Source organism: Polypterus senegalus, chromosome 6 (assembly GCF_016835505.1).
Source record: "Polypterus senegalus isolate Bchr_013 chromosome 6, ASM1683550v1, whole genome shotgun sequence".
NCBI lineage: Eukaryota > Metazoa > Chordata > Cladistia > Polypteriformes > Polypteridae > Polypterus > Polypterus senegalus.
In genome coordinates this window covers 78,447,891-78,592,069 of record NC_053159.1, presented here as the reverse complement: position 1 = coordinate 78,592,069, position 144,179 = coordinate 78,447,891, and the positions used below count along the sequence as shown (strand labels likewise).

General features: G+C 38.6%; 1 protein-coding gene across 2 annotated transcripts; it reads right to left on the bottom strand.

Moving 5' to 3' along the window:
- Positions 1-41,178: 41,178 nt before the first annotated feature.
- On the bottom strand, positions 41,179-133,421 carry igfbp2a (insulin-like growth factor binding protein 2a). Of its 2 annotated transcripts, none has more exons than XM_039756400.1 (4): positions 132,969-133,421; positions 60,314-60,498; positions 49,433-49,573; positions 41,179-42,469 (listed from the first exon to the last, which is right to left on the bottom strand). In XM_039756400.1, the coding sequence occupies exons 1-4, from the start codon at positions 133,330-133,332 to the stop codon at positions 42,311-42,313; spliced, it is 849 nt and encodes a 282-aa protein (XP_039612334.1). In that variant the 5' UTR covers positions 133,333-133,421; the 3' UTR covers positions 41,179-42,310. The 2 variants fall into 2 exon arrangements, with proteins under 2 accessions (XP_039612334.1, XP_039612333.1); XM_039756399.1 differs by having other exon boundaries at positions 132,963-133,420.
- Between the last annotated feature and the right edge of the window lie 10,758 nt (positions 133,422-144,179).

Here is a 144,179-nt window from a genome sequence, read left to right as displayed (position 1 = left end):
GTTATTACTGACCCTCATTCCTCACCTCTCTAGAGTATACCTCCAACTCTCCAGGGTCTCCTCAACTTGCTCCCTACTCTCGCTACAGATCAAAATGTCATCAGCTAACATCATAGTGCACAGTGACTCCTGTCTAATCTCATCTGTCAACCTGTCCATCACCATTAAAAATAAGAAAAGGCTCAGAGACGATCCCTGATGTCATCCTACCTCAACATTGACTGCATCAGTCACTCCTACTGCAGTTCTCATCACTGTCACACTTCCTTCATGCATATTCTGTACAACTCTTACATACTTCTCTTCCACTCCCGACTTCCTCATACAATACCACAACTCCTCTCAAGGCACCCTGTCATATGCTTTCTCCAGGACCACAAAGACACAATGCAACTCCTTCTGGGCTTCTCTATACTTCCCCATCAACACCCTCAGAGCAAACATTGCATCTGTGGTGCTCTTTCCTGGCATGAAATCATACTGCTGCTCACTAATCATCACCTCCTTTCTTAACCATGCTTCCACTACTCTTTCTGAAAAGTCATGCTGTGGCTCATCAATTTTATCCTCCGTAGTTACTACAGCTCTGCACATCCCCCGTATTCTTAAAAATCAGTACCAGTACACTTCTTCTCTACTCCTTAGGCATCCTCTCACTTTCCAAGATTCCATTAAACAATCTTGTTAAAAACTTCACTGCCATTTCTCCTAAACACCTCCATGCTTCCACAGGGATATCATCTGGACCAACAGCTTTTCCATTCTTCGTCCTTTTCATAGCTGTCCTTACTTCCTCCTTGCTAATCCGTTGCACTTCCTGACTTACTATCTCCATATCATCCAACCTTCTCTCTCTCTCATTCTCTTCATTCATCAGTCTCTCAAAGTACTCTTTACATCTGCTCAACACACCCTCCTCACTTGTGAGTATGTTTCCATCTGTATCATTTATCACCCTAACCTTTTGAACATCTTTTCCAGCTTGGTCCCTCTGTCTAGGTAATAGGTATTTTTCCTTTTCTCCTTCCTTAGTGTCCAGCCTCTCAAACAACTCATATACTTTTTCTTTAACCTTCACCACCTCTCTTCACTTTGCGCCTTATCTCCTTGTACTCTTGTCTACTTTCTGCATCTCTCTGACTATCCCATTTCTCCTAGCCATCCTCTTCCTCTGTATACTCTCCTGTAATTCCCCATTACACCACCAGGTTTTCTTTTCCTGCTTCCTCTGTTCAGATGTCGTGCCAAGCACCCTTCTTGCTGTCACTCTTACTACTTCTGCTGCAGTTGCCCAGCTGTATGTCAACTGTTCACTGCCACCCAGTGCCTGTCTTACCTCCTCTCTAAACTCAACCTTGCAGTCTTCCCTTTTCAACTTCCACCATTTGATTCTTTGCTCTGCTGTCCCTCTCCTCCTCTTCTTCTTGATCTAAGCAGTGTCCTACAGACCACCATCCTATGCTGCCTAAATACACTTTCCCCTGCCACCACTTTGTAGTCTTCAATCTCCTTCAGATTGACTCTTCTGCATAGGATATAATCTACCTGTGTGCATCTCTTGTACATCACCCTATGTTCCTCCCTCTTCTTAAAATTCACCACAGCCATGCCCATCCTTTTTGCAAAATCCACAGTCTTCTGACCTTCTTCATTCCTCTTACTGACACTATACCTACCCATCACCTTCTCATCTTCTCTGTCCCCTTCACCAACATGTCCATTGAAATATGCTCCAATCACCACTTACTGTCCCTTAGGTACACTGTCCATCACCTCATCCAACTGACTCCAGAAATCTTCTTTCTTATCCATCGAACACCCAACTTGCCGAGAATATGCACTAACAACATTCATCATCACACCTTCAGTTTCCATCTTCATAATCAACACTCTGTCTGACGCTCTTTAACCTCCAAAAGACTCTTATAATCTTATAATAACTATGGTCCCCAATTTCCAAAATTAGTCACTTTGGAGCTCATTAACTATTCCAATGCTTCGGACATTCACAGTCTTTAGTGAGACCTGCTGGTATAACTTGGAAAACAGGGGTCTAAAAAGCACTCTCAATCTGCTAACATGCTTAGTCATTGATACATTTGATTTAAAGCATTTATCTCTTTTCATGCACCACCAAGTAAAATGAGTACATTAAACTTACAATATTAGAGCGCTGATTACACTTTCTACTTATACTAATTAACAAAATAACCAGGGGCCTCATGCATAACACCGTGCGTAGAATTCATACTATAACATGACTTTAATCTTTAATCACGTAGTTTATTTTGTCATTAAAGTAGAACATCATAAACTTCATCTTAAAATCGATTAATTTACTTGTTTCTCAAGTCCCATCGTAACTAAAGTAACACGTTAAATGCTTTGTTTTGTATTTGAACTTCTTTGTGCTCTGTGTGTGAATCACTACGTGGTTCTTAAACCGGCTTTCTCTTCCTCCGACAGGACACGGAATCCATTACATTCGTGATATTACAGCTGTCTGAATAATTAAAATACTGAGATGTACTGTATATGTGATATCATTTTCATGATGATAGGAATGAAAGCATGTTATTAAACATGGGAACACGGTGGTGGTACTGTCTCTTTCAAACGTGCTAACCTCCAATTCCTGTCCTTCCTTTTCTTTCTCCAAATACCCAATCGCCACACAATCACCTCTGTAATAGACGTTAAGCCATCTGTAAGCTTACAATGACGATTCTTCAAAACATTTAAGGAACTTTGAAATATCTTCGTAGTACATGTTTAATTATTCTATCAATCTATCCTTCCAGCATACAGCAATCAATCAGGATCAATCTGTGAACTCGCTAGCGCTGTGGCACTGTACCTTACATGTTTAATTATTAACAATACAGATTATTTAAATTAAGTTTGTTTTATCTGTATAATATAATCAACATATTTTGCTGCATTTCATCTTAAAAATGATATTGTCATCATATGTAAATACGCGCTTTATAAAGTGGCGCAGGTTGTGCAATATTATAACTGAAGTGCAAGTTTACAGTGGGGTAATTGTATTTATAAGTACAAACAGTTCTACAAGGAGCACCTGATGGACTGGTTGACTGTGTTTAAAGTTCTTGGGAAGAAACTGTTTCTGAACCGTGAGGTCCGTACATGAAAGACTCTGAAGCGTTTTACTGTGGCGGAGGCAGCATGTGCTTGATGCTGTATACCGATTATTCTCTTTACGATCAGCTGCTGCTGTGATTCACCCCTCAGATACAGTGATATAAATACTCCGAGTGCTGCAGTGAGAGTAATATGGAAAAAGATGATCAGCTGTGGCAACCCCTAACGGGAGCAGCTGAAAGCAGAAAAAGAAAGTTCAGTGAGAGTAACAACGCTAAAGTAGTTATGGTATTTGGAATACTATGGCTATTCCCTGGACCATTATATTGTTACAGGTTAATTACAATCAGATGCATTACACTAATAAACAATATCCGCTTAATTTCAGTGTATTTATAAAGCCGTGTCAGGGATGTTGATCTAAAAAAGAAACATAAATCACACAGGAACAGTAGCTTTGACGCTGGGTGCCGCCAGTCTGCAAAACCGAGCGGAGAACTTGCGTATGACAGGGTATGAGGTACCGTAGAAATGTGCATGGCTTTACGCCAAGTTTAGGTTTTATGCATCGCGATCTGAATGTGGAAACGTTCTTACGCAACATTTCTGTGCGTACGCACCGTTTATATATGCGGCCTCAGGTGATTTTTATGTAGACACAAAATCACTAAGAGACAAGGTACATTGTTCTGAAGTCAAGTAGCAGAATAAGCTGTTTTAGCACAGAAAAGTATTCAAGTGACTTTGAAAAAGTACACTTTTTAAATATTAGCAAGAAACATGCTGCTCTTTCCAGAAAGTTTCTGCTCAATACAGAAACGTTCTGCTCTTTTATCTGAATGTAGATCAGAAATATCTTCCTGGAAACAATATTTTAGTAAGTTTGTAGAAGACCACAAGCATCCACATCACTAACTGACACACCTACTCAGTGGCTACTCTATTAATTACTGCACATGGGGCCTTCTCAGGATTTAGACACTCTTGCAGGGTCAGGTGTGATTCTCAAATGAGAATACACATCTAGGGACAAAAAAAAAAGTGTGCAGTGAATAGCAGCATAATCCTGCACTACAAAGGCTTTGCCCACAAGTCTTCTTCTTAAAACACCTGCTCCCAGTTTATACAGTCTGCGTGTTTTAATCTTGCTGCTGGGGTTTCAGGGAGAGAGCAAAAGAAAGTGAACAAAAGACCTAACACTGTGAAAGAGAGAGAAGGGCTAGGAGCCTGCACTGAAACAGTGCATTGCCACACCCACCACATAACAAACCAACTCAGGATCCCAGTTTAGGACCCGAGTTCAGCCATGCAATGGGTGACACCTCCACATCACACTAGTTCAGATGAAATGTAGCAGTGCAAGGTTTTTTTATGGTGGCTGGAGTGCCAATCTGCCACCAACCCCCAGGTTTTTCCCAGTAAGTTGGAGGGCCTACATGCAGGGCTTGATGCAGATTAACGTCATACCCAAGATGGAGCAATTGCAGGTTAAGGGTCTTAATCAAAGGCCCAACGGAGTACAGTCACTTTTGGCGTTTTATGGGATTCGCACTGGCAACCTTCTGATTGCCAGTGCAGATCCCTAGCCTCAGAGCCACCACTCCAACCTAAACTAAAATTACTGTTATCTATTCAGAATCTCAGTAGCACAAGGTAACTGAAACTTATAATACTTAATGTTGTAATGAGCAATGCGATAGTGGATATAGACAGACACACACATGCACATAGAGCACTGCAGCAACTGGGCTCCACACGCTTGAGAAGAGTCTCTGTTTTTTATGACATCTTTCTGTCATTTTAACTATTGCGTCACTATATGACATAACATCAAACAGAGTTCAGATAATCATTGTGGTCTATGGATACACTTGTTAAAACACTGTGACTATTTTGTCATGGTATGTTTGCCTTTCCAGTGATACGGTAATGTTAAATTTCTTTAATTATTCATTTGAACATGCAGTCAGAAGTCTGATGTTGTGTATCTAGGTGTTATTAGGTAGATTGGTTGATTCAGGGGTTTTGAGTACTAAATCTGCATCTCCTGTGACTCTTCGTTATCAGCTCTGTTAACGGCAGTCCTTTTGAAGGAGTGTGACACACTGTTTACTTCAAATGCATATTTTGCACTTCATATTATCATGAATATAGCTGACAATTCTTTTACATTTAGCGTTGTGACGCTGAACAACACAGAGCGCACACAGCACCTGTGACGACATATTGTTCACGTTTACCATTCATCTATTCATGTCAGCGAATTCCGAAGTATAATCTGATGCTATAGAAAGGTTTTTCCCCTGCATCGGGTTATGTTTATTTTTAAAAGGTGCAACATGCAATGTACTCTCTGCATATGCGGCACACATTTATATGTCTAGGGTTTTCAAATGTAGATAGTTCATCATAAGAAGAAGCTTGCTGTTTGTTGGACCAGGTTAACAAGAGCATCTCTGATCTCTGCAGTTCAAAATCTCCGAGCACTATCTTCATGAAGCATTGGATTGCTTTAGAAATGTCACACTTGGTGAGCTGCCTAATTGTTCTCACCCAGCTTTAATCAAAATTCCTTTGTGGTTGACTCCAGATGCATATATTATACATCTGCCTTCAGCAAGACTAGGATTTAGATGAGTAGCCGAACAATATGGGAGAACTATAAGTTGAAATGCTGCTCCTCCAATTGAATAGGAGGCAGTTGAGCTGGTTTGGTCATTTGGGGATAATGCCCCCTGGTTACCTGCAACAGGTAGTGTAGCTGTTCACCCTTCTTGAGAAACGATGTAAGGAATCAGATTTAGATGCCAGTGGATGAACAAAAAATGTTTGTCCTTAAACTTGTAAAAAAAAAAAATAATAATAAAACACACATTGTTTTAATGCAAAGAAGTCGTCAACTTCTGGGACTCAGCTTTGGCTTCAGTAAGAGCTAAATTTCCCCTTGGGATAAATAAAGTTCTATCCCTCTTTCTATCTAGTTTTACTGATTCACAACTTATGTGCAGTATTATCTTATTCCCTGAACTTTCCATTAATACTGTACATTGTTACACTACACTGACTCCTTTTCATGTAAGAAAGGGAAACCAGTTAAGGTTGTGTCTCACTAACTAAAGAACAGATAATTTAGTTTTAGAATTGATCACTGCAAAGGTTTTTATGATTTCAAGTTATAATTATCCTAATAAAATAGCCTAGAATAGAATTCTCCTGTTAATAGCCTGCAGTAAATTGAAAATCCTGGAATAAGAATTATTACTAGAAATGGCATCTATATCATTTCTGTACTTAGGTTTCCACAGAATCACTGGGCTGATTTAAAAATTTAAACCTAAAAACCTATCAAAAGCTTTGGCCACCTTTACTTAACCACATTTATTAATGTCCACACATGCCAAATTGCACCCTGCAGTTTGAAGACACATGCCTTCTTTGAATTCAGCCATAAATACAAGCACTGTAGGAGGTAGAGCTTTTCTCTGTATGCCCTACAGACCTTTAAATGATCTGTCTTGCTACAGAATTTAAGCAGAGCAAAAATCTCTGTTTATTTTTTCCATTTGGCCTTGGAAATCTTCACAGTTCATTATTCAGTTTAGGTGGATGAGAAAAATCAATAAATAGCAGTGCTGTGTACACTTTCCATGTATTGGACTCATGCTGCAACATATTAAAAATCCACAAATAAAAGATTTGTGTTTCATTGGGTGTTAAGAAATGTATACTGTGTACCTAAGCACTATGTATATAAAGTAAAAAAGCAGGTGTCTGAAGCGGGATCAGATACTTTGGGACTGAAGAAAAAAGTTCCACTGCTTTGAATTTTGTATTTATATTTAATGATTAGGCCATTTTGACTCTTTAAGTCTTGATTGATTGAGACTTATCTGAAAGCTTTGCAATGCCAAAATATAATTCACTGCTCTTTAACAGATTTTGTAATGACTGACAAAATAAAAATGGTCTTTCATGCTAAAACAGTCAAATATTTTCTTCATTATACTCAAGAACTGATTCAAAGACCTAGTGATATTTTCTTTGGCTTCTCACTTTCACTTGTCAAGTTTTAGGTGACATTCTTTACCAAAGCCTGGCAAAGAGACAAACGAGAGGTTCTCTGTATTAAGCCAGCAGTTCTGTTTGAAGTGAAATATGTGGATAGAATTCAAAAACCAAGGTTGCAGCAGACGGTTTACTTTATGTTCCTTTTTTTATGAATGCACGCAAGACTATGTGCCCAGCTAAATGTTATAACTTTGCACGTTGGATCAACATCATAAAGACACTTCCTCTAGCCAGGTACTGCATTTCTTTCTGGCTTGGTAAAAGTTACTTAATTTTTTTTCTTTTAATTTGCTGTCCCGCAGATTGTCTCCAGTGATTTTGGGGCAGTATTTAAAAAGATGTTTAATTCCAATAATACGTTTTTGATTTACTCAGTGCTTAGTTTCCTGGAAGGTTTGTATAATTTAAAAATAAATCAATTACAATAAATAAATGGATAAGAAATCCAGACATGAAGGAATATGTTCCAGCAAACTGAAAACAAAACTGTTTTATTTCATTTATCCTCATATGTTGAGTCATAGTTTTAACTTATAAACAGAAATTGTGAGAGCTCAAGGAGTAATCGCTGTTCATTTCCCAAGAGCTATAAACACACTCAGTCCATTAAGTGCTCCTAGTAGATCACTTTGCACTATAGCCTACATATATGTACATTGTACTTATGTTTTCATATTGTATATTTTATTATTTTATTGTGCTATCATTGTCATTTTATGAGAAGATTATTGTTTTGTGGAAGAGTCGCACATTGAATCTGATCAATTCAGTTGAACAGCCACACATTAACTTACATAGATAGATAGATACTTTATTAATTCCAAGGGGAAATTTGCATACTCCAGCAGCAGCATACTGATAAAAACATTAAATTAAAGAGTGATAAAAATACAGGTATAACAGACAATAACTTTGTATAATGTTAACATTTACCCTCCCGGGTGGAATTGAAGAGTCGCATAGTTTGGGGGAGGAACGATCTCCTCAGTCTGTCAGTGGAGCAGGACAGTGACGGCAGTCTGTCGCTGAAGCTTCTTTTCTGTCTGGAGATGATCCTGTTCAGTGGAGGCAGTGGATTCTGCATGATTGACAGGAGCCTGCTCAGCGCCCGTCGCTCTGTCACAGATGTCAAACTGTCCAGCTCCGTGCCTACAATAGAGCCTGCCTTCCTTACCAGTTTGTCCAGGCATGAGGCGTCCCTCTTGTTTATGCTGCCTCCCCAGCACACCACTGCGTAGAAGAGGTCTTTATTATTATGATTTATTAATATTCTTTCCAAACATTTCTACACTATCACTTATTATATCTGACTGTTGCTTATTTAATGTAAAACAAGTATGATTGTAGATAGGTAGAGACTTAATGTATTTGAAAATAAATGTAAGTTTTGTGTACATTGATCCAATTGATATAGCAGTTAAGAGATAATGAACTTTACAGAATTGAGCGATAAACCTGTGTTTTTCATCAGTCATTCACATACATTACAAAGTGAGCAGGATTTTTGCAATTATTTACATTTGAACTGTGAACAAAATATTAAAATGTCTTAATTTGATAAATTTCTCTCTTCATTAAGTATGTCCTTCAGCTGATAGTGGGGTAAGTGAAACTCACCAAGTTTGTTTTTAAATTGGTCTACTTTTAAACACACACACACAGAACCTAGCCATGTAAACACTGATTATATGTGATGCCTGCAAAGCTTATCACTCCTCAGTATTCCACATAGGACTCAATATATTCAGTGTGAACATTACATAGTTGTCCCCAGATATAACCTACACCTAAAAGCTAATATGTCTTAGCCCTAGAGAATAACCTTTGCACATGGATGCTAATACACTTTGGTTAATGCTACTTACCCGATAAAGATGTGTTCCTCTCACCATGCTGCCCTCTTTTGGGACATTTACATTTACCTGCTAACCCTGTGGGAAAGAAAGTGTCAGTCTCCTAACACCAGGCACCCTATATCTCCTTTATTACTTTGGTCACTCAAGATATGCAAAGTAGTATTTATTAAGAATTGACTAATAGCAGCAGAGGAAAATATAATAGGCGATAAATACAACTTGATAGTACAGTGTGAATATATAGTCTGTGGAGGGCAAAGCAGAGAAACAAAAAAAAGTAGGGGAGCCAACCTGATCACCCCATTTACTACTAGAGTCCAGAATGCAGAACAAAAATGAGTACATACTGGCACAACAGACAATAAACGTAAAACCAGTCTTTTAAGCCTCAGTGGCTTCTTTACATACTCAACACTATTGAGCAGGTCTGGGTCTGGGAGCTCACTCATGCAGGAAGCATTTCCTGCGACTGAGACACCATCTTCTGGGAGCACCCAAATTTATATTGTTACGACTAAACGAGGTGTGACTTAGATGAGTGGGGGTATGGCTGGCATGCCTTCCTTGAGCTGCTTCTCAAAATTATAAAGGAAAAAGAGATGGTATCATTAGCGTTGGAGCTCTCTCAGATTATTGCATAACTTATCTGAGCATGGAAAGTGATCCTCAGGTGCCCATGTGTGACAAGCACTATATAAAAATGCCCTCTTGCGTTAAAGTCAGAAAACCTACTGAAGATTAGCAGTAAATAAAACATCAGTGTCAAAAGAAGGTGAGGGGGGGAACTTTTCAAGATGGGTGGTGACCATGGTGGTCATTTTGAAGTCGGCCATTTTGGATCCAGCTTTTGTTTTTTCAATAGGAAGAGGGTCATTTGACACATCAAACTTATTGGGAATTTCACCAGAAAAACAATGGTGTGCTTGGTTTTAACGTAGCTTTATTCTTTCATGAGTTATTTACAAGTTTCTGACCACTTATAAAATGTGTTCAATGTGCTGCCCATTGTGTTGGATTGTCAATGCAACCCTCTTCTCTCACTCTTCACACACTGATAGCAACACCGCAGGAGAAATGCTAGCACAGGCTTCCAGTATCCGTAGTTTCAGGTGCTGCACATCTTGTATCTTCACATCATAGACAATTGCCTTCAGATGACCCCAAAGATACAAGTCTAAGGGGGTCAGATCGGGAGACCTTGGGGGCCATTCAACTGGCCCACGACGACCAATCCACTTTCCAGGAAACTGTTCATCTAGGAATGCTCGGACCTGACACCCATAATGTGGTGGTGCACCATCTTGCTGGAAAAACTCAGGGAACGTGCCAGCTTCAGTGCATAAAGAGGGAAACATATTGTCATGTAGCAATTTCGCATATCCAGTGGCCTTGAGGTTTCCATTGATGAAGAATGGCCCCACTATCTTTGTACCCCATATACCACACCATACCATCAATTTTTTTGTTCCAACAGTCTTGGAGGGATCTATCCAATGTGGGTTAGTGTCAGACCAATAGCGGTGGTTTTGTTTGTTAACTTCACCATTCACATAAAAGTTTGCCTCATCACTGAACAAAATCTTCTGCGTAAACTGAGGGTCCTGTTCCAATTTTTGTTTTGCCCATTCTGCAAATTCAGTGCGCCGATCTGGGTCATCCTTGTTGAGATGCTGCAGTAGCTGGAGTTTGTAAAGGTGCCATTTGTGAGTAGCTAATATCCGCCGAAGGGATGTTCGACTAATGCCACTCTCCAGTGACATGCGGCGAGTGCTACGCTGTGGGCTCTTGCTGAATGAAGCTAGGACAGCCACTGATGTTTCTTCATTAGTGACAGTTTTCATGCGTCCACATTTTGGCAAATCCAACACTGAACCAGTTTCATGAAACTTAGCAAGCAGTTTGCTAACTGTAGCATGGGAGATGGATGGTCTCGTAGGGTGTCTTGCATTGAAATCTGCTGCAATTACCCGGTTACTGCGTTCACCAGACATCAACACAATTTCTATCCGCTCCTCACAAGTTAATCTCTGCGACATGTCAATCGCTGTACACAAAGAGAAACTTGTAAATAACTCATGAAAGAAGTTACGTTAAAACCAAGCACACCATTGTTTTTCTTGTGAAATTCCCAATAAGTTTGATGTGTCAAATGACCCTCTTCCTATTGAAAAAACAAAAGTTGGATCCAAAATGGCCGACTTCAAAATGGCCACCATGGTCACCACCCATCTTGAAAAGTTTCCCCCCTCACATATACTAATGTGCCACAAACAGGAAGTTAATATCACCAACCATTCCCATTTTATTAAGGTGCTTCCATATAAATGGCCCACCCTGTACATTTAGGTAACAATTAAAGAAAGAATGCATAGACTTTAAACAGTATAGCTCAGTGTAAAACCGTCCAAACCATTTCATTTATAGGTCAATGGAGTATGTCTTAGCAAAAATTTGCAAAAAAGCATTAGAACAATCTAGACGAGAACAGGTCATTCACCCCGTTAAAGCTCACCAGTCCTATGCACTTAATTCTTCTAAAAAAACATCAAGTCTAGTTTTAAAAGTCCCTAAAGTTCTACTGTTTAATGACTTCTCAACACTGTCTGGATGTTCATAGTGTACAGTCCACTAAGACTCCTAAATTCTTCACATAAGGTGTACTCTCGATTTTCAGACCTCCCATTATGTATTCAAACTTAACATTTTTACTTCCTACATGTAATACTTTACATCTACTTACATTACATTTCATCTACTACAAATCTGCCCAGCCTGTATGCTGTGAAGTCCCCCATAATGATTCAATGAATTCTACAGTAGATTATCTACCAATTCACCTTAGCTTGACAAATGTGTCCCTGTGCAATTAATGAACTCATTTTAAAATAACAGTCTCGATCCACTGCACTAATTCCTTTTATAATTGTAAAACACTTCAATCATGTATCCTCTTATTCTTCTTTTTCCTTAAACCGAAATGGCTCAGCTCTTTTAATCTTTCTTCATTATTAACCTCCTGCAGCCCTGAAATCAGCATAGTCGCTCTTCTCTGGACTTTTTGCTGCTTTTTGTAACCTGAAGACCAAAATCGTACACAGTACTCCAGATGAGGCCTCGCCAGTGAGTTATAAAGCCTGAGTATAACATGAGTACTTGTACTCTACACATCATATAACATTCTGTTAGCCTTCTTAATGGCTTCTTAACAATGTGTGGCAGTTGATAGTGTTGAGACCACTATGACTCCTAAATCCTTCTCATAAGGCGTACATTCGATTTTCAGACCTCCCATTGTGTTCAGACCTAACATTTTTACTTTCTATGTGTAATACTTTATACTTACTGACATTACATTTCAACTGCCACAAATCTGCGCAAGCCTGCATGCCGTCCAAGTCCCTCATGCTTTTAATATAGTGCCTGCAATTCTAAAACCATTATTTTTTCCCTCCAGGACAGCTGATGATGATGATGATGTTGGGGGGAAACTGTCTTTTACATGACCTTTAGATGAGATTTGTGAATGCACGTTACTGTATTTGTTTCCAATGTGGGCAATGTTTGGGAGTAATGTCACTTTTGATGTTGTCAAAAAAGTAGGGAGTGGTGAAAAGAATGTAATAATAATTCTGCGGAGTTGAAGATTCCTCGAAGCACAGTGCTATTAGTAAATGGAAGCAATCTTGAACTCAAACATAAACATTTCCTTAATTTTGTAAACCATTAAAGCCTGAAAATGCAAAAAGGACGCCTGCATATATCACACAGCCACTCACACTGCACCCTGAAAAGCCTAAGTGGGAATAATTGATTCTTGTGTGCATTCTGTTTAGTAGGAGAAGTGAAATGAACCACTGTTTATGAAGCAACATCCGGTGTTGCAGAGAAATTTTTTGACTCCTACCCAACAGTGTATAACTCATCCACACACCCTTCAGAAATTTCAAAACATCTCATGAAAAAGTTTTTCTTGCAGGAAAAAATATGACTAAACTTTAACCTATATATTAGCATATCCAAATACACATTTACCCGAAATGTCCACTCATAGCAGGCACCCTGGACTTTGTGTTGCAACTCCACATTGCTCTTTTATGGTAATATTCACCATTATCTTCCTTATATTATACCGTTGTCCAGAATTAAACCAAACTTTGGTGATTTTTACTTATGTATCATGAAGCTAGTTTTGAACTATGTACAGTAGTTCTTCTAGAAGTCATTTAGGAGAAAATAGCTAAAAGTTGGGCTTGTGTTTTTTGAAGCTGCTTTTTCCATTCTAGTTTGATGAGATTTGGCAGCCTATTCCAGCAGCACAGTGTGCAAGGCATGAATCGGCCTCAGAAGAGATGCTACTGTAGTTTACTACAAGGCATGCGCATACTCACTCCTAAGGGACAAGTGAAAAATCACTGTGCAACTAAAAATGCACAACTTTGAGATTAGATCAGATAAACTTTCTTTTTTTTCTTTTAATTTTATTGAATTTTTAATTTTTTAAATTCAAATAACACTCCATACACATAACTTGAGTTTTACAAAAAGAAAAAAAAAAAGAAAAATGTTCGAAACAAATCAACCCCCACTCCTGAGAAAGAGTGCTAGGCCAGCAGTGTGAAACTTTATGCTATTAAAGACAAATAAATAGATAGAATAATAAATGACAAAAGATAAATGGGGTAAAAGAGGGGAGAGAACCTGCTTCCTCAATTTAAATGCTTATTCTAAAATGTGATTGATTAGATCCTGCCAGGTTTTGAAAAAGTTTTGTACAGATCCTCTAAGTGCAAATTTGATTTTTTCCAGTTTCAAACAGTATATAACATCAGTTACCCACTGACTTAAAAGAAGTGAGTTAGGATTCTTCCAATTGAGCAAGATAAGTCTATGTGCTAATAGTGTAGTAAAGGCCATTACAGTTTGTTTGTCATTCTTCACTTTAAGCCCATCTGGGAGTACACCAAACACAGCTGTTCGTGGGTTAGGAGGGATTGTGACACCAAGGCTGTCTGAAAGGCATTTAAAGATTTTGGTCCAAAATGATTTTATTTGGGTGCAAGCCCAAAAAAAGGCCCAGTCAGGCTGCAGCTTGATTGCAGCATTTGCAGGTTGGATCTTACCCTGGAAACGTTTTGAACAATGTGTTGCTGGTAAGTTAAATTTGGAGTGTAATTGTTCGTAGGATGCAAAGGCATTGTCTATGTACAGATGTCTAAGAGATTTAATCCCGGATGTTTTCCAGGTATTAAAAACTGCATACAGTGCATCCGGAAAGTATTCACAGCGCATCACTTTTTCCACATTTTGTTATGTTACAGCCTTATCCCAAAATGGATTAAATTCATTTTTTTCCTCAACCACCCATAATGACAACATGAAAAAAGTTTACTTGAGGATTTTGCAAATTTATTAAAAATAAAAAAACTGAGAAAAGTATTCACAGCCTTTGCTCAATACTTTGTCGATGCACCTTTGACAGCAATTACAGCCTCAAGTCTTTTTGAATATGATGCCACAAGCTTGGCACACCTATCCTTGGCCAATTTCACCCATTCCTGTTTGCAGCACCTCTCAAGCTCCATCAGGTTGGATGGGAAGCGTCGGTGCACAGCCATTTTAAGATCTCTCCAGAGATGTTCAATCAGATTCAAGTCTGGGCTCTGGCTGGGCCACTCAAGGGCATTCACAGAGTTGTCCTGAAGCCACTCCTTTGATATCTTGGCTGTGTGCTTAGGGTCGTTGTCCTGCTGAAAGATGAACCAGTCTGAGGTCAAGAGCGCTCTGGAGCAGGTTTTCATCCAGGATGTCTCTGTACATTGCTGCAGTCATCTTTCCCTTTATCCTGACTAGTCTCCCAGTTCCTGCCGCTGAAAAAAATCCCCACACCATGATGCTGCCACCACCATGCTTCACTGTAGGGATGGTATTGGCCTGGTGATGAGCAGTGCCTGGTTTCCTCCAAACTTGACGCCTGGCATTCACACCAAAGAGTTCAATTTTTTGTTTCTCATGGTCTGAGAGTCCTTCAGGTGCCTTTTAGCAAACTCCAGGTGGGCTGCCATGTGCCTTTTACTAAGAAGTGGCTTCCGTCTGGCCACTCTACCATACAGGCCTGATTGGTGGATTGCTGCAGAGATGGTTGTCCTTCTGGAAGGTTTTCCTCTCTCCACAGAGGACCTCTGGAGCTCTGACAGAGTGACAATCGGGTTCTTGGTCACCTCCCTGACTAAGGCCCTTCTCCCCCGATCACTCAGTTTAGATGGCCGCCCAGCTCTAGGAAGAGTCCTGGTGGTTTCAAACTTCTTCTACTTACGGATGATGGAGGCCACTGTGCTCATTGGGACCTTCAAAGCAGAAGAAATTTTTCTGTAACCTTCCCCAGATTTGTGCATTGAGACAATCCTGTCTCGGAGGTCTACAGACAATTCCTTTGACTTCATGCTTGGTTTGTGCTCTGACATGAACTGTCAACTGTGGGACCTTATATAGACAGGTGTGTACCTTTCCAAATCATGTCCAATCAACTGAGTTTACCACAGGTGGACTCCAATTAAGCTGCAGAAACATCTCAAGGATGATCAGGGGAAACAGGATGCACCTGAGCTCAGTGTTACTGAGGCTGTGAATACTTACTGGATGTACATGTGCTTTCTCAATTTTTTTATTTTTAATAAATTTGCAAAAACCTCAAGTAAACTTTTTTCATGTTGCCATTATGGGGTGTTGTGTGTAGAATTCTGAGGAAAACAATGAATTTAATCTATTTTGGAATAAGGCTGTAACATAACAAAATGTGGAAAAAGTGATGCGCTGTGAATACTTTACAGATGCACTGTATGTTTGAGAGGGTGGGAAAAGATGGTCCTTCTGGTTGCTTCACTGTCTTAAATACTTCCTCCATTGGTTCCATATTCTGAGTGAGTGAAGCACAATTGGGTTGTTAGTATATTGGCGATAACTTGCATTTATTGGGGTACAAAGCAAGCATAATAAGGAGGTACTGCAGGATTTTATTTCTATTGTGGACAAAGCCTGTGTATGTTCGTCTATTTCTGTCCATGTCCAGGTTTTTATAGTTTGTATGTTTGCTACCCAGTAATAAAATTGAAAGTTAGGTGGAGCCATGCCGCCTTCCCCCTTAGGTCTTTGTAGGGTCGCCCTTTGGATCCGTGGATGTTTTGAATTCCAAATAAATGAGGTTATGGTGTAGTCTCTTAAAAAATGATCTATTGATGTATATTGGAATGTTTTGAAATAAAAAGAGAAGCTTAGGAAAGATATTCATCTTAACAATTGTGAGATATGGCCGGTCATTCATCCCGGCCAATACCCCCAGGTCACTAGATGGAGCCCTCTTTGTAGCATGGAGGTGCCCCGAATGCCAGCAGGGAATTATGGACAACGAAGTTTTTATGCACAGCCCTGCTGGCTACCATGGAGACAACCAGGAGTCGCTGCAGGGAGGCACAAGGACATCTATTTTCCCTACACCCCGGCAGTACGTCCCAGTCACATGGACAGAAGGAATGATGTGCTTCCGGGATGAAAAAGAAGAGTTTCTGATCTGACCCGGAGGTGCTAAGAAGTCACATGGACTTAGGGTTCAGAAGCACTTCTGGGTCACGGACTATAAAGGACTCTGGGAAATCCCAGACAAACGAGCTGAGCTGGGTGGAAGGGTGGCAACGCATCTGGGAGTGTGGAGGTTTTTTTTATTGATTAAGAATTGTATTGTTTATGAGTATTGTGGAGAGGAGGGTGCTTTGTGCACATTATTACTATAATAAATTCATAATTTGGACTTTTATCTGTTGTCTGACATATAGTCTGAGGGTTCAAGGGGACGACAAAGTCCTAATCTGTCATACAATGTTAATTCTTCCAGCTAAAGTGAGATGAAGGGTTGACCATTTATACAAGTCTTGCTTAATTCTTTCCATACAGACAGCAACATTTTGTTCATAAAGAGCTTTATATTTACTTGTGATGTTTACCCCTAGGTACTTAAACTGATCTGAGATGATAAAAGGTAGGGTATCTAATCTAATATTATATGCTTGAGAATGCACTGGAAAGAGCACACTTTTAGTCAAAATAATTCTGAGACCAGAAATCTTTTGAAATTCTGTTAGTGCTTTTAGGACTGCAGGCACAGTATTTTGTGGATCTGATATATACAGAGTACCATATCATCTGCATATAGAGAAACTTTCTGTTCCAGTCCTTCTCTGATAATCCCCTTTATCTCAATAGCATTTCGACAGTGAATTGAGAGTAGCTCAATGGCGATTGCATAAAGCAGTGGTGACAAAGGGCATCCTTGTCTGGTACCACATTCTAGTTTAAAGTAGTCTGAATTGATGTTGTTAATACAAACTGAAGCTTCTGGATTGGTATATATTCATTTAGTCCATGCACAAATGTTTGGGCCAAATCCTAATTTCTCCAATGTAGTGAAAAGGTAGTTCCATTCAACCATGTCAAATGCTTTTTCTGCATCCAATGATAATAATATCTCCGGGGTGTTTGACTTTGTTGGTGAATATATTACATTAAACAGGCATCAAAGATTGGAAGCTAAATGTCTGCCTTTAATAAATCCAGTTTAGTCTTGTGATATTACCGTAGGCAACACTTTCTCCATCCTTCTAGCTAGGACTTTGGAGAGTATCTTAACATCACTATTCAGAAGTGAGATTAGTCTATATGATGCACATTTTAATAAGTCCTTATTTTGTTTAGGAAAGACAGTAATTAATGCTTGGTGAAAAGTTTGAGGTAGAATTTTATTTTCTCTAGCTTCTGTGAATGTTGCTAATAGAAGGGGAGCTAGTTCAGTTGAGAATTTCTCATAAAATTCAGCAGCGTAGCCATCAGGGCTTGCTGCTTTCCCACTCTGCAGTGAGTTTATAGCATTTAGTAATTCTGATAGTGCCAGAGGTTTATCAAATTCCTCTACCCTAAGAGTGCCTATTTGTGGTATCTGTAATGCATCCAGAAATGCCTTAGATTGTGTCTTGCCTTCTTTAATCTCAGCAGAGTATAAGGATTTATAGCAGTCTCTAAATGTATGCATTATATTTTTATGGTCAACAATTTTGTCTCCGTTTGTGCTGGTGATTGCTGGGATTGCATTGCATACTGCTTGCTTGTGGATTTGTTGAGCTAAGATCTTATTAGCTTTCTCTCCATGTTCATAATAATGATGTCTTGATTTAAGTATGACTTGTTAAGAGGTTGAGCTCTGAATGCAGAGCCTACCTTTTCCTATCAAGCGTCTCACTTGGACACCTGGCATGTTCTTGATCTATTCTAGTAATTTTGTTCATTAGCTCTGAAACCTTCTTGGATTCCAATTTATTTTTGTGGGAAAGATATGACATAATCTTCCCTAATAAGAAGGCCTTCAGGGTTTCCCAGAGTGTTCCTGCAGAAACCTCTGAGGGTGTATTTGTCTCAAAAAAATTGATTTGCTTGGATATAAATTCTGTACAGTTCTCATCTGCTAATAAAACTGGATTAAGACACCATCTGTGAAATGACTATGTGGGACAAAAATCAAAATCAAGGGGGCATGGTCAGAAATAACAATAGCGTTGTACTTACAAGATTTAATTGAAGGCAAGAAGTTGTTATCTACAAAGAAATGATTCTTGAGTAGCAATGATGCACTGATGAGTAGAAGGAATATGCTCTTGAGTTTGGGTTTAGAAATCTCCAGGAGTCTGATAAGTTGTGGTCAGTTGCAAACTGTGTAATTGTCTTTGCAGTGTTAGATGTCATCGCCCCTGTGGCAGGAGACCTATCTAGATCTGGATTTAAAACACAATTAAAGTCCCCAGCCATTATACTTTTATGAGTGTTTACATTGGGGATGGATACAAATACATTTTGCATGAATTCCCTATCATCAACATTGGGTGCATAAGTGTTTATTAAAGTCACTTTACAGTTAAATAAATTACCTATGACAATCACATATCTTCCCTCAGGATCAGATATTACATTATACTACAAATGAGACTGTTCTCTGTAAGAATTCACACACCTCTAGTTTTCTTTGTAAAGCTGGAATGGAATATTTGGCCAGCCCAGTCTTTGTGCAGCTGAAACTGTTCTTGCTTAATAGGTGGGTCTCCTGTAAAAATACTAATTTAGCGTTTAGACCTGTTAGGCGAGAGAATACTTTCCTTCTCTTTAATTCATGATTCAAGCCTTTAACATTCCAGCTCACAAAGTTAACTGTCAGGTCTTTGAGAAATTGCTTCTTAGCTTTTATTGTTGTTTTTAAGTCTAAACTGAAAATTAAAAAGTGTTGACCTTAATTTCCAATTTTCCCAGGAGTTATTGCCCTAAGGGCTATTGCTACGTTGGCATTTATAATTACAAGGATTAAAAAAATAGATGCTCTCTTTCTCTCTCCCCTAGCCCCGAACCCCCAATCCCCCCTTTTTGCCTCCTCACGTGAGGCTGGATCCCACTTCCCAAAGTCCCAGTCCTCTGACATACCTAGAGACAGAGCACGTCCAAAACAGAACAAGCCCCCCAGCAACAGCATATGAGAAATAAAATTGAGATATCTATTGCCAATACAGTCCACTTACTATAAGCATAAAATCTAGTCTTCAGCAATCTTGAGATAGTAAAATAGTAAGCCCAGGGAATGGTGTTAAAAAGTGGCCCTGGATAAGCATAGTAAACCCTAATATCATAATAACAATAAACCAAGGGTATGATGTTAAACAGTCTCCTTTAGAAGAATAAAAAAAAAAATTAAGAATTTCTTTGATATATACATTTATATATTTCCTCTTGGCATTATAAAGTATCTATCTATTGTGCGCCATTGTGGAAATCGTACCCCCAGACACAGACAGACGGACACCAGGATGTATAAAACACACTCCTTTATTTTCCTTTGCACCACAATGCCCTCTCCAGTGTGGCGGAAGTGCTGCCATCCAGGATTCCCTTACTGTCGGGTGCCCCCTGGCGGTGGCCACGTCCTCTCAGGAACGTCCCAGGTCCCTCCTTGTGGCCCCCAGATAGGACCGGGCAGCTGCCCTCTCGTGGCCGAGGAGTAATACTGTCCATGTCAGGAACTATCCAGGCGTCCCGGCCGGGCAGTGTCCCCAGACATCCTTGACACTGCCCCCTCACCAGCTGATGCCCATCCGGCAAAGCGGCCCGTCCCGCGAGGGGTATAAGATTCCCAAGGCGGGGCCCCGGCATACCATCTGCCACGGTCTGGAGCTGAAAAACAAGACACAAGTGCGGAGACGTCGTCCCGATGCCGCCCAATGGCATCATTGCTCAGGGCATATGGACAACGTCTCCACAACGTCTCCACAAATGCTAAAATCCCTGACAGTTGTAACACCGGCGCACCCCTTGACTTTCTGGTGTTCTCCGGGCTTGAAAACAGGACGGGAACGCCCGTGCCTGTATCGGTTCAGCGTGACGATGGACCGCTCCCCATGGCCTCGGAGAGAGCTTTCTCACCGCACACAAGCTCTCTTTCGCTCTTTCCGCCCTGTCGGGAGACCTCTCCGTTTTCCTCCGGGTCCTCCCATTACTCTGCAGTGCTGCAACAGCTTGGATCCCCTTATGAATTAAACGGGACCCCGTGCTGTTTGCACCCCTCTCAATCGGATTCCAATTCCAAATTGTGTTCGGTGCCGGCGTCACTTACCTGTACCGAAGCATCGTTAACCATCCCAGGACGGCTCTCAGGGGCGTGTCCGCAGTCTCCTCCAGCGTCTTGATTACCCCCGTCAAATTCTGGAGCACCTGTAAGAGAGGCTGTACAGGACGAAAGACCTTCTCTAACTCCTGTACAGCTACCAACAAGTCACTTAAATCAGCCGGCGGTGATTTCATATTTTTTTCGTACTCACCGGCCGGCTGGGAGCCAGGGAGCTCCTGCGCATGCTCCACTGGGTCTTCGAGCATCCCAGGATTGATGTTCGTTGGTCCCGCCTTCTTGTACTCATCGGAGGGCACACAACACACACCGTCCAATCCCATACTTGTTTTGGGGAGGAACTTCCGGTCTTCCAACGCTCCCTCCACCCTATGAGCGGACGTCTTCGGGGAAGAGACTTCCGGGCAGCTTCCGCCCCGCAGCCATTCTGCTGTCGACAGCGGCTCCTCTTCGTCTCCCGTCGCATTCTCGTTGTCACTCCACGGGTCGGCGTGCTTCGGCCAGAGACGCGGATTCGGGCAGTCCCCTACTAAAAAACAAGACCAGGGGACCGCAGGGTAAGTCCCGCCAAACGGCTCACTATCCGACGCGAGACTTACCTCCCGAATCCCGTCTTCTTGACTACGCTGCCCCGCCGCCCCGTGCATCCGCAACAACGACGCCGGGTAGAGGCATCGCTATCTTCTGGGCGCGTTTGCTCTTCTTCTTTCCCATAACAAAAGACGTCAGTTCGGTGTGGTCCTCTGCGAGCGTTACGAGAGACGTTAGCTCAGGTTTGCGGGCCGCGATGGAAGTGCGCCTTTGTCTGCTGTGCGGGGTTGGTTCCACAAAATATTTAGAAAACGGGGTTCCCCTTTTAGCAGGAGGTAGGCCCCACGTTGGGCGCCGTTGTGGAAATCGTACCCCCAGACACAGACAGACGGACACCAGGATGTATAAAACACACTCCTTTATTTTCCTTTGCACCACAATGCCTTCTCTCACCAACTCTCTTGCTTTCTTCCTCTTTCTCTTCTTCTTTTTCTCTTTCTTTCTCTCTTTCTCTTTGACCTCCTTCCTCCTCCTCACAAGCTTCGTCTCCTTCCTCCCAACTCTGGCTCGTCTGCTAGAAGGAGGCGGCCCCTTTTATCATGGCCCGGATGAGCCCCAGGTGCTCCCCTTGACGTCACTTCCTGGTGTGGTGGAAGTGTCAGGAAAGCACCTGGAAGCACTCCGGGTCTTCTTGGAAGTATTTCCCGCAGCACTTCCTGGTGTGGCGGAAGTGCTGCCATCCAGGATTCCCTTACTGTCCGGGCGCCCCCTGGCGGTGGCCACGTCCTCTCAGGAACGTCCCAGGTCTCTCCTTGTGGCCCCTAGATAGGTCCGGGCGGCTGCCCTCTTGTGGCCGAGGAGTAATACTGTCCATGTCGGGGACTATCCAGGCGTCCCGGCTGGGCAGTGTCCCCAGACATCCTTGACACTATCTATACACATATAATACACATATAATTGTAATTAAAGCATAAACAAAATGTGTCTGAGAAGGGAAAATGATGTATAGTTTCAGTACCAATATTATTTGAAAGCGAATCAAACAACCGGCAAGATCTTCTTTGCCATGCTATGACAGGATGCGACTCACAATCGTATTTCAAAAAAGTGTCGGGATCAGCTTTCTTAACTCTTTTTCTGCTTTCTCCATAGTGGTAAAGATTGTCTTAAATATCCACTTTCAGTTTGGCAGGGTACAAGAGGCTGTATCTGATCTCAGCTTTCCGTAAGCGCTGTTTAATGTTGTAAAAAGCTGCACGCTGGCCAGTGCAGCGATTATTGCCTTCAATTCGGACAGATTGTGTCGGCCTTCATGCTCCGCAGGTAAAGTGACAAGCCCTGTTACAGCCGATGCTCCCTGCTTGCGAGGAATAGATGAAAATGAGGAAGGCAAGGTCATTTTCAGTTTCAATGGATCTTCTGGAATTGACGAGGTATCATGACCTGCATCACTTGCACATTCACTCCCACTTTCGCTCTCAACTGGAGATGATGAAATGGCCCGGGGTCCCGGGAGATCTGTGGTTTAGCACGTCTGCTCCAGGTCAGTCTATAAGGCCATACCTTGAGGTTGAACTTGGACTTGATGCCTGTCTAGGCTTGGGTGTAGCTTTGGGTTTCTTTTTCCATTTCTTTCTGAGCCCCTTTCTTACCGCTTATGTTTATATATCCTTGCATATACTGTAATAGAACCTCCTTGAGTTGGGTAAATACAGGATACCTCGGGATGATAAAAATAACAGAAAAATGAATGCTGCCGCTAACGGAGTTCCACTTCCGACTTCTATCTCCCATAATAGATAAGACCTTCTAGATAAACTTTCTTAATACCAACGGGAAATCTAGATGCAGACAAAAGATACAGACTTACAGGACAATAAAATAATCAATAGATAGACAAGTGTATATTGTGTAGAAATAGCAAATTAAAGAGCTTAAGTATTTAGTCTGGAAGAAACACTGAATTGCCTCATAGCAGACAGGCAGAAAAGACCCCCAGAGGTGCTTCGTAGCACACCATGGTGGAATGAAAATGTGGCTAATAGGATTTTTTTATAATGGCATCCAATTTTGCCACCATTGTCTTTTTTCCATAACAGCTTCCAGTGTGCCGAGGGTTAGTCCTGTGATAGAGAAGCCTTTCCTGATAACTTTGTTCAGGCAATTTACATCACTTGAACTGAAGTTGTTTCCCTGGAGACCACAATATAAAACAATACATTGACTACTACAGAGTGGCAAAACATCAAAAGACTGGAGTTTCATCAGAAAATAAAGTCTGCTCCGACTCTTCTTCTACAGCTGCAACAGTTGAATTTGCTGTTTAAGTGAATCCTCAGGTACTTGTAGCTCTGCTCCCCTTCAACATCCTCCTTCTGAATGGTGAGTGATCTCAGAGGCTGTTTGGCATGCTGGAAGTCCACCACCAACTCTTTTGTCTTGCTGATGTTGAGCTTGTAGGTGGTTCTTCCTACACCACAAGACAAAGTCCTTCATTTCCTTGCCGTACTCTGACTCGTCTCCATTATTAATTGAACCCTTTGATAGAGGAGTCATCTGAGTCTTTTTATAGATGGCAAGCACTGGTATGATACTGGATATCTGTTTTGTATAAGGTGAACATGAGGAGAGACAGGAAGTTACCTAAGGTGCTGCAGTGTTACATACCACCATTTCTGATGCACACTTCCTGAGCTTCACAAACTGCTGTCTGTTGGTCATGTCATCCAAGATCCAGAAGATTGTAGGAACTTACAAGATGCACTGTCCTGAGCTTTCTCTCCAGTTGACAAGGCAGAATAATGTTTAACCCATTAACTGCCACGGTCCCCATTTGGGGATCATGTACTTTAAACCGTCTAGTGACGCCACCTGCTATCTATTTAGGAAACAACGATGTGCGCATGACTTATCAGGTTTGTGTCTGTGCTGCGGATGCTAAATTTAGTTTGTGCACGTGGTTGGCTTCCCACGCGAGATCATTCTTCCAGTCGAGGCAGCTATTTTCGTCTCATGAGTAGAACGCCGGTTTTTACAGCAGAACAAGTGTTTATCCAAGAGGCTCCTTTTCATTCTTGATAGTTTGTCGTGAGGATTGGTAAGTGTTTAGTACTGTAATCACACTTTTCAATACATTATATAGTTTTGATGGGCACAATAGAACCAAATATCTCGATCCCCATTTGGGGCTCACATCTGATACTGACTGGAATTTCACTAAATATTTTGAACTTGCATTTTACAGGAAATGGCACGGCACAGGGTTCTTTCTTTGAAAGAAATTGATGATATAATAAATGACGATGCATTTCTAAGTTCTGATGAAGATGACGACGACAATGACCCAATAGATATTGTGGAACTTCCTCCAGAACGAGTTGATGAAGTGTCAGACAACGAAGATATTGATGACAACATTATTGATGATGATGAACCGGCAGATGTTCCTGGACCTGTTGAAATTCATCGCACAGCAAGGGAGGATGATCATTTTACAGTGGCCATCGCGTCACCATCAACAACCACCGCTACAAATGATACAGGCCTACCACCTGCCAAAAGGAGAATGGTACCTTTGAATCCAAAGTGGAAGAAGAGACCACCAGTTTATTCTAAAAGCTACCCAAACTGTGATGTTGTGGAAAAAAGAAGGTGTGATCTCATCAACTTACTCAGGGGGAAAAGCCCTGTGCAGTGTTTTGAGAAGCTATTTGATGACGCAGTTATCACAGATATTGTCCGGCAGACTGTAACATACGCTACACAAAAAAACATCCATCAATTTTCCCTTTCAAATGATTGTATTAGAAAGTTTATTGGCATTCTTCTCTTCACTGGGTACCACTCTGTTCCTCAAGAACAATTGTACTGGTGTGAAGATGAAGATATGGATGTTCAAAGTGTGAGAAAATGTATGAGTCGAAACAGATATCTGGAAATAAAACGCTACCTCCATATTACTGACAATTCTGACCTGGAAGGGATCCCAGAAAATGAAAGGGACAAGCTCTTCAAGATTCGCCCATTGATTGACAAACTAAACGAAAACTTTCAGCAATTTGGTGTCTTCTCTGAAAGTTTGAGCATTGATGAACAAATGGTCAGATATTTCGGACACCATTACCTCAAGCAGTTTATGCGTGGTAAGCCTGTAAGATTTGGATTCAAACAATGGGCGATTTGCTGCTCACAAACAGGCTATTGTTACCAGATGCAGGTGTACGAAGGCAAGGCTACAGGCAGTGATGATGATGCAGGCGTGTCCGGACTTGGGGCATCTGTTGTCTTGAAAATGATTTCGATTTTAGAGACACCATATGCTCACAAAATTTATTTTGACAATTTCAGAATATTAGAAGATTTCAGAAGATCTGTTGCCAGGGCATATCTTGCTCTTTCTTCGCGAATATCTGACCCAAAAAAGGCTGGGAGGAAATCCTTCTCCAAACCAGCCAAGTGTCGTGTTCCTGCTGATATCAGAACCTCTGGAACTGGTCACTACATTGAACGCACAGAAATGGGCAAACAAAGGAAGTGTGCAGTGTGTAAGACTAACGCAAGAAAACAGTGCTGCAAATGTAATGTTGGACTACGTGTTGAGTGTTTTCCAGTATGGCACCAAAACTAGGTAGTATATGTCATGATCCCCATTTGGGGAAGGGCCAAAATTTTGAAATTTTGGAAAAAGTACAAATGTTGAGATTCAAAATATATGTTTTCCTTATTAAGCAGATGTAAATCTATAACAATAAAGCGAATATATTCGGAAAAAAAATTTGGCAGTTAACGGGTAGAACTGGAAACATCAGAGAACATTATGCTGACAGTGATCTTGGCCTCATCCAAGTTGGAGTAGGCTCTGTGGAGCATTATATCAGAGTATCCTTAAACACCTATATATGTGCCTGATAGGCAGACTGCAGAGGGTCCAGTTGTTTTGAAACCAGGGGTTGGAATTGTTTCAGAACCAGCTTCTCAATAGTCTTTCTGATTTGTGAAGTTAGAACAACTTACCTTATGTCCTGAAGATGTAGGGCTTAACTGGAATACATGAAGAAAACTCACATGAACAAAGATGAATATGCAGACTCCACATTGATAGCAACTCGACTAGCTATTGAAATCGGTCTTCTCAAACTATGCTATCCATTGAGCACATATATATTTAAATCACATGTCCAGCAATATTCTCATAAAGTAGTGAAGGGTGATTTTAGGTCAACAGCATTATGCTCATAGACAATTTTACACCTTTGACTGAGTCACAGAAATGGGCAATAGTGTTTTATTTATTAAGTATCAGAAAAGGATATCTGACATGTCCATTGATGTTATATGTATATGCTGATTTAGAATAAATGAGTATCTGCAGTAGACTTCATATGTTCATCTACAGTACTTAGTCTCCTTGGCAGTCACAGCAGGACTGTTTAACCCTTAACTACTTGCACAATTTCTCATCTCATTAGTACTTGAGCGGTGTACTTTAAGCACCAGTGTTAAAATGACTATTTATATGCATGCTTTGAGGCTGTAATATAAAATATTTCAATAATTTTGAATTGTACACATTTTAAATGTAATTTAATCCCATATTATTGAATAGTATGACACAGTCTAGGACTGTATGAAAATAAACCTGATCCACTTCTCCAGTGCTCACTCGTCACTGGTCACACTTTCATCCATTGCAAGATTTGCAGGTGTATCACAAATCACTTCAGTAGTTGAATGTTCTTTGCAGAAAAAGTCTTTGCAAGAAGAACATCTAATCGTTGTCATAAATACACAAGTACCCATGTGATATACCAGATGCACCATATGGAACATGCAACTGTGCATCCACTCATAAAGCCAGCTGGGGGCCTACTGGAGGGAAACCATTACGACACTGCACTTGTATTGAATCATGCTGAGGATAGATGGCAGATGCTGCCAGTAGGTTCAAGTAAACATTGGACAAAAATAACTGAGATTGCTGTACAAAATAAACCAGCATGAGTTCATTAAGAGTTAATGGAAGTAAATGAAAGACAAAGATTGCACTGTTTGCCATTTTGTATAAAATGTATTGTATAACAGAAGGCAGTGTTAAGAAGATTACAAAGTATTCTCTGAGTAGATAAAAAGGATCTCTTTTGAAAAGCTATCATTGCATTTTTCCTCAGCTGTGTGCTTCAGTTAATGTTTTATTGTATACTCTGGTCAATGACTCTTCACTTACAGTACTTACTGTGAATATAGAGAATTTATGTAGTGACAGCTTATATTGTAGAACTGGCATAGTGGATATTCTCATAATGTGATTATTTATATGACATAGCAACACCCATTCAAATAATCCTGCGATTCATATAATTTAGGTCCCCACTCTTAAAGAAAGTCAATAGTATATATTCAAACTCCACACAGGTGCTGTGCTGGAGAGACTTCAAGGGAGTTCAGTTTCAAAGTAAAAGGTCAGTTTCAGCTTTGGTTAGAAATTTAAGACCCAAATTAATGATTTGGTTAACAAAGTAAAGTTCAGACTTTGTTAAGTATATTTGAATGAGGCCTGCTGGTTGGTTTTAAGAATCCAAGCTAGGAGTGGATATTATGATACAAAATTCTATATCACAGTTTAATTAAAAAGTTAGTAGTAGTACATACCAGATTAGGTAAAGTATTTGTATGCACTGTTCAGACTGAAACTTATTTTATAACAAATAGGAAGCATACTACAGATCAATTGTGCCCATGGACACACCCATGTCTGTCAAAATGCTTGTTAACTCTCTGAGGGCTAAATATTTTTTCCAAAAAACACAGTTTTCTCAAAAGCACACAAAGCAATGGTTTCACTCATAAATCAACATAAGATATTGCGTGCTGTGGCCACCAGTTCAGCGGGAATGAGTGGCAGGTCAGCAGCCAGGCTGTCTTCTTGTGGCAGGGCCTGTCACGGTCGCAGTGTATTGCAATCTGGTTTGTACCTCTTGTCACTGTAAGTGGTGGTCCTCCCAGGCGAACGTTGCTGTAGGCGCATCAGGTACACGAACCTGTTCATCACCATGATCAGCTGGCGGTCAATCACTGGTACCGCACATTTGTATTTGATCACAATTTAGCGATAATATGAAAAATGTCATCCACAGAGTATTTTTGCTTTATGCATTCACTTTAATCTCTCACCAGATGTATTGCCATTTTTGCCATTTCCTCCTTGCTACTCACGCGAATGACAGGCAATCTTGCTCAAACTAATAAAGCTAATTTTCCTTCTAGCATAGAGAGTCCAACTAAAACATAAATGGCAGGTTTTGCCACCATTTACAGTTGATTGTCACCATCAACCCCTCCCTTTTGTCAAAAGTCAACATTCAACCCTGAAAGTGTTATAGGTTAAGTTTTTTTTCTTAAACATGCTACATATAGATTTGCCACATTAACTTATATTCCAAAGTTAAGCGTTTTCTATAAATTTAAAAACATATGTTGCCTGCACTGGCATTTTATAATGAAGGCTATGGGGCACAGAGCACAACTGGACGATAAAAGTATAAAACCTTACCAAACACATCCACTTTGAAGCAACAAAACTTTCGATATAAGAAAACATGCCTTCTGTGTTTCTGATGTGTGTTCATGACAACAAAAGGGATCTCAAAATAATCATTTTATTGCATATTTGCTTGCATGATAGCTGTGACATTTGTGGGAGAAATTCTCACATAAATAATGAAGTAAATAAACACAACACTAAGCACATGGTAGGAAAAGTTTACTGTGGTTTGCTTTTTCGAGAGGAAACCATGCTTCTCTGAGGTGAAACGTTCTTACAGAGGAAGACAAGCATTGAGGGAGTGTTCACAGTTGGTCTCCTTTTAAAATGGCTGAATCTCTTAATATTGTTGTTTTTTTTTTTGAAAATTACATATACGAGGAGGAGTCAAGCTAAAGTTAGAAAATGGGATTTATTAGAAAATGGAACAAACTGAATGATGTGAAAATAATGATGTGTCAGAAGATGATTTGTGAGTGTGAGTGAAAATAAGTGTAATCAAAATCAGAAACTTAAGTTTATCATGTGTCAAAACCTAGCAAAAAAATGAAGTCAGAACACAGTCAAAAGTTCAGCGCTTAGAAAACTTTAAACACTTGAAAATGTAATTAGGAATAGCTAAACTTGGATCTACTGTGCTGACGATTGTAAGCCATCACCCTAATTCTGCTACTTGATGCTAGTTTCGTGGTTTGTTACAAAACAAAATCAGGTACATGTATTAGTAATTTCAAAATAAATAGTAATTTTTGTCATGTCATGATGCTAACTCATAACTGAAAAAATGAAATATTTAAATTCTTCATGATCATGTGTCGTTTCCTTTCTTCATCATATTTGCATCCAATGACGTGAGGTTTATCAAAAATACCAAAATTAAATGCTTATCATTTACAAATTTAATTCACTTGACTGTAATCATTCTGTAACACTATAATGTAGCACAGAATGGCCAAACTATTTCAAATACCATAGGTGCTTTAGTGTTGTTAGAATGAATAAAAGAATTAGAAGTTGGGGCGTATTTATAGATGATGATGACTGCCTTCTAAGTCGATTTCGATGTCCAACGGCTATCTTCCTGGAGTGGTGTGCTGGACTGGCAGACTTTGAGGAATTGGCCTCTACCTGTTCCTTTGCAAGTTCTGTCCACTCTCGGGTTTTTAGTCAATGTGAAGTTGTTGACCGATCAGGTATTTCACAAACATCACCGAGTTGTGCCATGTCAGCTGTATGGGATGGTATTGTCCCCTTTTGTTCCAGATATATAAGATTTCCTTTCACTGTGGTTGAACTGGGAAAGATCAAAGTGCATTTTGCAACAATGTCTGGATTTACAAATGTAATCAGAGTGGTCAACTGCACACACATTACTCTAGCAACGGCGCTGGAGAAGTTACATCAGCCAGGGATAAATCAGCAAAAGAATGAGATGGCATTACATCATATACAGCAGAAGCGCCTATGAAAAGGGCAACTCCACACTGTCATATGTGCTTTTTTTCCAGCTAGTTTGGCAAAAGACAAGCAGTCCTTTTAAGGATAGCGAGTCACCTCAAAGAGCCATGTAAAGAGCGGAAAATCGAACTGTTGTGGTGTTTGACGTCAACACTACACTATAAAGGCAACCTCAGAGAATGAATTTGCTTATGTAAATAGAAATAATTTCCAATCCATTAATGTGCTGCACTATAGTCCACAGAAAGTGTGTCACATTGGGCAAACATGTAGTGTGCTGAATAATGTAGAACACAATTGTGGCTTGCCTGTACCTGAAGAAATATGGTATGAAGAATCTGACCCAGAACTACCAAATGATCATCCAAATCAGATAACGTTACAACTTTGTTTGAATGAAATTAGCAGAATGTAAAAATAGGTAATCAGGTGCAGCATTTATTTTTTAACCAATTCATTTAATTTGTGGTTAATATCACATAGTATAGCCCTTATATTCCTTAGTTCATTGGCCACATCTCTTACACCATCCACTATTGCATTTTCTGACTCCAGAAGAACGTTTGTCAGCACACAGGCAGCTGGTTGCCCAGTGGTTTTCAAGGCAGAGGTGTGTGAGCAGCCAGCGTCTGAAGATGTGCCGAGGACACAAATACATTCAGTGATGCAGCTGCTGTGCCCAGCACGGGGGTCAACATTTGTAATATTGTCTGAAACAGAATAAACAGATAGTGGGCTGTGACTTGCCTTTTCATGTCGACTTTAATACGTGACCACGTTTTTTTATTTTGGGCGCTATGAGACTTTCTGAACTTGAACTTTAAAGTGTCTCCACTACTCTGTGTCAAATAGTATGTTTTTCCTTGCCTCCACTTCACATTCACCGAAATTCTTCTTTTTTCCACATGCTTTTGCCATTTTCTTTTGACAAATTACTGAAAGGAAGGGGTTATTTATATTTATTTGCATATTCAAATATGCAAAATTCTGGGAGGAGTCGGCGTGGGGCTGTAGGTGTGTACACACGTGTTATATTTCACGTTTATTGGGTTTTATAAAGGGGAAGTGTGTGGAACTTGGCATTTGCATGGTTTTTTGTCCTTACGCTATGTTTTAGTGTGAATTCTATGCATCCCGTAGAGATCAGGAGAGTGCGAGGAAGTGTAGGTCAAGCTTGTGGTAAGCTTTATTCTTCAGAGGATATCCAATTATTTTGCCCTTGGTTTACTGTTTATCAGATGCAGCATGGCAGCTATGTAGCTGTCCATGAACCGTTGCCATTAGAGATGGCAAATCACAGATGACCCTGGTCACAATAGTATACATACTTTCCCCATATTCGTTATAACAAAATTCCAGCTATAATGAAATAATTTTATGGTCCCATGAGTTTCATTACAACGGAATTCAACTTGTATATGCTTTAAGAAAGATTCAGATATAAATGAAAAGTTAAAGGGTGTGACATAAAATTAGTCTTAGATGCCATAAGAAAGAAGAAACAGAGGAGTGAAATACTGCATTTAGGCATTAGGCCATTTTGAACGTCTGGGTCCTGAAAAGGGATCAAGGGTGCGATATGTCCACCACCTTACATCACAGATATTTGGCCACTAGATGAGAAGGTGAAGAGAGAGGTGGAGAAGGCTAAAGAAAAGGCATATGATGAGTTGTTTGAGAGATTGGACGCTAAGAAAGAAAAGGACCTGTACCGATTGGCTAGACAGAGGGACCGAGCTGGAAAAGATGTTGAGCAGGTTAGGGTAATAAAGGATAAAGATGGAAACATACTCACAAGCGAGGAGAGTGTGTTGAGCATATGGAAAGAGTACTTTGAGAGGCTTATGAATGAAGAGAATGAGAGAGAGAAGAGATTGGATGATGTAGAGATAGTGAATCAGAAGTGCAACGGATTAGCAAGGAGGAAGTAAGGACAGCTATGAAGAGGATGAAAAATGGAAAAGTCGTTGGTTCAGATGACATACCTGTAGAAGCATGGAGGTGTCTATAAGAGATGACAGTGGAGTTTTTAACCAGATTGTTTAATGGAATCTTTAAAAGTGAGAGGATGCCTGAGGAGTAGAGAAGAAGTGTACTGGTACCGATATTTAAGAATAAAGGGGATGTGCAGGACTGCAGTAACTACAGGGGGATAAAATTGATGAGCCACAGCATGAAGTTATGGGAAAGAGTAGTGGAAGCTCGGTTAAGAAGTGAGGTGATGATTAGTGAGCAGCAGAATGGTTTCATTCCAAGAATGAGCACCACAGATGTGATGTTTACTCGGAGGGTGTTGATGGAGAAGCATAGAGATGTCCAGAAGTTGTTGCATTGTGTCTTTGTGGACCTGGAGAAAGCATATGACAGGGTGCCTCGAGAGGAGCTGTGGTATTGTATGAGGAAGTCGGGAATAGCAGAGAAGTACGTAAGAGTTGTACAGGATATGTACGAGGGAAGTGTGACAGTGGTGAGGTCTGCGGTAGGAGTGACGGATGCATTCAAGTTACATCAGGGATCGTCTCTGAGCCCTTTCTTATTTGCAATGGTGATGGACAGGTTGACAGACGAGATTAGACAGGAGTCCCCATGGACAATGATGTTTACTGATGACATTGTGATCTGTAGCGATAGTAGGGAGCAGGTTGAGGAGACCCTGGAGAGGCGGAGATATGCTGTAGAGAGGAGTGGAAAGAAGGTCAGTAGGAACAAGACAGAATACATGTGTGTAAATGAGAGGGAGGTCAGTGGAATGGCGAGGATGCAAGGAGTAGAGTTGGCAAAGGTGGATGAGTTTAAATACTTGGGATCAGCAGTACAGAGTAATGGGGAGTGTGGAAGAGAGGTGAAGAAGAGAGTGCAGGCAGGGTGGAATAGGTGGAGAAGAGTGTCAGGAGTGATTTTTGACAGATGGGTATCAGCAATAATAAGAGGGAAGGTCTACAGGACAGTAGTGAGACCAATTACTATATGTTATATGGGTTGGAGACGGTGGTGCTGAACAGAAAGCAGGAGACAGAGCTGGAGGTGGCAGAGTTAAAGATGCTAAGATTTGCAGTGGGTGTGACGAGGATGGATAGGATTAGAAATTAGTACATTAGAGGGTCAGCTCAAATTGGACAGTTGGGAGACAAAGTCAGAGAGGCGAGATTGCGTTGGTTTGGACATGTGCAGAGGAGAGATGCTGAGTATATTGGGAGAAGGATGCTAAGGATAGAGCTGCCAGGGAGGAGGAAAAGAGGAAGGCCTAAGAGAAGGTTTGTGGATGTAGTGAGAGAGGACATGCAGGTGATGAGTGTTAAAGAACAAGATGCAGGGGACAGAAAGATATGGAAGAAGATGATCCGCTGTGGCAACCCCTAATGGGAGCAGTCGAAAGAAGAAGAAGAAGAAGAAGAAGAAGATGAGAAGGGGCTGTGAAAGTGCAATAAATGACTGTCCACCACCAGCAGTTTTTTTTTAAATTTTGAGTTACCTTGTTAGAAGAAAAAAAGATTCAGTGGGGAAGTGTAGCCCTCAGAATTTGAAAGAGGGAGAAGAAGCATTTTTGTGATTGCAAACAAGTTGCTCTACCAACGACACAGTGATAGCCACTTACATTAGGCAGTGATCATGGCATTGTGATTTCTTCCTTTAGGTTTAACTCTGTTAGCCAGCATGCTTCAGCATAAAAAATAAAAAAAGATATAATGTGTATGGCTTACATCTGAGCAATTGTGGTTTGTTATCTAGATAGATAGACCGTAACAGATGGAACTGAATAAGACAAAGTTTTTAACTGAATTTCTGTGCCTAACTGAGTGAGAAGTTAAGCAAAATGACACCTTTTATTTGCTAAGCTGAAAGATTCCAATATGCAAGCTTTTGAGGCAACTCAGGCCCCTTCTTCAGGCAAGATGTAATATATATACACACTAGAACAGATACAACACTGGAAAACCTTTAAGTGAGACATAAACATGGGGAGCAGTTAACCGACATGTTCTCTCAATATAACTGTCTTCAATATTGGTAATAACATCCTGATGTTCTTAAAATATTTATCCACCCATCCATCCAATTTTTAAATCTGCTTAATCCTAAATAGGATCGTGGGGTTCAGTTAACTGTTCTCCATCACGCAATGCAGCTCACAACCTGCTGCCATTGTCAGTTTGTTTTGTACAATAAACAGTAAAACTTGAATAATCTTTCTTTTAGGTGATAGTTGGTACCTCCTTAAAGCCTCACTCCTCACACCATTCACCAACCCACAAACACAATAAGAGAGGAATCATAATGAAGGGTGCTCCTGCATATGGTCAGTGATAAGACATATCATAGGTTCATTAAAAGGCAGTGGCAGAGTTTGGATTCATTGGGTGACACAGTGCTGCACACCCCCACAAAGGTTTGGTCACATCGTAGTGGCTTAAGCAGGACTGTACAACATTATGCAGAAACATGGACTGCCTCTGCCCCTTGAGTTAGACCAAGATGAAAGTACGGATGATCCAGACCTTGTCCCTCCAGACATCAGTGGATTCATGGTTGGGGTTCTAATACTTGTTCTATTTCTTCTTTGTAGTACTTTGGTGTTGTACCGTATTAGCCCTTATGGATGTAACGAGAAGTCAAACAAAATGACACCTTTTATTGGCTAACTAAAAAGATTACAATATGCAAGCTTCTCGAGGCAACTCAGTCCCTTCTTCAGGCAAAATGTAATATATATACACACTAGAACAGATACAACACTGGAAAACCTTTAAGTGAGACATCTTAGATGTATTACATCTTGCCTGAAGAAGGGACCTGAGTTGCCTAGAAAGCTTTGCATAATGTAATCTTTTTAGTTAGCCAATAAAAGGTGTCATTTTGCTTGACTTCTCACTACATTCATAATGGCTAACATGGTACAACGCCCTAGTTCTACTGTGCCTAATTGAACAAATAAAACAGAAATTAAGGCACAACTCCAAAAGGTACAATGCTGTTTGATATACCTAAACGTTAAATGTAAGCATAGACTGATAGACAAACTAAGCATTTGAGGATGATATTTGTATGCTTGTGTTTTTTAACTGCCATAAACAATGGCAGTGTAGCAGTTTGAGCATTAGTAAGACCATCCAACTGTTTTTACATAAGCAGAATAAAATCTCTACTATACATACCTTATACATACATTACCTAAACAATCAGTGCTTACAGTAAGTCCAACTCAAACTTATACATCTTATGTTTTATTAAAAATAAAGATTATCTGTGACCTGTATAATCCAAAAAAAGTACAGAAGGAAAAAAACGTAATGCTGAAGTGCATCCCATATCAGTGACACCTAACAAAGAATGGCAGAAGGCACGCAGGACGTTGTATTTCATGGTAAGTTTGCTGGTACAGTTTTACTTGGAATAAGGCAGTGGAAACTCCACCCAGCTCCACCTTGACCACACCAGTCAGCACAAATTCAGATATAAAACAGAAGTGCAGACTTGTTGAAGTAGCCTTGACAGGTTTTTGGGCAGACTAAATTACAGGGCCTTAGGAAAACAGTAAAGAGGTAAAATACTTTGCAACTGCACAAATGCAACAGCTTCTCTTTTAGTTTTTTATGATAGATATTTCAGGCAGTCTTCTGCTGTCTCCATTCTTTGTGAAGTTCAATGCGGTGATAACAGTTAAAAGTTTAGTTATTGTACAGTTGTCAAAGTTCTAATATTTAATATCTCTGCCATTGTTTTAAAAAAGAGAATGATGCCTCTGTGTTTTTGCTAGTCCTGCATAATTCAGATATACTGAGCAGGGAGTTCAAATGAACTATTAGACCAAAAGACATGACATAATGTAAGCAACAGGATAATTGTAGGAAGCTTCAAAGTCTGGTAATTTAGTTAGCAGCCATTTAAAGACAAATGAATAGTTGGGGTAAAAGGCTGACAGACAGATGACTCAATCCCACTTGCAGATGTTTAATGCCAAACAAACAACTGACACATGGGGGCACCCATTTGCTGTCCAGCAAATCAACCTATGTTGTGCAGTGTGAAAGTTAACAGCTAAATTAGACAAACTAATTAAGATTTTAAAGATTTTCCTTTTATTTTTAATACACCTTAATAAAATAATAAGTGCCTGTGTATCTGTCCTAGTGCTATGTCTGTCATTCCAACAGATGACACCTCACAAATATTTGTTGTAACAAAATGCATTGCATTTATCATTCCAAACAGATGGCATACCATAATAGCATTTTCTATTCCAACAGATGGTGCATCACAAACATTAACACTGCTTTACCGAATCCCATGCCAAATGGTATGTAACAGAAACATATGAGCTGCATTTGCCATTCCAACAGATGACACATCACAAACATTGGTAGCAATGCATTTTATTACTACAAATGTTTGTGATGCGGCATCTATTGGAATGATGAACGAAATGCATTTTGTTATGACATGCACTACAAAATACAATCCATTAGATGGTGCACTGCATATACTTATGCTGAGGCCTGCGTTGATTACTTAGACTTCAGCCCGTCTAAGATGGGTAGTACAACTAGTAATAAATAAAAGCCTGTGGCTGATTATATTGTGTAAAGTTTCTTTTTTTTGGTTGAAAGAATTTTTAGTTATCATTCAGTGAACAAGGAGTGAGATCGCAGCCTGAGCCTGAACTTGATGATGATGATTTTGTAAGTCACCCAAGATTAGCCCTTTTAAACTAAACATGCAAAAAGCTTTTCTAGCATTTATGATTTCCAGTGCACATTTCTTGTTTTAAAATTGGTCATCATGGATGCTGAAGCCACAAAATCAAATATTGTGCTCTCAATGCATTTGTAACTCCAGAGAACAATATGCCTTTGGAGAGTCTTACTCACCTGGTCAATGTCCTCTTCATACACCTCTGTCGAGAGAGTTGCAGAATAACTCTTGCAGATGACCCAAGGTCTGTTTGGCCTTTGACATCAACAAAATGAGAAGATGTTTCCATTGTGGAACGAATTATAATGGGGAATTGAAGAGTGAGACAGCAGGCACTCATTAGTTACGGTCAAGTTGAATGTATTCTTCATGCCTATCTACACTTGAACAATGGCTGTGCACATTAGGTACCCAGCATGGTGAATCCTGAAGTGCTCCAAGGTGAATTTCAAAGCAAATGAATATAGACTAGGCGATATGTAAGAAGTGTTTCTGAAAGAGGGATGAAAGTTGTAACATCAGTACAACCAACACCATAAAAATAATGAAAAAATGAGAGCAAGGTGATTTTTCAGCAAGACCACATGGACATTTTTTAGGAAGTTGTGGAATGTGGTTCATATTGATTACATGTCTCAAAAGCCCCCAGATATGCTGATTTGCTTTAGCATTTGCGGTTGTCATTATAGGAAAAAAGAGACAAGTAAAGCTGTTGACCATCCCTCTTCTGCATCATGACAGCATCTCCACACACACTACACAGTTTTTTACTACTTTATGTGAATTTCCCCTTGGGATTAATAAAGTATCTATCTATCTATCTATCTATCTATCTATCTATCTATCTATCTATCTATCTATCTATCTATCTATCTATCTATCTATCTATCTATCTATCTATCTATCTATCAGTTGTAAGCTGCTTTGTAAAACTGTGGATTTGAAGAAATGCCAGCACCCACCCTGTTCTGCAGATATGTCATCAATGAAGAAGACATCTACAGAAGAGTAATTGCACAAGGAAACCATAACAAATTATTTAAGCGTAATTTAAATGGAAAAGCTTTGTGAATGTGATTGTGTTAACATCTGTCATGTGTTTAAGTGTTCTTGGTATTAAACTGAAAAATAAAACTTTTTCAGTTTTACTTTTCATTCTCTTATAAAGGCTGACTCAAAAATTTTTGATCATTCCTTATACATTATAGTTAAGGATGGCGCAGTGAAGATCAGGGTTTGTGTCCTAGGTTCTCCCTGTGTCTGTGTGGGTTTCCTCTTGGTGCTCTAGTTTCTTCCCACACTCCAAAGACACCTAGGTTAGGGGAAATGGTGATGATAAACTGGCCCTAGTGTGTGTTTGTTGTGTGTGTGTGTGTGTGTCTGCCCTGCAATGGACTGTCACCCTGTCCAGGGCTTGTCCATGCCTTGTGCTCTAACCTAAGTGAGATAGGCTTCAGACCACCTACAGGCAAAAGCAGGTTAGAAAACGAACTGATATAACTACCTACTACCTGCTACAGAAAACCCAGTTGAATGATATGCATGTGATATCTTCTTATGTCATCTATTGTACATGCAGCTATTTATAGGAAAAAAAAAAAAACAATGGGTTTGCCGCCAGTCTGTTATTACTGCAGAGACCCAGAGAAAGAAGTAACCTTCATTATAATTCAGAATACATCATTAGTGTGGTATTCTGATTTACAAAAGCTAATGCATACAGACAGACCTAAACAAATATACTCATTTCAAGCCTCTCTAGTGCTAATGTACAATAAACTAGTTAAGATTTAGAGTTGCAGGCAAATTAAGTGAGGATATTAGGCTCACGAAAGCTTGAGCTGAAATTAGATTTGCATCGTAACTAGTGACGAATGAAACAGCAGAGTTTCAGAATATATAGTTTATACATACAGTAAGTATATTGTATACAATTGTGGGAAATTGCCCTTAAAATGCATGAGATTTCACAATTATAACATGCAAAAATGTAAATTTTGGGTTTGGGCTTTCTCCTTCGTCGTTCCCTCCAATACCACCCCAGTTTTCCATGGCTCCCTGCATACTCATCTGCCTTGTGTACCTACCGACTGTCTTCACATTTACACCCCAATCTGCTTTGTGCCACTCAGAGGTAACACCATCTCTGCTGAGCTGTGCTTATTCTTACAGTTCTTTATACTAATATTCAATTGGCTTAATGCACACAGATAAAGAGAATGACTTCTAACAGAACGCATATATTCAACGCAAGTTACTGAAACAGAACCTAACACAAGTAAAACAAATTTCGCCTTAAACTTTGGGATAAGTGGAGTTGAGTATGTTGGTGATGAGTAAAACGATTGTTGTGAAATTGAATTTGCAGCGAAATTTTGATTTCTGCTTTGCATAATATTATACAAAACAAATATTTGTACCTTTAACCATTAAAACTCCGCATATAACACACATTTTACCTGCAAATACTTCTGTGCTTCTCGGCACCTAAAATCCATTGGCCTGGTAATGAGGTCATTGGGGAGCCCCTCAGAATGATCCTGGTCTGGATTGTTTTATTGAGTTGGGGTTGGAGTGAGCCCTGCTAGCTCTTCTCTGTTTTACTTTGCACCTGAACTACAGCACAACTCATATTTATTACCTGTGCTCAGCACACACACATCATTCTTTTATAAGTACAGTGGTACCTCGGTATACGTCCTTAATCCATTCCAGATCCTTTGAATTATACCAAACAGGATGTATACCAAACAAATCTTTCACATAAGAAATAAAGGGAAAATGATTAATCCGTTCCCATGAAAAAAATCCTATTGTTATTGGCAAAATCGTAGATACCGTCATTCTTGGCATACGGTATGCCACCTTCATACTTTTCAACAATCAATTCAAATTTATGCGAAAAAACACAAAATCATGAAAATTCAGAGTTATAGCGCATACTGACACTCGTGGGCAGTCATGGCTTTGTCTCGAGAGAGGTAAACAAGGGTAGTACTCGGGTTATTCACTGAATGCTAGCAACTGGCGTACTGACGCTCGTGGGCAGTCGTGGCTTTGTCTTGAGAGAGGTAAACAAGAGTAGCGCACGGTGTTCTAGCACGCGAGTCGTATTCCAAGCAAAATTTTTCGCGTCCAAACAGGACGTATACCAGGTTGGACTTATTCCAAAGCGGACGTATTCCGAGGTACCACTGTAGTGAAGAATTCTATGGGATCATAGCTAACAATTACTTTTGCATCACCTCAAGCAACAAGACTTGCTCTTCTCAAAGTGAAGGATAGTGAAGTGAGTGAAGGAAAAGTGAATATAGGCAGCAGACAAAGAGCTCAACACACGCAAACAATTCACCTCCAGGGTGTATGTGATCAAGCCTTGCCTTCTGTTGCTTCTCATACCTGTTCTCTCTGTCTTCATACTCTTTCTGCACTTTCAATTATATTCTGCTCTTCCTTTAGTGGCATCGCAAAGAAGGATTACATTTGATCACAGAGAAGTTAGGCAATAATTGACATGTTAGCAATCAACAGTATAGGTTTATAGGGTCACTATTGTCACATGTAGAGTACAGTGAAATTCTTACTTGCATCTGCTAGTCAACATGCTTGTTATAAAAAAACAAAAAGTATATATTTTACAGTTGAAGACTTTGTAATCTCTCACATTAATGTTAGTCTTTATAAGTCCACGTTTTTCTAATGCAAGGGGTCTTTGTCTAGCTGGGGCTTTCTGTCTTTTGTTTTCTTGCTGAGAACGGTTGGATTCTTCTCACCTTCCTGATCTTGACTTCTTTGAATTTTACTGAATGTGACAGTTCAAGAACATTTGCTGGCTTTATGCATTTAAGTTGTTTTGGAAGCCCTGTAGAGAAGTCTGAAATGATGCCTGATTTACAAAGAGAGTTTAAACACAAAGACCCAGAATGCGTTAGGGTATACAGAAACACATACATGCATTCACACGTGTACACACCATCTGTCACAGTCCAGGACAACGACATATCACTATACTTGTAATTTTTTTTTCGTTCTAAATGACGCAAAAATTTCAAAGGCTAAAAATGACATAGTTTCAGAGATGGATCAGCGTTTTGACTAGCTCTTTCCCTTTCCTGTTATACAGGAGGTGGCAAACATTAATACTTTCTAAAAACTCAGTAGAGCTTAAAAAATGTTTTAAAAGTTTAGTAATAAATAGGAAAATGTAATGAATCCGACCATAAAAATTAGTGATTTCTCAGTTTAATTTATACCCAGTAGCATTTAATGTAAAATATTGTTCATTTGAATCGATTAGTATTAGGTTGTGTATACATTTCAGATTTTTCAAATAAAGGCTAGTTACCAGTGCATTACCAGTTTATAGAATACACAGTAATTAAATCAAAAACACGGCATATTGTATACCTTCTGAGAACACCTTCAGTCCAGGCATACAATTTGATAAGGAATGCTTAGGCAGCACTAAATTGTAAAACTTCACAAAGTTACATTAATCAATCACCATTTATTTATGAAGATTTCTTATTGTCATCTGTCTGATTTTATATGTCATTATATCCAATTAGACTTTTATACCAAAATGGCTAATACACAGTGCATAAAAGTATTGTATATCAGCACAAATATGCTTCACTGCAACTGAATATACTTATCAAATTAAAGTCTCTTTGTCTTGCTCTACTCACTTTACATACAATACTTCTGAATTACTTGTGTCGTGCAAAAATTCATTCCATCAAAAGAATCAAACAAAAAAAAAAAAAAAACGGTCATCTTCAGAAATCGCTCACTAACTTACACAGCACCAGGTAGACAACATGCAACAATAAGGTAACACGCCCGATTTAAAGTAGTTCTGAGGTGGAAAAATTAAGATGACAAAACCCTGATGACAATTCATAAATACATTTCAAAATGAAATTTAACAAACCTAATTACCTATGAAAATGAAAATGAAAAAATCCCCAAATATGAAAAAAAAATCTGATTTACATATTGAGTATAAAAAAGAGGTTACATTTGTCTAGATTTGCTTACACATTTGCTTCTGATGAGTTCAGAATGCATAATGGAATCCTTCACAATCAAAAATACCCCTGTACACTGTTTTTTCAGATATTTTTTCTTAATGCACCAATAGGTCTCCTACTTAACAAGGCAGTGTTATAATACTTAAAAGTTTTGAGCACTCAAATGTGATATTATTGAGGTCTGCTTGCTAAAACCATATTTACATATTACATGAAATAAACAGGAATGAACAACGTATTCAGTAGCTGAGCAGTTATGTGAACTGAATTCTTTCATCAGTTGAGCTTTGCTTCTTTTGCTGAATCTTTCCTTCCAGTAGGAGGGCTATATTTGAATGCCTAGAGAACCGTCAACTTCAAGCCCAGCCTGGTAGCGATGACATTCAGGGTCACCTCTTACAATAGGAGAGTCGGGAATCTGCAGGCCAGTTTCTGGGTTTACACACCAGCATTCACCCCGCTGCCCATTGACTGACATCTTACACTGAAAAAAAGAATGAAAGTATACATGAATGATCATTTTAACCACATATTTCACTCATCAGTCTCTTTTTCATACAAACAATAATTGTTTGTTGAGTTTTCTATATGCATTAAATTTATGTATGGTATATACAGTATGAGGTACTATTCAGGATAAATAAGGTCAGTTTGTAAATATAGAAATTGGTTCAGATGTATTGAGACCTTTTTTATTTATATATATATATATACATATACTGTATATATATATATACATATACTGTATATATATATATATATATATATATATATATATATATATATATATATATATATATATATTTTTTATATATAGTGTGGGACACCCTTCTACATATATTCGGGGGAGCATCAATGGGCTCCTCAGTACCTTCCCTGGGACGCTTTCCCGCAGAGCTCCATGGGAGATGGAGTTCTCCACAGCCCTGTTGGGATCTGGGGTGGCCGCCAGGGGGTGCTGCATGGATCCTGGAGCCAGCCTGCACAACTCTACAGCCCCGCCCGGACGTGCAATCTCGTCAAGCAATATGCAACAGCCATGTCCCGGATACGCATGCCACCTTCATACTTTTCAACAATCAATTCAAATTTATGTGAAAAAACACAAAATCACGTTGTGACGATGCAGGTTTGCTGTATGCTCCTATCTGCTGTTGGGGAGCCCTTGAACCCTACACCGTCGGTAATGTACCTCACTGCTAACCTCATCGGTAACAACAAAGCAAGGGGATGGTGAAAAAGTGCAAAGTGCTTTTATTAAAACAATCAACAAAACAAAATTAAAGTGCAGTCTCCAAAGTTCCAATAAATAATCCATAAAATCAGAAGTGAAAAAAAAAAAAAAAGAATAAGCCTGGGGGCCTTTTTACCTGGCGGCCCCCCTGCTTCCCAACAGGGGAGTCGCCCTACTTGCAGCTGACCTTAACTCTGCCTACTTCAGCTACTTCGCACACGCTCTCTCTCTCTCTCTCTCCTGTCCGTCCGTTCTTTCTTGTTCCTCCCCTTCTAGTTGACTTGCACTTCTATTTATCAAGATAAGCAGCCCCAGGAATAATCACGAATGCAGATGGTCTCTCACCTGTTCACTTTGGTGAGGAACGCCCACATCACGAATTGCCCTAAGAACCTTCAGCCACACAACCACCACGCCCCCTCACCATGCCGCGAGTGCGGTGAGTATATATTTTAAAGCTGGCTTTTGACAGGAGCTGTGGACTCACTATACCACTCATGTGAAAATTCACAGAGATTTATAGCGCGGGTGGTTCACTGAATGTCGTGGCTTTGTCTCGAGAGAGGTAAACAAGGGTAGCATGCAAGTCGTATTCCAAACAAAGGTCGTATACCAAGCAAAATTTTTTGTGTCCAAACAGGATGTATACCAAGTTGGACTTATTCCAAAGCAGATGTATACCGAGGTACCACTGTATATTGCAACATACTGTATATATATTCAAACCAATATTTCTGAACACATATACAGAATGACCAGTTTCTGTATTTATGAACCAATCTTTCCTGAATGGCACCTCATACAAATAGATAGATAGATAGATAGATAGATAGATAGATAGATAGATAGATAGATAGATAGATAGATAGATAGATAGATAGATAGATAGATAGATTGAATAACATGCATAAAATTTCACGATTCAGTTTAAAATGTCCATACATTTTAAGCCCAATCTTTACCATACTAAGCGAAAGTGCATCAGGACTTATCCTGAAAGCATTAACACTTGGTAGGAATCAACCAGCTACAAGCGGCTGAAATGAGTTTCCTCCGCAGGGTGTCTGGGCTTTCCCTTAAAGATAGGGTGAGAAGCTCAGTCATACGGGAGGGGCTCAGAGTAGAGCCGCTGCTCCTCCACATCGAGAGGAGTCAGATGAGGTGGCTCGGGCATCTGATCAGGATGCCTCCTGGACGCCTCCCTGGTGAGGTGTTCCGGGCACGTCCAACTGGGAGGAGGCCCCGGGGAAGACCCAGGACACGCTGGAGGGACTATGTCTCCCGGAAGAGCTGGAAGAAGTGGCCGGGAGAGGGAAGTCTGGGCCTCTCTGCTTAAGCTGCTGCCCCCAAGACTCGACCTCGGATCAGGGGAAGAGGATGGATGGATGAATGGAGGAATCAACCAAAGACAGGTGACGGTTCACTGAAGGGCACACTCACACTCACTTACACCAGCTCAATTCAGAAATGCCACCTTTATGAATTGAGAAAAAACCATATCCATTCAGATAGGCCACAAACATAAACAGTCTACAAATGAGAGATCTAATCAGGAATCAAAGCCCATACCCCTAGAGCCTTGAGGTAGCACTAACCGCATAAAGAGTTATACACAGTAGTAATCAGGGCTTTGATAAACAGAGAATGTTGATTCTCTGGCTTGCTTATTCCATTTCAGTGTTGTGGGGGGCTAGAGACTATTGTGGTAGCAACAGATAGAATACAGAGTACACATACACATACATACATCACACACACACACAGAGCAAATCTGAAACTGCCACTCAACCTGATAATGTCATCTTTGTGGATGTGGGAGTAAAACTAGAGCTGCATGAAAAAAATGAAACCTACACAGACATGAGGAAAACATACAAAACAGAGAATGATCACCCTGGATCTGTGTGGCAGCAGCACTAACCACTGTGATTCTGTGTTTTGTTATATTTACTACTCTGCTTCCTTATAACATGCATAAATACACAATTTTTTTTTTAAGCAGTGCAGGAATTGATCTTTAGGCAATTTAGTTTACCACTGATTAACTAAATCTTCATAGGTACATCATCATGGTGTGATTTAATCAATCTGTATGGATTTTTTTTATAATGAACATGGGCTGGTGCAAAAACACATGGATGCACTAAGGAATATAAAACTGCATTCTGTTGACCATTTTACCAATCTATGACTGTTGTCTGGAGGAAAAAGTTCTATGAAAGTCAAAATTTGCTTTCTTGCAGGCAGATATCAGAAAGCTACACTCTTAGTTGTGACTCCACAGACAATTTGAAGACCGTTTCCAATGATTTAGTAATGACTAGAAACACCAAGCATAACAGTGTTCTGACAAATATTATCCAAGGCTACTAATTTATAACAAGGATAGATGAACAGAGCTCTGATTTATTTATATTATGTGTATAAAATTCATAACGATCCAGTGCTGCGGCATAGGCCCTGATACTTTGTGACACACTGTGTTGAAGAAGAAAGCAGAACTTTTCTGGAAAGAACTTTTCTTATAATATTTAAAAAACAGACCTTTATGTTAAAAACATCTTGTCATATTACTAGGCCACTAATGCTTTGGTGTTTGCTTTAGAATAACCTTATAATTAATTTCAGTAGAAAGTGTAATTAGCTCTGGTACATTGTGAGTCTAAGTGCAAAAGCTGCTTCTAAAGTTATGCAAACATGCTGTGCTGTTGCCTCCCGTTTATAATGTCAGAAATGTAAGATAAAGCAAATTTTTTTTAGAAACATGATTTTAATTTTATGAACTTTTTATGGTGGCATGAGGGCATCTCTTACAGCCCCTGTCTCTGGTTACACAAATAAACATCACTATAACATCCTGACTCTAATGGCAGAAGCATATGAGCTCTGAAAACACTTTTTGGAGACAAGAAATTTAATTGTATAAAAGGCAAAACTGTCTTTGAGACAGGATGTCTATATTATATCCAGACTAGCTTTAAAAAAATCATTAAAAAGCTGGTCACAGAGGAGAAAGGAGAAGGGAAAAGTCATGCCAAGAATGTTCTGACTTACTGCTGACACTGAACATTTAGTACTACCAGGCTGTATGGTGTTCTCACATTTTGTTTTTGGTTTATGGTACTATTTCTTAATGAAACTGTATATTTTATGGCCTGTTCTGATACCCTATCTAAAAGAAAGGGGAAATATTAAACTACAATAGCAGTTAATAATGACTGTATGATAAGAGTGTGTAATTTGGGGCATTCTTTTAAGGACTACATAATAATAAGTACAAAGGGGACTAGGGGCATCCTAGCACCCTCCAACTGTAAAACACACGGCTAGACTATATAAGCCTGAAAAAGAAATGAATTAGTTTGTTTTTCTGTTGGTTGTTGGGTGGACTTAGGACTGTACAGCACCACTGTTCAAAGAAAGGGTTTTATCACAATGTGGATACCAATCTGACTAAAGAGTTCACAGTGGTGCTTCCATTAGCCTTAAGGCAATCACTTATTTACTGTCAATTTATTTATAATAGTGTCTGGAGGCAAAGTAAATGATTTGAAAGTCACATTATATAAGGTTTTGAAAGTGTATATATTTAATAACAATAACAATGATTGATACTGTCCACCAGGTTTAAAGGATAAGTTTGGTACTTTTATGTCAAAGTTATTTCTTCATGATCATGGTATATATTCATTTGCCACATGAAAATCCATTTTAAAGTGAAGCATTTTTATCAATTTTAAAAAATACCTAGCCTGCACTTGTGTTTATAATAGAGGTTAAGGGTATCGGGGGACCCAATGTGAAACTAAAAACCTTAAAACTTACCAAATATCTAAACTTTGACGGAGCAAAGTATTCTATTTTAAGAAAATGTGCCTTCCATGCTTCTGAAGCATGCTTGATAATACATTTCATCACAGATTTTTGGTACTATTTGTGGTAAAACACATTTAAAGTCTGTGGCAATGTAGGAGGTTTTATTAATACAGCGTGCTCAGGCTCTGGATAGGAGTACGTGCATGTGGCTGCGTAGATGAGTGGCGCCAGAGTGATGAGGAGGGAATTATCAGAGCTTGCATTCACGTGCACATGTGCACTTTTCAGCCAATTTCCTCATTAGCGCTCTGGGGTGCATAATTAGATGCTTGCGCCAACTAAAGCATAAAAGAAGCTTGAGTAGGACAGAGACGGGAGAGATCCAGGGAGAAAAAAAAGGGTTGAGAAAAAAATGACAAAGACAGAGACTGAAGTTAAATGAAAGGATAGGAAAAATAAAAGAAGCAAAGAGACAGGATCGCAGCTGAGCTGGTGCTACTACACAGAGCAGGTAGGCAGATGGGAATGTGGCCCCAATGAGGAGTGAGCCAGTGCCTCCTGGCATTGTTAAGGAGCAGGAATGACCAACTGCTCTTAGTGAAGGACAAGAAATGGCAGCGAGAGAAGGGGGCAGGGCTTGCAGGGTTCCCACTGAGCACCAGGGGATGGTGGTGGGAACATGAATTGAGTTTAAAGGGTTGACTGCACCAGTTTGAGGACATCTCCTTGTGCTGAAGAGACCATAATTGGTCAGCTCAGGGGACACTGGATTTAGAAAGAAGAATAGAAGCTTGGGAATGATTTTAAACAGATTCTGTGTTTTTAACCAAATATTTTGACCTGTTCTTGGATTTATTTATTGTGATTTATCGATATATTTATTTAAAAGAGAAACACTTTGTTTATTGTTTGAACCCCGTTTGAATAAAAACACTAAAATGTTTGCACTGACTCTTGTTGTTGTGTGTCCTAATTCTCCCTAGTCTACCTTGGTTTATGGCTATTGATGTTACATATTCAAAGAAGTATGCCAGATCAAGGTAATCTGGGCATCACACTACTCTCTTGAGGTAAGGATGTGTTTGTTGCATTCAGAGGGTGAAATTTCGACACAGGCACAACAACCCAAATGCAAATGTCAAAAGCTACAGACTGCATAATTTCTTACTTTTGTCTCTGCAATTACATTTCTTTATTGGTTATGTTCTGCCATAAACAGATTGGCAGTTCACAGGACCAATCCGTATTCATCATTACTCACCTTCCATGACATGTTGTGTGAATAAAAAGTACTGAAAAAATTAAAACAACAGACAACAGAGTATGCAATAGAGCCAAGTCAGCATAAAACAGATTGAAGTGCCAAAAATCAATTATCGATTTTTATAGTGCATGTGTATGCTGAGTCACTTTTGCCGAGGATATGGTAAAACAAGAACAAGGACAATGTATTTGAACAAGTAAACCCTCTGACACTAATTGATACCAATCAATTCATAAATACACAGGGAAAATGTGCAGACTCCATGCTGACTTGAGCGCTGTGAAGAGGAAATACAGCTCTGTACTGCCACTTTGCCTATGTCGAAATATTTTGTACTAAACATACTAAACCTTAACCTGATTAAAACTTTATGTATTCCTATAACATCTGCTCATTTCTTGTCACTTGCTTGAATACTACGTGTGTTTTCAACCTTTCTCTGCACTAGACCATTGGAGCATGCACGTGCATGATGATAATAGCAGTAGTTGGCAATATTTTACATTTTTTTTTAAATGGGGGCAATAATATTCCGCATAGTAAAAAGACTGTGAGTGATTTTGTGACTTTTTTCAGTGATTACTGTTTGGTTAACTACACAGCAATTCACATCTGGGCATCAACATCTAATGTCAATAACAACTCCTGGGGAAACTCTTCAGGTAAAGAGCATGGCTGGTCTCCTTTTAAAATGACTGAATCTCACAGAAATGTTTTACTTGTTTTCCTTCTTAAAATGACATGTATATGCTGATTTGCAATATATGCGCATTCCCAAGATGCAGGTCAATCCTCAGTGACATTTCTGGCATGAAAAATGGACTTATTTGATAAGTTTAATGCTTTTTTTCATATTGGGACCTTGGTGCATTTTACCTCCACTATAAAGTACAGGAGCACACTATGTATTTTTTAAAATTAATAAAAAATGCTTTAATTTAAAGCACAATTTAATGTGTTAAATGAATACACTGTACCATGATTGTGAAGAAATAACATTGGCTTAAAAATACCAAACTTATGCTTTAATATGAAAATGGTTAAATAGCTAATGCTAAAATAGGGTTTTAAGCAGTGGGACATAATAATAATAGTTTGCCCTCTTAGGCCATCCTTCTGTTTAGAAATCTCACCTGTTTCATGTTATAAAGACCCCTTCTGTCACAGTTTGGGATATTTAGTGTATACAGGTGTTCCAGGGGACCTTTGTCATCATGAAGGTGCATCATGGAAATTTTCTCTAGGACCTGGTCCAGTTCCTGCTGGCATAAACTCTGTGGAATGATACAAAACATATATTTATACAACTCATAAAAATATATTAATTTAGTATTGTGCAAAAGCCTTATAACCACCTAGAAAATGAATACAGAAGGTAATAATATTTTTAAGGAAATACAAGAAATTTACTTTATTAATACTTTACTTTATCAATATATATTTATTTTAACATTTTATAGTTTTTCTACAAGAAAATAAACACTGCGCAAAGACCTTCTCCTAGTGGCGTACATTTATATATATATTACGTATATACATACGTGTTACATATGAGATAGGGACTATAGGTTTGTACTTAAGATGAATTCGTATGTAAGTCAGAACAGGTACATTATTTTAATAAATGCTATTGTTGACCGACTGTAACCAAGTGCTCTGCCAATGAATGATGGAGTTTCACCTCTCTCTGACCTTTTTATTATTTCTACTTTATTTTCAGTATTGATGGTTTTTCTCTTCTTTACTGTATCACCAGCACTTGCATCAGATTTGTGTTTCAGAGACATTCAAGAAGGGTGAAGACAAAACGTTAAGATGAGCTCTTCTGCACAGCACTGTACACGCTATCACAGCAGGAAGGCACCCGTCATCAACACGTCTGGTGTACTGACAAGAGACAACTTCCAGCTACTGTATGTGCGTAACAGTACAAGCAGGCTTGCTATTGAGAATGAATGGGGGCGGCGATGGGCGGTTCATCACCAGCCCACCTCACAGTCACCTCCACTACAGTATGCTGCCTGCAGTGTCCGCCCACCAAGAATGAACACGGTGCGGCCAAAGGCAGGTAGTTAATCGCCCACCACCGCCCTCATTCAACAGGCAGCACCCTACAATGTTACCCCCCACCGCCCCGTTCACCCTCAATGGCCTCCGTTCAGCCACAACCAGGTCACCGCTTGCAGCATTACCAGCCGCCCACCGAGAACAAACGAGGCAGCCGTGTGTAGTGGTTGGGCAGTGCAACCACTTGCCGCCAGGAGCCGTCCAACGAACACTACACTGCGCAAACAGCAAAATCGCCCCCCTCCAGCCACTGCTTGCAGCGTCCCCAGGCCGAAGATGACAGAGTGGCAGTTACTGAGGCTCATGTGTTGCAGCTGCGGCCCTGTTCGTAAGTCGTTGGTCGGATGTCCATAACCTGGGGACTACCTGTATACATACACATATACACAAACATACATACATAGGAGATGCCTGACCTCACTTCCCCTCTAGACCCAGAAGTTCCATTGAGTAGAGACTATTCATTCTGGGATCAGCACTCGAGAGAGGTGGAGTTTCAACTCATTAGCTACCTTATAATATGTCAGAACCATAACTGAGACTGTGATTTTTTATCTGCTTCTATTTTGAGTTTTACAATTGGATTACCTCAATACTTCATGTGCCTACTGTCTGTCTTAAAAAAACAAAAACACATATTTATGATATTATGTACATCTGTACAAATAAGTGCATTTCCGTCACTATAGTATAGCCAATACCTAACAAATCTCCAGATTTACTTTTTTATAAGAATTATGTACATAAGTTGATCACGGTTTTATAGTCTTGACTGCTAAAATGGAAAACATATTAAAACTAGGATTGGAAAAGGAATCTGTTACATATGGCATAATAGATTTTATTTGTGTGAATATTTTCTTTTATTGTGAAGAAGCATTTTACCTTTATGTAGTGTAATAAAGTATTCGCAATTAGTTCCTTATTTTGTAGCCTTTAACATCTCTTGAAATGAAATATGTACATTTAGTGTTAAAATACAGAATCATTACTGATTATGGGTGGCAAAGTTGCACATGTAGCACTACCACATTGGTGCCCACTTTGGAGTTAGCTCCTGCCTATCACACACTGCTTCCAAGTTGGGCTCCAGTTCCCCAAAACCCTAAACTGTATTTTACTGGTTCAGGAAACAGATGAATGGTTTAATTAACTGGAACTTAAAATGAGGTAATATCTTTCAAATTAGAATTTTTATAAAGTATGTTGGTAAGTGAAGAAAGCTACTATAAATCAATATCAGAAAGCCAATTTATTATAAATCATTGTTAATAGAAAGTAAAGAGTCCTTTTTCATATTTATGAACATCATACCACTTCAAAGTGAAAAAGAGAAATTTACTTTTGAAAAATATACAATGGTCTGGCAAGCAAAGTTGTCCACTCGAAATAGCCACTGGACTCTAGGCTCTAAGTTTACCAGCTCAGTGCTTGGTTTCTTGTGGTCCAATTGTACAAAAAATATATAAAACTGTACTATAATTCTGTACTCTGTCATTCATTTCAGAAAAGTCACTATTATGTAAATTAAGGCTGGTTGGCTCTATCCATATTAGAACAATCTAGATGAGAACAGACCATTCAGCCCAACAAAGCTATCCATATAATTCTTCTAAAAAAATGACAAGTCTAGTTTTGAAAGTCCCTAATTTCTTACTGTCTACCACACTAGTTAGTGGATTATTCCAAGTGTCTATGGTCCTCTGTGTAAAGAAAAACTTCATAATGTTTGTGCAAAATTTACCCTTAACAAGTTTCCAACTGTGTCCCCGTGTTCTTGATGAACTCATTTTAAAATAATAGGCTTGATCCACTGTACTAATTACCTTATCCTAATCTTCTTTTGCTTGAACAGAAAAGGCACAGCTCTTTTAATCTTTCTTTATAATTCATCCCCTGTAGCCCTGGAATCAGCCTAGTCGCTGTTCTCTGGACCTTTTCTAGCGCTGCTATGTCCTTTTTGTAGTCTGGAGACCAAAAGTGCACACAGTAATCCAGATGAGGCCTCATCAGTACATTATAAAGCTTGAAAGAGCATAACCTCCTTGGACTTGTACTCCACAAATTGTGCTATATCACCTATCATTCTGTTTGCCTTCTTAATGGCTTCTGAACACTGTTTGGTAGTTGACCATGTAGAGTCCACTACAACTCCTAAATCATTTTCTTAAGGTGTACTCTCAAATTTCAGACCTCGCATTGTGTATTCAAACCTAACATTTTTACTTCCTACGTGTAATGCTTTACACTTACTGACAAGTCCCTCCGTAATGATTTAACAGATTCCAGATTATCTGCCAATCCACCTATCTTGGTATCATCTGAAAACTTAACCAGCATGTTACTTATATTCCTATCTAAATCATTTATATATATTAGCCGAGTGTCCCAACATGTCTCTGCCTTAGTATATATAAAACACAATGATGGAGTCAAAACATCTCTTTCTTACATAAGCCTCCTTGCTATTTTTCTTTCAAGCAGTCCAAACGTGCAAACCATAACCCTCAACAGTATTTTTTCAACCAGAAAGAAGTAGACAATCACCCTACTCGATCATTAACCCTTACTGTTGTACATTTCATTCCTGAGATCACATCAGTACATGCCCTTCTATATTTGGCTATGTTATACTCTAGCTGGACAATCAAAAGACACTACAGCATCTGATTCTCAAAAGGAAAGTCTTCACAGGTGATTGCTTATCTCAGTCAACCACTGTCAGGCTTATAAAAGGCAAAGTTCTCCTTGATCATTCACTTAAACCAAATTCATCCATAGAAGATCACAGCCCAGTGCAACAAGAGTGTGCTGAACTTCATGCACATTTTCCCTAAAGAACAGATATCAAAATAAATAGCAAAATAGAATAAACAAACAACAAATAAATGACACACAAGACAGCAGTGATCTTTAGTAATCTGCTAGCTTAATATACAACTGTGGAAAAAGAAGTCTGTAGTCTACCTGAATTTAAGTGAAGACATTAGAAAACCTATTGAATTATTAATCAAAGATCTATTTAGGCAACAGCCTAATCAAAATCATATAGTAAATAAGAAAATGGTATGGTGCATGGAAACAGTAAAAATATTAATAGTATATAGTTCAAACAAAAATAGTTCACTAATTAAGCCACATAATGCCCATTAGGAAGATTAGTGAAAAAATGTTGTATGCTCATTTAGGTTTTCAATTTGGGCCCTGGTGTTTAATATTACTTTCATTATCAATAGAGGGCACTGTAGCATTGCTAAAACATGGAGTGTCCTTACTGTGATTCCCTTTAGAGACCTTAATACTCTGTAGACTTTCCTGTAACTGATTTGAATTTCGAACTCATTGCACTATATAAATATTTCACTAATTTTAAAATGTTGACAAAAAAAGTAAAAATAAGTACAAAACTTGCTAACATTTATTTGATTACTTATTTTGTCATATAATAACATGGTTTGCCAGTTTGCATACCAATAAGGCTTTAAGAATATATAATAACCTTAAAATTAAATTAGGCACAGTTTCATGTAACAATTAAAATAGGGCAGGACAAATAAAGAAAAACACTGTTATATGCTGTTAAGTACTTCTCTGTATCAAAATTATCAAACCAGGTTAATTAAAAGCTGAAAATACATAACATTATACATAACATATTAAATATAATTTATAAAATATGTATAATATATACAATTTCTGAAACTTATAAGGCAATTAATACATTTCAATATTTACCCTAATGTAAAATGTATTACAATATAGGCAGTACATGTATACACACAGGCACACAACACCAGTCTGGTTCCTATGTCTCTGTCATTCCATATAGATGGTGTATCACAAACATTAACACTGCTTTTACAAATCCCATATCAATTGGCATATGACAGAGAGACATGGTGCACTGCAAATATTAACACTGAGGTGTACATTGATTACTTACTTTATATATTGTGACGCGTGAGTTGCTGTCTTACACTCCAAAAATGAGGCTGAGTCTGAGTCCTTTAGCAAAACCAGCTTTATTAATCTTGAAACAGGAACAGCACAGTTATTTATTGCACTAGGATCTACCACTCTCCTGTACACAAACACATCAAAAGAGCGTAGTCGGGGCCAGGTTAGTGGCTAAGTTATACTGTTCCCTGCATTTATAATGTTCCTTGCATCACCCAATGGCAACTGGCCTGTCCTGTTGGAGGGGTCCTAAAAGATACTTTGTACCTTTGGTTTTGATATATACATTGTGGCGGACAGCTGGGGATCCTGTCCAGCCGGGATGCCTGGAAGGTGGAAAGACCGGGAGAGGGACAATATCTCCCCTGGGCCACGAGAGAGCAGTCGCCCTGGTCTGCATCGGGGTCACAGGATCAGAGCTTAGAAGCTCTTATTTGAAAATGAACAGCATCAGATCAGCTGTAAATTTATGGTATTTGTAAAAGTTAGCTTTTTTCAGTTTTATTCTCTCAGTCACATTAACGCTCTCCCTCCTGATCTGACTCTAACAGCGGCTTTATAAATTCACACTCAATCTGATGCTGCTTGTTTTCAAATAATATTGCATTAGTGCGATATTTTCTGATTGGTACTATTCAGGTCATAAAATAATTTCTTCGAAATGTCACATATATTTGTCTCTTTCTTTTTTGCCCGGTGCTGCGTTGACATCGTGCACCAGAAGGCGTGAGCTTATTCAGTGCAAGCAGGAGCACACAAGTGACTGGTTGCTTGTGCTATAACACTTTTGACTTGGCGGCAATCAACGCACATTTACTGTGCAAGGCATGCATGGGGGCCACTGAGAAAAGAAGAGTGTTCATGGCTCACCTTGCAGAGGAACTTTGTCGTCGCTTCTTACAAGAAAAGGCAATGGATAAAGCAAAAGAGGATGCAACATTGAAAAGTTTCTGACCGCCATTCCCCCAGCCCCTTCAGTGTAATAGGACCCACAGCACAGACAGAAGTGTACACAATGCAAAAGGTCCACATGTCATAAATACAGGAAGGACGGTCCTTGAGTGTGTGGGAACTGTTAACATTTGAATCTGATGATTGCATATAGCGTGGAACTGACCTCTCTCAACTATTCTTTCCTCTGCAAGTCCTGCAGTACAAAAGAAACATCACCATGCACCAAAATGTGGAGACTGGGCAAGATCAAAAAAAAAAAGCGCTCACTGATTACAAGCGCAAGAATGAATATGAATAATGAATATGAATAATATGAATAATGTTGCATCAGTGCCACAATGTTTTCCGAAATGTATTATACAGGTCATAATATGAGTTATTCCAAATATCATATATACCTATGTCTGTTTTTTTGTCAGTACGGCTTTGACATCATGGATCATAAGGTGCATAATAATTCAGCGTGAGCAGGAACACTCAATAAAACTGAACAGAAAAAATTCAAGTGATGGTGAGAATCACCAGCGTTTGTGTGTCAGCTTTTATCCCCCCAGATCAGAGAATTTCCAGTTCCATTGTCTCAAAACACCACTTACATCTACAGTTATTCCCAGTTTCAGATAAAAAGTAACAATGTCAGATCTGGGGTGGGGGGTGGGTGTTGTATAGTGATCGTGACTGAGAAAATAAAAGTGGAAAAAAAAAAACCGCTAACTTTTACAAGTACTATTAATTTATACCGACTGTTACAGACACAAATCAAATGTATGATTTTATTGTATAATATTAACAATAAGAGTACATAGATTGTTATAGACACAGAACACACATGAAATGATTTCCTCTTACAATTCTAGGTAGCTCACTCCCAGATAATCAAGACAGGAACTGGGAGAACTTCTTGCCCGTTCTGAGGTGGTTGGAGGATGGTATAGCAGGCTGTTTGGGCTTATCGACACATTTTCAAGACAAAAGAGGCTGACAGAGACGTGTGAAGGGATTTGAGGTGGGCCAGATATACACGTTTTTTCGTAGGCTGTTGTAATTCTAGTGTTAAATGTTCCAAGCGCTGCGCGAGATGCAGATCACGTGACATGGCAACAGCAGCAAGCCAGCAGCTAATGTAGCAAAGAGAAGGTGAAAAACTGTATTTGTTTCCCATTGTATCGCCATTTAAAAGGGGGTTTCAAAGGATCGGCCGTGTCTCCTTGGGTTGTGTTCAGCCCCCATCTTCACAACGTGAGCATCAGAGATGCGAAGTGGCTGGTGAGTGAAGCGAGCAGGGGGGAACCCACACACACACACACACACAGGTAAAATTCTGTTACAACGAATATCTTTACAACAAAATTTTCATTACAATGAAGTATTTTTATGGTCTTGACAGTTTCCCCATATGACATGAGTCTATAGAAATCTTGTTACTACAAAATACATTCAGCAGATACTTTAATTACAACGAAGTGCCCCAAAGACCTTGAAATGCCTGAATGAATCATTCTCAGAGCAGTTAGTTTTGTGGTCACAGCTCAGTTGTGCACAACGATCCCCAAACAGAAACACTGTAGAAAAAAAAAATCTTTCTTTGAACTTTCCTTGTACTGTTTTTTTTTTTTTTTTGCTGTTTTTGTTTTCGGTGGTTTTCAGTGATACCTTTTGCTTATTGCTCATCAACAATTGAAAAGCATCCATTGGAATTTAACTCATTGTCATCCTCCTATAAAAACGGCGGACATGAAAAAATGACAGTTCATACAAAAGAGAAAAAAAACGTTCAATTTTTGCAGCTCTTGATTGCGCCAAAAAGAAGAAAAGACATTACCAGTGAATTCGGAAATTTCGCCATCGACACTGTCAAATCTCGGGTTGCAAATGTATGTAAACTGCTGCATTTGAAGACTTTGAAAAAGCTGTTTTTATGTGGTTAAGTGATGCTTGTTGAAGGAACATTCCTATTAATGTGGCACTCGTTCAAGAAAATGTGAGGTTTCTAAACTCTCTTGGGACCTCCCCCAACTGGACAATACGCCAAAGAGCGTCCCAAAATGCAATCACCGCATGTGTGGAAGACTGTTTATCTGTTGCCGAGGCAACAGCAGGCTCACAGCTCTGCTGTGTCTCTCCGCCAAAGCAAACTCAATGGATGATGCAAGGAACATTGTAAATGCTGGGAACAGTATAACTTGGCCACTAACCTGGCCACAACCCTGCCTGACTGCTGTGTCTGTTTATAGGAGAGTGACAGATCACGTTACAATAAATTACCCTGCTGTTCCTGTTTCAAGCCGAATAAAGCTGGTTTTGCTAAATTACTGAGGCTAAGCCATGTGTTTTGGAGTGCAAGACAGGGACTTATAGTGCGACCCTAATCTTTTAGGATTTGCTTCTGTGGCGCCTCACTGCACCTCTGTGAGCCTGCCATTACCCTGCCCCGGCAACGGACAAGCCACCTTACACAGGCGTGGCAATCGTGACGTTCCCGTTGGGTGGGGGATCCCAAAAGAGTTCAGAAACCTCACAATATGAAGAAAAAGAAAAAGATGATTCGACTTCTGATTGATAACTGTGCTGCCCACAACATACTTATGCATTTAGATAATGTTCCCTTTAAATTCCTCCCTCCCAATTGCACAGCAGTGCTTCGGCCATTGGATTTTGGCATCATTCGCACCCTGAAAGTGTATTATTGCAAGGAAATACTGAGAACAATTCTCATCAGCATAACTTGTAGGCAGGAGGAGATTAAAATTAACTCGAAAGAAGCTACTGAAATGATTGCAAACGCCCAGACGCAAGTGAAAGAAAGCACTATAGTGACAAGTACAGAATCTCATAGTGTATTTTTTAGGTCCCTGGCAGTTCGTTGTAACAGAATTTTACCTGTATGTATATATATATATATATATATATATATATATATATATATATTCAAACACACAAGGAAGGACTGTGTCTCACAAGATCAGATGAAGGAGGGAAACAATTGGGGGTTAATTAGGGCAAGACAGTTAATAATCCCTTTTTCATTTCCATCTGTAGAATGAAGGAGAAGACCCCAGAAGATGCCTGACATCCCTTCCATCCTGCCATCATAAGCCCCACCTCTTCTGGTCCCAATGGTATAGCAACTGCCTGTCAACTGGAAGTTGGTGTTTATTCTCAGACCAGCTACCAAGAAGGTTGATCCTCATAGCAGCAAACCCTAATCCAGTATAAAAATAACAGTTATACTACATTTTTGAGTTTTTGCTGTACTTAGTGCATTCTGGACATTAAACAGGGCATTATTATCTTAATACACTTTTTTTTGGTTTTGTTCTCTATTTACATAATGTATTACTAGCATTATTAAGATAAAAAGGGAGTTTTTTGTTATTTTGAGCCATAACACGTACATGAAATTTAGAAGTACTGTGTGGAAACACATCCATGGACTGATATGGAAAGATACAGTTTATCAAGCTCCTAATGTGGCACAGAGCACACTTGCTTAAAGTGTTTAATAAATACAGGGTCAAGGACTGGCTGAAGCCTATTCTGACAACACTGGATTCAAGTCAGGAAGAACCCAAAACTGGATGGGGTGCTTGTTCAAACAGGATCCTCAAACATGCATTACAAATTAAAATCATGAAAATGATTCAAATGTTCAAATGTTTCAGATGCACATTTTTTCTCTAGAGCATCTAAGGAAAAACTTGTATGGGGAGAACATGCAGCCCTCAAACATGCATTAAATGTATATGGAATTTGACCCCAGAAAGGTAGATCTTTGTGTTGTACCAGTGCTAAACACTGCACCACCATACTACTTCACTGAAAAAAGTAACAACTTTAAAATGAAGCAAAAAACAGTGCTTTGTGAAAAATCACTGGGAGTCGGCATACTTTGTAAGTTTGTCTTGCACAATACTGTATATTGACAAACAAGATCAAGTCTATGTATATTGAGAAATCTGGTCATATCAATGAGGTCTACTGCAACGAAAAAATAACTCAAGTGTGTTTCTGTCACAGATTTCAGCTTGACAGTATCCTATAACCTTTTTTATGAGAGAAGGGTATTGGACCACACACACCACCCATTTTGACCAGTACTAGAGTACATAACACATGTCATAGTTGTGTCTTTTATATGGATGAACTATTGGATTTCCATATGGCATAAACTATATATAAACTATAGTCGATCTGTTCTGTTTTAGAATTCCTTTTTACAAAGTGCACAGTACTAATTGGCTTTTCTGAACCTGTTTTATTTAAGTAAAGCATCACACGCCTATAGAGGTATGAATTAATAGCATTATTCAATGTAGCACTGATGCTAATAAGTACAAGAAATCTGTACCTTGTGGTACTGTTAAATCTTTAAGTACAAGTTCCTTTAAAAAATGAACACTTCTGAATAATGCACTCATTAGTCTTTGAGTTTTGCTGCATGTGTTAAAATGGTTGCCAGTGTGTTTTCACAGTAACACTTTTTCTATCCTTAAAACAATTTCTGTCCCTCAATCTATTTTACAGATTTGCTTATTCTATCTTCCTCAAGGCCAACTTAGAGTACCTAGATTGTATAACATATGTTTCTGGGATTTGAGACGGAACTGCTGAACCAGCAAAAAAATCCAAGTGAAACAGGGGTGAATATACAAACATCACACAGACAGACCAGGGATTTATTTACAGTTCCTCTATCAGTATGTCATGTTTACAGTAAAACAGAATGAATTAACTTACATATTCAAATTACTAAACAATATGGGATGTTGCTAGTACTGATTAATCACTGAAAATGTACGGACAATCTCAATATACTGATCTTACGTGTATTATTATTCTGTGCAGCTCAAAAGTTCATTATTTCTGATCCTCTGTTCAGCAAATTTGAAAAACTTACTTTGAAGTATATTTACCAGCATATACTTCTGTGCCAGTACTCCACAATATTTGTTTGCAAAGAACTGCAACAAAAAAGTCCAATAGACCATTCAGCTATTGAATTGCAATATTCTGCCAAAATATTCAAATGTACTTACTGCTTTAGGTCTACCCCGTCTTTCCTCCTGAGCTGGGGAAGGTTTAGGTCCCTTGTTCAGTTGGCGCCCCCTGTCAATATGTTTCATCCGTATAACAGCAATATCTTTAATGGTAGGTCTTCCATTTGTTTTCTTATTTTCTGGTTGGGGGTCTGTCAGGCTGACCTCTGAGACGTCAAGAAACTCTGTTTACAAAGAGAAGTTGTTTGTATTAGCTATAAAGATAATTTTTCATTTTTTCCCAAGAGAAATCCCCCCCTTAATTTTGAATATAGCAGATATAGATATACATAGCAGACAAGCAGATATTAATTTCACGGAAACATAACTTTATGAATTAGTTCAGTTTTAATTTGTAAGACATTTTCACAGATAATTATAGAGCAACTTAATTACTTTGTAATACTACTTAGCATAAAAAAAAACCAAAAAAACGGCAAATATTCGTACAATTTGTCAAAACTAAACAAGGCACATTTCAAATACTAATCCTCCCAAATCAGTGAAGAATGAGTTCACACTCCTAGTGTTAAAACCAAGAACAGAGGCCATTCAAAAGCTCAAGAAGTCAAGCTGTACAGCTGAGTCTTTGAAGTTAGTGCTAAATGTACATTTCACTTGACCCCATCACACTCTCTTGCACCTTCTTTATTTTACAGTCAAAATACTATGCTAAACACAAAGGTCCTGTGTGAGAAAAGGTTCCCTGGTCAGACAGAGTTTCATAAACACCTCACAGATGACAGGCAAGAGTGTTTATGAACATCCTATGGTAAACCTAGCAATCGGTTACAGTTTAATCCAACAGCAAGAATATTAATTAGAAAAAGAAAATATGACCATATTTCACCAGTTTCAGCATTGTTACATTGGTTACCCATGTCATTTAGAATTGACTTTAAAATACTACTAATGGTTTATTAAATAATCTCAGTCTATTCTATATTTTAGAATGTCTGTCCCCTTACACTCCAAGTCGTAACTCAGATCTTCAAAGAAGGTCTGCTTATATAACAGCCAACATGAACAGAAGTGTTGCTATGCACCTAAAGTTTAGAATACTTTATTAGAAATTTGGAATACTTTAGTAGAAATGTGCAAGGCTAACACTGTAGAACAAATTTAAAAACTGCTAAAAACCCATTTTTTTAAATGCTAAATTTTAGTTGCATTCCTATTAGACTATATAAGCACTGAATTATCATTTTCCTCTGGATTATGTACTAAACTGTACTAATCACAGCTGTCTTTTCAGGTCTGCACCACCACCACCTGATCAAGGTACCATGCTGCTCCCCGCGTTTATGGAGTGAATGGCGGGTGTCCCAGATGTCCACATGACCAACATCATCAAATTCTTCCATGAGATGCCTGAAAACCTTGAGGACTTCTCTATTAGGTAGAATGCTCAGGGCTGGGTGGTCTTTTAGGCTTGGAACCCTTGCAGATTTTTTTTTCTTTTTCTTCAGCCTAACTGAAGTTTTTTGTTTTGCTTGTGTTTTTCTGTCCTCCTGGCCATCTGACCTTACTTTTTTCTTTGTTACATATTGTGTAATGTTATTGCCTAATCTCATTTATGTTTTATATTAACTTCATTTTTATTTCATCTTATAAAGCACTTTGAGCTACATTATTTGTATGAAAATGTGCTAAATAAATAAATGTTGTTGTTATTCTTCCCACTCCCTCTGACTGATATGAGGAAACCTCCACATATGATATGGAGGTAATATTATTTACAAATGATGCAAATAGCAAATCAACCTTGTTTTAAGTATAACTGATTAAGAAACCAGAATTGATTTCTTGATATCTGATGAGATCTCACTACATGTGGTGTTAAAGCAGCACAGTTGGCAGTGGTTAGAGCTGCTCCATTACAATCCAGTGTGCAGGTTATGAATTTCTTGTTTAAATGACATTTGCAAGGTCTCTTCTTCAAATACTCCACTTTCTTTTAAAACTTTTTAAAGTATAGGGAAAGATAACTGTTAAAGCTAACTTAGTCCCATATGAGTTTGTGTGTGTTATTGGCCATGCCCAGTTCAGGGTTGGTTCCTGTTTTGACCCTAGTGAGTGCTGAATTGGATTAAGCACTAGTTTCAATGTCATTACTGTTTGGCGTACATAAACTGCATTATGGTAACAACATATACATACATTTTAAAATAGGCAGCAAAGAGTAATTGATCCACTTTAAATATTTTTGTTTCATTTACACTTTATAGCCAAATGGCAACTGAAATGAATAAATGTCCTCTACATATTCAAATCTTACTGGAATTTAAGACCAAAATATACAAGGATACAGACATTTTTTAAACCATTTTAGTAATGTTAAAACACTAATTGTTTTTGATATAAAATAGTCAAGGAGATACAAGAACATGTGCTACAGTACTTTATGCATTTAGATTTTATATGTTAGTACAATACTAAAAGAAAAAAAGAAAAAAATACAAAGACACAGTGGATGTTATTCAAGAAATAGTAGCTCTTGGCAAATGTTACTATTTATTAAATCTTTAAATGAAAAGTAACCAAATCAAACCCACAGCTTAAGGTTTTCCTGACAAACAGGTGACCTTTGGTCCATTTTACGAATCTGAGTGACCAACACAGACTGTGAACAACTTCAGTGAAAACCAAACAGGAGATGCAAGGAGCAACTGGCTAAATGATTCTCAAAAGGCATTAATACATCTTGGAATATTTTGTAACATAAAGATGCATTTTTAATAAAAACATTCACTATTTTCCTAGAAGTCAATTTGGAAGAGAAAGCTTGCACTTTTGTATGACATTAATAAAGCCAAAGCTCAGAGGATCAGGAAATGACTCTATTAATATGAATAAAAACAATTACCCCATTTGTATACTGTACATTCTTTCCATTATAAATAATTAATAGCGTAATGTATGACAATCTGCTGTGTGCAAAGACAAAAATCACAAAACCAGTGTCAAGATGTAACCCAATTGAAATGGACAGGAGAAAGATTACCATTAATAGAATGGTGGTGGCTCACAATAAAAAGGAAACCACATGGGTGTGTACATTTTGAGTCAGACATTGTCGATATCTCATGTATGATCTGGAAAATACTTGTGGCTCATCCCACTTTAAATCATGGATACAGTTTTGGTTGTAAAACAGGGTCTTGGGACACTTTAGTAAAGGCATTGTATTGCCAAATATAAATATTAAAGTATAGTTTAGTTAAAATATTAAAATATAGTATTTATATTGAAGTATAAAGTAATTCAGATATTTCCTTTCCATAGGTGTGTTTTTGGAAAAAAAAAAACTTGCTCAAGTATTTGACTGCATGTACATGCTAAATTAAAACTAAAGTCATAGTTATTTCTAAAAAAATTTTACCCCAGGTATCAACATTTTTTCTTTTAAATAAAAAGCAAGTGGTCATTTTTTCACTTACAATAAATTAATACTCAACTCCACTTAACATGGACAACTGACACATTTCTAAATCCTCTTTTCTAATATTGGTTCAACCCAGTGTCCCTGCACCACACACCCTCAAGTCTGGGCCTCTTACAAGTCCTCTCTTCATCGCCTTCACTCCTCTCCTCTGAGCTTCGTCCTATTCCACCCAACTCAAACTGATGACTAGAGGGAGACGGCCCCTTTTATGCCCACCCGGACGTGCTCCAGGTGCCTCCTGATGAGCTTCCTGCGGCACTTCCTGGTGTGGTGGAAGTGCCACATGAGCACCCGGAAGCACTCCAGGTGTTCCTGGTAATACTTCCTTCAGCACCTCTGGATGTGGCGGAAGTGCTGATGTCCAGGGCTTCACAGTCTTCAGGGCACCCCCTGACGGTGGCCACAGGCCCCCATAGGGTTGAGGTTCCATGCTCAATTTCCATGGCAATCCACAAAAACCAGGGCGGCAACCCTCTTGTGGTGCGGGGTAGGCATAGTCCCTCTCCCGGTCCTTCTTGGCGTCCCCGCTGGGCACAGCCCCCAGCCGCCCACCACAGTTTATCTGTGAAGTAATGAGTGCAAGTCAGGAACATAGATGAGATGCTAGCCCAGTGCAGAGTAAACTCACACACATGTCAAACCAAATAGCATGTTTTGTGGACTGTGCCAATGTTACTACTATGGGTTATAGTTGAGAACTCAAAATTTTGTTCTTAGACAAACCATTATTGAAAACTTACCTGAAAAATAGTATTCAGGTTTTGGGGATATAAGAAATCCTTTCAATCTTTTGATTTTTTCCAAGTGGAGGGTTCAAAGAACTACTGTATTTCATTGGCTGTAAAATATTAACCAAAAACATTTTTTTTCTTTTTTAAACTTAGACATGTAGTTACTTTGATGTTGTTGATTTTATAAGAACCTTATTATTTAACTTGCTAGAGAATTTGGCTATAATTCAATTTGAATGTGGAAAGCGAGTTAATAAATTACAGGAAAACCTGACTAAAAAAAGTTTTCCTTTTAACTGCTGTACATCCATCCATTTTCAATAGCTGTTTATCCCAGTTCAAGGTCAAGTGTGGCCAGATTTTTTTCCAAACAGCACTAGACAGAATAACGAAAATAAGTCTAATGTGTTATTAAACCCTTGCAAGAGCATGCTTACAAATTCATACAAGACTGATTACTGGATCAAATGGAATCAGGGTCCCTGTGGTAGGACTTCGGTTAATCTATTAGGCAGGCTATTTCTGTGTACTTAGGACCCAACCCAACAGAGCAGGATAATGTTCTCAGCCATTTTACCATGACACAAAAATTTGAAGCCCAGGTAAAAGCTGTCAATGAGTCTAGCCTGCACACATTCAAGATATTAAAAGTATGTAGGTAATTGGAAAATAAAGGATGCCATTGTGGCCAAATATCTATCAAGCCCTATGAAGCAAGGAGTGACAATATATTCTGTATAAGTGTGAAGCACAAGGCCTGACCCTTTGTAATGGTTATTTTTTCTTTTAAACTTTAAGCATTCACCCCAAACATATCCTAACCTGAGAATTCTGTGTAAAAACTGTTAATGCCGAGTGCCTCTCAGCATAAACTGTTATAATCCAATGTACTGTATTAGGCCTGAATAACACACTGAACAGTATTGTGAATCATTAGTGGAACAAACTGAACCATTTGTTGAATCAAGCAATAGTGATGACAAAGTGAATTGGTCATCAGACCTTGACACATATAGTAAAATTGATATAAACTGTTCAAGCAAACTGCCTTTATATGCCTGGTGAATATTGTCATGTGAAGGTACACATAGTTATGTGGTAAAGAAGCTAAATGATCGCGTTCAAGTACACTGTTCACAATTCAGCAACTGTCAATGTTTGTGTAGAGGAAATATCAAAGTACCTAAGCCTTGTGGTGTGGTAGCCTACAAAAGAACAAGGGGCGCATTGATCATGTGGATCAGACACTGACATTCTACCCTCCCATGCTCAAGCTACAGAAAACATATTACAAAAAAAGTGTGCAAAGAAACACACTTCTGCTGTCCTGTTTACAACATTGGGCTGTGCATTGGTGACAGCTTCAAAACATACCAAACAAAAAAGACTAGACATATACCTTTCCTGCTGTGCTTTTGTTTGTTTTATTATTTACATGTTTTTGTTACACATAACATTTTTTCTTGTTGGAAAAAATTAAAACATTTTTGGTTTGTGTTTCCAGGAGTATAGATAGATAGATAGATAGATAGATAGATAGATAGATAGATAGATAGATAGATAGATAGCATCTGGAAAGTATTCACAGCGCATCACTTTTTCCACATTTTGTTATGTTACAGACTTATTCCAAAATTGATTAAATTCATTTTTTTCCTCAGAATTCTACACACAACACCCCATAATGACAACATGAAAAAAGTTTACTTGAGGTTTTGCAAATTTATTAAAAATAAAAACTGAGAAATCACATGTACATAAGTATTCACAGCCTTTGCTCAATACTTTGTCGATACACCTTTGGCAGCAATTACAGCCTCAAGTCTTTTTAAATATGATGCCACAAGCTTGGCACACCTATCCTTGGCCAGTTTCGCCCATTCCTCTTTGCAGCACCTCTCAAGCTCCAACAGGTTGGATGGGAAGCACAGCCATTTTAAGTTCTCTCCAGAGATGTTCAATCGGATTCAATTCTGGGCTCTGGCTGGGCCACTCAAGGACATTCACAGAGTTGTCCTGAAGCCACTCCTTTGCTATCTTGGCTATGTGCTTAGTGTCGTTGTCCTGCTGAAAGATGAACCGTCGCCCCAGTCTGAGGTCAAGAGCGCTCTGGAGCAGGTTTTCATCCAGGATGTCTCTGTACATTGCTGCAGTCATCTTTCCCTTTATCCTGACTAGTCTCCTCATTGTTGCCACTGAAAAACATCCCCACAGCATGATGCTGCCACCACCATGCTTCACTGCAGGAATGGTATTGGCCTGGTGATGAGCAGTGCCTGGTTTCCTCCAAACGTGACGCCTGGCATTCACACCAAAGAGTTCAATATTTGTCTCATCAGACCAGAGAATTTTGTTTCTTATGGTCTGAGAGTCCTTCAGGTGCCTTTTGGCAAACTCTAGGCGGGCTGCCATGTGCCCTTTACTAAGGAGTGGCTTCCATCTGGCCACTCTACCATACAGGCCTGATTGGTGGATTGCTGCAGAGTTGGTTGTCCTTCTGGAAGGTTTTCCTCTCTCCACAGAGGACCTCTGGAGCTCTGACAGAGTGACCATCGGGTTCTTGGTCACCTCCCTGACTAAGGCCCTTCTCTCCTGATCGCTCGGTTTAGATGGCCGGCCAGCTCTAGGAAGAGTCCTGGTGGTTTCAAACTTCTTAAACTTATGGATAATGGAGGCCAGTGTTTAATTGGGACCTTCAAAGCAGCAGAAATTTTTCTGTAACCTTCCCCAGATTTGTGCCTCGAGACAATCCTGTCTCGGAGGTCTACAGACAATTCCTTTGACTTCATGCTTGGTTTGTGCTCTGACATGAACTGTCAACTGTGGGACCTTATATAGACAGGTGTGTGCCTTTCCAAATCATGTCCAATCAACTGAATTTACCACAGGTGGACTCCAATTAAGCTGCAGAAACATCTCAAGGACGATCAGGGGAAACAGGATGCACCTGAGCTCAATTTTGAGCTTCATGGCAAAGGCTGTGAATACTTATGTACATGTGCTTTCTCATTTTTTTTATTTTTAATAAATTTGTATGACATATTGATCTTTAATCAATAGGCAAATCTAAACTGGCTCCACTTTGAGTGGGAGTGTTGTTGTGTGTGTGAGTCAATGGTCAGTTTTTAGGGCTGGTTTACTACCTTGCACCCGATGCTGCTGAGACAGAGTTCAACCCACCAACTTGTGTCCAGGGGTTAGCAATCATTTCAATACCTTCTTTCATGTTAATTTCCATCTCCTCCTGTGTATAAGTTATGCTGACAAGAATTTTTCGTAGCATTTTCTTGCGATAATACACTTTCAGGGTGCGAATGATGCCCAAATCCAATGGCTGAAACACTGCTGTGCAATTGGGTGGGATGAACTCAACGAGAACATTATCCAAATGTGGAAGCATGCTGTGGACAGCACAGTAATCAATCAGAAGCAGAATCTTCCTTTTGTTCTTATTCTTCATATTGTGAGGTTGCTGAATTGTTTTGGGACCCTTTTCCGCAAAGTGCATCTTGAAGTCCAATTGCCATTGCTGTGGAAGATTGCGCTTGTCGGTTGCCGGTGCAATCGCAGGCTCACAGCGCCAAGCCGATCGAGATTGCACTATAAGAACCTGTCGTCGATGCGTGATACAAGGAACATTATAAATGTTGGGAACAGTATAACTTGGCCACTGACAAGCCCCCGACTCTGCCCATTAGTTGTGTCTGCGCATAGGACAGTGGTAGCTTTTGCTACAATAAATAAGTGTGCTGTTCCTGTTTGAAGTTGAATAAAGCTGATTTTGCTAAAGTATTGAGACTCAGCCTCGTGTTTTGGGATACAAGACAGTGACTGACACATTACAATATCCTTGTCAAGTTGTCGCAGCCAGTTTCCCAAAATGTCCTGAGTCATCTAGTCATTTCAGCACATATCGGAAAGCAAAAACCTGAAACATGCTGCTTGTATAAATGTATAGACCACAGTGCTCATGTAGAATCAATGTAAAATTGCATTACTACTGGTCTTTGCCTGGCCAGCACTGAAGTCAGTCACACTTTTCATATAATAATTTCAGTCCGTGAAGGAATTATTGGGAGTCACAGTAAATCTGCAGGTATTGTATCAATATTGGGACAGGGTGGCCATTTCCTCCATTCACTTTGCTCCGTGGCCCACCCTGTTTTGTAACTTAATTTTTTGCTTTTATATGACAAATGAAAATTTCCCAAATTGCATGCATACTGTACCTATATGTTACAACTTCTTGATTAAAACATGAATTACCGGTAATTATAAACCTAAACATCAAATTTCCAGTGTTACTTTATCACCATAAGAGTTCATTTAACTCTTACAAAATATCTGGAAAGCGCACATATGAATAGGTTTTACCACTCACAACCACTCAAAACATCAACTAGACTATCTAGTAATTTACTGAATTAACTAGTTAATTAGGTAGGTCTTGTTGGAGGGAAACATGAAAAAGCCATGATATGCATGAACAATGTCCCAACAAACAATCTTTTTAGGCTTTCTTAGCAAAAGGAAACAAACAGAACTGAAAAAACATTCTAAAGTCTGATGGCTGCACTGAAAATGTTGGTAATGTATCAATGGGAAGCGTAAACCCTGCCAATAGCTGTGCTAACTTCAGCACTGGGTTTGTACTACTACTACTAAGAGTGCTGGAAAATCTACATTCACTCAAATGTTGAAGGACTGGTCAAGGTAACAGAGTTGTCCGATTTTCACGAACCATCAACTAAACTAAACTTTCCAACTTCTGTTGTTTTCAGTAAGGCGCACAGCTTTTCAGCTCATTGGTATAACAGATTCCATATGTAGCTGGAATACAGATTATTGAAAGATGCCAAAGTTTTGCAAAAATATGCTGGCGTTTTGGAGATAACTTAGTTGAAGACAGATTTACTAGTAGATTCTGAGAAAACTGACACATTGGGCATGTTCAAAGCATGAGTCATGTAAAATTCAGTGGGGAATGCTTTGTAAATACACAAATGATAAGGAATGCCATAACTGTTGTCAAATAAAGGAATCTGTTTATTCTTATATAATGCTACTGGTAAATATTATAACAGGTATTTTTTGGCGTTTGCAAATAAAAGAATGGGTGATCCTGTTGTGGTGGACAGTGTCTTAAGGGGTGTTTTAGAGGCTTTAATTTAGCATTGCTTTAAAGTTTTTACTTGACCTGCAAGGTAATTGGTGCTGGCAAGCACATATTATCTTTATGAGGTGATTGCTGTTTATCAGCATGGCGGGTGCACAGCGTCACCTGAGATTGTCCTTGCACAATACAAAATATGGAGAGGGGATAGTAAAGGGGAACAAAATTGAAAGAGACAGAATGAAGAAAGAGAGCAATCACAAGCTCAAAGAACAGTATGGAGTGATATGTGTATGGGTTTCTGTAGTAAACAAAGAGAGAGGGAATGCAATCTAGTGGGAAGGAGAGGTCCAAATCTGCTTAGTGATTTCAGGGAGCAGTGAAGGTAGGAATAGGCTGGCAAGCAAAAGGAACAGTCCAGAGGTAAGCAAGTCAAGATGGGATTTTGTGTGAAGCCGTGAGAAGCTGCCGTTGTGTGAGAAACAGGGACAACAATGGCCATAGGGAAGTTGTTGTAGTGGCGTAACTGTGCGTGAAGTCGGGTGAAGCTGCTGCTATATGGGGGGCTTGGAGCAATGCTAGCTAAGGGCAAGTTACCTGGGGGTCTGACCCAATGTCTGGTAAGGGGCCAAACAGTATGTGAAACTCCTGGTCAGTACTGAATATGCATCTGAAGGGGACTGGATAATCCTTTGTTTTAAATTATTTTTATTTTACTCTCTTGAAATAACTGTTTAAAATGGTTTTCATGTTTTGATGGAATTCTTTTTACATTTTTCTTATCAATTTCAAGGACATGATATTATGCAATTTAGTTCTTTGTTGATTTAATAAACACTTTGCACTTTTTTGCAACCATAAATCTTGTGAGTCTCCTCATTTGCTACTGGTCCATCCCTGGTCTACCAACTATTAGATGACCCATCAAGTGATAGTGCCAAGGACCACTGGCATAGGGCATCATACCCATTTAAGTTGGCAAGACTAGACACTAAAAACTATGTTTTAAAATTAATGCACATTTAACAATGATAAGAATAGCATGTGGTCCACTTGTGACAAATTTAGACCCCATCCTTTTATGAAATCCTGGTGTTGCTGCTGATTCAACAGGAGTAAATGATAAAAATGCAAAACTATTCTGAATTGTCTGGACCTCTTGCTCTCTCAGACACTCTCTAAATCAACACTGTTTGCTCAGTAATCAATTACTAGAAGCTACAGCACAAAACCTTGAAGACAATACCCAAAAGGATTTCTGGGAGATCTTCACTCAGTTTTAAAGATCTACTGAAATCAATGGTTGGCAGGTGAAGAAAAGGCACGTAATTCAACTATATAGTATTATTTGCCTTGCTTCACTCCTGGTAATGTCTGTGCTCAAGAAACATTACCCATGGAGTCAAAGATGATGGCAGAAACGTGAAGCTTTTATGAAAAACTACCATCACCAGAAACTGAGACGAAGGACACAATATAAAGAGCAAAATATGGAACATTGTGCAAGGTATGATGTTCAGTCTTGGAAGAAGATTCACCTTTTAGTCTAAAAATAATCTCAAGCACAGGGCCAAAGCATCAAGTTACTCAAATCTGTCTTCGAATTATTTACTTCAAGAGCCAACCATTGGTAAAATGGAGATTTTAAAAAAATATGAAAGTCCACAGTGCTGATCTAGAAGTATTAAAATCAGTATTGCTACTAAACATTGTTAAAAAAGTTACTTCTGAAAAACAATCTAGAGAACTAAAATGGAGCACGCTCAGATGTGAAAAAGATTTGCCAGTGTTAAAGAGGACGGAGCTATATATGAGTCAAGAGCACAATTAAAATCATTTAATAATGTAGGATAAAGAGTGTATATTTTCACAGAGGAATAAGTAACTATTCTTTCTGGACATACATTAATTGTCAAAAACATGGATAAGATGAAGAGATAGAGATATCTAAAACAATATTCAAGATTAGAAGACTAGCATTCAGTGGTACATAAAATACTCTGGCAAATATTTGAATAAACTCACTCAGTAGATAATATGGGTGAAGTCCAAGAGTGAATAGTTCAATATTTGGCTGAAAACGCATGCTCTTACAGTGCTATTTTTACACCTCCTTTTGGTAATGTCTTACTCTTGATGCTTAATTTTGAACTTGGCGTTCACCTCCACAAATATGGACACCTCAACTAACACAGTCATAACTACTGTACACGCATTTCAAAACAGGATAAACGTTTTTAATGAATGCAGATGCCACAGAGTTGGCAGAAATTCGTCCCTACTGTCTCCAAATGATTACACATATATTAAATGGTATGTGTAATGCTACATACAGAATTCATCTCCTTCTGTTTATAATAGATGTTGCCCCATTCTTGTCACACCTTGCAGTTCTCTCATTAGATACATTGAAGGAATCTCATCCATTGTTAATGCTTCCTGCTAGAGACAGAAAATATTAAGAAAAGGCACACTGGTTGATCTGGAAGACAGCTGTCTCTCCCAAAACAAGTGACAGAGAGAATGTACAGTAATTTCTATAATTTCTATTATGTGACAGCACAAGCTCTGTCTCCTGCTCACATGTTCATGATATCATTAGCAGTCAGAGAGTTATAAGGGTTATCTGGGTCGGCAGAGGTGTGTGTGATGGGGGGCTGCTAAGTTATATTGCAGTTCTTTATTAAATCTTTTTTATCATGAAGAATTAATCACAACAAAAACAAAAACCAGAAAAAAATTCCACTAATATTTACATAAAAATAATACTGATTTTTAAAATCATCTTCCACCAGACTGAGGAAACTGAGCCTTTGTTGTCTTGAATACAGATCAAGTCACAGATACAACTGATCAATCAAAATTCTTTCAGTTAAATTTTGAATCATTTACTTGATGACACAAACATGAATTAAGGAGAAGCCCATTCAAGACTCAACAAAAGAAGAATTTCTTCAAACAGAATGGAAATCTCATGAAAAAGACCTATGTCCCATAACTGCAGTGTAGGCTCTAGGCAGCTTTTAAAAAGGTTTTAATGGGATATTGGGACTTTACTATTGGCTAATCTACAAAGGCATGATGGACTTTTTAACTGTTTAATAGTCTTGTATATGTTTAAAGAAAAGCATGACATTTTATTCCCTCCAGGTACTTAAATTTTTTTATCACAACACACAAATATAAATAAAAATAAAAGCTCCTGAAAACCTGTAACCAAGAAAAATGTTACATTATAATCTAGAAACAGCCGACTTGGGGAACATATTTCTAAAATGCTTTACCAAGAGGTGGCATTTAAGTTCAGAGACAGCATTCTGAGACAGCAATTTCTGTATTTGTGATCAGAGATTATTAAATTAACTGCTTTTAAGATGCAAAATATCTTATTAGTATGGGCATTCAACATAAAAGGTCACATACTGAACATACAAGGGCGTGTATTACCTAAATAAAAGTTAGAATCATGATTCTGATTTCAAGAAAACAAAAAAAACTGTATCCTAATAACTCCATTTCTATTTCATGGAAAAATATTTTTCCCACAAGTGGGTCTTCATTAGCATAAATCTAAGCGATGATTTGTTGTAGGGTAATATATTCTGAGTTTGCTACATGCTTTAAAATATTTGAAACAATTAAAAGTTTTAAGAAGTAAATGGCCCTGTTCAACCACTTTTGTTGTTAATATAGTAATAAGAATAATAAATGCCCCCTTTTGGTACAGGGTCTATGCATCACCCTCCTGACTAATCTTGGGTAAGCAATCCCACCCCGTCACAAGAGGGGGGCTGTTGCTAACACAATCATCTCATTCTGTTCCCACAGCCAAGAGATGATGCCCAGTGAGGGCATTTGACTCCACCAGATATAATATTATTAGCAAAACATCTATGTTACATAAGAAGTGTAAGAAATTTAACAAATAAAATGAGACCTTCCGCCCTTCTGTGACTGCATAAGGCAACATCTGTTTATAATGGAGTACAGTCATCTGCTTTCCAAAGGATAATGTTAATTTGCTATGGCTAAAAGCTTTAAAATTAGTGACAGGAGCATTGTAGGAACATTCAAGCCATCACATATGTACAACAAGCTGGCGAATATTTTAGGCAATTTTTGAGGTGGTAGCAAGCCCTTTCAGTTTACCCTTACTTGCTACATCAGTGTAAGTTTTTGTTTCCAAGATCCAGATATCATAATTAACCCAACAGTGTATCAACATTTGTTAGATCTTGCAGGCTGATCAGTACAGTAAACAGTCTGTTACTGTCATTTCTCACCTTTTCAATCCTAAAATTAGTTTTGCCAGAAAACAAAGTAAATGTTTTATCTCTGCACACAGCACTGTACATTCTCTGACTCGGTTGTGACGCTGTCCACTCCACTATACTCCATGTTTAATCCAATGAAAAAGTTCTTCTAGTTATTTTCCATTTATTTTTGTCATAATGCTGTTTGTAATTATGATTCCTTTCAATTGTAGCTGGAACTGAAGCAATAGTGGAATGGCTCACTTTGTTCTGTCTTCTTCTTTTTATCCACAACAAAGTATGTGTTATTTCTTAATTCATTATATTGTGGTAAATGACAAGAGGATGTGATTAACTTTGTCATTCTTGCTCTCTCTCTTAAAGTTGCTTTACAGATAATGCTACTGTTTCTCTTGCTTGCTATATACAGTAGATTTTCTCAACATTTTTGTTATAATTCTCATTTGCAATTGTGTGCATATCAGATGGTGGTTGCGGCAGTCTAGCATGCTATAAGCAGCTGTCTTTAAAAGTGACACTCAAGTTAAGGTGTACATTAAGAATTGGGTCTTTTGTTTTTATCAAATTGTTTATAATTTGGAAAATATTGCATGCGGCAAAAATATAAAACATCTGGGGCCTCATGCATAAACGGTGCGTACGCATAGAAATGTTGCGTAAGAACGTTTCCACATTCAGATCACAATGTATAAAACCTACACTTGGCGTAAAGCCACGCAATTTTCCACGGTAACTCATACCCTGTCGTACGCAATTTCTCCGCTCAGTTTTGCAGACTGGCAGCACCCAGTGGTCAAAGCAGTGCTACTGTTCTTGTGTGGTTACCCTTTATTTCTTAGAACCACATTTCTGATGCAGCTTTATAAATACACTGAAACAAACCACATATTGTTTAGTAGTGTAATGCATCTGATTGTAGATTACCTGTAACAATATAATGACCCAGAGAATAGCCATAGTATTCCAAATACCATAACTGCTTTAGTGTTGTTACTCTCACTGCACCATCTTCTTCTTCTTTCAGCTGCTCCCTTTAAGGGTTGCTAAAGCGGATCATCTTTTTACATATTACTCTCACTGCACCTCTCGGAGTATTTATATAACTGTATCTGAGTGGGGAATCACAGCAGAAGCTGATCGGAAAGAGAATTATCGCTAGACAACATCAAGCCCACGCTGCCTCAGCCACGGCAAAACGTTTCAAAGCCTTTCCTGTACAGACCTTGTGGTTCAGAAACAGTTTCATCCCAAGAACTATAAATGTACTCAGTCAATTGCTCCTTGTAGAACTGTGTGTACTTATAAGTACAATTACCCCACTGTAAACTTGCACTATAGTTATAATATTACATAACTTGTGCCACTTTATAAAGCGCTTATTTACATATGATGATGATATCATTTTTAAGATGAAATGCAGCAAAATATGTTGTTTATATTATACATATAAAACTTTAACTTCATTGAAATAATCTGTATTGTTAATAATTAAACATGTGAGGACACGGTGCCGCAGCGCTAGCAAGTTCATGTATTGTTCCTGCCTTATGCGCTGTATATTTGCTGAGGCTGACGGGACACTGGAAGGATAGATGAATAGAATAATTAAACACGTACTTTGAAGATATTTCAAGGTTCCTTAAAAGTTTTGAGGAATCGTCGTTGTAAGCTTACAGATGGCTTAACATCTATTACAGGGCTGATTGTGTGGCGATTGGGTATTTGGGGAAAGAAAAGTAACAACAGGAATTGGAGGTTAGTACATTTGAAAGAGACAGTAGTGCCACAATAAATAATTTCATCGAAGGTCACGCATGGCGCAACAGCATCTTGTGTGAGACATGAACAATCACTGCGCCATCGTGTTCCCATGTTTAATAACATGCTTTCATTCCAATCATCATGAAAATGATATTACGTATACATCTCAGTATTTTAATTATTCAGAGAGCTGTAATATCACTAATGTAATGGATTCTGTGTCCTGTCGGAGAAAGAGAAAGAATGGAAGCACGTAGTGATTCACACACATAGAGCACATTGAAAATCAAATACAAAACAAAGCATTTAACATGCTACTTTAGTTATGATGGGATTTGAGAAACTAGTAAATTAAATGAATTTAACATGAAGTTTATGATGTTCTACTTTAATGACAAAATAAACTATGTGATTAAAGTGGAAATTGCGAGATTAAAGTTGACATTTTGTGCTTTTTCCCCACTGTGCGCCTATTTTTTTTGTCTGTACCCTAATAAGCTCAGACGGTGGGCTACAACTCGCCTTTTCACGGCGACTTTGATATGTGACTTCTTTTTTATTTTGGCACCGTGTGACTTTGTGAACTTGAGCTTTCGAGTTTCTCCGACACACTATGTCACTCGATCAACTTCCTTTTGGTGTTTATTCCACTGTTTAAATCAACAAATAGAATGTTTTTCCTTTGCCTCCACTTGGTATTCGCTGAAATTCTTATATTTTCCACCGTTCTTTTCCCATTGTCTTTTCACATAACGCTGAGCTTAAGGGCTATTTATATTGATTTGCATATTCAAAAGGCGTAATTATGGGAGGAGTTTGGGTGGGACAGCAGGCGCATGCACAAACGTTACTTTTCACGCTGACCGGGATTTATGGAGCGGAAGAATGCGAAAGTTGGAGTGCGCACAGATTCCTGCATCTGGATTTTTCTGTGCGTAAGCACATTTCGGCTTTTGTGCTTATGTCATGTTATAGTGCGAATTCTATGCACGGCATTATGCACAAGGCCCCTGGTGCTTTGCCGGGCTTTGTGTGCCTGTAGTTTGGTTGCCTGGAATTAAAGGTAGTCCATCCTTGCACTATAACGTAACATTATATTTGCCTTTTTAATTGTATCTGCACATTGCTTAGACAATGAGAACATTGTGTCAATGTAAACCCACTAATCCTTTTTGGAGATGCTTCCTATAGGACAGTTTCTTCCATGCTGTAGTTATAATTGAAGTTCCTTTTGCTTACGTAGAATATTGCTCTTTTCTACAGTTGAGTTTCCCATGTGTTTGTCCAGTTTTGAAACTTCCTCTAATCTTTATGAATTATTTTTGCTTCCTCCTCAGCATCTGCTACCCCTCCAATTTTAGTATCATCTGCAAATTTCATAAGTGTACTTAACTACACTGGATCTACATTATTAATATAAATTAGTAAAAGCAGCAGACCAGAGACCGACCACTGAGGGTCTCAATGGATGACTTTAATGGTACTGTATAAACCATTTCCAAAACTTTGTACATTCCATGAGCCTTTGTGCAGCTTATTATAAAAAAACTGCAAAAAATACAAAACTACCACCACACTGTCTAGGTGTGGCCTTCCCAATGAACTCAGTTGATGGAGAATGGCTGCAATTAATGATGCCACTCATGGCTGAACAATCTATAAGGTATACCACTAGAATGGCATGTATGTGACAGTGGCCAAGAAGAACTCCAGGTTGAAAAAAACCCCAGAAAATACACTTGCATAGTGTCATCCAGAAAACCCTAGAAATCAAACACGAAATATGTAGTGTATCACAACATTCTTGCTTTATAGAGTATAGTGATTTTCAGTAGCAGGGACTGGCAAAGTTTTCTGGATTGACAGAAAGTTGAATGGTGAACAATATGAATAAACACCAGATACAATCCCACCCCTATCAATATAAAAGTAATTAAAAAAGGGGTATTTCAACAGGACAAGACTGCCACAAGAGCACTTCAGTGGCTTAAAATGAAAATAAATTGGTCCAGTCATCTTAAAATTTCCAACTGCTTAGAAAAATTTCGAAAGGCTAAATGAGAAAATGTTACTCCACCACAATGAGCAAAGTTAATACATACTGACTGTTATAACTGCCAAATGTGTTTCAAATAAAAAGCAACACATGTTAAATGAATACATGCAAATTAAAATAACTTCAGTTTCTTAAATTTTATTATTTACTTTTTTCTGTCTTCTTGGAAGAGGCTCCGTAAAGATGAATAGTGACTCACAAAGAATTCAATTTTTGATAAGCCCTGAAAAACTATGAAAACATTTCTTAGAAATTAGCAGTTTTGACACTGTACTACCTATAGAAAGATTAAGAATCTTGTTCAGTCTTAAATACATATGAAGGGTGTCACATTTTACTCCTCCTCCTTCTCATTATGTAATGGGAGGAAGCACTGCAGAACTCCAGTGAAATGAATAAAGAACTCTTGATACCTATAGGGCATGTTATCTTCTTTTCCCTAGTGTAGAACAGAAACCAGCTAAACAAAAAGCATGCTCAAGAGGAACACTGGAAGCACAGTAAAGGGTAACCGGAACACTAACATGTCCAGCTTTTTCCAGTTACATGACCCAGCCCCCTAACATAAAAAGGGGGACGCAAAATGCCCAAGTCAGTTTCAGATAGTCCATCAGATAGAACTCTACACTACTGTGGGTGTAAACTTATTTTGACCTAAGCTTATAAATACTTCACTAAAAGTAACAAAAAGTGAGTCCTAATGTCAAGAATCTGGCAATCTGAAATGTAAACTTTAAATTGTAAATAACTGCCTTAAATTATATTTAGTCAATAAGGAAGGGTTGAAGTGGGAGTCGCTTTTCTTGTCAGCTCAGCCCACCACCATAACTACAAAGAAAAAAACAGCAAAAGACAGCTTACGGATTATAAAGGCACTTTATTTTATTTTATTTGATTAATTATATTTGAAGAAAACAACATTCCATTCAATCATGCCAAACTTAACAAACCATAATTCAACCCTTGTTCAAGAGAAAGATGGCAGAGAGTACAACATGAGTAAATCTTTAAAAACAACAAAGAAAGGAAAATGTACTTTTCCCCAATATAAATGCTAATTCTAAGATTTGATTAATTAGATCTTGCCATATTTAAAAAAAAAGTTTTGAACAAATCCTCTAAGTAAGAATTAATTTTTACAATTTTAAATAGTACAGAACATCAGTCACTCACTGACTTATGACAAACATTTGTCCTTCTCCACTTCAAGCCCATCCAGGAGTACACCAAACACGGCTTTTAATGGGTAAGGAGTGATTGTGACACCAAGGCTGTCTGATAGGCATTCAAAGATATTTGTCCAGAATGATGATAATTTGGTACATGCCCAAAACATACAGCCCAGTGAGGCTGGAGCTAAACTGCAACATTCACATGGGAAGTTAAATTTGAAGCTTAATTGTTCATAAGATGCAAAGACATCATCTATATACGAATCTCTTAAGTGTTTTAATCCCAGATGTTTTCCAAATATTAAATACTGTGTAGGTTTGAGACGGTACAAAAAGGTGATTATCATCTAAAAAGTGCAACAGGTAAGAGCTTCTCAATCTTAAAGTGTTTCATGCATACATGGTTCCATATTCAGATTGATCGATGGACAAATGGATTATCAGTATATTGACGATAATTTGTATTAACTGGGGCACAAAGTAGGGCATATAAAGAAGCACAGCAAGATTGTATTTCTATTGCAGACCAGGATTGTCTATTTTCATCAATTTGTGTTGATGTCCAGGTCTTTATAGTTTGTATATTTACCATTCAGTAATAAAACAAAGTTAGGCAGTGCCATGCCCCCTTCCAGGTATGAAAAGTTTGTACAGACTTACCCAAGAAGACCAGAGGTTGTAATTGCTGCCAAAGGGGCTTCTACAAAGTACTGAATTAAAGGTCCGAATACTTAAATGAATGAGTTCAGTTTTTTTAATAAATTTTCAAGACCTTCTGCTTTTACTTTGTCTTTCCACTGTGTCTGATATACAAAAGGGAAGATGCTACATAGAACATATTCCCATGACTCATCTCTCATAGATCATTACTTTCACTATCTTTCATGTCTTCATTGTTGTAATTTTGTGTTCTATGTAAATTTCCAATTGCTGATAAATTGCTATAAAAGTTACTATATAATATTGATATAGGATTTTTACCAAATTCTAACTCTCTTCAAGATATATTTTTCAGTGAAACATTTTATAGCTTAATCAGAAGAATCATGACAACAAACAGTCAATGCATATTATTTTAATCACACATGTAGCAGCTTCACCTCCAGCTGCTTTTATAAAGTGTTTTATGCTTCAGTGACTAATCCTCCTATTCTTCTCTCTAGGAGTAAATTATTTTTTTAAAGTAAACTTTAATTTACCATTTTAGAGGCTTTTCCTTTCTTAAGAGATTCAATTTTCTATAACAGTATAAAATTTTATAGCAATACTATATTAAGATACACCTAAATTCAGTATGTGAAGTTTCATGTTTTTCCACATTTTCATATTAGATGGCAGATAGGACAGACCATGGCAAGCACTGAAGATGCTATTCAGTGAAAATAGTTCACTGGCATGTACACAAATACCTACATATTGTATATATTAATATACTGTATTGTGTTATGCAACTTATGCAAGTCAGAGGTGGCACTAGATGTAGACCTTTAGTGCTAACTATTCATTTTGTGATTGACTTTCAAGATCTTGATATATGTGCCGAAGAATGATAGATAAAATCTACCGCATCCATGTGATGGTAGGGTCATTCTTCAAACTATAAATAAAGATGTTTTTGGGATAATGATTTTTATTGAATTAAGTAGAAATTGTCCACCTTAAAGAAAGAAATGAACCAAAAGAGCCACCGTGCTAAAAAGACTCTTGAAATGAAACCTCTGCTTGTCTCAACCAAGTCACATCCTGTCAGATGGTCATTCTTTATCAAATAATCCTGGAAATCATTATCCAAGGGCTCAAGGCAGGAACAATTCCCTGGGCAGGGTGCCAGCCCACCGCAGGGCGCACACACACACACACACCAAGCACACACTAGGGGTAATTTAGGATCACCAATGCACCTAACCTGCATGTCTTTGGACTGTGGAAGGAAACCAGAGCACCCTGAGGAAACTCACGCAGACACAGAAGTGAACCTGGGTCTCCTAACTGCGAGGCAGCAGTGCTACCACTGCGCCACCATGCCGTCCTCTTTATCAAATATGAATTATGAATTGGTTCTGTTCACCAGATTGGGTATTGACAAAACTGATTACTATGTTTTACTGAAATGTGGCTAAGCTTATTGAGGGCCTGATGGGTATTTTGTTAATACACAGTAACTGATTAACTGATTACTCATGATAGCAAGTGTCTGTTTTTATGTTAACCACTAGGTAGAACACAAATCTATTCAGCAAATACTGGTAAAATTACTGAGGCAAAACGTTTCAAATTCCTCCTGTCTTTCTTTTACAAGACTTTCATCATGCTAATTTACCAAGGTCTTCCAGAAATAGAAAAAACACTAAAGAGTGCCAATGATAATTGTGGGAATCTTAAAATGCCACCAAAGGCAGAGAAGGCATCCGATACGTTTTTCAGTTAATCACTGGCTACAATAGGAAACACACAGTAAATAATGAAAATGTATTCTGCTGTAGGTCTGATGCACAAATCATGCAACACCAGACTACACAAAGATAACCAGAGCAAATAATGATTTAGTCAGTCTACCCCTACTTTTACAATCATTTTAATTTAACACTTAAGCAAAAAGTGTAGATACAGCTCTAAGACAGCTATTATACAACTAGTTTCAAAGTCTTTAATTGTGTGCTATATCAATGACTATGGATGTACCACAGACATCTGTTATAATAAAGGTATTTCAACAAATGTGCACTTGGAACTTTAAAAGTTTAGTTATTGAGCAAAAAGATAGGTGACTCTCTCAGCTAAGAGTTGTATGCAAAGATAAACTGAATTGAATTGGAAATTCAACTTAAATTAACACAATTGTAACATAAATTTAAAAAAAAATCAAAGACTTTGGTGTTGTGTATCAGTTCTTGTGTTTTTAGTCACTGGATGTTCACTTACGGGCGGCACGGTGGAGCAGTGGTAGCGCTGCTGCCTCGCAGTTAGGAGACCCAGGTTCGCTTCCTGGGTCCTCCCTGCGTGGAGTTTGCATGTTCTCCCCGTGTCTGCGTAGGTTTCCTCCCGGTGGTCTGGTTTTCTCCCACAGTCCAAAGACATGCAGGTTAGGTGGATTGGCGATTCTAAATTGGCCCTAGTGTGTGTTTATGTGTGTCCGGCGGTGGGTTGGCACCCTACCCAGGATTGTTTCCTGCCTTGTGCCCTGTGTTGGCTGGGATTGGCTCCAGCAGACCCCCATGACCCTGTGTTCAAATTCAGCGGGTTGGAAAATGGATGGATGTTCACTTACGCTGAAGCTGTTTTTTCTGAGATAGTTGAAGTTTATAAGTCATAAGAAACTATAATGCTTTGCACAAATGTGTTTCAGAAAATGCATTGACCTTCTCCAGGATTTTACAGTATAGCAATATCTCTACTGAGGGAAAGAAGATTGAATGACCGCTACAACAGACATGATTTTTTGAATTCATAAAAAATGATGTATTTTAGAATGCAACTTCAATTGGTAAACTAAAATATACCTTGATTGCAAACTTAAACTTGAAAAATATCAAACCTATTCTTTATTTGCTGCTTACTGCTGTTAAAGGACACCATTTTACAAGCATTTAGAGAAAATATAGAGTAAACACCCCATGCCCTTCAGATGTTATTATTTCCTCCTCTCTGGCACTACACTGAACTTAGCCTAAATCCTGACATATAAAATTCTCATAATAAATAATCCAGATGTACTGTAGCTGCCATATATACTGGAAAAATGATGTACCCAGCTAACCTTTCAATACTACCATGCAGTACTTTACTAACTGATCTAGGGTGATGTAATGAAAAGTGTAGGATGACTTCCTTCTATACCCTTGTAAATCCTAGTAATTTAAATTACACTTCCACAAGCCTGTAATTCTGTAACAGAATCTTATCTTAGTCAGCTAGGAGGTAAAGCATCCCAATTATGCGGGTCTGCCACTACCATCTGTAACTACTGAACTTCATTATGAGATAGCATTGTTTTAAATAGTTTGTGTTTTGTTTCATATTTTGTTATTTTTAACTATGTGTCAAGTTGTTTTTCTAGCAGTTTTATTATTCATCTTTATTGTTTCTGCAGTGCACCCACTGATAAAACCACTTATAATAGGCTTGGTTGGAAACCACAGGGGTCAGGCAAAATTGACTTTTTTCAGCTGAGTTTATATTGCTTTTATTTAATTGTTGAAATAGTAACGGAGATTCAGAAGAATTATTTCCATTCTCTATCTCTTCTCAGTGTTCTGTATGCAGTAGCATTACTTTGAAATCACGGTGTTGTCGCTATTGAAGGGACTCGCTGATAGATTTTTGTGTTTTGGTAGAATGACCCTTACTTACCTGCACTGTCATTGTGGAGTGGCTATAATAGGCTTAGCAAGTGGCTGACATAAACTATTTAAAATCTTAAGCGAGGATTTGATGGTTTAAGACAGTTATGTGAATTAACAACAAAAAACCTGCATACTGTATGTACCGTATATTCCCACACACTGTATGCATTGCAGAAACCATTTTTCTGGGGTTTTTTTGTTACTTAAATTAAACCATCAAATTTGCCTGCCAGAATTGTGTTTTGTGTTTTCAATCACCTATGCTGTATTTTTATTTGTGGCAAAACAGTAGCAGTTAGCCCTTATTCTTTGTGGGTCAAGCATTTTGGTTTGGATCTTTTATCTTACCACATCTACTGAAATTTGCACATTCTTCCCACCTCTGTGTCAGGTTTTTTTTTTTTATCTGAGATGCTTTCTGTTAAAAATAAAATAACTTTGACTTATGTGTGGTGCAAGTGCAGGTATGAGCGTGAGTGGGTCCTGTGAGACTGACTACAGCTCCATGGCTGGTTACAGTTTTGAACCCAATGATAACAGGAAATGTTCTGGCCTCTTAATAATCCTGAACTGGACTAACACCTCAGCACCACACTAGTTCAGATGGAGAGGAACAGTGGGAGTTTTTTTTAGGGTGGTTGGGGTGCCAATTCTGCCACCAACCCCCAAGTTTTTCCTGGACTAAGTGGGCTTAAAAATAATATACTACATTTTTGTATTTAAAATTGGATAAAGCATTAAGATTTATATAGACTTAAGGGTATTATATAGAAAAAAAATAAAAATGAATCTGCAACAAAATCCAAAGATGCCATCACATAAAAATAAAGGATAACAAATAGTCAACAAGGAAGTAGTGATAAGTGAAACAGCAAATTTTTATTTTTCCTACATTTTTGCAATACTGAAGGTAAAATCTGTTTTACATATGAGTTCAAAATCCTGCAATGAGAAAATCCCTAAACTGAAGATTTCAGGTTTTTTTAATACTTTTTGTGGAGTAGAGAAAGGAATATTGCTGCTGCTGCGTGTATCCATTCATCTCTTGTGAAGGCTCTAGTCTTTTCTTCAGCAGTTCAGCTTCTTTCAGCATAGGGTCTTGTGGCAATTTGCTTTCTAATAGCACCATGAGCTCCACCACCTCTTTTTTTTCTCTCACCTTACCTATTAAAGTTTGTTGTGTAATCCTAACGGGCGACAATTGCTTGCTTAAATGCTCAGTTGGGCCATGTACTGGTTGGTGAAAGGCTAACAGGGGATATCTGTAACTCTTATCTATACTAATAAAAGGTAAAACCCTGACTGACTGACTGACTCACTCACTGATTCACTCATCACTAATTCTCCAACTTCCCGTGTAGGTAGAAGGCTGAAATTTGGCAGGCTCATTCCTTACAGCTTACTTACAACAGTTAAGCAGGTTTCATTTCAAAATTCTACGCGTAACGGTCATAGCGGTCGACAACGTTCGCCATGTTGAACTTTCTTATTTATGGCCCCATCTTCACCAAATTTGGTAGGTGGCTTCCCTGAGTTAACCGAAACTGATGTACATACTTATTTCGATGGTATGAAGCCACTGTCGGCCGCCATATTGAACTTTCCAACGGTCTTTGTTACTTATTGGGCCCATCTTCAAGAAATTTGGTACACGGGTTCCCAACGCTAACTGAATCCTACTTACGTACATATATACGTCCATAGCCTGCAGCTCGGTCACTGTGTGAGGTGGCGTTGAGTCCCCCAGCCTACGTTGTTGGCTACCTGCCTATATAAGGCCGTCCGTCGCTCCGGTCTCTACATTCCCTTCCTTGCTTCGCCACAGGATTCAAGTCTCCCTGCTCATAACTACATCCTTTTTATTTAATTCATGGCTTCTCCGCTGTTTTATTGTTCGTTTATTACGATTGTAGTTATTGTGTAGGTATTTTACACTTACTTTACATTGTTCAGGTACCCATTTCCTTTATCGTTCCAACCGTACCCCCATTAACATGTCTATCGAGGTGATCACCATCGATCAAAGAACTGTCACTTACCGAGTGGTTTCCATGCCCGGAGATGGCATCTACCTTTTCCATTCTCTTTGTTACATATTGCACGGCCATATCAGGCTCACTCTTGATATCCGGAAGAACATTGTGTCTTATGTATTGAATGACTGGGAAAGGTTCAAGGTGTGGACTGATGATGGTACAGGAGATAATTATACTACACAGGAGCACTAGAAGAGTGTAATGCTTAAGCCCTTCACCTATGGTTCTGCATGTGAGTTGATGGCTGCTGTTGAATTGTTCGGTTGTCGCTTTCAAGTGTAACGAAATGGCCAAATATTTTACACCTTTCGACAATCGCCAATGCCTCTTAAACATCTTAGATTCACAGGTGGCAATTTCAGTAGTGGACACTTTGATGTTTATGAATGTTTAAACTCTCAAAAGCTGGATGTGATTTTATTGATGAAACCGGTTGTGTGCTTACAACGCTTGACGGATGCTGAATGTCACTTCAACACAACAAATCCTGCAAATACCGTCGTAATTGAAGCAAACCATGAAACTCAAACCGATTATGACAGCAGCAATCCAAGCTGTGAGATTTGAGACAAGATTACTGTTCACATGGCCAACTGTACGTTGCATGCTCAAGAGTAAGCTCAGCGTACAGCTGGCCATATTACAACTGGAGGGACGAAGTGACAATGTATTATACAAAGAGATCCTTAACAAATAATTATTGGTATATTTTTCCTCAGTTTAAAAAGGTTTAATTTTCTTCTTAATAAAAATTTTAAGGCAGTACTTCACTGCTGCGAAGCACGGGTATTTTGCTAGTTTTATTAATAATAGCTAAAAGACTGGGGTAATAAGACAACGACAGGAATATTGGGGGAAATGTTATGTGTATGTGACCAGTGTGACAGGTACAAAAACATTTTCCTTTCTGTGTTAATGGCACAACTTGTTCTGGTTGTGAAATACTATAATTTTGCAAAAATTTCACGAAAGTGAAAATAAGATGGAACAGTCGGCTCACTAAAAATGAGGCTTTCAACACAAACAAAAATGCTTTATTATAAAAACAAGCACATTATACACAAAAAATAACATACATATTCTGGCAAGGATATTAAGACAGGTTGCCAAAAAATTGAACTAATACAACAGACCTTACCTGGAAACAAAAATCATCAGAGAGAGGTAGCTTTTCATGGTTGAAAGCTTGTAAAAATGTAAATTTAGTGAAATGCTTGGATTTACAGTATATGAAAAAAGCAAAATGACAAAAATCTAGACATTTTTTACTTTTATATGATCTAATTTATTATATGTTACTTACTCCACATAGTTTCTAATGATGCTTGAAAATCATGCTTTCATGCAGAACAGACATAACAATATTTCTAATAGTGGGCGATCAATGCTGGAAGCGTATCAAAAACAGTCATGAAAAATCTAACATTGCATAATCCACATGTCAAGTCATCCTGTTGTATGCTCACAAGTGCAAAATGCTTGAATATTTTGCTAAAGCATTGTTAAATAGATACCAAAAGAAAATCAAAACAGTAATCAAACAATAATTCCTTTCACATGGGATCACTATTTTCAATTGAAGACAAGAGCCCTGAACAATGAATGAGTGACACTCATCACCACAGGCTCAAATTCTGTCAGAAATGTTATGTCCTTTCTTTATGAAAATAGGAATTTCTTGATCATCACCAGAAACTATGTGGGGTAAGTAACATTGTAAATAAATATTTTTGGGTGAAGTATTCATTTAAGAGATAACCTAACCAATTTAAATTGGTATTAAAATCTGCTCTTTATGAATTTGTTGAATTTCATTATTATTACCAAATTGCACTAAAAAATGTAAGACAATAAATTATTTTTATATGCATTTTAATAACACTGAGGATGGTCTCACCTCTTTAAATCATTCAAAATAAAGTAATTAGCATGCTAAACTTTCAAGTCAAGGATATTAATTCACTTTATCCTAGACTGTGGTCTGATGAGTGAGGTGTAACAGCTTTACTGCCATGGTGATAGAGTTCAGATATACCAGTTTTGAAAAGAATGGTGTATAATATCCTGCCAAAACAATATGAAAGATAGTGCTTAAGGGCAAAAAGCCCTGGAATGATTCCGTATGTCTCAGAAGCGCAGTTGAAATTTTCCTCAAAAACCTAGGCAGTAGGTAGGTAGTAGGTAGTCAGACATGGCAACATCTCCTTACTGCGAGAGAGCATCAGTCCCAAAGTTTGAACTACTAGGATTCGACAGAGACTCCATCCTTAGCAATATTACAGTGCAATATTAATCCTATGACAATTATATGAGTGAAGAGTTAAGAGTTAAGCAGAATAAGAATGAGCTTGACCGAGGTTCTCTGCTTTAATATCATCTATGCCTCCACCCCGCTCCTTAAGATCTTCCGAAAGAGGCTTGCGGAGGAAGAGCAGGGCCTCAAAGGCTCGCGGTCGGCAGGGAAGGACAAGGTAAGTCCGAGTCCACTGCCGGCCAACAAAACTGACTTTTTGTCGACTGTACGGGACCTGGATGATGGCCTCCAACCTGTATAGACCTTATTCCAGGTCTTGGGGCTACTGCAGGAGACGCTGGAGAGGCTGAAGAAGAAGGTCGGTGCAGCGGTAGGAGCCATTCTGGGCTGGCTGATGCAGCGTGACGCTGGATTCTCCAGCCTGTGTGATGCGGCGGTATGGGTAAGTGATGCCTGTGCCATACAAGAGAAGGGAGGACGGAGTGAAAAGGCAGTGGTATTGCTCAGTTCTGCTTGCGAAGTATCCCTGCCTCCTACAAGAGATGAAGCTGCGATGACTGATAGCACAGCAGAGGAGTGTGCAGGGAAGCAGCAGGTAGTTATTGGCTGCCAAACAACCTTACCACAACTGCCTGCACCATTCCTACAAAGGGGTGCAGATGGCACGGGGTCCCGCTTCTTCTTGTAAGGGGACCCAGACCGTCAGTGTGCCCCAGATCAAGAGGAGGACCTGGAAAAGGAAGACAGGGACTCTTGACAGTGCGCAGCGTGAGCCCATCCGCTCGGAGTTAGGGGAGGGCTGCGCTGCGAAGGGGTGGAGATACCAGGCCCCCTCAGCTGATCCGATGATGGGGAAGGAGTTTCCATCCTGCTTCTGGTCCCGCAGGGATCGCACCAGAGGACAGTGGCATTGCTATAACTGCGGCCGCTGTGGTCATGGCTGGCGGTGTTGTCCAGGGAGGACATCCGAAGTGCATGGACATTGGGGCAACACCCTCAGACCTGTTGCTTTTATCTCCACAGGGCAGAGCTGTGGACTGGAAGACGCCAACTCCCCATCTTGGAGAAGACCAGCCCTCGTGGGATGTGCCGCTGAGACTTATGGGGCCCAGCTGAGAGAGGGGCAATGTGGTGGACGGCCGGGGACCATGCCCAGCCAGGACGCCCCTTCAGTATATGTTCAGGGGGAGCAGCCATAGACTTTGCAATACCTTCCCCCTGGGCGATAGATGGCAACCCCCCTGGGTTGGATTGGTGCCTCGGTTTCCCACAGGGCTCCATGGGAATTGGAGCTGAGTGCAGCCCTGTTGGGTCCCGCAGGCGCCGCCAGGGGGTGCTGCAGCTGGGACTCCTGAGCCCTTGTGGGCAGTGTATTCACCAAACCCGGAAGTGCAGCCAGAACTCGGCAGTCAACCACCTGAAGGGGCCAGCAGCCACCACTCAGAGGCCAGAGTCAGAAGGAAGAGGACGAAGCTTGACGGAGAGGAGTGGTGGTTAAAAGAGAAAAGTGTGGTGTTTTGTGTGGTACTTGTGACTGTATTGTGCCTGTGGGGGTCATGGGGAAGAAATGCCCCACAGGTGAAGAGAAATACAAGTTTTTTTGCTTTTATACATGCCTCTGGTGTGAGTCTGTGTCGGGTCAGGCACCAATATAGCACCTTTGTTACACATTCTTACTTACCTTTATGAAAGCATCAGGTGTAGTTCTTTATATATATATATATATATATATATATATATATATATATATATATATATATATATATATATATATATATATATATATATATAGTGATATATGCCCAGTCGTTCATCCCGGCCAATACCCCCATGCTGCCAGATGGAGCCCTCCCTGCAGCATGTAGGTGCCCCAAATGCCAGCAGGGCATCATGGACATTGGAGTGTTTATTCACAGCCCTGCTGGATACCATGAGGGCCATTAGAGGATCCTGCAGGGAGGAACAATGAGTATTTTCCTTGCACCCCAGAAGTACATCCGAGACACATGGACAAGAGGAATGATGTGCTTCCAGGTTGAAGAAGAAGGACTTTTTATCTGACCTGGAAGTGTTCCTAGTCACATGGACAGAAAGAGTGAAACACTTCTGGGTCAAGGACTATAAAGGATTATGGGAAATCCTCAGACGACGAGCTGAGCTGGGTGGAAGGGTGGCAACGTGTCTGGGAGAGTGGAGAAATTGTTTATTGTGTATTTTGTAGTGATTAATGAGTATTGTGGAGAGGAGGGTGCTTTGTGTACTGTTGTTAATTAAAAAAGTCAATTATTGGACTTTTATCTGGTGTCTGGCGTATTGTCCGAGGGTTCAAGGGAGCGATAGCGCCCCCTATCTGTCACTATAGCTGCTCCATTAAGATTTTATTCAATGAAAATAGCTGGATACACTTGTTATAAAACTGACACTTTTTCAAATTTGTACAAATTATTTTTTTTCTCTTGTATTTTGCTAAGCACAACAGCTAATTTTGTCCAATATACACATATACACCCTTTCACCTATTCACCTGGTGACACTACAAATGCATATATTTTAATCACCAGAATGCCATAATTATGTACCTTTATTTAAATTATGACTTCTGATTCTGTCAACTGACTCTGCTGAGAGAGCAAATTTTTAAAAAGTTTGTCACATCTATTTCATTTCCTTCCAAGATCAAAATAAAAGATGGCAGTAACTTGAGATTTAGCTTAAAAAATCTTTCCAGAAAAACTTTGCCTGCTGATTCACCAGGCATGTTTCCAACTAACAGAGCAAATGATTTATGACTTCACAGCAAAAGCTTTTAGTATTTACATTTGTAATTAGAGATTAGACAAACTGGCATGAAATGTGCTCGCATGGCACACTGAAGGAAAAATGCTTGAAGCAAGTAGCTTACTGGTACCTTAATTAGAGAGGACACTAAGCTATGCCAGTCAGCAAAGTCGCACAACTTTCAGTATTTGGATTTAGTTTGCTAAAGTATACCTAGCTAGCTGCAAAAACTAGCAAAGATATTTCTCTATTAAAATGGGATGAAGACCACACAAAAATTATGGCAGAATATTAGGTATAAAGTTATAAATAACTTCAGTTATTCTTAGTTCTACCACTTTTTCTTTGCAAATAAAAAATGGTGTTGATAAATCTTAGAAAGCCAACACTGCTATTTCACAATACTGACTTTAATTTTTCATTGTATTAAAGTCAATCTAGAAATCTGAAAGGATGCCAGGCAGCTAGATAAAACCTTACAGAATTTCAGCACAATTTAAAAGTACTGTACTACTTACAAGGAGAATAAAAAATAATGTGACCAGCTGGGGGTGGAACAGCACCCTCCCCAAATTCTTAACATGAACTCAACAGCTTATAATAGGCCTCTTCTTAACAAAATACAGAATAGCAAAAACATACTCTCTGTTCTCCTTGCCTCCTCTGATGAGAGTGTTGTCCAGCTCCTCTCCTGACTCAGTCTTGGCAGAACTAATTTAATATTGGTGTCTAGGGAGATGAGTTAATAAACTTTAATCAGGATGATGTAACTTAACAACAGAAATGAATTACTCTGTTACCAACATTCTAATGAGGAATTTTTCTTGCCCTAGAATGCTGGTGACATCACCAAGGGGAACACTGGAATGAACAAACTTCTTTGGTGTGTTCCATTTTTGGAGACAACAAGATGGACCAACTCTATTCAATGTTTAAGTCTTTAACTTTAAACCTGTGGCACATCTGCACAGGTTTGACCATCTTACTGCCATATGCAAGCCTATTATTGATAGCAGCAGCTATTAAAATGAGATATTCCTATGTGGTTTTTGGGGTTTGCATTTTTTTATAATATTTATAATTTTCTTGAGATTCTGTAACTAAGCATTTAACTACTATTTGCACTATATGTTTAATAGCATGCAACAAATAAAACTAGATTTGATTTGGTGTCCCCAGCTAGAAAGCTACACTAGAATAGGGCATTTGACTGGCCTCATCTTGTCTATTTTAAACAAAACTGATATGATTGATAATTAAACATAGTGTAATGGTACACCGATTAGCAAGGCATTGGTTCCAAACATGCACACATTATCTCCATTCAGGACTTTGCTCATTGTAACAGCAGCTGGACAAACTGGGCTCTTGTCAGTTGTGTATGTCTCTCTGCATTTAGCTATTAAATACAGTAGGTCATTTGTGCTTTAGTATGTCTACATTAATGCTCTAAAACACAGGAAAGTATTATTTTGAGATACCTACATTATATTGTTACTGACATATGGAATTGTCCTAGGTAATATGGTAACTGTGGCAACCCTATATACATTAAAAAAGTATATATACAAAATAAATAAATAAATAATCAAATAAAAAAGGGAAAGATGATATAACAATTAGGAATACACAGTACTGGATTAATCTAGTTGGGTGCCTGTGGGCTATGACACCTGATTAAAACCACAAATGAAACTGAATCAAAGAAATTGTCATGCCCAAATCGAAACAAACTAGATATAGCAACACAAATTCAACATACTCAAAGGAGGAAGAACATGATACTGTAGACCAGGGGTTCTCAAACTCGGTTCTGGGGAACCCCCTGTGGCTGTTCCAACCAGCTTCTGTTTCTAATTGAACTTCTGGGCTAATTAAGTGAACTGTCATTTATCAGATTGTTTTATAGAAATTAGAAAACTACGTTTAGTTAAAAAAAGAATATTAAAATGTACTAAGCAGTTATAGGGGAATACTGTGTGTGCGTGTTTTTTTTAACAATATTTTCATCTTGATTTTCATTCTGCCTCTCCAGACATTCTAATTGTTTAATTAACCCATTATTTACTAATTAGTGGGTCTAATGCTAAAGTAGTTGCAGCCATTCATGGTTCAACGTTGTTTGCCTGGGTGTCTGTGCTGCTTGTTGTTAATTGTCACTATTGAGATACAATGAAGAGGGCAAACTGCATAGAGAAAGAGAAAAACATAAGGAAATTAACAAAAGAGAGCAAAAATAGAAATATTTCTAAATGTCTTATAAATGTAAAAATAATGTTGCAGTGCTTTTCTGAATGTTGAATAAAACAAGAGAAAAAAAAATACACCAGCTAATTAAATGAGATCAGTGTTATCAGTTGTTGTCACCGATTATGAATCTAGTTGGAGCAAAAACCTGAAGCCACGGTGGGCCCCCAGGACCGACTTTGAGAACCCCTGCTGTACACTGTTGTATATAAAAAATAAATATCATATAACTAATTGGCCATTTTTTTTCCTTCTGCATCATCTTATAACATGAAGGCCGTAACAGGCAATTCCCTCTATTTTTAACAACTGTATGATACATAAATTCATAAAACAGTACATCTCAAATACAAGTAGCTGCACAGATTCACTTCTGTCAGTTAATTCTTCTACCTGGAGTGTAGACTATTTATTCTTCAAGACTCTTTCAATCAAGTGACCTTTAATTACTTGAGTATAATAATGTCTTCTGGCAGGTAATCAATGCATCCTGAAACTGTATCACAGAAAGGAACGTTTTTTTTCAAGCTGGTTTGCAAACTCCATTCAGGACTTTGCTCATTGTAACAGCAGCTGGAAAAACTGGGCTCTTCTCAGTTGTGTATGTCTATTTGCATTTGGCCATTAAAATACAGTAGGCCATTTGTGCTTTATCAGAAATGTTCATTTCTTTAGTTAAGTTTTCCTGATGACAACAGAACTCACTGTCACAACTAGGGAATTCAATTGTTTGCTTTAATGTGTGTGGGATGTTTTGTTTCTAAATGTCAAAGTCAAAGTCAAAGTGAACTTTATTGTCATCTCAACCATATACAAGTATACAGATAGACGAAATTGCGAAGCTCAGGGTCCACAGTGTAACAACATGATGTGCAAATAGTAAATTAAAAATAAAAATTTTAAAATTTATAATTAAAACACAAACAAGACAAGGCATTGTGCAAAGATAGGACAAACAAGTAGCAGCAATATTGATGTGTAAGATATGTAATATAATAAGTAAATAAATAATAAATAATAGATATAGATAATACAGAAATTATCAGTGTATGATAATAGTTGTTTAAGACGTGTGTAAACAATGCCAGGTCAGAATGTTTCATAAATCCTTAGAGGTCAGTATGAGATTTTCAGTTCTTAGCTGGATAGTGGTTTTCATGTATAAAAGTTCTGTTTTTAGTGGTGGTTGAGGCCGTGTGGAAGGTCCCAGGGGGCAGCCTGGTGTTAAGGAGTCTAACAGCTTGGGGATAAAAACTCTCCTGCAGCCTCGCAGATTTGGCTTTGATGCTGCAGTATCTTCTCTTGGATGGCAGAAGTGTGAAAAGTCCATGTGAGGGGTGTAAGGGGTCCTGCACAATGCTGCAGGCCTTGCGGACACTGCGTTTGTAAAATATGTCCTGTAGTGAAGGGAGAGGCACCCCAATAATGTTCTCTGCTGTCTTCACTATCCTTTGCAGGCGCTTGCGGTCGAATATGTTGCAGTTGCCATACCAGACAGTGATGCATCTGGTCAGGACACTCTCTATGATGCCTCTGTAGAACATGGTGAGGATGGAAGGGGGAAGACGTGCTTGATTCAGCCGCCTCAGGAAGTGTTGGGCTTTTTTGATTAGTGTCTCTTACATTTAAATTCTTAGGACAAAACACACAATGGATGAGACACACATTTAATGAGAAAGCACGTAAATAAATACATCTTTTAGAAAATCAGCTTGACGTTTACTATTTTCATTTTCTTCACCAGTGATCGATTTGCCTTATGTTTATTAACACCTTCTTGAGTAAATCATTACAATGAATCTATTAGATTTGACATTCAAGCGTAACACATCACTTTTCTGTTTACATTTTTGTTTTTGTTTAACATGAACTACTCTCCCATTTTGATTACCAAGCATACACTGTATAAAAGGACTGTTGCAAAAATGAGAAACAAACGTCTATATAACGAATACAACACCACTTTCTACAACCTGACAGAATCAAACTGTTCAAAAGTGTCAACGGACTACTGAAGCACTGCATGCTGTTACAAGACACCACTTCATACACTTTTATAGTTAAGTCAAGCCACATAAGGCACCCCCTGCAATTTCCATTGTGCACCCTTTTTGAGAACACTGAGTTAGTCAAGACATTTTTGGTCCCTTTAAATGAAAGAGCTGAGAGTTTTTTATTTTAAGAACTCAATATACAGTACATTAAAAAATGTAAAAGATGGTATGATGTTTTTATGTCATAGCCATGTGCCTCCAACCCTCCACCCCTCCTTATCCCCCTGGTCTTAAGCACAGGTAAACCTGTCATTAATCGAAACCTATGCATACCAATAATTTTAAAATAACATGTTTGATTTCAAATTTAGTTACTGTCATGTGTTCAGTACATAATGCAATGTAGATCTGACTTGCATGCCTCCCAAAGCTAATGAAAATTAAATACAGATGAAATATAATGAATACAGTACAACACTATGCATTAAAAGAAAATAAATATTCATGCAGTTGTCAGAATGAGTGGCTGTTGTAAAGTGACTATGCAGGATCTTTAGTAATACAGTTGCCTTTCTAATGCACTATGTGTTATGTCATTGACAGAGAGGGTTGAGTGTCAATAATATTCTTGACTTACTTCATTGCTTCCATAGCACTATGCAGACATGAGCTGAGCAGGTGTTATACCTGAATGCTGTGTGAAATGTAAGAATGAATTCAGCTATGAATCTGTAGAAGACAGTGAGCATGGTTGGTGTCATTGAGGCTTTCCTCAGATGTTTAAGGATATAAAGCAGTTGTTGAGCCTTGTAAGCAGTAGTAAAAACTAGTTGTGTTCACTTCATCTTCTCAGTGATGGTTGCACTAGAAGATGTAATGCTGATGAACCCATCACAGCATCTCTTTTGATGCAGTCATCAGAAAACTTGATGATGTAGTTGATTTTTGTCGGCCACACAGTCCTAGGTGAACAAGAAACACAGCACAATGTGGGTGATCAGAGAGGATTAAGTGGTGCTGTCAATTTGTATATACTTTGCTATGCCAGATAGGTATCTCAAAATCCAATTGTAGATGGTGACATTAAGTCCCAAGTCTAGCCTGAACACCTCCGATTGTACCACATTGTTAAATGCAGAAGTGAGAGTGTATAATGTCCTCTCATTTTTTCTTTTTGTTTCTGAAATTATTTTACTAGTTACTAGTTTTGATTATGATTAGATTTGATGTGGCTTTTGAGTTGTCACTGATAGCAGCTGCTAGAAACTGGATAAACTAATTTTAAATTTTAAATTTACTGATGATCTGCAATCAATGAAAAACAGGTGCAGGCTCATCTCAACTGCCTTTTTGATTGGCTGTGAACTTGGGAGTAGTTTAGAATGGCTACTTTATGTCTGTATCTCCTGGAAATGTAACAGACAGTGATAAAATTAAAGCTGGGAGTACTAAATAATCATGTAAACAGCTGCTTCTGTTGCGATCATGAGCACCTAAGGAGCAAAGTTTGACTGTTGATTGGTCAAAGATAAATAAATAATAATAAAGGCAAAGCAAAAAAGAATTCAAAACAGAATTCAGACCAACTAACTCTCAGATATGATGGATGAATTGCCTGCTCTCAATGAAGACATTCCATAACATCATGAACCAATTTTTTAAATAGATTTTCCTTTCCACTGCGGCCTTCCCCCAATGACCAGTCCACCCACATTATTCCTACTACATCAACAACTCCTACCACTGTAACTGAAATGGCCAGTGATGAGTCCGCCTCTAACCATCAGTATGAACTGTCCATAACTGAAAGCCAAGTGAAGAGACAAGTGAAGGAGCAGGAAAAGGAAAAGAAGCAGGACCAGATGGAGTTAGTCCTTGAGTTGTTCAGGTCCTGTTCAGTCTGTCCCTAAGGCTCTAGGAAGTACCACTGCTGTAAAAAACATCCTACATTGCTCCTCTGCCAAATAAAGCAGGTACTTCTTCACCTAAGTACTACAGACCAGAGACAATCACATCTCAAATAATGAAGATTTTTGAATGGCTGGTCCTGGACTATACAAGTCCTCTTAGGGTAGACCAACTCGACCCACTGATGTTTGTCTATCAGACAAAGACTGGTATGGAAGATGCAATTATGCTGTACATCTGCTCCCAAAGGCTTATTATCACCTGGACAATTCTTGCAACACTGTGAGGATTATGTATTTAAATGTCTCTGGTGTGAATTCAACATCATCTACCCATCCCTGTTAAGGGGTAAACTCAGAGATATGAAGGTTAATGAGCCCATGGTGTTCTGAATAATTCATCTGTTAGGCAGACCACAGTTTGTGAGACTTGAGGACTGTGTCTCTGATTTGGATGTAAACAACACTGGAGCACTACAAGAAACAGTCCTGTGCTCTTTTCCCTTTACTCTGTACACCTCAGACTATAAATATAACATCAGTTCAGTATATTCTCAGAAGATTCTGCACTTATAGGGTGTATTGATAAAGGGATGAGAAACAGTACAGGTATCATGTGGAGAACTTTGTTTCTTAGTACGGACATGGGCCAGATTTGAAGGATGTCTGCGCCTGTTGGTGGAAGTCTGTCCATGCTGTGAGGTCCGAGTAGGAAAAGTCGGAGAGGCGTCGGTTTCAAAAGAGAAGAACCAGGAATGAAAATTTAAAGGAAATTCCTGCATTGTTTTAATCTCATTTTTACTGAATTTATTATTAATCGGATCATTTTAACCTCCACCTACACTTAAGACATTTTTATGGATTATTTATTTATAGATAATTTTAAGCACTGCACATTTTTGGAACACTTTGCTTTGTGTTTATTTTAATAAAAGCACTTGCATATTTCACCATCCCCTTGCGTGGAGTGTTTTGTCATCACCTGCCATGCTCATCTCGGTTATGGTACTGATGGTGTCAGGTTCAAAAGGCCCCCATTAAAGGAGAGGGAGTAAGGAGCCTACCTGAACCATAACAGCCTGCCCTCCAGGCTGTTACACAGGCTTGCCCCCTCTGCTGCTTCTGGCCTTGCCACTAATGAATATATACCCTAAACATACAACACTTTAAAGTGATGGCGTGCAAGCTTACTCATGCAGATTTAAAACAAAAACAGAAATATGTTTTTTGTTATTTGCACATTCATATTATACATACTCACCCACTTCAAGGAGGTTAAAGATCTTGCAGATAGAATGGGATATGAACTTTATGAAACCTACATGGATAGGTAAATATAATACCTGCAACACATGATTATCAGGCCTTTTTTTCTGGCCATCTTTCTTATGTCCATTGAGTTCTCTCTTAAAGCAGTCAGTTCTAATATAACCACCTGTTCTGTGGTTTCAGACTACAGCACAATATCTGATCTAAGCGTGGTAACAGCAAGGATATCAGGAAATTTGAGCTGCTATCCAAGGTCGGTTTTCAGATGTCAGTCCTCTGCAGTTTCAGAAGGCTCCTTTGATTCTATCAAGGGAGACCTTGGCTTCTTTATACAATTAAAAAATAAATAAATAAATAATAACATATTTTATTTATATAGTGCCTTTCCTATGCTCAAGGCACTTCACAGAGTTTAAGAAAGAACAGCAGGGTAGCATTGTACTAAACCAGATAAATAAATAAAGAAGAGTAAGATAGTAAATTCAGAGAAAAGCCTAACAGACAACATAATTAATGGTTTAGCAAACACACATACAGGTTACATGAGCATCTTGACATAGAGGTAAACTGAGAGAAGGGTATTAAAGTCACATAGAGCTTGAAAGCTTTCTTGAACAGATGAGTTTTGAGTTGTTTTTTTAAAAGAATTCATGGAGTCAAATGACCTGATTAATTTCAGTGGGTCGTTCCAGAGTCTGGGTGCTATACAGCTGAAGGCCCTGTCACCCATGGTGTGTAGATCAGTGTGGGGCACAACAAGACTGCCAGAATCAGAGGACCTTAGTGGGCTGACAGGCACATAGTGATGAAGAAGGTCACTGATGTAGTTTGGCGCAAGGTCATTTAAGGCTTTGTAGGTTATTAGTAGAATTTTATATTCAATTCTGTAAGACACGGGGAGCCAGTGAAGGTGGAGTAGGATGGGTGTTATGTGCTGCTGCTGGTTCAAGTAAGGACTCTTGCAGCTGAGTTTTGAATAAGCTGGAGCTGTGATATAAGTTTAGAAGGGGCACCTGCCAGTAGGGAATTACAATAATCGATGCGGGATGTGATAAAAGCACGGACAAGTTTCTCAGCATTAGAAAAGGAGAGGAAGGAGCGAACATGGGATATGCTATGGAGGTGAAAGTAAGAAAGTTTCTTAATGTGATTTATGTGGGCAGAATAAGAAAGGGAGGAATTGAAAATGACACCAAGATTCTTTGCAGTAGAGGCAGGTCTGATGAGATCACCGCCAAGATGGACTGCGATGGAGCTTGTTTTATTAAGTTGCACTTTATAGCACTTGCTTATCTTATAGGGAAAATTCACTAGTTACTAGTAAACTCTTTGCAATCGGAAGGTTTCCGGTTCAAAGGCCATAAATCCCAGAAGTGACTCTACTCTGCTGGGCCTTTCAGCAAGGGCCTTAACCTACAATTGCTCTGTCCTGGTTATGATGTTAATCTACATTCAGCCCTGCAAGCAGGTCCTTCAACTTGTAGGGGAAACGTGGGGGTTGGTGGCAGGATTGGCACTCCAGTTACTATAAAAAAAATGTCACACTGTTCCACTTGAACTAGTGTGGTGCTGAGGTGTCACCCGTTGAATGACTGCACTAAGGTCCTAATTTGGGATTCTTAGGTGGTTTGTCATGCGATAGGTGTGGTAATGTGCTGTATCAGAACACGGTCCCAAACTTCTCTTCTTCCTCCTCCTCTTTGTTAATGACTTGCAGTGTAATTTTCAGCTTCTTGTCATGGAAGCAGTAAAAGTGTTCTCCTCTAAAGGCTTTGAGACAAGGTTATATTCTGGTATTCCTAGCATCTTGGTCTTGCCCCAAGAAAACAAGTTAGATGGGCTGGGAAGGACAGTTTAGACCAACTGAGCAATGAACTTCATACAAAAAAAGGTCTGACTAGCTGTCTATGTTCATACCGTTAAATTCCACCTTACCACCATTAAGCTGACACACATACCGTATTCTCCACCTCTACCTGTCTTTGTTTTGGTTGAGTTTACCTTTGGTTTTATTATAATGGATGGTTTGAAAATAAAACCTATCTATCCATGTCCCGTTAATCTTAACAGCTTCTCATATCGCAGCCTGTGTCACCTTCTTTCTCTTAGTACTAAAATAGACCAGTATCAGTAGACTCTTTGTACTGCAGCAACTTTCTACTCAAATATCCATTAACATGTCAGTCAAGGTGCTGATGAGGAGCTTTACATTGCAGTGCTGCTCATCCACAGCAATACTTTTTTTTATTTATCTAATATGACAACCTAAGATTTTATGGTCTATTAGTCACCTGGAAGGATGTGACACCTTTCAGAGTACAGTCAAAGATTTTTACAATTATCCTTCTTGTATCTTTCCTATTGAGATAAATGTGAAACAGCTTTGGATTTATGTTTGCATATATATCAATACCACAATTCATTATTCTTACAATGTTTTTATTTTTTTTTTAAAAGCTGTAAATACTAAAATAACTCTTAAATATATGTGTAATTGATTTGTTGTTGGTTCTCAATGGGACATGCTCTGCATATTTATTTTATCTAAGTCTAGTTTATTACTTCATCCAGGTTGCTGGTGAAAGAACTCAGTCACAGAATTAGCTGTTGATGAAGTGTGAACTATGCTGCATTTTGTACCGGTAAAACTATGCTTTATAAATAGGTTTTGTGAGTGATATGAAAATGAAATATATAGAATTAAGAGCCACGTTATAACCATTTGCCTAATATACTGTAGCTTCTTCATGTGCTACCAATACAGCTCTGTCCTGGTGAGGCATTGGTATCACAAGACCTCTAAAGGTGTCTGGTATCTGGTACCAGGACATTAGCAGCAGATCCTCTAACTCTGCTGCGAATCAAATTTCTAGATTGGACAGAAATCTAAAGAATTTGGAGGCCAGTATAACACCTTCAGCTCTTCATCATGTTCCTCAAAGCATAATATCATTCAATTCCACACTGGGTGTTTCTCTTAACTCAGCATTCATCTTCCTCTCTTCCCTTGGTACTCCACACATCTGATCATTGTCATCTATATTCTTTCCTCTTCCACTGGGCACATTTCAGTTCCATACAGCATAATATTCCTCATACAGCTGTTTTAAAAACTTTACTCTTCAACTATTTTTTGTGCAGTTTAATGACGTCAGAGTGCTTTGTCAAAGGAGAATTCCAGAATCTTACTTGTGTATATTGTGGAATAAGCACTCTGTTGGCACCGACCCAACACAGACTGACACCAGAAGCACGTAAAAATTAACAAAAAGATTTATTTTCATCACCTGTGGGGCACGTCTTCCCCATATCCAACAGGCCCAACACAGCCCCCAAAACCACACACAAAAGAAAAACACCACCACAAAACACTCTTCTTTCTCCTCCACTCCTCCAAGGTAGCTTTGTCCTCCTCCTCCTGACTCTGGTGCCTGGAGTGGTGACTGTCAGCTCCTTTTATAGCCCACCCAGAAGTGCAGCAGGTGCTCATTGACCTACTTTCGGCTACACTTCCGGGTGTGGCTACGCTCCTGCCCAGTCAGGATTGTTACGCCGTGCAGCTCCCCCTGGCGGTGGCCACGGAGCCCAACAGGAATGAGCTCCGGTGTTCCAAAATTGTGGTCCCGCTGCAACCCAGGGGGGCTACCACCAAGTGTTTCGGGGGATGTAGCGTGAATCCCATGGCTGCTCCCCCAGATCTAGTGTCAAAGGGGCGTGCCGGCCAGGCATGAGTCCCGGCCATCTGTCACAATATAAACCCAGATTTTTAGGAAGCCAGGTTTCTGGCTAAACCAGGTTACTCACCTTATCCTGGTTAAATGTGTGCATATAAACGCATTGATGGAGGATAAAGATGACCAAGTAATGTAACTGTATTAAGAATGGTAGTCTGCAAAAAAGTATTGTGATGGCACTGACAAGCTGCATCAGCCTGGGGACAAGTTACAAAAAGTATGAGCTGGCATTCCATCATGCAAAAAAGCAGCTTCAGAGCCAGCTGTAAGGGAGCAGAGAAAAACGGCAAGCCTGTCAAAGTTGCATATGAATTGCAACTTGTGCAGCAGCCAAGAACAGTCCTTCTAAGGACCACAAGGTACCTAAAAGAGGGATGTAAAGAGTGAGAATTCATTGGCAGTCACCTCCAGTGAGCACTGTAGTGGCACGGTCCTAAAATTTTTAGGTCAAGTAGTTTTTGAAAGGGTATTAAATTGTGACATATGTACAATAACCTAAGTTGAGGGTAGGGACACAACTCTGTTCATTGCAAAAGTCTTGCTTTGTAAAAGTAATTAAGGAAAAGCACATGATCAGAAACATTTGCTAAGTTTCATATAATCTGTTAATCATTTTTATTTTACTAACAGAATGAGCACACACAAATAGGAAAATCAAGAAAACTAATGAAGCAAAAAGGTACAAAAAGGAATTGACCTATGATTACAACACTGTGGAAAAGACACCTCTCACTGAAGACAACCTTTAGATGTATTTTTTTAAGTAAACTCTATTAATGTTTATAGGGTTTAAGAACACAAGTCACTTGAAACATAAAACCTCAAAATTCTTGGAGTTCCAATCGGAAATTGCATTGGTTTATCCAGTATATGTTTGAGCTACAAAGCATATATAACATTTTATCTCTTAAAGAAAAAGAGATTGTAGTTAATGATTAACACTTAACAAGTGAGGTAGATAACATACGTTTCAACTAGGTGTCACTAGGTGGAGCTCAACCTCCATTTTTGACTTTTTATTTATCTTAAAGTTTCACTATGAGAAGATTATAGTTTTGGTCTATGGAAATTATAAAGCATTTACTTTGTGACATGATGCAAGTTATATATACCTACTTTAAACAACACAAAAAAACTAAACAGTGAATATTGTTTCTACAATAGCAAAATTACCAAAACCCTTCCTATACAAACATTTTATATACATACATTTCTAAAATTAAAGTTCCTAATCATTTTATCATCACTGCTTCATCCATAAAGTACTCACATAATTAAATTAGTGGAAGTCTAGATTAAGCACATGAAGGAAAAAATAGAGTGTAAGCAGAACAATGATAAATTGTACATACTAGCTACTATCAAAGAACTATTCTCCCATATCTCAAACAGGCAACTCCAAATTAGAAAGTAGGTGTGTGGCTACATATGGGGCATAAAGTTGGCTCCTGGCTTTAACCATAAACTGCAAGGGCAGAAATTGCCTACTACCAACCATGAGCTTGATCAATGGTTTAGAAAATGAATGGAGGAAGAGATGGTGATACGATAATCCTTCTATATAAAAGCGGTCGGGATTGTCCTTCCGTCCCGTGAGTGCTACTCAGGCGTGGAGTTTCACACACGCCCCGTACATTTTGCAATGCACGATGGGATTTGTAGTTTCGTTTTTCCTGGTAAAAAATGATTTTCTACTCCAGACTGTGCGATATCTTCTTCTTCTTTCTTACTATATAAAAGCAGTCGGGATTGTCCTTCCGTCCCGTGAGTGGAAAGCTTAGCGGTATTCCGCTTATCACAGACTTACTACTTGCTGCTTGTGGTATGAAGCGACATGATGTGAACAGAGTTCTGGTGTTCTCATCGTTCCCTTGCTTTTGTGCGCGATGTGCTGGAAAAATAGACAAAATTATGTCTCTGGAAATAATTAATGTTGATGGAGTACAAATGCCTCACCGTGTAGTAAATATCAGGGGGGTTCAAAAAGGCGACCTCAATATAGAAAAAAAGTTTCAATTTCATCACAAAAATAACAGAAACTACGAGTATTAAAGTAATACCGCTCAAATGTAATATAACCAAATTAATGAGTTTGTATAAAATATCAAATTGATCTACATATTGAATTGCCTTAAGAAGTGGTCAACTTAAAAGTCGGTCGCCTTAAAAGGCGGGTCAGTCTAGTAAGTAAATATTTCTTGTCACAGAAGAACATCGATACTAGCTGAATACAATTTAAAATAGTGAAAATTGTATGCTTCTCAGTACATTTGATTGTGACTAGTTCAAATACTGTACAGTTAAAAGATGAATTTGATCTAAATATTTCAAACTTCAAATAACGTCTTCAGCACATGAGGAAACATTTCTACCAAGAACCACCCTGAACAGTCTTTTCAGTACTGCCAAACCTTTCAAATGTGTTTCAACAACAGGGACTAAGTGATTTGAAAGGGGATTTGGAATTCCTTACCCTTCATTGATGTGTCTCCAGGGTACCTTTAATCCACAATATGAACATTAAAGTGTTGGCTGGTTTCAAGGCGTTGTCTTGTGCAAATCTACTCACACATGTAAAAAAGGAGGGGTTGAGCCTAAAGCCTTTTCTATTTTTCCCCTCAAACCTGCTAATTACATATCCCTAGGCATTTAATAACACTTCATGCTGCCAAAACTACAGTGGTGTGCGTGTCTGATTCATCCAGGTGCAAGTTCAAACGTGATGGACACTTGCAGTTCCTACAATTACAGGGGAGGATCTGCTAAACACAGACAATGAGAAATGAAAGGTACTGCAAAGTTAAACTAAAAACAAACGCACTTAGATAGACAATTTAGGAAACTGACTGTCTGAAATGTAAGTGATACAATGTCAGAATTGCCAATAATATTTTCAAGGATTATATCCTTAAATTGGAAATACATTAAAATTTAATTAGAAAACAATGAAACAGGGATAATATTGTCCACCTGATTTCTTCAGGAAACACACACAAATATCAGGTATTTACTTAAAATAAGCATGGTACTTACTAATAATACAATCTGTAGTTACTACTACATGTTTATTCATTGCTTTGTCTCTTTAGAGGTAAAATTAGTGCCTATTTCTGAGCCTTAACAAGGTACATTTACTTTGTTTAACGATATAGTTAGAAGTAGTGTATTGTAGTGGTGACAGCAGAGATCCTTTGCTTATCATTTGACCTTGAGCAAAGTCTTACCTAACTGTGCTCCAGCTGTAAGAAATGTGTATGTAAACAGTTGTACTGTATCCTCACCTTATAAAATCACCTAAAATACATGTTGTGGCCAAAAATTCAACAACAATAATAATAAAAAGCTTAATGAAGGATTTATATTCATTTGTTCTCTTGAAAGGCTACTTAAAAGTATAATAGAAAAAAATGTGTTTATTTGCCAGCATATTTTTATTTAGCAGCACAGTTTATAAATGTAAGTATAAATATAAACAGCATAAGAATTATATTTTAATTGTATGAGTATATATTACAAAAAATGAGGTATGATGTTTCTGCCTAACACTTCCCGAGAACAAGACCCAAATCCTGGCCCAAGCATTGTCTGTGTTTAGTTTAAAAACTGGAGTTTGTATATTCTCCCTTTGTTTGACGGACTTTTCTCAAGGTGCTCTGATTTTTCTCCTAATCCCGCAGATGGATACTTCTTTAACTGCTGAAATTAAACTGTCCAAGTATGTGTGTGGGTGTGTGCATCCTCCAAAGGCGTTCAATATAAGGTGTACATGAATCACAGTGCTATGACCTAATAATAATAATAATAATGATGATAATAATACATTTTATTTATATAGCGCCTTTCCCATGCTCATGGCATTTAATAACCAATAGCTATTTTCCCTATGACCTGGGGCCTAATGCATAATGCCATGTGTAGAATTAACACTAAAACAAGGCGTACGGACAAAAACAGAAAGGTGTATACACACACAAAAAAAAAACAGATGCATAAATCTGTGCGTATGCCAACTTCCACATTTTTCCGCTAAACAAATCACGGTCAGTGTGAAATGTAACGCACGTGCACGTTCCTGCCACACCTGACTCCTCCCACAATATCAATATTAATAAAATAGTCCCTTATGTTTTACGTTCTGTGAAAAGACAATGGCAAAAGCACTGAGGAAAAAAGAAGAATTTCAGCGAATACAAAGTAGAAGCAAGGAAAAATACTATTTGTTGAAGCAGTGGTATAAACAAAGAAAGAAAGCTGATTGAGTGACAGAGAGTGGTGGAGAAACTTGAAAGTTTAAGTTCAGAAAGTCAAAATAAAAAGAAGTAGTCAGATATCAAAGTAGGTGGTGAAAAGGCAAATTGTAGCCCACTGTCTGAGTGTCATCCATCCATCCATTTCCAAACCGCTATATCCTAACTACAGGGTCTGCTGGAGCCAATCCCAGCCAATACAGGGCGCAGGGCAGGAAACAAACCCCGGGCAGGGAGCCAGCCCACCACAGGGTGCGTGCACACACACAAACACACATACACACACCAAGCACACTTAACCTGCACGTCTTTGGACTGTTGGAGGAAACCCACGCAGACATGGGGAGAACATGCAAATTCCATACGGGGAGGACCTGGGAAGCGAGCCCGGGTCTTCTAACTGCGAGGCAGCAGCGCTACCCACTGTGCCACCGTGCTGCCATCTGAGTGTCATATGAAAGCGTATTAGGGTACAGAGAAAATTTTAAACAACTGGGACACAGTGTCACAGTGCAGTGTCAACACCACATATGGTGGGAATGGTGCGCTGCTGACCTCGACTCGGGACGTTGTGGGTCAGTGGGGGGAGTACTTTGAAGACCTCCTCAATCCCACTAATATACTTTCCAATGAGGAAGCAGAGCCTGGGGATTCAGAGGTGGGCTCCCCCATCTCTGGGGCTGAGGTCACCGAGGTGATCAAAAAACTCCTTGGTGGCAGGGCCCCGGGGTTGGATGACATACGTCCAGAGTTCCTCAAGGCTCTAGATGTTGTAGGAGTCTTGTTTGACACGTCTCTGCAACATCGCATGGACATCGGGGACAGTGCCTCTAGATTGGCAGACAGGGGTGGTGGTCCCCCTCTTTAAAAGGGGGGACTGGAGGGTGTGTTCCAACTACAGAGGGATCACACTCCTCAGCCTCCCTGAAAAAGTCAATTCGGGGGTTCTGGAGAGGAGGGTCCGTCGGATAGTCGAACCTCGGATTCAGGAGGAACAGTGTGGTTTGCGTTCTGGTCACGGAACAGTGGACCAGCTCTACACCCTTAGCAGAATCCTGGAGGGTGCATGGGAGTTTGCCCAGCTAGTCTACATGTGTTTTGTGGAGTTGGAAAAGGCGTTCGACCGTGTTCCTCAGGGAACCATGTGGGCGGTGCTCCAGGAGTATGGGGTACCGGACCCCCTGATAAGGGCTGTTCGGTCATTGTACAACCAGTGTCAGAGCTTGGTCCGCATTTGCTTCATCAGGCCGTGATCTTCAGCTCTCTCTGAATCGGTTTGCAGCTGAGTGTGAAGCGGCTGGGATGGGAATCAGCACCACCAAATCTGAGACCATGGTCCTCAGCCAGAAAAGGGTGGAGTGCCCTCTCAGGGTTGGGGGAGAGGTCCTGCTTCAAGTGGAGGATTTCAAGTATCTTGGGGTCTTGTTCACGAGTGAGGGAAGAATGGAGCGTGAGATCAACATGCGGATCGGTGTGACGTCCGTAGTGATGCGGGCTCTGCATCGGTCTGTCGTGGTGAAAAAGGAGCTAAGCCGTAAGGCAAGGCTCTCAATTTACCAGTCGATCTACGTTCCTACCCTCACCTCTGGTCATGAGCTATGGGTAGTGACCGAAAGAACGAGATCTAGAAATACAAGCGGCTGAAATGAGTTTCCTCCGCAGGGTGTCTGAGCTTTCCCTTAAAGATAGGGTGAGAAGCTCAGTCATCTTGGAGGGGCTCAGAGTAGAGCCGCTGCTCCTCCGCATCAAGAGGAGTCAGATGAGGTGGCTCGGGCATCTGATCAGAATGCCTCCTGGACGCCTCCCTGGTGAGGTGTTCCGGGCACGTCCAAACGGAAGGAGGCCCCGGGTAAGACCCAGGACACGCTGGAGGGACTATGTCTCCCGGCTGGCCTGGGAATGCCTTGGGATTCTCCCAGGAGAGCTAGAAGAAGTGGCCAGGGAGAGGGAAGTCTGGGCCTTTCTGCTCAAGCTGCTGCCCCCACAACCCGACCTTAGATAAGCGGAAGAGGATGGATGGATGGTTGGATTGGATGGATTGGATGGATGGATGGATGGATGGATGGATGGATGCATAGTTTATTTTATCATTAAAGTAGAACGTCATAAACTTAATCTTAAAAGTGTTTAATTTACTAGTTTCTCAAATCCCATCATAACTAAAGTAGCATGATGAATGCTTCCAATTCTGTGTATTCTTCTATATACTCTATGTGTGTGAATCATTACATGCTTCTTAAATGGGCTTACTCTTACACCGACAGGACACAGAATACATTACATTCATGATATTACAGCTCTCTGAACAATTTAAACACTAAGATGTATACTTCATATTGTTTTCATGATGATAGAAATTAAAGCATGTGTACAACACTGAGGCAGGGTGGCACAGTGGTAGTGACAATCTGGCGTCCCTTCCAGAGATTGTCCCTAACTCCAGCACGATGCTTGCTGAGCCATGCACAACCCTCAATAAAATAATTTATTATAGCAGTATGGTCTCTTTCAAACGTACTAACACCTAATTCCTGTCCTTCCTTCTCTTTCAAATCGTCACACTATCAGCTCTTTAATAAATGTCAAGCCATCTGTAAAGTTAGAATGCCATCCATCCATCCATTATCCAACCCGCTATAAATTCTTCAAAATGTTTAAAGAAAATTGAAATATCTTCATAGTACATGTTTAATTACTCTATCCATCTAACGATCCAGGGTCACGCCAGTCCCAGCAAGCATACAGTGTGAGGCAGGAACAATCCCTACACAGGACACAAGTTCATCACTACTGCTGTACACCAAGTCCACATGTTTAAGTACTGTAATAGTATACATTATTTAAATTAAGTTAAAAACTTATCTGTATGATGTAATATATATACTTTACTGCATTTAATCTTAAAAATTATATCAAGAGCTCCACAAAGAGCTCTTGATGGTAAAATGGTAAAATAACAACACCATAACAATAATAGGATAAAAAACAGTGACTCAGGTTGTGCAATATTACAACTGTAATGCAAGTTTACAGTGAGGTAATTGTACTTATAAGTAAAAACAGTTCTACCAGGAGCACTTGATGAACTGATTGAGTGTGTTTATACAACAACAACAACAACATGTATTTATATAGCACATTTTCATACAAATAATGCAGCTCAAAGTGCTTTACATGATGAAGAAAAAGAAAAAAGACAAAATAAATAAGAATTAATATAAGGGAACACTAATTAACATAGAATATAAGTAAGGTCCGATGCGCCAGGGAGGACAGAAAAAACAAAAAAAACTCCAGACGGCAGAAAAAAAATAAAATCTGCAGGGGTTCCAGGCCACGAGACTGCCCAGCCCCCTCTAGGCATTCTACCTAACATAAATAATCAGTCCTCAATCTTATAGCTCTTGGGATTAAACTGTTTTTGAACCATGAGGTCTGTACAGGGAAAGGCTCTGAAGTGTTTGTAAATAGGAGAAGTTCAAATAGACTGTGCCCATGGCTGAGGCTGCATGTGCTAGAAACTGTATCCCAAGAATTCTCCCCAGCTCTTGACACAATCTGCCGTAAGAGCTTTCCAATCATCTGCTGTATAGCTGTGATTTCACACTCAGATATGGTGGGTTAAAATACTCTGAATGGTGCACTGAGAGTAACAATGCTTAAGTGGTTTATGGTTATAGGTTGATCACAGTCAGATGCCTTAAACTAAAAAAATGATATGCAGTTAATTTCAGTGTATTTGATAAAGCTGCGTCAGTGATGTGAATGTAAAAAATAAAGGGAAACCACCCAGGAACAGTGGTACTGCTCTGAAGCTGGGTGCCACCAGTTTGCAAAACTGAGCCGCAAACTTGCGTATGCAGTGGTTTGAGCTGGCGTGAGAATATGTGTGGTTTTATGCATCGCAATGTGTGCACAATTTTGTGCATACTCACCATTTATACATGAGGCCCCTGGTGAATTTTGTATCTACAGGCATTCTTGTTCAAGTTGTTTTACAGAAGGTGATGGATTTAATATAGCCCCTGAGGTATTATCATTGAAGTGAACAACTTTTCTTGAAATGTGTGGCCTATTGCTAAATGCCAACACTCCAAGCTGCACTTAAGTATGCAGGACATAGAGCAAGTTATACAACCTGTAATACAACAGATTAATAATTAGCTTAGCAATTACAAAACTGAGTACATATATTTTAAGGAATGCTAAAGAATATTCCATCATTGCACCTGCACCCCATCAACATTCTGGGAAACAAAGCAAGTCTGAGATCACTAAAGACAATGTCTTATAGTTCTTTGAGTGCTCTTGCAGATCCATTTAACCTAACAGGAACATACAAATACCACCTGTAAACTATCCATTCATATGAAATCATATGAACCTAGGGAGATGCTTGTGATTGTCCAAATAGGACAGTTATCATATAAGACACCTAAAAAAGCTTTCTTGATGCTTAATGTAGACTGTTTCAATAAGTGAGTAGAACTTTTCTTTGAAAAATGGAAAGATGATTAGAATCTATCCCACTTTACAGAATGAGATATTCACACTTTGGGATAAACCTTAATACATAATGTCAAATCAGGGTGTGCATATGACCAGTGGTCTATATTTATATGTACACTGAGGAGTCAAAAAAAAAAACTCTCCAATGCATAACACCCACTGACAAAACTCAAGAGAGACAGGGAGAGAGTCAACAGAACACTGAAAGAAATTACATTCACTTAAATGGGAAATATCCATCAAAAACAGGATAAATGGCTACCAAATGTATATGTTGCTTTAGCATTGCAATGCTTGAGATCACCAGACAGTTAAAGTAATACTCCAAACAAAAGGAAAGAAAGAAAGAAATATTGCACAGTATAGTAATTACACAATCTGTGAAATGTAATGATGCACCTTTATGAAGACATGTGACTTGTTACAGTGTAGACTGAAGAGCCATTACATAGCTATATAGATTGGCAAGCTACATTTTCATTTAATCCAAATGGTGAAATACTGAAACTAAATACTACAGTCGACTGACTAATCTTCAGACAGCAGTTTGTACTGTGAACTATAGCACAAAACAAGGCAGTGGTTTTGATTCCTCAGCTCAGAGTACCAGGGCTTGTAATGACAAAAAAATGAGAACTTACATTCTCACTGGATGTTCAGAAATAATTTAATGCAGCTTATTAAGCAAGCTTTTAAATGTATTTGTTATAACGTTACACCCATTATGAAATGTTTTTGCTAAAACAAAGTGAAACAATTATTTTATTTAGCAACTGATAAGTCATTAAATCCTATAATTAAGAAAACAACATTTAACAGCTTAATATAAAACCTTTCACTTTTTTGCACTGCTATTTTGGAAAAATGCATGTTTGTTTTGGCCTTGATACCCCCAAATTGCAACTTCCCAATGACATACTTGAAACTCCATAAAGCCTGTATTTCAAACTGAATAGTAATGCAAATACAAAATTTTGAGAAAGTAGATATACAACCACCCACCACCTACCCCAGTATGACAAATTCATTACTATCGGTGTGATGGTGCGGGTCAGCTCCACACACCCTAATCTATTTTGGGAGGCTCTTGACCCCGACACCACTGATGGTCATGACTGGGATGAGCCTGGCGAGATGAGGACAAATGCATACCAAACAAGGGGATGATGAAAAAGTGCTCTAGTGCCTTTATTAAAAAAAAAAACAGTCGAATGAACGGTGTATAAAAAGGCAGTGTTTCTTCTATAATAAATAACCCATAAAAAGAAAGAGCAAGTGGAGGTTAAAAATCCATCACAAAAACAATCCATTAAAACAAGGTTAAAAAACATGCGGGAAACTGTCCTTAAAAACCATGAGCCTGGGTGCAGTCCTTAAAAACTGATGTCTCCTTCACTTAACCCAATACAGGCTCTTGCAGCCAAGGAGGTGCCTAATCTGCAGCCCACCTTCAGTGCTGCTCCTGGCTCGGGCCCTTTGCAGCCCTCTCTGGCTCTAGGCAGGGCACCCCATCGAGCCTCCAACTCCTGCTAGTGTCCTGCAGGCTTGTGTCCCCGTGGTCCATGGCACCACCTACAAAATGACACTCTTAGCCTAACTCCCCTGCAGCTGTGCTACCACTCTCCGGCGAGTCACTACAACCGAGCAGCGCCTCTGCCAATCCAGCTCCCAGGTCACACTCAGCTGGAGTGGCTATCAGTCCCTGAGCACCATTCGCACGCTCCCCTAGGTACTTCAACTCACTCTCTCTCATCTGCTTGCACTGGCTCTCTCCCGTTCCTGCCTTTCTGCTATCCCTCCTTTAACCTGTCTTTTCTTCCGATCGTATACAGGTGCATTTCTCCCCAATTACTCCTTGCAGCTGCATGAACACACGCACCCATGGAGAATGAGCCAACCAATTAATAATTTATTTTTTAAAATGGCCTCCTTTTCAGAGCCGTGTACTAACTATACCACAATCAGTTAAACAATTCTGGTATAATAATGAGGTTTTGGTTTTGCAATAAGCCATTACAACCAGCCTTCCCAGTTAAATTTATTTTAGCCGTGCTATATAACCAGATTTTTAAATTGTTTCAGGTTCAGCTTAATTATATATGCAAAATTTCATGTTGCCCACTTTTTACTACCCTCCATCCTGATAAAATTTCTGAAACGCCATGTTTTAAGTTGGATCAACCTATAAAAGTTTTTGAAAATCAAAAGGATGGGGTTGAAATGAGGTCCTTAGTGTGCAAAATGGATAAATAGCAGCATCAGACAAAGACACCTAATGTATGGTTTTATTTTTACAGATAATGGAAAAATGTTAAATAAAAAATTACATAAATGTCATTTTCTGGAGGTATAATAATATGAACTTGCAGAAAATGGATTGCCTTTATGCAAATTATTAATTCACTTCTGTGCTATAGGTTTGAGCATTTTTTGGATTGTCACAAGTGAATAATATATGCAGTTGTTTGCTACATTAAATAAATTTAGTTGAAGATGACCCTTTCGTATTTCAAACTTACTAAAAATCATACACATTTGTATTGCTTGTTAACTTTGGTTACTTTAACATTCTTAACTTTATTCACTCAAAGTATTGTACATTATTTTTGAAAAAATCTGCTAAATAAAGAACAGCATACTATACTACTAAGTGATATGATATTACTGTTATTTTATCTAGCTGGCACATATTTGTTAAATAGTTTGTCATTTGTTTCTAGCAAATGTCCATGGAACATAATCACAGCATTCCACCTTAATAAAAGGATATATGTTTGTGTTGTGAAGGACAGCTGGGTTCCATGCCCGGCAGGGACGCCCCTGCTGCTTATGTTCCGGGGGAGCCACAATGGGCAGTCCAGGACACTTGGTGGCAGCCTCCCTGGCCGACAGTGATTCAACAACCACCCGCAGGGTTCCATGGGAGATGGAGTCCTCCACAGCTTGGTTGGGGGCCGGGGTGACCGCTAGGGGGGGCTGTCTGCTTCCAACAGCCCGGCTGGACAAGTCTTCAGCCCCACCTGGAAGTGCAATCGGACCAGGTGGTCAATCACCTGGAATGCTTCCGGGTGGGCTATAAAAGGGCCCAGCCACCACCACTTGATGAGCCAGAGTTGGGAGGAAGGAGACGAAGCTTGAGGAGGAGTGGTGGTAAAGAAAGGAAAGATTGTTACTGTGTGGTGGGGTTGTGCTTTGGGACTGTGCATTGCCTGTGGGTCACGGGGAAGACATGCACCCACAGGTGAAGAAAAATAAAAGTTTGTTTATTTTTATACGTGCCTCCATGTCCATCTGTTTTGGGTCAGGCGTCTATATAGCGCATTTGTTACAGTGTGTATGTCTGGTTGCTATGTCTCTGTCACTACAACAGATGGCGCACCACAAACATTAACACTACTTTTATAAATCCCATGCTAAATTTCATATAACAGAGACATATGCATTGCATGGTGCACTGCAAACATTAACGCTAAGGTCTATGTTGATTAATTTGATTTTAACCATAGCTAGCCTCTAATAAAGGAACAAAGGAAAAAGCAGGGCCAAAATTAAGGATGGAAAACATTACAGAAAGCATACAAGAAAGAACATAGATTGAGATCTGATATTGCATAGAACTTCACAGCATCCAAAGAACTGACAATGTCAAATTATTAAAACGGCAAACTTCACTTACAAGTTTATCAATATTCACTTTATAAAAATGTACAATTATTTAGAAACAGTAAAACATTACAAAATAACAGATAATTCAGAACAAACTGTACAAATGGCTACAATTCCAATGGGTTTCTTCATATAACAGCTATAAAATCAGTTATATTGACAGACTGACCACGATGAGCAGATTAGGGAATTTAAAGCAGAGTGAGTGACACTGTTTAGAAGATTGCTGTCCTGGAACTGTTTTTAAAGTTTTAAAATATTTTAACTAAATATAATATTGTGTTGGCTAATGTTACATGATTTTTATACACATTTTACTTTTATTAGTTTATTGCTGTTGGAATGCCACTGCCTATTTGACAATCTATTTTGCAGTTCCCTAATAAAACCAACAGATGTCTCCATGGTATCTTGTGTAAAACATTATAGCCATAAAGCATAATGGCCATGGACCTGATCAGGAAAAAGTGTAAGTTGCCAAGAGAAGGAGTTCTGTAGTCATTTAAGTTTCTGAACCATGAAGCAGTCACAATTAAGGCATTATGTATTTGTTACAAAGAAGAGCAAATACTGGGGTAAAAGTGGGCATTACTGACATACTGTAGTACTTGTGCATTAGGTTTTATTGCCTTCCTTTTGGAGGCAAGCATGTGTTAAATAAATGTGGGAAACCTTCCACACTTTATGACACAGATTAGCTGAAAGCTAAACATTTCAAAGACAGGGTATGTGTTGGACCATATTCAGGTAGATTCCTGCACTGTTGTTCCTTTGTTACCAAGGTGAACTTTCACAACAAGAAAGCAGAAAACTTACAGTTGGTCTTGAGACCCAAATGACAGAAGGGATTAATGACATACTTTCCTCCAAGGCCTTTTTTATGGAAGGATATACACGGTAACAGAACACAAACAGAATCTGCAGCATTATGTATGAATTGGTAATTAGGATGTTACAAGATAAAACATGACTACAAATTATAATAACACTCTAATCAACAAAATCTATCTTTCATCACTGTAAGTGATGTTATAGTGAAAGAGATAATTAATACATATGAAACAGAAGAAGAAACCCTGTCTGAGGATTTGCAAGGGGGAAAATAAAAGAAAAAAAAGGAATACAGTGTCAGGAGAGATTTTATAATGACCTAGAACAAAAAGCTTTAGTGACAATGACTGATGAATTTGCAGATGTTTCATGAGAAACAAGGGCTAAGAAGTTAGCATGGAAACTAGAAGGAAAGCCATTATCAGCCAGGGGCAATTTCGCACAAAAGTGCAAACTGCTTCACCATGATGTGTTTGCAGTGATTCAATATGCAATGAAAAAAGGCAAACAACCTAGAGTCATCTCAATATATATGTCAACCTTTTGTAATATTTTGTGGGAACAGAACATTTCATTTGTCTAGAACTTTGCAGAGTAGTATATTACTATACAGTTTTTAGGTTCACCATCACCTTTAGAGGCCAAAAAAAAGAAACTTCTAGTGATGATTGCGTATAGTTAAACATTTTTTATTTTAATAGAAGGACAATCTTCCAGGATGACAGTAACCTTACCTGCATGGAAGGACCAGTCATTTAATGTCCAAACAGCAACAAAACATGTAAATCATATGCTATTTTTGCCTTAGCCACTAGATCTTAGCCCAGGAAAGCACTTACAGCAGCACCTAAGACAGAGCTTTCCACAACAACAAATCATGGTATTTCTCATTGAAAAACAGTGCTATTTTCATTAATTACTGCTGAAGATATCTATAATTCAGGCTAAAATATACTGGTGGCTCATGTTAGCCCTGCACTATGTTATGATGGTTTATTTAAGAGTTTCCTTGTCGGTTACCTGTATTAATTTTTTTATACAACAGTATGGATTTTATATGGTTTGGAACAACTTGTGGAACTGCAGTTGGCATGCATCTTACTGTCTCTCTATAAACTGTACCTATAGAGCAAGAAGAAATTACACTGTGGGAGACTGTTATCTAATATTAATCTCATATTTACTATTAAACAAAATTTATCTTGCAATAGAAAAAAAATATTTACAGGGGCATCCATGAAGCAAATGTAAAAATTATTTTAATCAGATAACTTATGATTTAGCTGCTCTATCTTAATGCTCTAAATCAGGCTATGACAAGCATTTCAAATGTGTAGCATGCAGGCTATAACATATAAACAATTCTTATTTTTTTACCAATACCATTATTGCTACTTATTTTATATGTGCCTGATTGTTTTTATCTCATGATTTATGTGAATTTATTGGGATTTGTGCTGTTTGCCAAGATCCCTAATCAAACAGTCTAACCTAACAGTGGGCATTTCCTGTTCCTTGTCCGTGTGAAAATTTGAGATAATTCTCAAAAACTGCTTGCTTAAATGAAATACCTCTTAAATCACTTGCCCAGTCTCATCTCATCTTATTTTCCTGGTAAGGGTCACAGTACTTGCCCAGTCATTGTTCCTTTTTAATTATGTCATTATGTTTTCCTGAACATTTAATTTCCTACCTGTATAAACTAAATGTGTGTTAGGTGTTACTTATTCTTCTTCTAAATAAGCACAGAAATGTCAGTGACCACTACTAAAGCAATCCTGGACAAGCTAACTACCAAACCCTTTTAAAAATAAGAGCTAATTCTACTGCGATGAGCATGAAACAGAAAAGATCACACATAATGCAAAATTTCAAATCAGGCAATGCAAGCTGTTTTGTTTTGTGTATTTTATGAGGTCAAACGTAAAGGTTAACGCACATTTTTACTTACTTGGGATACTCAAACAGTGGCCAAATTAAACTGTCCATGGTGCAGAAGTCAAGTATCTTCTAGCCTACTTCTTTAAGCTCTCTTAAATGTTACTTCACTTTATAATCACTGTATAGTACACACCTTCGTGTAATCTCTGCAACTTCACTAAACACATCTTCCTGCATGCATTTTTTCTACAACTGTTTAAAATCTTCTTCCTCTTCTTTCAGCTGCCCCCTTTAAAGGTTGCCACAGCGGATCATCTTTTAATGCTTTGTGCTATATGGCATGTACTTGTGACTAGAACTTGACAGATGAATGAAGTTTTAATTCAGTCAACCAACCGTTAAAATAGCACTTTCTCTTTTGGACTACCGGATGGCAAGTATGGTCCTTCACATCTGTCTTTTTTTTTTGACACCCTAAAAAGGCTCCTGGAACATGTGTCTGAAATATTACATTTTTCAGTTTTTTTGGTTCAGAAGGCATACAAAACCTAATATTTTCTTTATACTATTTATTACGCTTTTGTGGTTATTTTTATACTTTTCCAAAAAAAAAAAAAGAGTGCATTCCATCATTTATTTCAAATAGTACAATTATTTTGAAAGATAATGAGGTTATATGCAAGAAAATTAAGTGACAAAATGTGCCAAAATGCCTCTGACTGTTCTTAACTGTTTTATATAGATTTTAATTCACAGACGCTAATATCAACAAGTGAAAGTATTCTTTACAACCATGTGCGGCACTGCTAAATTTTCTGCCTTCCATTCTAAAGTCAAACTGTAAATTACCTTAATTGGTCTAATTATTATTTCACTTTGAAATACTGAAGATTTTATTACCACTTTAAAAAGCACATCTGATGCATTCCTTTTAAACAGCAAATTATAACAGGATGGTGCAACTTCCCTCCTTGAGGGCTTCAGTGCCCTCTGCTCTTCATGCTGCCATTCCATTCCTAATTAACTTCACTGGCTTAACTGTTTAATCAACCACACTCTTAATGCTTGTGTCTGCCAGTCACACATTGATTTCTAAAGGGTGTGTTTATTCATGAAAATTAAGTATGCAAAAAATGAACATAATACTGCAAACAAGCATATTTGAAATGCAATTCTTTTCAGTTTGCTGATTAATCTTACTCCCATAAGACCTTGCACTTCGGAGTGCCTAAAATATTTGTTATAGCAACTTAAACTGAAAAGAAAATATTTAAAGCCTTTGTATACCTACAAAGATAGTCAATATTAAAACACTGGGGCAAAAATGGCAGTAGAGTACAAGTATATGATGCCAGAACATTTTATACGGAGTCACTACAGAAACTTACTAACTGTCATTTTTGTGAACATAATGAATGAAAGCAGACTGCCTGCTTTATTATTATTATGTAATTCATTTTAGAATTATTAAGACTTTATCATTTGTTTTTGTAATTTCAGATAAGTAAATGTAAATCTTTTCCAATGTTTGATATAATCTGCATCAGAATGTATGCTTCACTACCCTTTCTTTTATTTCTTTTAAGAGAAAAGCTGCTAATGTGCATTTTGTAATCCACTATAATGAACAATCTACAAGAATACATTAAAGATACTTCCCTTAAGTGTATTTAAATGTTTGGGTACAAACACTTCATTTCATGTTGATCCACTCAAGCTGTTCATAAGCTTTCAAGCAATAGTATATATTCCAACTGTATTCTTTGACCATTATGATGTTTGTTTGCGATGTTTATTGGATGAACAATTAAAATCACACAGCCCTGTAATATTTCACATAGTCTTCTAAATCATTAGGCTAAGCTCTCTGGGTAAGCATCATTGTAGATTAAATGCAGTTGAAGACCTCCAGTATACAACGGCTTTATTCTTCATATACAAGCTCCTTATTTTATAGCAAATGTCGTCTGTCCAATGAATCGAAAGACTCCTACGTCTTTACTGATTGAGAAGCATGATTTTAATAGTTATGAAAATAAATAAAAAACTGTACAGATGTACATTATTAGGAAATTAGTTTGAAATATACACAGAAACATTTTCTTGTCTTGTCTTGCAAATTCTGCAGACATACTGTGCATTGCACTAAGTACATGTAAAAATCATTTAATCTAGAATGTTCCTAAACCAGTAAAAACTGAAATTCCACTCAGATGAGCTTTGTGAAATGCTATAGCAGCTTGTAATACAAGTCAGCCCTTTAATAGAAGGGTAATGGGCACAATCAAATTTAGTACATGCAAAAAGTAGACAATTTTAAAGACTTTTTCATAAAACAGATATATAATATCAAAAAGAAACCTGTCAGCATTAATTTTCTTTACTACTTAAGTAAATGTACAACATTATAACTATAGACATGTTTACACTATGATGGATCTGTATTAAATACTACCAAACAAAATGAGTTGATAATACAAGCTTACCAACATACATCCTAAAATACCACTTGTGAAGTCTCACCAACCAAGTTTGTTCTGCTTATTTTGGGAAAAATCCATGATTTCAGTTAATTTGTGCTACTTGATCCACACCAAAAGCAATTCAAGATTACTTTAAAATATTTGAAAATAAAAAGCACATATACTGTACCATATCACTCTCAATACCTTGCAACTCAAAAAATCAAGTTATGGTTGACCAAATTATGATTTTTTTATTTTATATTAAGTAATGAAATGAGAAGTAAGTGACACATTATAATTTTGGAAATTAGAGTTACAAAGTTATCCCACTAGGAACTACCACATGGAATAGTATTAATGTGAAATTTTCCAATACGATTTTATTTGCCATTTGTTCCACAGCACATGAACACAGCATTAACAAGCATAATGGCTACTGAAGTTAAGTACTGTGTATTTATTGAAACAGTAGAAGAGTGATATTGTAAAAAATATATATAACTCAGAGGAACACCTTGAAGAGAAATAAATAACATTTATTTCACTAATGGACATTTTGCACTACTAGCCTTCAGGCCATAAACTGCCCTCATCCTGTATCTGAACATGTCCTGCCCTCTTCAGCAAATCCTTATGGAGAGAAATTAAAAATAATTAAATACTTTTTGTCTAACAGCACAAAGTCTGGTATTTCAGGTGATCACTTGTATTAGGCTCACATAAAACAAGATCAAACCAAGACACATATTGCATAGTACAAGAATAATCTGAGGGGCAAATGATCCACATTAAAAAAAAAAAGTAATTTGTATCATTAATTTGCAGAAGATAATTTCAAATGCTGTCACTGTATGACTGTATATATACACTGAAACATACAGTATATATAAACACACACATAGAAGTAGCTATAATTCTACTAGCTTTTTTTTTTAGATTCACATTGTACACATTCTTTCCTTAACAAATTCATTCATTCAGTGTAAATTCTTAAATACAACTAATTATTTGTCTTTATAAAACATATTTTGCTACATAGACTGAAAAATTACATTGGGCTCACAGGCACTGTGCTTTCCTGGTTTAGATCTTATTTATCAAATCGATTCCAGCACATATAGAAATGTGCTGACAGTACTCCATTATTATACTGAGAAGTTAAATATGATGTCCCACACGGCTCAGTATTCTGATGTCTGCTGTTTTCAATTTATATGCTTCCATTGAGAACTATCATTAGAATACATAACATTAATTTTCACTTGTATGCAGAAGACACCCAGTTATACCTTTCCTTCAGACCAAATGACATTTCTCCAATGCTGTCCTTAATTAACTGTGTCAGCGATTCAAAAGGATGGATTGATGTGAACTACATCATCAATGGAGAAAAAAAATCCAGAAACGTTAGTTATTGGAGTGAATGACACTGACCGCAACAACATTCTATCACTTTTAACTCAGCTGGAATCACAATTAGTTTTACTGAATCAGTGTGCAATTTAGAGGTTTGACACTAGCATGTCATTTCACACAAAGTTGTCCAAATCATGTTTCTTCCATCTTAAAAATGTTAGGAAATTAAGGCGCTTTCTAAATAAACAGGATTCTGGGAAATTAATTCATGCATTTATTTCTAGTAGGATTGACTACTGCAATGTGGTGTTCACTGGATGTTCAAACTGTTCTTTATACAGCCTCCAGTTAATCCAAAATGCTGCTGCAAGAATTATCACAAGAACAAGAATATACGAACATATAACTCCAGTTCTTAAATCCTTACACTGGCTCCCGGTTAAGTTTAGGGCAGATTTCAAAATCCTCCTCCTAACATATAAAGCATTAAATGGCCAAGGTCCGGCTTACTTGTCTGAACTTATCATGACTTACAAACCAGAGCGTGCATTAAGATTTCAAGATGCCGGTCTGCTTATGATTCCAAGGATTAATAAAATAACAGTGGGAGGTCGAGCTTTTAGTTACAGGGCCCCTAAACTGTGGAATGGTCTGCCTGCTACAATAAGAGATGCCCCTTCGGTCTCAGCTTTTAAATCCCGGCTGAAGACTCATTACTTCAGTTTAGCATATCCTGACTAGAGCTGCTAATTTACTGTACATACTGCATCTCTGTTGTCAGTCATTAGCACTAAAACATAAGTAACATGATAGTTATAATTTTATATTAACCCTCACCTATTCTGTTTCTCTTCTCGGTACTCAAATGTGGCACTTGGTGCCATGGCCCACCTGCCAAGTTGTTGTGCATGCTTATGGTAAAATCATCCCTGATGGAGGATTGCTGGAATCATGGGAAAGAGAGGTCCTTTCATTGGATTGGCTGGCCCAGCACTGTTTTGGCTGTGGAATGGACAAATGGGGGAGGCAGCTTTAGATGAGGTCTCCAGGACTATAAACAAATCCAAATCATATTATGTGATGTCATCCATTGTTAAATTCTGCTACGTACTTGAGGATTTGTTCTGTTCTTTGTATTGTATTGTATTGACCCCTTTCTTTGTGACACCCACTGCAGTTGTTCCTTTTCTTCTTAGAGAGTCAAGGGTGGGAGGATGTCAAGAGGCATGGCCTGCTAAAGCCCATTGCGGCACTCCTTGTGTGATTTTGGGCTATACAAAAATAAATTGTATTGTATTGTATTGTATTGTATTTTAAGATTCATAACACATTTTCTAAATATGCAGGATACTGAGAAATATATTTATTTATTGACAGTAGGACTGACTACTGCAATGTGTTTCTCACTGGCTGTTCTTATCATTATTTAGGCAACTTTAAGTTAATTCAAAATGCAAGAATTATTACACAAACCATAAAATACGAACGCATGCCATAACCCCGGTTCTCAAATCCTTAGACTGGCTCCCAGTTAAACATAGGGCTAAGTTCAAAATCCTCCTTTTTTAACACGTTAAGCCTTAAATATCAAATGCCCTACTTATTTATCTAAACTTATCATTAATTATAAACCAGAGCACACATTGAGATCTGAAGATGCCGGCTAACTTATGATTCCAAGCAATAACAAAATAACAGTGGAAAGGTTGAGCTTTTAGTTACAACTCCCCAAGAATGATCTGCTTCCTAATATAAGAGATGCCTCAGTTTTTAAATCCAGGCTGAAGATGCACTACCTTATCCTAGCATACCCTGATTTGAATTGCTGATTATCAGTGCATACTGCATTCCTGTTTCTTATAGTCTTTTGTATAGAAATATAAATAATACATTATTAATAAAGCTTTACTAACCATCCTCTATTCTGTTTCTCTTTTCAGTATCTGGATGTGGCACTTAGTGCCACTAGTTTACTGCCAGGCTAATTGCCTGTATATGGAATAGTCATCCCAGATAAAGGAGTATTCAAATCTTTCACTCCACTCTAGAATGCCCATGAAAGAGTGTAGGTGGCTAGTTGGCAGAGGTCTCCAGGGGCCTCATGTATAAACGGTGCGTACGCACAGAAATGTTGCGTAAGAACTTTTCCACGTTCAAATCGCGATGTATAAAACCTACACTTGGCGTAAAGCCACGCACTTTTCCACGGTACCTCATGCCTTGTCGTACGCAAGTTCTCCGCTCGGTTTTGCAAACTGGCGGCACCCAGCGTCAAAGCAATGGTACTGTTCTTGTGTGATTACTCATTATTTTCATGACGCGGCTTTATAAATACACAGAAACTAACCGCATATTGTTTATTAGTGTAATGCATCTGATTGTAATTAACTCGTAACAATATAATGGTCCAGGGAACAGCCATAGTATTCCAAATACCATAACTGCTTTAGCGTTGTTACTCTCACTTCTTCTTCTTCTTCTTCTTCTTCTTTCAGCTCCTCCCGTTAGGAGTTGCCACAGCGGATCATCTTTTTCCATATTTCTCTCACTGCACCACTCGGAGTATTTATATCACTGTATCTGAGTGTGAATCACAGCAGCAGCTGATCGGAAAGAGAATTATCGGTATACAGCTTTAAAGACACGCTGTCTCAGCCACTGCAAAATGTTTTAAAGCCTTTCCTGTACAGACCTCTCGGTTCAGAAACAGTTTAATCCCAAGAACTTTAAATGCACTCAATCAATTGCTCCTTGTAGAACGGTTTGTACTTATAAGTACAATCACCCCACTGTAAACTTGCACTACAGTTATAATATCTCACAACCTGGGCCACTTTATAAAGCGCGTATTTACATATGATGACGATATCATTTTAAGGTGAAATGCAGCAAAATATGTTTGTTAAATTATACACATAAAACTTTAACTTCATTTAAATAATCTATATTCTTCACTGGGAGTGTCGTGAAGGATAGAATAATTAAACATGTACTACGAAGATATTTCAATGTTCTTTAAACGTTTTGAAGAATCGGCGCTAAGCTTACAGATGGCTTAACTTCTATTACAGAGCTGATTGTGTGGCGATCGGTTACTTGGGGAAAGAAAAGCAAGGACTCTTGGGGCGGCCACGCCAATATATATTGAATATAAAACAGAAAGAGAAAATAACAACACAGCTAAAAATGCAGCGACAAATTTCGACAAAAGATAAATGCTTGTCATGAGCACGAGGCTCATGAAACAAATGTTTAATAATGTGCTTTAGCTCCTATCATCATGAAAATGACATCACGTATACATCTCAGTATTTTAGTTATTCAGAGAGCTGTAATATCACAAATGTAATGGACTCTGTGTCCAGTTGGAGGAAGAGAGCCAGTTTAAGAAGCAAGTAGTGATTCACACACATAGATCACATACAAGTAGAAGATCAAATACAAAACAAAGCATTTAACGTGCTACTTTAATTACGATGTAATTTTGAGAAACTGGTTAATTAAATGATTTTAAGATGAAGTTTATAATGTTCTACTAAATGACAAAATAAACTACGTGATTAAAGTGGAAAATTCGAAATTAAAGTTGACATTTCGTTCTTTTTCCCCACCGTGTGCCTTTTTTCTCTGTACCCTAATAAGCTTTCATATGACACTCAGACAGTGGGCTTACAACTCGCTTTTCACGCAACTTTGATATGTGACTTCTTTTTATTTCCGGCACTGTGCGATTTTGTGAATGTGAGCTTTCAAGTTTCTCCAACACGCTATGTCACTCGATCAACTTCCTTTTGTTGATTATACCACGGTTTATTTGAACAAATAGTATGTTTTTCCTTTGCCTCCACTTGGTATTCGCTGAAATTCTTATATTTTCCCCGTGCTTTTCCCATTGTCTTTTCACAGAAGGCTGCGCTTAAGGGCGATTTATATTGATTTGCATATTCAAATAGGCGTAATTCTGGGAGGATTTGGGGCGTTACAAAATGCGCGTGCACGAGCGTTAGTTTTCACGCTGATCGGGATTTATGTAGCGGAAGAACGTTGAAGTTGGAGTACGCACAGATTCCTGCATCTGGATTTTTCTGTGCGTAAGCACATTTCGGCTTTTGTGCTTACGCCATGTTATAGTGCGAGTTCTACGCACGGCATTATACATGAGGCCCCAGGACTGTGATTATGCTTGATGTTGTTTTTTAGTTTCCTCCACTGTCAACTGGCCATAGATCATCAATTAATAAATGGGCAGATACTGTTGATTTCCATTTATATTTAGTTTCAGTCTTGTTGTCCATGTGTTTTACCAAATCTGTATTTTATGCATACCAATTCTGCATTTAGTAATTAAAATAATTTGTACTTATATTTTAACTGAGAATTATTCATAGCACTCCTGAAACTCAGTAAAGAGTGCTATAGAAAAATATATTGCATTATATAAAACATACACTGTTAATCTTGTTAAAGAGCCACAACTTCAACTAATCACTGCCATTTCTAAGTCACCAAATCTGCATACAGCAATAGTGTCAGAATTTATTTTATCTCCCCGCTGGGATTATGACCTTGGTGTTTTAAGGGAGTTTGTGTGCATCAATGATTCTTACAATTATGTTGTTGGGAGAAGTGTGTTCGTAAAGGGGTTACTCAAGGAAATTAGGTCTAAGGGGATGGTCAGAAAAAAAGAAGCAATCAAAGACCCTTATGATATTCTTAAATAAATCAAAGAAAATCCCACATGAAAGAGGGACACTGGGCAACTCCCTGGAACCGGGCCTTGGTGTGGAGATCACTAGTAAGAAACCTGGTGATTGGAAGCTCTGATTACCAACATAGTTTGGTCTAACTCAGTCAAGAAATGCCACATGAGGCTAACAGGACCTGTTCATTAAGGACAAGGTGAAGTATGTGAGATGGGTAAAATGTCATTCAGGTGACTAGACCATGGCAATGAAAACTATTTTTTTTTCTGGTGGTGAAGAAGCCATGACTTGTGCAGCAGGCTGAAGAATACTGACCAGAAAACATAGAAACATAGAAATGTCTGTAAAACTCTGATCTATGTGGTCTCTCTCTCTCTCTTACTCTAGGATTATCGCATGAGAAAGACCTCTGCGTGTATAGGGAGGTTGACAAGCCACTGGCTGGGTGCCATACAGTTGCAGTTTGTTCTGACAGACTAGAAGGTCACCTTAGTGCAAGTTTCAGTTGCAGATCAGAAAAGTTTGCCTTTTTGTAAGCGAACATGCACCAAACAACTATTCATAGTATTTGATCTTTTTTGAGACATTGGATTCTGTGTTTAAGAGGATACCACCTACTGATCCTGTTGTCCCAAGTGGAAGAACAACTGGATCTGAGTAGTGAATTGTTACTGGATTTCTGTGATATATATGGATTGTCCATATAATGTATCATTTTTAAATGTAAGGATGCATGTAGGTATATCAGGGAGAAAAGTGCCTTAGGCCAAAAGTTAATAATTAGTGCTATAGTCTGTATATTCTGGAAATTCAGATAAAGAGAGGTGTTGAACTGTCCACTGATGAACACCTGTAACTGAAAGCAGAAGGTGACAAGTAGAATTAACCAAAATGAGAATGTTTGGCGAACCATCCACAAGTTGTCGGGAGCTTGGCAATATAATAAGGATGTAAAGTGAATAACAGCTTCCTACTCTTAAAGAAACCCAGTTGAAATGGTTTGGACATGTAATTAGGATGGAACTGGCACCGTCAATGGAGGTGTACAAGGTACTGACTGAGGTACAAGATACTCACGCTCACTGAGAGAAGTCCAATGGGTAAGCCCAGCATGTACTGAATTGACTACACTGTAGGTATTAATTAAACTTGAAGCGTTTGAAAATTCCATGGTAAGAACTGGAGAAAATGCCAGAGAGGCCTGGTTAGCATAGATCTGTGTGTTGCTGCCATAACCTTAACCAGGAAAAGCAGAAACAAAATCATGACAAACCAATTATATTGTGCTAATGGCAAAAGACATTTAAAAAAAAATTGATCAGAAAATCATTGTGTAGAAATAAAATCCATGTGCTAGCTTTAAGCACATAAATAAAATTATTTAATTAATTGTATTCCATTTTCAGTTGCAGGTAAAATGATCTGTTTTCTTTATGCGCGTAAATATCTCTACCAATAAAGGTAAATCACAGAAATTTTTAGTTGTAATATAAATCGATTTCCCAAGCTACCCCCGTTAACTGTTAATAAACAATTTGATTTCTCAATCTTATTAAAAAAAACTACAAAACCATCAGTTTGCTAAAAGAATTCTGAAAAGAAAATTTTGTAATCATAAAAAGAAAAAAAATACATTCTTCTATTTGGACAAGCTGGGGACTAATTTGATTTTAAAATGTACACAGTAAGTGCTGGAAGTGCTGGCAAGCACCAGTCTCTCTCCACTGGCTTTGCCTTAGACTCAGATCTTAATGGGCATCTATTTTCAACATGCCCTTGGAAGCTTATCAAAATTTAATAGACCCTCATCCACTAATTGCAATTTTCTGGAATTATTCCAGGTGACACGCACAACCTTAAAGACTATTTTAACACACTGGCCATTTCTATATTGCCAGCTCCTCAACTAACAATCCATCCATCCATCCATCCATTATCCAACCCGCTATTTCGCTATTTCCTAACTACAGGGTCACGGGGGTCTGCTGGAGCCAATCCCAGCCAACACAGGGCGCAAGGCAAGAAACAAACACCGGGCAGGGTGCCACCCCCCGCAGGGCAGGCACAAACACACACACACATACACCAAGCACACACTAGGGACAATTTAGAATCGCCAATGCACCTAATCTGCATGTCTTTGGACTGTGGGAGGAAACCGGAGCACCCGGAGGAAACCCACGCAGCTACGGGGAGAACATGCAAACTCCACACAGGGAGGACTCAACTAACAATGTTCATTTGAAAAAAATTCTGACTTTCCTGTCATTTCTGAATGGTTTAAAGATATTTTATAATACCCAACACAGCACCCTGCTAACTGTGATTTTATTATAATTAACAATTGTTATTCTCTGTATAAGCTCCCTCTGTGACTCTGCCCTGTCAGAAGCATCAGTTGGTGGACCATATTTTTTTGCATCACTTTTGAACATTTTTTTATATTGTTTTGTCACCTGGTGGGAATGGTTACAGGTACATGTGATGTAACTGGTGTTTTCCTTATAAAAAAGACCCAGAACACAAATAATAATGTCATCTCTTAAGATATTTTGAAGGTTATTAGACTGACATTTTTCTATTACTGCTTATTTCTACATTTTCAAATGTGCTAGACTGACATTTTTCTATTATTGCTTTTTTCCGTTTTAAAATGTTCTTCTACATATTGTGGTTGTAATCTTTGGCCACATTTACTTTATGCTTTAATTAATGCAACTTACAACAGGACTGTGGAGGTTTGTACCCCAGAGGAGTTAGTTATGCTGCGTTCACATTGGATCCGAGTTTTTGGAGCTTTGACATTTTAACTTCCCACTTCAGTGCAATCACCACAGTTTCCAGTTGGATTTTTTGGAGAAACATGAGTTTACTGTTGAGCTGTTACTAGGTCTGTTAAAAAGCAATAGATCTAGTGTATTTTGTTATTAACAAACTAAATAATAACAAAATAAACTAAATATTAAAGGTGTACCATGTTACTTCAACAGCAATTTAACCACAATAATATGATTTCTTGCTGAGCAGTTTATTCTTTTTTTTCATTTTGGGGAACTGACTAAGTTCAAAGGTCAGAATTACATCAAAACTCAGAGCATCTGAGTATTTGAGACTCCAAGTTCAGAGGGTGTTCAATGTTCAATTTCTGTATTGAAAATTTGGATTTCTCATCTGTCTGATTGCCTGCATTAAAGCTGCACTAACATGCAATGTGTCTATGCTATTTGGGTTGCAAGGTATTGCAGAACCAGTGTAGAGGTTTTGCAAACAACTATTTTTCAAGTTATGTAGAGTCTATTAAGGTTTTGTGCTGTTTTATTTTTATCTCCATGTGGGCGTTAAAATGTGTATTGACTCAACAAGACATTTTGAGTATAGTAATATTTTTACTTGACATACCTAATTCTCTAAGTCAAACACTCACACACACACACAAACACTCTTAGCTATTACCCCTGCTGTAATCAAATTACAACAACAGGATCACATTCTGACCAGTAACAATTGAGAGGGCTAACAGAAAATGCCTTTAATTGAATGACCCATTAAGCACATTTTGATAAGAAAACAATTTTGGTTGTGTGTAGCACAACACGTAACAATACTGAAGATTACATTGATCCATTATCTTGTTATGTTACCTCTTCACACCATTACTTTAGAGTTGCAATATAAATTTATTTTATGTATCCTATGTCTAAAGTTTTACTTTCATTAGCGTCTTATTAACTTCTAGTAACTGGAGGCTCTAAGTACCATCTACATCATAGTTATAGCAAAAACGACTACACAATGGTGTACTACAGGTTAGGCTGTGCTAGCTCAGCTGTAACTGCAACTTTACTTACAGGGATGGGCAAAAAATGCTGCGTTTCATTTACCTTGGAAGTCAGATGTCGGAGCTACGAATAATATCACAACCGAATTGACTGTGTTCCTTTAAAACATATGGAAAACCAATATGGACACGTCCAAGGAAACCTTTGTTGTACTTACTCTATTGGAATAAATAGCAGTTGATAACAATGCATTACTAAGTATTTTACGTACCCAAACACTGTTGCAACATGTCCACAGATAGACGTTGGGCCATACTGTGTGTACAACTAATTTAGTGAGACACAAAATATACAGAAGAACTAATAAACAGTATAATACTGCAGCTTTCACTAATGTTTGTGGTGTGTATTACCATTTTGGATTGAAGTCATAATCTGACTCGGACTAGAGAGAGCAGCTCCGTTTCAGTGTTGGAAATCAGACTTAAAGTGGTGTTTCAATGGAGAATTCTGACTGGGAACTCGGAAATTCTGATTTCTTATTACAAATGGAATGGAGCGTAAGACCTTAGAACAAGATGTACCTTCAAGACCACATTAGTTTGCCAGTCTATTAAACATTGACTATGAAAATGCCATCTCTTATTCTATGGATTCTTCTTCTACGTAACAGTAAAGATTTGAACAAATAAGATCTCATGTCAGTATTTGTATAACAAAAATTGAACTGCACGATTTTGTGCTTGTACTGCAATGTGTCCAAAGCAAATTTGTTAAAGGACTACACACAACTCTGACATCTATTAGCATTACAGACAAAATGTTAAAAGAATATTTTAAAAATTATTCACAAACAGATGTAGGGGTAATGAAAACAAACCAGTAGAAGAAAACATAATTACCAAACACGATGAAACCTTTTTGTAATGACTTGCATCTTGCTATGTTGTTGCATTTTAAAAGCGTTAACACAAAGGCTTTGATACTTTGCACAATGATCTTTGCAGCTTCACGCTCAAAAGCTCTGCTAGAATACACTTCCAAACTAGCTAATCATCAATTATTGTTTTTGTTTGTTTTTTTTAATTAAAAAGGGAATCTGCAGGTAAACTGGTAGTATAGCTACTTAGGAACTGAAGACTAAGTAAAATCATTTGCTAATAATATTTAAATTAGTGAAGTATGAAAATAAAATGTGAAATTATTTTCCTGTTTCCTTTTGCCGTAATTTTTCTCATGTGCAGGGCAGATTTTTGATTGGTTTTATATATAGGGAACACACATATTTCACCATAACAGTAAACATTTAGGTTATTAGCGTTTCTGAAAATGTATTAAATGCAACTAATTTACAAAAATAAATTGGCAACGTTGGGTACTTTGCAAGTTAATCTGTTTAAACCAAGGACCAAGGTTCAGTTTCAGATTTGGTCAATGTCTGTACTGAGTTGGCACATTCTCATGTTCATAAAGGTTTTCACCAGGTGTTCTGTTATGTCATACATTCCAAAAATATGCATGATAAACTAGCTGGAACTGCTAAGTATGCCCAAGGTGAGTGAGTATAGATGCATGCATAAGAAAACTGAAATGTAACGAATAAATAATTCATTCACATTTTTGTTTGTATTTTTACATTGTGTATATGTTTCTAAAAGTATTGATTTGTAATAAGAATTCTGAGGTTACAAACTGATAAACACATCACATTCGAAACAACAAAGCAGAACACCAAAAGAATTAACTGCAAAACACAAACAAATTCTGCAGAACTGCAGATATGAGCCATCCAGCAACTTATTCCTTAGTGACAAGACAGCCACATAGGGATGAGAAGCCAGGAGGACATTAGTTTGGTTGGCACAACACACCATGTATTCAATGTTTTACATCCTCCCAGCTCTTTATATGTTATATGTCAAAGTTACATAAGGTTGAAAACAGACTTTAAAAACCATTTGAAAAATATAAGAAACTATATTAATCTTTAAATTTACACCAAATTAGTGGGAGATAGCTACAGAGGAAAAAGGGAATTGTTTTCTCTGTTAAAAAAAAAAAACTCAGCACAGGGTAATGAAACAGTTACTTAAAAATTAACTCAGTGTTAATAAAAGAACTTTTTGTATGTTCTCAAAGAGATTTATTTCCTGGCCAACAATGCTTCCATCTGTAAATTCAATATAAAGGTCCGAGGTCAGGAAAGTTGAAACAACTCAAATATTGCGCTAAACGGTCAGTTCCAAAGTACTGTGCCAACAAACACATTTTGGAGAATTTTTTAAACCACAGGAAATCAGGCATTTAAAGAACAGATTAAACTTTATTCAAGTGTGTCAAAGATAACAAACCATTGTTTATATTATTGTTTTCCTCAATTCTTTTCTCACATGTTACCCCTGGAAATGGCACCTTCTAGAGGTAAAATCTTTCATCAAAAATGAAACACATAAAAAAAAGAAAGTCAATCTGTAATTAACCACATTTAAACCTAAGAAAAGGTTTTACTGTACAACAGGTAAGTACCTCTACTTGAACACAAATTGTTGCCACAACTGTAGTTTTAAAAGAAAGCGGATAAACAATTTGTTCTTCAGCCCTACATTCTAACATTCATTAAGCCAACAATGATCAAAATGCAGGTTACCTTTCTAAAGGTGAAAGAGAAAAGATGATATTCCAAGCTTTACCTAGATTAATAAACAATGTTCTGTTTACTTACAAATATGCATTATATTTCATATGGAACTTTTATTATAAGTGGGTATTAAAACCCAAGAAATTTAATCTGTATAAAGAAATGAGTGATATTGATGATCAGACACGTTTGACACTTAAAGGCCACCATCAAAACATCAATGCTTCCTTCAAATCATAACTGTGTATTTTTTATGTATTATTTTGTATTAATTACAAACTTTAAAATGTGATTACTAGACCCAAAACAATTAAACAAGCATGAAATACCATAAGAGTGGCCTGTGCAATTTTAATAGTACTGTTAAAAATATTCAACTGCTAAAATAATCAGATTTAAAAATTAATCTATGACAAGAACGCAGTACAAGAATAAAATATCATTATCATGTGAATCAACTTGATGGGCAAAAAAAAAAATCTTCATATTATCTTAAATTCAGCAAACACATTTTGTATATGATTTTACAACACAGTGAAAAGTACATTTACATCTTTAGCTTTTAATAAATGCAACAATCCACAAAGAAGCAATAATTCAGAAAACAATTCAAACTAAAGTGACATCATTAATGTAAATACCCAGTTTTGAGTTTTACTACGTTGCATTGTTAAAGACGCTAAATATTTAGTCGAATTAGCCAAGTTGCTCAGTCTTTGTTCCATGACTTTGTTGTGTTAACAATACAAAATGTTAAGTAGCAATTAAATATTACATAAATAAAATCCACATAACAATTACAGATGCTTTGTAACTTTCAAAGGGAAACATTTCCCCTTTAAACCTGTGATCAAATTTTTATACTACGTACCACCATGAGTTCAATGCAGACCTATTATTTAACTTCTACTTCCATCTGAACAAGATAACATTGACAAAAATTACTAGGTTCTTCTTTCTCAGTAACAAATACAAAGTATTTATTTGAAAGCACAGCTACCTGTGGATAGCTAAAGAAATGTTTTTCAAATAAAAAAATCTGGCAACAGTCAGCACTTAATTCATATGTCCAGTATCTGTAGATCATTATGAATTCTGCTATATATTACGGGCAAGATGTAAAAGAAACTTTTCCCAATAATTCTGAAAGATAGATATTGTTGTGATGTGTTTAGCTCATAAGTAAATCCTGTATAATCCTAAATGTTCTCCTTCACTTAAAAATTATCTTTGGTAATGTAATTCGGCCATTCATCCACTGATTCACCTTGTGTGCTATACTAGAGTAGTTTATTTACTGAATTACCGATGTTTTACAAGTGACCTCAAAATTCCATCTATGGCGTACAACCGACTACTTTATAACAGGTGCTAGCGGTTTTAACAAATGTTTTTGGTAATCTGCCTGTAGAACAAACCCAAACCCATACGGGCATAACGGAAAAATGAAAGAAACTTACCCGTACCCGTATCCATGCCATGCTCATAACTACCCTTATTCTCGCGATCGTCCCTCCGTCCGCAGCGCCCGTTGCCCTGCACCAACTCTTGCAGGGGTAATTCGGATCCCGGTTCAGGATAGCATCGGAGACCCGAGGAGCAGCGTGGAGTATAGACGCCGCAGCTCTCGCCTTGATCGCGGGCGCACACTGGGCAGCAGCCGCAGCCGGGCTCCCGCACAATCTCGGTACAGAACGTCACGGGCAACGGGCAGCTAGCCAGGCGCTCGGCGGTGCAGCTGGGACATCGGAACACTACCTCGCCAAACGAACTGCCTGGCAAAGACAACCATACCAAAACTAAACTGCAGCTAATATACAGCATTTTCATGAGCGCTGATAAAGCTACAGACTAGCGGGAGCAGAGCATCAGACGGAGCCAAACTTCAGGTAAAGTGGTGTAGGGGCGGACAGGTACGGGGCACCAAGAGGCAGTCAGCTGGGTCCTAAAGCCAGCCTGGCTTACTTGACTTTCTTCAATGAGATACAACAATAGAGTAGCCGCGCATGCGAACAGGAGCCGCCTGCAGGCTCCCGGGAGAAATGAAACGATACGAATAAAACCGTCTCCTGTTGCCACTTGCAACTGGTTAGGTTTACTTGCGTTCAAGTTAAAATTTAAACATTGTAGCCTAACAATGTTAAAGCCGTGCAGTCTAATTCCAAACAACCCTGGACGATATGCTAGTCCAACGAGTCACACATAAACACTAGCACACAACTAATTTGAAATCGCCAGTTACTCTGACCAGCATACCTTTGGGGGTGAAAGAGGATAAACGGAATACATGTACAGTAGGAATTCTTCGCACACGACCGACTATGTAGGATCCGTGAGGGGGCAGAACCATAAAGTGTGCGGTGATCTCCCCGTGAGGTGATCCAGCTTTCCTGATCTCTATACCGTTCAGAAAAGAAAGCAGAAAAACAATTGAACATGGAATAATCTAAGATATGTTTAAATCCATTTCAAGGCATGCTTACTCACACTAGACCTATTTACAATTGCTCATTAAACTTATGTGCTCATCTTTAGATTATGAGAGGAAAACTAAGAGTATCTGGAGTCAAGGATGAACTGTGCCAGCCGCTACTGCAATTTAAATTTAAAAACAAAAACGCTATTTTTTAATATGTGAGGGTTTTAAGCTGTGTCTGGTTTTAAACAAACAACAACCACTGAAGTGGCTAAATTCTAACTCTGGCATCCTGAGTTGCAGAAGCACAAGGTGCCAATTTTCATATAAACAGTCTCATTTGCTTTCTTTTAATCTTTTATAATTTCCCTTATCCATCTATCATTTGGTTTTCTAGACCCCCTTTTTTCATTGCAGCATCAGTCAAAGGCTATTCCAGAACCATTGGATGCAAAGCAAAAACAAACCATAGAGGGGATGTCAATCTGTCAAAGTGCAAACAAACACAGTCAGGGTTAATTTAGACAAATTAACTTAATATACACATTATAGGACTGTGAGCGGTAACTGGGAAGCCTGTAGAAAAGACATGTGGAGAATAGGCAGACTTCACAAACAACACTGGATTTGTGCAGCAGCAGTGCTATGTGCCACACTACTGTGCTGTCCACAATTTATATGTATGAGTCTTATATAATTCAGTTGCCTGACAATACTATTAAAATATATACAATATCTAGATCATACTTTTTCAGAAGGGTTTTGTCTCACTCATGCTCATATATTAAAAATTGTTGTTAAAAGCCAGTATGTTAATACGCCATCTAGCAATGAGTAATGCAGTTGTACATCAGTGCAGGTAGTTTGTTCTGATTGGTGTCCATAGATGCCATAGGCAGGCAAATAAAAAGGACTCTTTTTCATAATATTTTGGGACTTGAGTGGAAAGAGCAGAAAGTGTATGAAGACGGAGAATTGCCTAGGGAGCAGGGATGAGAAGGAACAAAAGGCAGGGCTAGACTACATACACCCTAGAGGTTAACTGTGTTCATGGAAAACCAGAAGTCCAGCTATTTAGGGATGCAGAAGGAAGTATTAAAATACCACAGAGCCAAGCTACAACATGCAGAGTGTCGTGGTTTTCATTTTTGTGTTTGTGTATATACTGTATTTATCGTGAAGATCAAGACTTCACACCCATATTGAAATTTCAGGTGTTACTTATATAAAACCAGAAATCATCTTAGACCTTTTTTACCTTTGGTAAGATTTTGCAACCAGGAATGCTTAAGTGAAAATTGATTCACTGTCCCTTCATTATTTTAAAAAAATGTAGTTACATTATGTCTTAATCTCAATTTAGTTGAAGGAACCAGAGATTCTTATTTAAAATATGACGAAGTCCAATTTTAGATGAACTTCTCTCTGAGCTTTCTCTTGGTTTAACCAATGTGCCAAGGGTCATCCTATTAGAAACATGAAGTTCATTACAGCATGCAAGCCCCACTTATTATACCAAGTCTGCAATACAAGAGGTATGACTGAAGTTTTTGTGTGTGTGTGTGTGTGTAGGACAACTAAAACTAGTTAGTTATGACATGTTCATAAATGCAGGAGTAACACTGCTGTGTAAATAAGTTTGCACAGATGAGTGTCTGATTGGTAATAGTATCTTAATTTATAATAGAGTATCTGATCAATGTTGTGTATCAAGTGTTTTCAAGTGAACCGTATGTTATTTTAAATAAAAAGGAAACCACTTAAGCAGTGCTACTTTGTCAGGATTATAATGCAAGCACAATAAATTAAAACTTTAAAAATGTGGTAAGTCAACTAATTCAAAAAATCGTCTTTCAATGTAAACTGGTAATAATGAAATGTAAAGAGGACTGACTTTTTCTTTTCAACTTTTTAAATTTGCAGATGAACCATGTGAGAAAAGGCCTTTACAGCACGAAGAGAAGTGCCTGCAACCACTAAGTCAAAGGTGGGCTTTGGTCCAGTTTCTTAACATATGCTTTACTACCTCACTTATGAAGTACTACTGTGGCTGCTGGTTTTCATTTCAACCAATTGACTTTTCTGAGGCAAAGTTTCTTGTTTGTTTTTTTTTTTTAATTGACATACTTGGTTTTTCTCACATTCTTTTAATGAAAATGTAGGCCACTCTGTATGATTTAAGTTTTGCTTAAAAACATAGGATGTACAGTATATTTAACACATGCTTTATTACATTCCCCCCTTAGTTATTTCTAAATAATTTTCTTGACTTATGACAGTCAACAAGGTCAAAAGTGCAAATTACAAAAATCGAACTGCTAATTAAATTCCACTTCTACTTGAGAACATTAGATAGATAGATAGATAGATAGATAGATAGATAGATAGATAGATAGATAGATAGATAGATAGATAGATAGATAGATAGATAGATAGATAGATACTTTATTAATCCCAAGGGGAAATTCACATAATCCAGCAGCAGCATACTGATACAAAAAACAACATTAAATAAAGAATAATAAAAATGCAGGTAAAAACAGAAAATAACTTTGAATAACATTAGCGTTTACCAACCCCCAGGTGGAATTGAAGAGTCGCATAGTGTGGGGGAGGAACGATCTCCTCAGTCTGTCAGTGGAGCAGGACAGTGACAACAGTCTGTCGCTGAAGCTACTCCTCTGCCTGGAGATGACACTGTTCAGTGGAAGAAATAGAGAAAGCAAAAAAATGTTTAACATAAAAAAAATAGTTGCAACATAAACCAACAGTAATCATGTTAGTCTAATACTAAGTTTGCGAACCGTCACCCTATCATTACTAATTTATCTTAAGTTAAGTTAGTAACCCCTATCTACAAATGATAATTGATCACCATAAGCATTCACTTTCACATTTGCCATTTTATTTGCAGTAAGTTAAAAATGTATTTACAAAAAATGAACATCCTGAATGCTGAATTACAAGGTGGTACATTTTGCATCTCATTTTAAGGTGAAAGAGCTTTATTATTGTTTATATTAAATATTGTATTGGTCAAATCAAAGGCAGTACATTGGTTAGCGTTGCTGTATTGAAGGTCTAGGAATCAGAGTACTACCTACATCTACGTAAGTCTTTACAAAGTAATTCAGCTTTGTGCCTGTACAGTAGTGGTGATGATGTTAAAGGCCAGAGTTCCCAGTCTTAGTCCTAGTTTCTTAATTAAAACTCAACTATTGCTGCTAAAGCAATATGCGTTTTTGGACTTACTGTCTTCTACTTCATTTGCTAAAGTTTGATTGATTACTCCTGACTATTTTCTTTCTATCGTTAGTAAACTACTTCAATCTGCATTTGGCCCGGTCACATCTTCCAGTGAAGATCATGAATAATTTCTTCACTTTTTATGTGATAAAATTAAAAACCTAAATAATTTAACTAATAAAAATTCACCCTCCTTTTCTATTTTTCTGTCTTCCCTTTCTATCCAGCTTTTTTTCCAAAGTCTTACCAGTTTTACCTACACTTTTTAATGACCTACTCTGTAACATGAGGTAGACCCCATTCCCACCACACTAATCAAGACTTTTCTTCATGCTATTATCCACACTGTTACTTCTTCTTCTTTCGACTGCTCCCATTAGGAGTTGCCACAGCAGATCATCTTCTTCCATATCTTTCTGTCCTCTGCATCTTGTTCTGTTACACCCATCACCTGCATGTCCTCTCTCACCACATCCATAAACCTTCGCTTAGGCCTTCCTCTTTTCCTCTTCCCTGGCAGCTCTATCCTTAGCATCCTTCTCCCAATATACCCAGCATCTCTCCTCTGCACATGTCCAAACCAACGCAATCTCGCCTCTCTGACTTTATCTCCCAAACATCCAACTTGAGCTGACCCTCTAATGTACTCATTTCTAATCCTATCCATCCTCATCATACCCAATGTAACTCTTAGCATCTTTAACTCTGCCACCTCCAGCTCTGTCTCCTGCTTTCTGGTCAGTGCCACCGTCTCCAGCCCATATAACATAGCTGGTCTCACTACCATCCTGTAGACCTTCCCTTTCACTCTTGCTGATACCCGATAGTCCCAAATTACTCCTGACACTCTTCTCCACCCATTCCACCCTGCCTGCACTCTCTTTTTCACCTCTCTTCCACAATCCCCATTACTCTGTACTGTTGATCCCAAGTATTTAAACTCATCCACCTTCACCAACTCTACTCACTGCATCCTCACCATTCCACTGACCTCCCTCTCATTCACACACATGTATTCTGTCTTGTTCGTCTGACCTTCATTCCTCTCCTCTCTAGATCATATCTCCACCTCTCCAGGGTCTCCTCAAGCTACAGATCACAATGTCATCAGCAAACATCATAGTCCACGGGAACTCCTGTCTAATCTCGTCTGTCAACCTGTCCATGACCATTGCAAATAAGAAAGGGCTCAGAGCTGATCCCTGATGTAATCCCACCTCCATCTTGAATGCATCCGTCACTCCTACCGCAGACATCACCACTGTCACAGTTCCCTCATACATATCCTGTACAACTCTTACATACTTCTCTGCTACTCCCGACGTCCTCATACAATACCACAGCTCCTCTTGAGGCACCCTGTCATATGCTTTCTCCAGGTCCACAAAGATGCAATGCAACTCCTTCTGGCCTTCTCTAAACTTCTCCATCAACATCCTCAGAGCAAACATTGCATCTGTGGTGCTCTTTCTTGGCATGAAACCATACTGCTGCTCACTAATCATCACCTCACTTCTTAACCTAGCTTCCACTACTCTTTCCCATAACTTCATGCTGTGGCTCATCAATTTTATTCCCCTGTAGTTACTGCAGTCCTGCACATCCCCCTTATTCTTAAATATTGGCACCAGTACACTTCTTCTCCACTCCTCAGGCATCCTCTCACTTTCCATTAAACAATCTGGTTAAAAACTCCACTGCCATCTCTCCTAAACACCTCCATGCTTCCATAGGTATGTCATCTGGACCAACAGCCTTTCCATTTTAATCCTCTTCATAGCTGTCATTACTTTCCTAATTGCTAATCCGTTGCACTTCCTGATTCACTATCTCCACATCATCCAACCTCTTCTCTCTCTCATTCTCTTCATTCATCAGCCTCTCAAAGTACTCTTTCCATCTGCTCAACACACTCTCCTCACTTGTGAGTACATTTCCATCTTTATCCTTTATTACCCTAACCTGCTGCACATCTTTCCCAGCTCGGTCCCTCTGTCTAGCCAATCGTTACAGATCCTTTTCTCCCTCCTTTGTGTCCAACCTCCGATACAACTCATCATACGCCTTTTCTTTAGCCATCGCCACCTCTCTCTTCACCTTGCACCTTATCTCCTTGTACTCTTGTCTACTTTCTGCATCTCTCTGACTATCCCACTTCTTCTTTGCCATCCTCTTCCTCTGTATACTCTCCTGTACTTCCCATTCCACCACCAGGTTTCCTTTTCCTCCTTCCTCTTTCCAGATGTCACGCCAAGCACCCTTCTTGCTGTCACCCTTACTACATCTGCTGTAGTTTCCCAACTGTCTGGTAATTCTTCACTACCACCCAGTGCCTGTCTCACCTCCTCCCTAAACTCAACCTTGCAGTCTTCCTTTTTCAACTTCCACCATTTGATCCTTGGCTCTGCCCTCACTCTCTTCCTCTTCTTGATCTCCAACGTCATCCTACAGACCACCATCCTATGCTGCTTAACTACACTTTCCCCTGCCACCACTTTGCAGTCTTCAATCTCCTTCAGATCAACTCTTCTGCATAGGATGTAATCTACCTGTGTGCATCTTCCTCCACTCTTGTATGTAACCCTATGTTCCTCCCTCTTCTTAAAATACGTATTCACCACAGCCATGTCCATCCTTTTGGCAAAATCCACTATCCTCTGACCTTCTTCATTCCTCTCCTTGACACCATACCTACCCATCACCTCCTCGTCTCCACTGTTCCCTTCACCAACATGCCATTGAAATCCGCTCCAATCACCACTTTCTGTCCCTTGGGTACACTGTTCATCACTTCATCCAACTCACTCCAAAAATCTTCTTTCTCACCCATTGCACACCCAACTTGTGGTGCATATGCACTAACAACATTCATCATCACACCTCCAATTTCCAGCTTCATAATCATTAATCTGCCTGACACTCTTTTCACCTTCAAAACAATCTTGACATACTGTTCCTTCAGAATAACTCCTACCCCCATTTCTCCTCCCATCCACACCACAATATAGCAATTTGAATCCACCTCCAATCCATCTGGCCTTACACCCCTTCCACTTAGTCTCTTGCACGCAAAATATATCAACCTTCCCTCTCTCCATCATATCTGCTAACTCTCTCCCCTTACCAGTCATACTGCCAACATTCAAAGTTCGTATCCTCAGTTCCACTCTCTTTACTTTCCTCCTCTCCTCCTGCCTCTGGACACGTCTCTCCCCTCTTCTTCTCCTTCTTCGGCCACAGGGGATGCACAAACCAGTGTGTTTCTTCATGCCCGTCTCAAGCCCGGATAAATGGGGAGGGTTACGTCAGGAAGGGCATCCGGTGTAAAATTTTGCCAAATCAATATGTGGACAACAATACAAATTATCCCCACTGTTACAATATCAATAAATGCATCCCTCGACACTGACTCTGTGCCATTTACTTTGAAAATCTCTTTGGTAACCCCAATGTTAAAAAGACTATTTTCAGCCTTTCTCTAACTTACCTTTTCTTTTTAATGTTCTTGAGTGTCTTGTAGTCTCCCAGCTCTCTAGTTACTAAACTAGTAATAAGCCAAAAGAATAGAATAGAATAGAATTCTTTTTTGTCATTATGCATACACATAAGAAATTTTTTTTTTGGTAGGACTCGGCTTCAAAGCATAATACTTAAAATACGCAATAAACTATAAATAATAAAATAAACATAATAAGTATAAAAGACAGCAGCAATAAAACATCAACTCCAGACTTTTCCTGAGGTAGTACGCCTGCAGAGACCAATGATCTGTGTGTGTGGGTCTGCAGGTGAGGAATACAAGTGTGATTATGAGGGAAAGTGTATGTGCATGTCTACAGGGGGGCAGGTTAGGGGTAGATGTAGATGTACGTGTGTGTATCAGCAGGGGCAGATGGACTTCACAGCTCTGGGGAAAAAGCTGTCTTTTAGTCTGCTGGTATATGTTTTTATGTTTCTGTACCACGTTCCTGAAGGCAGTGGTACAAACAGTCCATTTCCCGGATGGGTGAGATCTGCAGCTATACATTTGGCCCTCTTCTGCATCCTTCCAGCATATACAGAGTCCAGGTCTAGGAGAGAACTTCTCACGATCCCCTGTGCTGTTCTCACCACCCGTGCCAAGTCGTTCCTGTCCTGTGCTGTGCAGCTGCTGTACCACAATGTCATACTGTGACAGAGAATGCTTTCTATAGTGGATCTGTAGAGGTCTGTGCACAACTGAGAGGAGAATCCAGCACGTCTCATCTTCCTGAGGAAGAAGAGTCTTTGTTGGGCCTTCTTTACCAGGTGAGATGTGTTCAAAGACCAGGTCAGATCCGATGTGATCTGGATACCCAAGAACTTGATATTGTCCACACACATTACAGCCTCCTCATGTATGAATATAGGAGCATGTTCTGTTCTTCTGGACCTCCTATAGTCCACAGTGATTTCTTTGGTCTTGCTGGTGTTTAAGATGAGGTTGTTGGCTGAGCACCATAGTGCTAGGTGTTGTATCTCCTCTCTGTAGTGAGTCTCATCATTGTCTGATATGAGACCCACCACGGTCGTATCATCCTCAAACTTCACAACCATATATTTGATGGTTGTCAAATCCAGCAGGGATGGTATCCTTGATGTACTTTAGGAGGTTTCTCTCAAAGCACTTCATTATTACTGGTGTCAGAGCCACAGGGTGGTAATCATTAAGGCAAGTGACCGCTGATTTTTTTAGGCACTGGCACAATAATGGAAAATTTGAGGCAGACAAAGACCATTGCAAGTGTTAGAGAAAGGTTGGAAATATCCAGAAAGACTCCTGCAAATTGATCAGCACATATTTTCAGTGTCTTACCTGACACCTTGTCCTGTCCTGCAGCTCTGTTGGTGTTGATCCTCCTCAGGGTGGACCTCATTTGGTGTAGTTGCAGGACTAGAGGCTGATGCTGCTCCTCCAGCCAAGGGAGATATACACCCTCCCTACTGCTAGATGTTATCAAATTACTCCTCGATACGCTGTTTGTATCTGTATTTTACTACAGGCTTCCCCATGGCCATATTATTCTTAGAGTTAGATTGGGTTACAATTGTTATGCAGATGATACTCAGATCTATTACTTTGTTTAAACTGAAAGTTCATTACAGCCTCACAACTTGCCTCTTTGGAATTAAATCCGGAATTAAATATCCATCCATCCATTTTCCAACCCGCTGAATCCGAATACAGGGTCACGGGGGTCTGCTGGAGCCAATCCCAGCCAACACAGGGCACAAGGCAGGAACCAATCCTGGGCAGGGTGCCAACCCACCGCAGGACACACACAAACACACCCACACCAAGCACACACTAGGGCCAATTTAGAATCGCCAATCCACCTAACCTGCATGTCTTTGGATTGTGGGAGGAAACCGGAGCGCCCGGAGGAAACCCACACAGACACGGGGAGAACATGCAAACTCCACGCAGGGAGGACCTGGGAAGCGAACCCGGGTCTGCTAACTGCGAGGCAGCAGCACTACCACTGCGCCACCGTGCTGCCCGGAATTAAATATAATTCTTTAAAATGAAACTGTAATAAAACCAAAGTCAAGCTAATTGACACTAAAACTCAGCTGAAGAAAATGAGCTTCTTTTCAAGCACTCTTGATGATAATAACTCATCTTACACTAGGAATCTTGGTGTCATTTTTAACTCCTTCCTTTCTTATTCTATAATTATAAATCACATTAGGAAATATTCTTACTTCCAGCTTCATAACATAGCCTGCGTTCACTCATTCTTCTACTGTTCTGAATCTGATAAACCTGTTCATGCTTTTATTACATCCCCGTTGACTACAGTAACTCCCTTCTGGAAGGTGTCCCTTCTAATATGTCATTACAGTTGGTTCAAAACTCAGCTGTAAGAGTCGTTACAAAAAACAGCAGCACTGAACAAAGAAAACCCATTTTACTCCACCTTTATGGGCTCCTTGTGTCTTACTGGACTGAATATAAAATTCTATTACTAAACTACAAAGCTTTAAAAGGCCTTGCACTGGACTACGTCATTAACCTCCTCCATTAATATACTCCTTTCTGTCCACTAAGGTCCGCTGATTCTGGCAATCTCATTGTGCCCCAAACTAACCTGTGCTCTATGGGTAAAAAAGCCTTCAGCCTGATGCACTTTGGAATGTCCTCCCTAAATTAATGAGATCAGCTGACTCAATTCACTCTTTTAAAAAAACTCATTTGTTCAGGAAGGTATTTAACTTGCCCTGACATTCTCTTGGTTTACTCTCTCTCTGTCCAGATGCTCAGGATAATTTAAGTTTGTATCACAAATTATGTTATTTGTTCAGGGATTTCTTATAGTATTTGCATATTTTGTTATAAAAAAGTATACATTATACTCTAAATTAAAGATTTGTATTTATCTTTACTTTGTGTTTTATGAAGATATTTTTTGTTTCCAATGTTGTATCTGCCCTGTTGTTCATTTTGAATTTATGTAAAGTGCTTTGAACGTGTGTGCTATGTAAAACAATATATATAATAATAATAATAATACTTCTTTCATTTTTAGTTAAGCTTCAAAATACCAATAAGAGGCAAATAACAAAGCAACCAGCATCTCACTATTTGTTTTAGCAAAACATTTAGAAATCAATTGGAGAAAAAAATGAACATGTCTGGAAACTCTTAATTGTTCTGGTCCAAAAATCATCTGGATGATTTTCTCTAAAAATACAATGTAGAAAGATGTGATGTGCCAGAATGAGAGCTATAACAAAACATATAATAATTGTAAAATTAGCTGGTGCAAGAACCTACAGCCCTCGGGACCAACAATGAAAATCTAGAGAACAGGCCTATTCATTTAGATTCTTAAAGTTTTATTTTAGGCATAAATTATTAACTTAAATTTACCTTGTATTCAATGTACATTATCCTAAAAAAACAGGTGAAACAAGAAGATGTGGTTCAACTTCTGTTTAAAACAACAGATAAAGTATATTTGAAATGTTTGCAAAGGAAACAAGGACTCACCTT

Coding starts and splice junctions, on each gene's coding strand:
- igfbp2a (XM_039756399.1), bottom strand. CDS start 133,332: ATGAAAATGCTGTATATTAGCTGCAGTTTAGTTTTGGTATGGTTGTCT. Junction 60,499..132,962: donor TGGCATGGATACGGGTACGG/GTAAGTTTCTTT, acceptor CTTTGTAAACAG/AGTTTCTTGACGTCTCAGAG. Junction 42,470..49,432: donor GTCTTTATAACATGAAACAG/GTGAGATTTCTA, acceptor TCTTTTTTTCAG/TGTAAGATGTCAGTCAATGG.